A 144179-nucleotide genomic window follows, 5' to 3' on the forward strand; every position below is an offset into this window, starting at 1 on the left:
TTTCAACCCCAAATATTCAGTATTCAAATACCTCTTTTACTAAAGGGCTGTCCCAATTTGCCAGTCTGGTGGTATCTTGTCCAGACTTAGATGTCAAATGGTACCAGCTTATCTGCTAGGGGCTAGCATTGTCATCAGTGTCTCACTGTTCATCCCCTCTCAAGATCCACACCCTCATGGTGAGTTGCTTTTGCATTTAGGGGGCTGGATCCTGTAAAGTGCGAAGTTCACCCTTGGCCTCCAACCCACACCAAGGTGGAGAAGCTCCAAGCACAAAGAAATAGAGTACAAAGGTCCACCATGGATATTGGGCCAAGTCTCTTCCCAGCCATTAATGAGCATAAGGGATACAAAGCCCAGTTTGCACAAGGAGCCTGGTGGTTCAACCAGCCGTCATGGGCATGGCTAAGAGCCTGGAGATGTTGCAATGAGTCACCTTGAGCTAGGCCTGGCACAAATTCCCTCCCCTGGTCCAAAAGGGACTACAGGGACCAGGCTGGCACAGGGGTTTGGCAACAGGAGGCAGCGCTTGGCAGCTCAGCAGCTCTGCAGCCAGGCTGTCAATGAGCACTTGTTACCAGCTGATGGCCACTGGGCATCCTGTGGATGATGAATGTGTGGCCAGCGTCCAGGTCTCAGGAGATAATGAAACTGGTAACACAAAATGAGCTCTTCAGTGTGGAGAGTGTGCTCTTCAGGAGCAATCAGAGGTGCCATCCCTGTGCCAGCCTCCCCGTTCAAGTGGCTTTCCTCTACAGGAGGTATTAGCAAAACTCCTCACAGCATTCCTGGGCATCCCCGTGGTGTCCCACTTCATTAAGCTTCAGCAAAGCCTTCCAATGACAATACCAAAATCTCTTCATGGACACTTAATAAATTGCCAAGTGGAGAAATTTATATACATGGAGATGACTTCTGGAGTCACCATCATCCTGAAGCGTTTAGAGGGGACACATCCAAGCACACATCCTGTAAGCACTTCTCTGCCAGCCTGGAGAGGGTTGGATTGAAACCCAGCTGCTGCTCCTCCATGTCTGAAAGGACTCTGCCAGCCCCCTTGCTTGGTGAACGTTTTTTTGGGTGTGTACAACTCCACAAACCAGGTATTTTGTCGGGAGCCTTATGGGTTTATTTCTGCCTAAGGGAGAAAAACGTTGAGGGGAAGTGGCCTACCTGCTGCTGTAGAGCAAGGCAAGGAGGAGGAGATTGCAGCTAAACTGCCTGTGGGATGTGTTAATGGGGCTCCTTGGTGCCACAGCTCATGTTTAACTGAAGGAGGACCCTGCTGAGCAGGGAACAGCTTTGCAGCAGCCAGAGAAGAACCCATCTGCTGGAGGAAAGCCAAGAACCATGTCCTATAGGCTTGGGGAAGCCATGAGTGCCGCTTGGGAGATCGAGCTTGGGAGGGGCGCCATCCTTTGGTTCTGGGGCAGCTTTGGATGGCTTGTGCTGTGTCTGAACAGATGGGTCACCCTCAAAGCAGCTTCTTGGGCTTGGTGAGCAAGTATAGGAGAAGGGAAGAGTAGGGCTTCAGCCTGCCCTTTACAGACAGCAAGCACAGTGGAGGGCTGGGCTGCGATCCTGCCCCTTGGTCTTGCCTCAGCAAGGTTCTCCTTCACATGGAATCAGCCAAAGCCACAACAAAAGCAGGGAGAGCCACATCCGCAGTGGCAGACATGAGAGCATTGCCCCAAGGACCTGCTGCTGGCATGGTGGGGACAGCAGTGGACTCAGGCTTGGTGGTGTGTGATGGGGGGAATGTCATTTGGGCTCTGCAGAGACAGGACCTGCCTTTCCCGACTGACTGCGCTGCACTGAGGTTGTCCATGTAGCCACCCACCTGGGACATCTGTCCAAACACAGGGAAGCTCTTGTTGACTTTGGTGGCCCAGGACAGATCCACCCTGAGCATCCTTGGCTGGTTGCTAAGCTTGACATTGTCCATGTCTACTCCCGAACAACTGACAGACTGGAAGCCCTTTGCACCATGCTCTGGTCAGCAGAAGGATTTGTCCTAGAGGAAAGTGTTTTTGTGCATAGACATGAGCCCTTGAGATAGGCTTGGAGGGTAGATTTGCACCTTCTCAAATGTCCTCAGTCCCTCAGCCCAACACACCTCCCATCTCCAGCATCCCCTGTGAGTAAATCTGGGCTGACCTCTACTCCCCATGGCTGGTTTAATGCCCTCCCAGGGTTTGGGACTCCATCAGCTCTCCCAGAACACTTTTACACAGTCTAGCTGTGATTCTCCCTGCTGCGGCCATCACGTTGGTGATGGCCACGGGCTGTTCAGCAGTGCCCTGCCATGAGCTAGCAGAGGTACAAACACACACATCTCATCCTGCTCCCACACCCCCAGGCTACAAAACCAGTAGGTTTGGGAGTTCCAGTAAACTTGCCTTCTCTCTTTACTGGGGTAAAGAAGCATCGTTTTGACCCTGTTGTATTTAAACTCCTGGTCGCCAATAAATGAGACTCCAAGAGATGACCACGGTGCACAACATCAGTGCTGGCCCCACCATCACAGAACAGATGGGGACGTAGCTGAGCACAGTCAGGGCTTGGTGCCCACCCCACCAGGAGGTGTGTGAGGAGGTGGTGGAAGGGGAAAGGGGATGCGAGGGGTGAGGAATGGCCCCGGGATGGGCTCGTCCTGGCGCCTGCCCCTCGCCCCGTGCCGAGGCTGTGCTGGGAGCTCCAAGGCAGAAATGACACAGCCCGGCCATTTCCACAAGACCAGCTTTAATATCAGTCATGAGAACGAGGAGAAAGCACAGAATCCATTAACGGGAAAAAAAAAATTAAAAAATTAAAAAAAGTTTTAAAAAATAATAAAAAAAAATAATAAAGAAACCCACCGCCCCGTGCCCACCCGCCACCCCAGACGGACTATCCAGGCACTGCAGACGGAGGAGCACGACACAGCAGCCGGGGGGGACGTTCCACCAAGAGCCACCGGTCCAGGGATGCTCACCTCGGGGTGACTGGTAGTGCTGAGGAGCCCCGGCGGTGGCCCGGCCTCGGGGGCCCTGGCTTAGCTTAAGATTCATCACAGACTGACACGAAGGACAAGAACTTAAGAAGAATCCAAGAGCTGCGACTTTTTGTTTCTTTATTCTAATTCAGCCTACGACGTTAGTAATGGTGATTTCAGGGGATGGCTGGGCCCGCGAGTTCCTTCTTGTAGTGAAAATCAGAGACTGTAAAGAGGAACAGAGCTTATAAAGACAGATAGGAATATATTGCCATAAAAAGAACTGGCATGCAAGTGCTTTATACATTTGGCAGTATGTGAAATGCCGGGGCTTCGGTTTTGTTTTTGGTGGTGGTGGTGGTCTCTTTGTTTTGTACAGTTCAAAAATGAGCTGCTGCCTTCACATCTTGAAGACAACCCCCCCACAGGAAAGGACAGCACAAGTCAAGTCCAAGGCGCCTCTCGCTTGGTTTTGGCAGAGTATATATATAATATATATATTTATTTTTTTTTTAATGCATAGCGATTTTCTTCCTTTTTTTTTTTAATATTTTTTTTAATACTTTTTTTTTTTTCCCCCGTTGCAAACCTGAGCTCGGTCCCTGCTTTCCTGTGCAGTTTTCCTTCCTTAGGTGTTGGCACTGTGGAGCGGTCAGTCGGTGTCAGCAGGCGATCTCCTCCAGCGTTCCCAGGGTGGCCTGCAGCGGCACGTTCACAGTGTGGCTGATGGTTTCCGAATGATTTGGCATGGGGTCGCAAGTGCTCTGCGGACGGAGAGTGGGGGACAGGGTTACCCCGGGGGCCGCCGGACGCTCCCTGTCCCTCCCCAACTGCTATCTCCTTTCTTTGGCCAAGCCATAGCATCAATCCTTTGGAAATAAGTTGGGGGTCAAACGCTGCGTCCGTATCGAGCGACTTCACCTCCCTACAGGGCCGACCGCAGGGAAATTTCCTCCTCTCTCCCAATGGGACTCCTTACCACGTTTTCATCATGGCTCCCTTCCTCTTCCTCCTTCCCAAGAAGGTCTAATAATTTCTCCTTGATCAGCTGCAAGAGAGGGAGGTTGAGTTAAGGTGGGCATCCCCGAGGCACGGGGCAGCCTCACCCAACGGGGCTGGGTCCACAGTCCCAGGAGATTTGCTGGTTTTGGAGGACTGAGAAAACCACCCCACGTGTCAAAACTGAACTCTTCACATGGAAAAAACCAAACCCCAAGACTCTATTTTTTAAATATATTTGGGGGTTTATTGAAAAATGTCAGTGATGCGAGCGCCGTTTCCCTTCACAGTCACATTATTTCCTTGGCAGCCGCGGCTGCTGAAGAACGTATTTTCCAGGGAAATCCCAATAGGGTTGAAAAGTGAAATTTTTCTGAAAAAATTCCACTGGTGGGAAAGAAAAAAAAAAGCAAGCTAAAACCAAGAAAAAATTGGGTCAGTTCCTAAGGAAGCGAGGTAGATGCTGGCTGGCACACAGAGACGTGTGGTGGGGATCTGGGACCCTGATGAGCCCAGGAGCACAATTCTGCTCTGGGGCAGGACCAAGAGGAGGATTGCACTGAGCCAACGATGCAAAAAACCTCATCTCTATGGTCAGTATTTCATCCGATTTTGACTAAGTCATCAGGAAAGAATAGTTGTAGCCATTTGTCAGCAATCTCAAACAGTTTATAAATGCTTTGGTTGAAAACACAATGAGTTTTAGCAGCGTTGAATGCCACCTCGATGAAACCCTGAGAAGATTAGACCAACCATGTAGACTAGCAATCGTTTAAGACATTTTATTCCTTTTCTCCCTGTCCGGTAGTGGGTTAAATATCTGTCACGGGTGACCATGAAGATGACCCTTGCTCAGGGCATAGCTGGGTCAACCGGCTGGTGCACCCCCAGGCAGCCTCTCCAAGGAGACAGGATGCTCTCTTAAGCCATGCTTGCCCAAAAAGAAGAAAAAAAAGAAAAAAAAAAAAAAAAAACCAGCAGGAGGAAACTATTTGCCAAGTTTTATAAGCAGATGTCAAAAAAAGGCGTTAAACAGAGAATTAAAATCCAAACTTTGCGAGGTTTCTTATTACCTTCTTATGAAAGAACCCCAAGAAAGCTGGGAATAGGCGATTTTAATGAAATATTGTGTGCATTCAGCCTCAGACACAAACTGAGGCGCAGGGTTTGTTTGCACTCCGAAGCCATTATAAGCTTTATGCTTGTAATTTTCAATATATTTTATTGCAGAATAATGCCGCCGAGCGCTAACAGCTGCCCAGAAGGGACTGTGATGGGGAGCGACTGTCTTGAAACGTAAAGCTAGAATCCCAATTTTAATAACATTAAGAGGGTTTTCAAGCTGCCCCAGTGAGCTCGGAGCAGAGATGGTGGTTGCCCGACGCCCCTGTGAACCCACCTGGCTTGGCACACATTAATGCCACAGCCACGGATGACCCCCCGACTGCAATATCCCATGGGATTAAAAATCCCCGGTCCCATCACCACATGGGGCTGAGACAGGGATGTCTCAGGGAGTGCTGGGCGATGCAGGTATAAGATATCGCGTATTTGGGTGCAGGGGACCCACAGCCACTGCATTAAAACCACCAGGCAACAGGCAGAAAAACTGAATTGGCAGGAGGCACCTTCCCAGGGACAAGGGCAAAGGACCCGGGGCTGGGATGTGCCAAATTTGCTGGGAACTGCCCATCTCCATAGGTGTCTGCATCCTCCTCCAAAATATCCCAAGCCATAAACTCAGTCCTTCCTGCTATAAAACAGGACACATTCTTGAGTGTTCAGGTCCTTGGGGTCATCTTGGTGTGAAGAGGTGGCTCCTCGGTGGCTCGCAGCCAGCTGCAGCCCCTCTCCCTGCCTCGATTTCCCCTTTTATAAGACAAAAATCATGAGCCTGGCCCTCAACATGAAGCCCTCTGAAATGTGGCTGTGAAGACTGGGAAGGAAACCAATGGCTGGTGGGGAGGATGCTCCAGGAAGGGTTATTTTGACCTGTTTGAGGTGAAAAATGGGGTGGAAAAAGTCCAGATGGCAGGAGTGTGCAGCCAGAAGCTAGAATTTGCCTCTGCGCTTGCAAGGGCTGTGGCGGAGGATGCTGGAGGGATGATGCCCACAGGAAAGCTGTGACAACCTGCTTTGGTTGGGTGCTGACACCACAGCACGGAAAAGCCGAAATCCCCCGTGAGCTGCTGAGCTGGGCTGAGACACTCACCGGGGGAATTTGCTTAGGCAAAAAGAGATTAAAAATACACAAGGGTCGTAACTCTGCTGCTGGAGGGCAGGAGGAGGGAGGGCTGCCAGAAAGCAACGTCTCCTCCAGACTGCTTATTGCATTAATTCCCATTAAAGAGGTCTTTCACTTTTCTCCAGAGCAGGTGCTCTGGGCCACTGCGGAGCCACGGGACCGCGCTCAAGCTTCTCTGGGTGCTTCCTAGAAAGTTCTTTGCTCCAGGGCTGCTGGCACAGGCTCTACGGTTTTTCCACCTCCCCAGCAGCGGTACAAGGTCTGGCCTTGCTGCTTCTCCCACCTGACAGCTGGACTGGGGCTCAGGCATTAATTAAATGAGTTTTTATGAGAAGATGGTAATGATGTGCTGCTGGGAGAAGCCCAACTGGGGACAGTGACAGCAGCCGGTCCCCAGCCAGCACCCCGGAGCCACCACACCTTAGGCAGGGCAAGATGCAGGGTGAGAAGCAGCACAGCCACATGAAGGTGGGTACTTAATTAGCCCAAGCGAGAAGGAAGCCTCATTAGCAGAGGGAGGGTGCCAAGCGACCCTGGCTATGCCATGCCATGGCTGAGTGCCACCCTCCCCGCTGATGGAGGGACCTCCACACCATGCTACATAGCCATGACCGACTATATAGCAGAGTGTTAATCATATAGAATCATTAATTAACATTAACAATCCATGCGGGCACACTGGGCATGGAGGGTCCTGGTCCACAACCACCCAAGCCTGGTATCAGGGCTGGCAAACCCACACCCCGCCAGAGGAACAAGGCGAAGCACGAGGGTCTTACCTCGTATATATAATCGAAGAGCTCTAGTATAGTGAGGATGCTAGCACCGATAAATAGCCCCATCTGGCCTCCAATGTCACCTGGAACAGAGAACAACACGCAGGTGGCTTTTACCCCCAGGGTAAACGCTCCTAGAGGTACCCCTGCAACCATGGTGCGGCTGGCCCTGGGTGCTGCTGTCCCCAGAGAGTGGGGAAACGCATCACCCCCAGAAACACCAACAGCTCCAACAGTGTGAAAAGCATCCCAGGAAGGATGCTGCCGGCCACCAAAGTGTTTCTCCTGCTAACGAGGCCATCAGCTGGAAGCCTGATGAGGATGCGGTACCACACGCTGGCGTGCAAGGCAGCCATCTGTCAGAGGCAGACAGCAGGCTGCGTCCCAGGAATCCCAAAGCCCAATTCCCAAACTGGGCGGGGGAAGGAGAGAGATGCTGGAGAAGAAGTAAATAATGTTCCCTGGAGCCAAGAAAAAAAACCTGAACCTGCCAAAGAGAGGAAAGGGAGCGGGAAAATGGCCTGCTTTTTTTGGGGGGAGCATCTCAAAGCTGTCTCTGCTCAAGTCCTCCAGTCCCCCAGGGCTGGGGAAGGGCTGCAGAGGAGGCACTGTAGGGAGAGGAGACGTCCAGGGATCTGCTGGGAAGATGACTCCTGACATGAGATGCTCTGCTCTGACAAAGCATGTCCTTCAGGGAAGCCAAAATCTCACAGATTTTGCTGCAAAACACCCATGGTTCAACTGTGTTGCTCCCCAGAGTGAAGGCACCCGTCGGCGGAGGAGCTACCAGGACCTTTGCTGTGGATGTCCATGAGACGGAAACAGAAGAAAGAGAGGAAAAAAGGTGCTTTGGGGCAAAGTACTGGTTCAAAAGAGGCTGAGGACTGGGGGGGAGATGAGACTCTGCCCAAAGCACTGGGGAACCCACAGCAAGTGCCGAAGGGGTCATGGCATGTACATTTTGCAGAACTACCACTGCAGGGTGACATTGGGGCACCCAAGGGGCAAGGGGAGCTTTCCTCCCTGCAGTCTCCCCTGTCCTGGGGCAGGCTTGCAGTGTCCGGCCCGATGGGATGTCCCAATTCCAGCTTTCAACCAAAGGTGCTGATCGCTCCCTGCATCCCAGGAGGGACTTGGGGATCGGGGGTGTCTCAGTGTGGGTACAGAGGATGCTTGCTTCTCCTGAGCAAACACCTCCAGCCTGAAGACCCAATGGGTCCCAAGCACCCAAATCCGTAGCTGGCACCCATAAAGCTTGACCCAGCTTAACGCTGAGCAACCCAACTACTCCTCCACCTTCTCCATCAAGCTGTGGGGCAAAGAGCTCAGGGTCCTGACTGGCCAGGCTGCACAGGAGCATTTAAGAGGTGATGGGTAGATGGTTTTAAGAGCTGTCCTCCACACACTACCGTTCCAGTATGGGGGGCACCACAGAGACAATCCATCACCCGCTCAGCCCCAGGATTTCCAAATAATAGGGCCCTGGTAGCAAGCTGAGATGGAGCAGCTCATGTTAACCTTTCATGGGTGACACACAGACACTGGTCCCTGGGACATTTCCCTGCTTGCTGTTGGAAGGAAAATGGAAAGCTGTGGCTGGATCTTGCTGGGATTTCGTGGGAATGCACGTAACCTGTGCACCCACTCGTGGCATCTGTCTGTCCCATAAACACACACGGACTCCAAAATGCACCCCCCGGTCTCTCCTTACCAAGTAAGGCTGCCACTTCATAGGCTTTCTTCTGTTCAATTGTCTCATAGTTGAGTGCTTCAAAAAATATGTCCAGCACAAGAATATTCTCTCTGTAGAAAGAGGACAACAGCATCACCCCATCAGCCACTGGTGGCCTTTTGTGCTTTGGGACAAGAAAAAAACAAAGGGACTTGGGGCTTTAGGTCTCTCCCTATCTGGACTGTCTGGGACCTCAGCAACCCATAGACACTTGGACCACCTGGAGACCAAGACCATAGGGCACTGACAGGACTCTGGCAGCCTTAGCAGAAGCTGGAAAATGGTTCCCCAAGATCTCTCAGGATCTGAACTCTGGATCTCACTGATGGTAACAGCAAGAGTCCAAAGGATGCTTAACATGGAATAACTCTTGCTGCCTCCACAATAACGTGCCTAGCACTAGGAGAGGTCCAAGACAGTGGTTGCCTGATGTCCACAGCCCAGACTTAGGTAGAGTACCCTTATCTCAGACAGGGCCAGCAAGACTGGGCTTCCCTATCAAAATAAGAGGAGGTTTTGCACTTTTTTTGGGGTGAGTATGGGGTATGCTCAGGGAGACAAGGCCAGGGAAGGACTATATAGTTGTCCTGAAACAGGTCTACTGAGATGAAAGCAACCTACATCTCATCTCTTCAAGGGTTTCACACTAACCCTCCATGAAGGACATATCTCTGTTTAGTGATAGAGGCATTGGCAAGGTCTGGTCTTAGCATGAGCTGGGATAAACTCCCGACAGGGTTTTATACTTTCCCCCCATAAAGCAAAGGAGATCTGTTTTCTGCAGCACTCACGAGATATATTTTTCCGACTTGTTGAACTTCTTCTCCAGGTACTTGGCTGAAGTCTTGCTGGGGATCTTGACCATGGAGAGCTCTTTGTTGTACCTGGTCAGGTTACAGGGTGTCCTGCAGATGCAGTAATTGCTGTCCTTTTCAGCAAGCAAACCTGGAGAAGGTGACAAAGTTAGATCTCATGGAGTCAGGGACACACAGCAGAGGTCATGCCAACCAGAGAGGGGCCAAGGAGTCACATATCAGAAGAGCTGCAGGAAACCCAGACCTGGCCATTTCTCTGCCAGTCCATTGCGCAGCCATCCCCACCATCTTGGAGAGGCCTTTTGCTGGAGGCTACACTCTGTTACCAGCATCTGCTGGGGGAACATGTGGTGATTGAGTCTCCTAAATCCAGACCTGGAATGGGTCCCTCCCTCCCAAACCTAGACCCAGAGGTGCTCCCCTCCTACATATCCTGAGGTGCCCGTTATCCTGACGGTTTCTGCACTGGTGGAGCCACATGCCCCATGTAGAACCAGAAGAAACTTTATCCCAGGGTGCACCTAGACCTTCCCAACAAGTTGGGTCTCATCAAACCCCATTGCTGGGTTGCAGCTGCTCTAGATCACCCCAGTCCTGCCAGCCTGGGACAGCTATGGTACCCAGAGATATCTCCTGGTACTCACCAAGTGCAGGCTCTGCGCATTCCTTATACTGCTCTGGGGTACAGAAGGGTGCATCCCCTGCAGGGAAAGGACATGCAGAATCATAGAATAGTTTGGTTGGGAAGGGACCTTAAAGCCCACCCAGTGCCACCCCCTGCCCTGGGCAGGGACACCTCCCACCACACCAGGTTGCTCAAAGCCCCCGTCCAACCTGGCCTTGAACCCCTCCAGGGATGGGGCAGCCACAGCTTCTCTGGGCAACCTGGGCCAGGCTCTCACCACCCTCACAGCAAAGAAATTTTCCCTAATATCTAATCTAAATCTCCCCTCTTCCAGTTTAAAACTGTTATCCCTTGTCCTATCACTCCATAGTGTGGATGGATCCCCATCCATCAGTGGGCACCAGCCACTGCTGCTGCAAGGGAACTGGGGACTGCTGGGCTCTCCACGGGGACCACAAGGACCTCCCTTAAGCAAAGTGAACCCAGATGCTGGGGGCACCCAGCATCTCCCCGACCTCTGCCAGCCACGGGGGCCTTCTCTTGTAAACTGAGGTGGGGGGGCTGCTGGAAATACCACCCAGGGCTGTTAACTGTGGCTAAATATGGGGAAATCAGACCCATGTCCCTCTGCCACGTCCTGCCCCTATTTCAGGGCCTTTTGCAAAGGTTATTAGCACCTTTCTTTCCTTAGGGAAAGGTGTTCCCAGCTAATTCAATCCCTGGTCCCTTTCCAGCTCATTAACCCCTAATAATGACCCAGGCTGGATGGAGGGAGGGGGTCCCCACAACCCCCCCTCCCCAGCACACTGACCTGGCATGTGAACCATTTTGCAGTTGCAGTTTTCCACAATATACCGGGTCTCGCAGTCGATCCTGCAAGCCGTGATACTGTAAACGGGAAAGAAGTCTAAGCCCATATCCGACGAGCGACATTCACCCCACGGCGGAGGCAGGTACGTCAGCTGCAAGAGAGGGAGGAGCGGGGTGTCAGGGGACGCCTGGGACCGGCAGCGAGGAGCGGGGCACAGCATCTCCCTCCTCTTGCCACAGAGGACACCCTCTGAGCACAATTTTAATGATGTTTTTAAGGAAGGGACCAAGCGGTGCTGCTGCAAGGGAAGGCCACAGCATGACTTTGGCCAAGTTAGAGTCTTTAGCAAGCTCTTCTGCTCCAGAGCTGCTCTGCCGCATCCCTCCAACGCAGCATCTCTGGGCGTAGAGCCACAGCAGGATGGTGCATTGGAGATGTGCAGCACCAGAGGTTCTCCAAGACCAGCTCTGTGGTCTTTCTTGCACCACTGGGAAAATCCTGCCCATGCAGGGACCGAAGGGGAGGCTCCAACCTACAAATCATCTCCAACTTTGGTGAGAGCAAACATAGGGTTGTTGGCACCGGTGTGTCACAGAATCACAGACTGGCAGGGGTTGGAAGGGACCTCTGGAGATCATCCAGTCCAACCCCCTGCCACAGCAGTGTCACCCAGAGCAGGATATACAGGAACGTGTCCAGGCAGGGTTTGAATGTCTCCAAAGAAGGAGACTCCACCACCTCTCTGGGCAGCCTCTTCCAGGTCCCTGCCACCCTCACAGGAAAGAAGTTCCTCCTCATGTTCTGATGGAGCTTTCTGTGTCCCAGTTTGTGCCCGTTGCCCCTTGTCCTGTCATCGGGCATCACTGAGAAGAGTCTGACCCCATCCTCTTGCCATCCGCCCTTTAGCTATTGCTCAGCATGGATGAGGCCCCCTTTCAGTCTGCTCTTCTCCAGCTGAACAGCCCCAGGTCCCTCAGCCTTTCCTCAGCAGAAAGATGCTCCAGTCCCTCATCATCCTCGTCACCTCTGCTGGACTCTCTCCAGCAGTTCCCTGTCCTTCTGGAACTGGGGGGCCCAGAACTGGAGCCAGTGCTCCAGATGTGGCCTTACCAGGGCAGAGCAGAGGGGGAGGATGACCTCGCTCCACCTGCTGGCCACGCTCTTCTTAATCCCCCCCAGGAGACCATTGACCTTCTTGGCCACAAGGGCACATTGCTGCCCCATGGGCAGCTTCCATCTCCAGCTTACTCTAACCTCCAAACTGCCCCACTCTGTGCCACTTATGGGGACAACACAGACAGCGCTGGTGACACTGAGGAGCAGAAAGGGGTGGCAGTGAGATCCTGGGAATGGTTATGATCACTCTGGTGTCAGCAAAGCTGCCACATTTGCACCGTTCCCTTCTTCGGGCGCTTTTCTTGTTGATGAAAAATGCGGCAGATCACAACCCTCAGAGAGGGCCAGGGACTTGGGAAGCACATGGAAAGAACCAGGAGCAGTTCAACAACTAGAGATTGCTGCAGAAGGTGAAAAATGCCAAGGAAAGGGCGTGCTGACGCCATACAGAGCCTCCAAACCTGGAGCTCCCCATGGAGGGGTGGTTGTGCTCAGAGTGGTGCTGCCATGGGAGATGGCGCCAGGCTGCAGAGCAGTACCTCACTGCAGCCTTGGAGAAGACAATGAAGTCAGTCATGTCCTTTTCCAAACACTCATGCTCAGGGAGAGCCCCATGGAGTGAGATACATGTTATCTGCTCTCCTGGCCCCCCATGATGATGAGGAACTGTCTTCTTCTCCCCAGTTTGCATAGCACCTCACGTGAGGCTCAGGAGTTGCTCTGCTCAGTGCTAGAGCAATGCAAACCTTCTGCTGTTACCACTTCATTTAACACAAATCCAAAGATAAGCTAAGCAGGACTCCATAATCCACCACAGAAACCTTAATTCAGAGCCCAGAATATGCTGGAGGAAAGAAAAGTCACTCTCTGGCCCCGACGGCCAAATCTACCTTGTTCCTCATCTGTCTGCAGATTGGCAGCCTTTCCCCTTTGTCTTTATCTTTGCTAAATGCTCTGCACAACTCTTTGCTAGAGAGCAGAAAATCGCATTCCCCAAACCCCTCCTTCTTTGTGTTTTAAAGCAGCGTCCAATTTGCGGTGCTTTGCTCCAAACACAGAACGTTTTGTGCTGGCAAAGCGCGTTGGCTGAACAAAAACATTCCTTTAAGAAATGTAGTAACATTAATCACATCCTAAAATAAATATGTAAACATATGTTGATGGACTATGAGCCTAGGACTTAATGGCAAGGCTCTGGGGTGCTTGTTTTGGGTTTCTTCTGGAGATCAGTGGGAAAGGGAGAAGAAAAGAGATGTCCCACGAAGTGGAAGCAGATGCTGTAGGATAAAAAAACAACCCCATGAATCCTTCAGGCACGGACCTGGGGTAACTATGACAAAACTACTGGAGTGTGAGCCGTTTGGAGCCCATGCTCTGCTCTAGGTCTGCCCCATGAGATCTCCTGCGGGAACAGAGCTCCAGGTCTCCAAAGCACCCTGTGAAAAGATGTTCACCTTGTGCACCAGCCTGCAGTGCTGGTGAAACTCCCCATGGCTTTGACTTATGGACCACTCAGACGTTAAAACCCCGGAATGGGCTTAAATTGCAGCCAGGAAGAGAAGGATGAGATGTTAGGAAGAACACATCTTGTGGTCAGGACTGTTGGGTATGGCAACAATCTGCCTTGGAGGGGCACGAAGTCTGGAAGCTAAAGGAGAGTCTGGGGAAGATGCCAGGCTTCAGAGGGTGACCCTGCCCTCTGGGGCTGAAGAAGCTCTCAACTCAGCCAAGCCAAGGTAATTTCTTCTCTAGGAACAATTTCACTGTGAACAGTTCCCATCCAGGAACCCAGAGGAGCTTTGCTTATTCCAGCACTTTGCTTGCTGCACCTACGGGCATTATACTGGTTCCCAGTTAGTTCTGTCCCCAACAGGCTGTCCCAGGCTTTACGGGACCAGCTGGAACCATGGCCATGGCAGCCCTGTGGCATACTCATCTTCTGGATGAGCCACAGGTCCTCCCCATGATGAGCTAGATGGTTGTGCAAGGTCTTCCCTTGCATGACCCCAAGGCTAGAGCCCAGAAAAGCTCAGACCTGCCTGCACAAGGGTGAAGGGGGGCTCCAGGTGATGGTGAACACCTCTTTGGCTCTGGACCCTCCACCAGCCAGGGATGGAAGGAATCACCAGCTCCCTTCCCCTTCTCCTGTGAGCATCAACCCAACTTTCAAGTGCCAACGAGACACAAAACACGGTGATGTTCAGCACCTTGGCAGGATGCTGTGCCTGCCAGCGCCAGCATCGCCTATAGGTGCCTGGGCTGCTCGTGGTGGGATGCGAGCTCTGGCACCCCCAAAATCTGCCCCAATCCCTCCTGCTGCTCAAGCTGCTCTGAAAAGCAACAGCAGCAAGAGCCGTTCCGCTGCCAGGAGCGACACACACCGGTCTCCGCGCTCAGCGGGGCCGAGCAGAAGAGCAGACAATATCCAGATGGGGTGCAAAGATGCAGCAGGTGATGGAGGGATCCCATCTGTGGGGACCAGCTGAGGCATTAAAGGGAGGAAAAAAAAGCAGTTTCCCACAATCTCGGCATCCTCTGAGAACCAGGCCTGGCTCTGAAGAGGATGGTTTTGAAAGTCAGCAAAGCAGCACCTTGGAATGAAAATATCAAGAGCGGCTCTGTGACAATAGCAAAGTGCTGCTTGAAGGGGATCTTTTCTCATTCGCTTTACACTTGCAATATAATAGAGTGCCAGATGCCATCATTTAGTCATCCGTGGCGGAGAAAGGGACCCATATGTTGCACGTTGTATGATAAAGGAGAATAAATAACCGCGGTCTCAGATGGTATCAGCTCCTTTCCAAGCACAGCTACACACAAATCTTTTAAGCCCTTTAAATTTTATTCTGAATGTAGGTGACGGGATCAGAAAACGATGGGAGTCGTGACCAGGTATTTAGCTTACACACTTGTTTTGCTCAGCCAGCGCTGGATTTGAGCCACGGCGCTCGTGAACTGGCACGGCATCTGCAGGAGGTGCATGGGCTGAATGATTAATTAAACCCCAATCGATGCAACTTCATTAACAGAGTTATGGCCAGGATCACGAGCACCGACTACCCCCATATCGCGAAACAAAGCTGGTTTGCATCTCCCCAAAAGCGTGGCGTTCCTTGGGGATTTGCTGCCTCGCTGCACACACAATCCCACGTGCACGCACAAGTGTGCAAGTGGAACTCACTTTTCTCTGGCTTCCTAAACACGCAGGAATACAATCACAGAATCATAGAATCATCCAGGTTGGAAGGAACCTTTCAGATCATCAAGTCCAACCATCAACCCAACACTGCCCAAACCACCACTAACACATGTCCCTCAGCACCACATCTGCCCGGCTTTTAAATACCTCCAGGGATGGTGACTCCACCACTGCCCTGGGCAGCCTCTTCCAGTGTTTGATAACCCTTTCAGTGAAGAAATTTTTCCTAATATCCACCCTAGGTGCAACACATGTCCCCTGCCAAATACCAAGGTTTTTCTCTCCCCACCACTCTCTGAATCGCTGATACTTATGAGCAAAAAAAGCTTCTGGGTGCATTTAACCCCAGTGGATGTTTTCTTGCTCTGTAGTATAAAGACCTTCCCTGGTTTGGAGAAAAGCACGTGGTGTCTGGGACTCACAGGAGACTCCAGGAAAGCTCCAATTTTTATTTTTTGAAGGAAATTTCCCCAGTGACGCTCCTGGCCATGGAGCACAGCCCTGTGGGGCGCATCATAGGCACCCTTGGTGGTGCCTTGTGGTATATTAATCCCTACCTCTTTATAGGTCAGGATTAATATACCTATATATTAATATACCTTTTTATAACCCCTACCATATCTATATCACTGGGCAGGGATTTCTCGCTGCTGGCTACAGCTCTGAGCAGAGCCCCGAGATGCGGCGGCTGTACCTGGAGCATCTCCCACACCTGGGGGACCGGCACTGGGAATCTGAGCGCTTCCCCCTCCATCACCAGCTTGGTGGGAAGCTGCGCTGCAGGAAAAGTTCAAGGTTCATTGGAAGTATGAGGGTCAAATCTCTGCTTCTTCCTTCTGGCAAGATTTTCGAGACAAATCTCCCTGGGCTGGCAGGGTTGGACCCTCCCTCCCTTGAGCAAGTCAATGAACTCTTCTCTCTCCAAGGGGCTCATCAAGGGCTATTACCTGGAGCCTCCATCGTAATTACAGCTTGAAAGACTCGTTGCTTCTTTCTCGCTCTGTAATTTGTAATCAGAAGTGAGCTCTCGACTGATCAGCAGTCAGATATGGCTGCGGGACCTCTCCGGAGAGAAAAGGCACATCATTAGGGACGGGGCTCAGCAGAGAATAGGGGAGCCACGTTTCCCACACCCTGCCTCAACATCCGAAGGTAATTTGGTTCCAGGGAAAGCTCCCTTTGCCTTTCCCAGATGGTTTTGGTGAGCTGACACCAATGTACTATGCTTGTGATGTAGTCAGCTCTTGTCCTGACCTTTTATTTCCAATTATCTCTGGAGGCAGCTGCTGTTACTGTCTGTGTTCAGAGCCACAGCAGCATCGCTCGCAGGTACAAGGCAGGACTGCCAGGACCGCTGGGTTGCATCCTCTCAAATGCTCCCCCTTATCCTTCAAAGAGACGATCCAGCCCCAGAGCCGGGTATGGTTTTACCCATCAAACAGTGCACCTTGCAGTGAAAGACTCAAATCAAAGGGCCAAACTGGCCAATGGAGCAGGATCCCAAGGTTCTTCTCTCCAGCCCCTGTGGCTTCATGCCCTGCGGACCAGCCCCATCCATGCTCCCCTTGCCTCTCCTGCCTCAGCACAGGAGTCCCGGTGCCCTGCAAGCCCTGGGGTTAATGCGATGGTGATCCCATCCACAAAAGCATCCCTCCTTGACCCCCTCCTCGCCAAAATGGGGCTGCAACCTCAATCAAAGCCTTCACCTCTGAAGCGCTTGGCCCCAGAGAGCTGCCTAAGCAACTTATTTTATACATTTGGAGACTAGATCATCTCCAAAGGTCCCTTCTAACCCCTACCATCCTGTGATTCTGTGATTTGACATCTGAATTTCCTGCCCACAATGCTACCGAGGCTGCTGGAAGAGCAGACCAGGGAGCCAAGCCCCCCTTGCTGGCCAGCAAACAGGAGCCATCCCACAGACCAGGTAAACAAGATTAACGGGAGAGACGCTAATTGGATTTGATTCCTCTCCCCTGCAGCCCCTCCTGGGCAGTGCGCAGCCATGCACAGGTCTCCTCCTCTTGAGACAATGGCTTTTCCTTCTTCCAGATGATGCTAATTTGAGGTCAGCGGGAGGGCTCCGGCGCTGGACCGGCAGAGGCTGCCCAAGGATGCTGAGCTGCTCCCCTCCAACCTGCTCTGCTACCACCAAAGACAAACCACTTTTCTTTGAAGCTAGAGGGGAAAAATACCCCTAAAAGCAAAAGGAAAAGCAGAGGTAAAGGCAGCAGGGATTGTTTCTGCCATCGGTTCCTGCAGGAGAGCAGCGCTGAGCTCTAATTTTGCTGCTTTCCAAGGGCACACACCCCTCCCCGGCACCATGCGCTTTCACACTTACAGAAATTCAGCTGCAGCCTCTAATTGAGGTTGACAAACTTGCGTCCTCATGCTTCCACAATCATTAATACTTACTTAATTAACTGAATGCTTTTTAAATTCTCTTGATCCTGGCTATTGGGGATTCCGACAACCAGTTATGAACTGGCAGGCGCCGAAAAGGAAAAGAAGCAAATTGACTTGTCTCCTCAGAAGCAGGATGGATCTCGCTTGCCCAAAACGCAGGGAAAGGACAGGCTGCTCTCGGCAAACGGGGCGGGGGGGGGGGACGGGGGACGCAGACAGCAGCGGCAGGGGCCATTGGGCTCAGCCTCCTCCCTGCCACAGCCCCTTGTCCTGCCCACGCTCCTGCCCCTCGCTCGCCACTCTTGGCACTGAGCCCTCCCGGTAACTGCCAGCATCTGTCTGCGGCCAGAGAGGGCTTTTTTAAATTTATTTTAAGTGGTATCTCTGTTTTTTTCTGCATGTTTAATTTTATGCAACAGGGAAGATGTGGAAACACACTGGAGATGTTTCCAGCATGGGGTTGGGGCAGTTTCAGCCCAGTTTGTAACTGGGTTCTGTGATGAGTCCAGCTTTGGGGATGCATCCTGCATCGACTGGGCTCTGGGCTACAGCTCAGCCCCTCTCCTGCCTCCCCTACATGATGCCACCAACCTGATGCCACCAACCCTCAGGCAGTGACCAGCAAGCAGGGATCAAACCTCTCCCTGAGCATCGCAACGTCTAGACGGGGTGCGTTTGCATTTGCTCCAACCAAACTAATAACCAGAAACCTCCACTCTTTAATGAGACATCAAATAGCATCAACTTAATAGAATTTCAATCTCAGGCAACTTTAGAGCTTGTAAAATGCTTAAAAAGCTTGGCCTATACACAGCTCGTTGGCACCATCCCCCAGTTAATGGCGCTGGAAGTTGTCTCTTTGCTGTCTAACTTTGCTGTGCCGGGTGTGATACGCCATCGTTCCTTCTCATTTGCTCCCTTCATGCAAGCACCAAAAAATTTGTCGTTAAGGACAAGAACTTAACCCTTCCAGCACCTGGAAGGTCCCCCCCACGCAGAGCTCGGGGAAGTTATAAAGCCCACCAGTCCCCTGCTGCTGGAGCTGAGTGGGCACCAGAAGAAAAACATGATTTTTGGAGCTCCAGGCTCCTCCACTTCCTTGGAAAGGATTTTGCAAATCAAACAGGAATATTGAAATCTCCTGTGGCTCCCCCAAAAAGTCCAGGGCAGCCCCTTCAGAAGCTCATCCCAGGTTTGCTCCCAGAACGGCTGCTCCTGGTATTTGCTGTATCTACAGCTCACTTCCACCTCCCTGCTAAATGAGTTGTACCCTCCGTCTTAAATGGCAATAAACTCTGCCCTCTCCCTCCTGGTCACTTCCCTGGCGTATCTACAGCCAGTAAAAGTGTTCCCCCTCACTCTGCCTGACACCGTTGGCTGTATTTGTTGGACTATATTACAGAATCACAGAATATTTTTGGTTGGATGGAACCTTTGAGATCATCGAGTCCAACCAACAACAAAAAAAAAATAATATATTGACCAAACTCCTAAAGAGGTTCCCAATTTGGGGGGTGCGTGGTGGGACTGGGACCCTCTGAAGCTCTCCTGTCCTCAGCAAGCAGCTTTCTATCATTTTTAAAAAAATCCTCTTATCCGTATAACACAGGGAAGGGTTAGCAGGAGCATCCAGACCATTATTTCATCTACACCCCTGATGTGTCCTCTCTCTGACCTCCTTCCTAAGTGAGCCCTTTCCAATCTCTCCCCATTCAGACGTTCTGGCCCTGACTCATTTCCATCGCTCGCCTCCAAACCTATTTTCTTTTGTATCCTTTTACAAACAGGCTGCTTCACTCCTAATGCTGTTTTCTAAGCAAAACCTCTCCGCTGCCCTAACAAAAACAGCCGTGCAATCGTTTTTGTGCATCTCCTCCTTTGAACCGCTCCTGTGCAATGAAGTTTTCTATGCGCCCGGCCACCTCTGCCTGCCAGTTTGCTTCTTATTGTGGAATTCATTAAGAGTGTGATGATATACCAGAGGAAATCAACTGGGAGAGTGTGTGGGACTAAGGGAAACAGAAAGAAATAGGAGTGAATGTTCTTCTAGGAGGATGTGTAAGACCGTAGGTTGGAGAAGATGCTCTGAGCGAGGGTTAGGAAACATAGGAAATACTATTTAGTCACTCCGAATTTTCAAATGGCACTGCCTACACCCTGTTTGGAAATACGGGCTTCAGAGCGATCGCTGCCAGACCCCGAGTCCCGCTTTCCTGCCTCTGTAATTACACTTTTGATACTGCAGTTGGTGGTGGCTGATGCTCTCTGTCCCATGCAAGCATTACGAGGGGATGAGTCTCCAAGGCACAATAGAGCCCTATTAAACAATATTGCTCCATCTTCGAACCTGTTGCTTAATTGAAGCCTCTTAAATTTTTATTGCCAAGTTGGCAGAAATTGCCATTTTTAGTGCGCTCTTCATCTTCTCTAACGCGTCGTGCCGATGGTGTAGCAGGGAGCAGCCGAGCTGGGGGAGTCACATTCCCTGATCCCATCCCTTCTGGGAGAGGCTCAAGTGATGCTGCTGAGATGCAGCGATGATGCTGTTAAAAGCCAGCTGGGAAAAAGGGATTAAAAGAAGCCAAATCCAGGAGGAATTCATCTTTCTCCAGGGGATCAATCCTCCAAAATATAATTTCCAGTGTGTCCACCCATGCCTTGGTGCTGTGGTCCGGTGCAGGGGCTTGCAGCCTCCCCAGGGCCATGCACAACACAAGGTCTGGGGAGGTTTGTTGTAGCACCAGGCTCACCCAAAATTCCCGGGAAAAGAGAAAAATTGAGGTGCAGCCCTCAAAAGCCAGCAGCAGCAGGAGCTAAGGGCACTCGGGGTGGTCCTGCCCACCCTTGGGACCCCTCTGGAGGGTGACGGCACAACGTGCCCCAAGCCAGCTCCTGCACAGCTCAGGGTTTTGCCCATTCATGAGAAAACAAACCTTATTCATTAGACTCAGCAATTGCCATGGAAACCACTCCCCTGCACGGCCGGAGCATCTCTCCCTCAAAGGCACAACAGGGACAGCGGCCGGCTCTCCCCGTGTAAAATGGTGTGAAAATCCCCAAAACCAGCAGCTACGGTCTCACATGGCCATACAAACCACTCTAGCTCCTTTCATGTTGTGTTCAGACACGGCCACTGCTGTGGTGTATGGAAAGTCACCCAGAGACGATGCTTTCATAGAATCACAGAATGGTTTGGGTTGGAAGAGACCGTAAAGCCCATCCAGTCCCACCCCCTGCCCTGGGCAGGGACACCTCCCACCACACCAGGGTGCTCCAAGCCCCCTCCAACCTGCCCTTGAACCCCTCCAGGGATGGGGCAGCCACAGCTTCTCTGGGCAACCTGGGCCAGGCTCTCACCACCCTCACAGCAAAGAAGTTCTTCCCCAGATCTCATCTCAAACTCCCCTCTGTCAGTGTCAAACCCTTCCCCCTCCTCCTATGGCTCTCCTCCCTGATCCAGAGTCCCTCCCCAGCTTTCCTGGAGCCCCTTGAGGGACTGGAAGGGGCTCCAAGGTCTCCCCAGAGCCTTCTCTTCTCCAGGCTGAATCCCCCAAGCTCTCTCAGCCTGTCCTCCCAGCAGAGGGGCTCCAGCCCTCCCAGCATCTCCGTGGCCCTGATTTTCCACCTTCCTTCATCAAGACACTCTTGTTTTAATCACAACTGTCCATCGTGTGTTGCCTTCTGCTGCGCCACCTCCTGAGTCACTCCGGGGAGCTCAATCCTGGCTCCCCTTAAACTTCAGGGGATTGCTTCGGTCTGAGATTTCACAAAGAAAACATCTCCCTTTAGGCACGAGTCCGCAGCAAAGAACCAGATTTGTCTATGTAACACAACCCCCACTTTTTATGGAGGAATCCTACTGCTGGCATTGCCTTTGCAGAATTGCTTTTGCTGACTCAGCAGGTGTGACCGATACACATGCAAAATCCCTTTTACGATGCTACCAGTGCAAACCAGCACGACATCGTTACTGCATTAACGTTCCCACACTGGTAAATGTATCTTAAAAGTGTCACTCTGCAGGAAGCAGAGGGCTCAGTCGCTGCAGAAGGAGGAGAAAAACTGATTTGGTTCGTTTTTTTAGACTGACAGCTAATTTTAAAGGGAGATTTAATGAAATCATGCACCATCACGGAGCCAGAGTTTGCTTTCGACAAGGGGCTTTTGGAAAGCTCTCGGTATAAGGATACAGGATTTATCCCCCTGGCACCAAGACTCAAGTCCTTGCTTGTGCTAAGCGGTTGCACACCTGGAAAGGCAGGAAATCAGGGAGCAAAGCTCAGTAAATACTCTTATTTCCAGACTGGGATGGGGACACAAAGGGATAGATTAGAGCACGGCCACAGGGAATAGTAACCGAGCCACAAATAAAGCCACGAGCCTCTAAACCAGCCACAAACAAATCCCCTTCAGCCCCAAGCCCGTCCCAAAGATGATGCACGGCTCCCACCGTCGGATGAAGGCAACTCTGCCCAATTCCACACCTATTTTTTTATCGCTGGGAAAAGTGCTTCAAACTAAAACAGAGGCTGCTCTGAGCTGGGAGATGTGAAACGACCTTCTCTTTATCTTTCTTTCTATTCTTCTCCAGCTGGAGGATCGTTTCATTTATGTTTCACGGTGTAAAACACATGGTTTAGGACCCCAGTAACTGGCCAGACTTAGTCCTCTGGGTGACGTTCATGAGCTTTTTCACCTTTTGTCGTGATTTATTGAAGAAGCAGCACGTGCCTGCCCCAGATGCAGAGATTTAATAGGAAAAAAAAAAAAGACTAAATCAGAGTTCTGAATAAAAGATGCACATTGAGGGCTTGAGAAGGTGGGTGATGCCTGTCCAGTCCCCATGGGGTAATTAGAGGAGGCAGCAGTATGTGTATGCTGTAATGGTTGTAATTAGGTTAAAAAATGACTTTATGGAGAGGGGGGATTGGGGTGGGCAGCATCGCCTGGGGAGCTGAATGCTGCTCTGGACAGGCGGCTTGAAGAGCCTCCAGGTCTCCTGGGTAAAGGCATCGCAGCCCATGGTATAATTTTAAACTGGTTACAGAACCCCTGGCCCCGGGCAGAAACGTGCTCTTCCCTCTCCCAGCACCAAAACTCCAGCAAAACCTGCAGAAGAGGGAATACACTGGAGCTAAAAGTCCCCCTCAATCTGTTTTTCTTGTTATCTCCTACATCTTCCCTGCCCGGAAGGGGGGATCTGGGGAGGGATGGGTTTTTTCCCTCTCTCTCAGCTGGTTGCCTTCCTGATAGGAAATCTGATTTTTTAATAAAAATAATGAAATAGTTAATGCTGGCAATGGGATGGAGAAGATTTACAGCAGCTGTCTTGAAAGTCTCCAGCATTTACACTATTTCTATCTTAAAACAAAGTCCTTGAGAGCCTCGCTGCAGGCTCCAGCTCCCAGCCACGCTCCCGAATCTTGCTGAAACCAGAATGTTTAAGGAAGACAAATCTTTCCAATTACTGCCCGTGGTGCCAGGTGAGTTCGATTCGAGAAGGTGCTGCCAAACTCTTCCTGCATCAGGCGGCCTCATCGCACACCACCATCCCCTGCCCGGCGCTGCCTGATAACGGGGCACACAGAGTGCCATGGAAATGGCTGGTGATGCTCTTCTTGCTTGCCAGCCCCGGCATCTCCCTGGTTATCTGTTCTCCAGAGCTGATGTGGTCTCGCTAAGGGGGTCCTGATTCTGCTGGAGGTATTTTTCACAGCTGATAATTTGTGAAACCAAAGTCCTGCTCTTTTGCTGCTGAGAAGAGGAGAGGGCTTCGCTCGAAGGCATGTGCCTGCTGGGGATGGAGTTGTAAGACCCCAACATGGGACCTTCTGCTCTGACACAGAATCATAGAATCATATGTGATGGTCTGCTCCCCCTCCCTGGGCACCAACCTGGTCTTTATCTCCTGTAGCCCAAGCGACAACTACCTGTGGTGGTCACAATGGGCGCTTCTACTCATGATGGCTCCATCTGGGGCTCAACGTGGTGTTGGGGAGATGGATAACACAACAGCCAAGGGCTAACTTGAGCAATGTTGGTGCTGTGGTCAATGTGCAAATATGATTAAAGGTCAATCATCTCACCCCCATGAATAGTGAAGAGCCCAAGAGGCCTCTGAGCTCTCCTGCACAGCAGCGACTGCACACCAGGATCTCCCCTCAAGGGAGCAGCGACACCTCTCAAGGTTACTTCTGGAGATTGAGAGATTCTTTGCCTCAACAGATCCTCAGTAAGTGACTAATAGCATGCTAAACTTTGAAATCTTAGCTAAGCGATATAAAAGATTGATTGTGCATATATAATCCTTTAGACGTGAACCGTTGACCAAGTCTGGGACTAGGATTGGATCCAGCCGTACCCAGACTCTCTGAGAAGGAGTTTAGAAAGTTGGGGGTCCTTTCTGAACCTCATGACTCAATGGGAGGGTCTCCCTGACAGCTTTGTCTGACCCTGTCCTCTATGCAGTAAATAACCAAGTGTGCCTTGCCATCGAATCTTGTTAAAACACTGTTGTATTTACCATCAAACTTTGTTAAGCCCGTTTTATACCAATAAATGTATTGCTGCTTCTCTCTACGAGTGAAGTGCATCACTCCATCTGTGAAGTCACAGAATCACAGAATCATAGAGTGGTGTGGGTTGGAAGGGACCTTTAAAGACCATCCAGTCCCACCTGCCTGCTATGAGCAGGGACATCTTCCACCAGACCAGATTGCTCGGAGCCCTGTCCAACTTGGCCTTGAACATTTCCAGGGATGGGGCATTTCCAGTCTCTCTGGGCAGCCTGGGCCAGTGCTTCACATAAGAATTTCTTCCTTATATCTAGTCTGACATGGGACCCCCTTCTCCGACACTGCGTTCCTCCATGACCTTTGGCAAGTCACTTGTCCTCCCTTGGTTGCCCAGCCGCCTGCCCGGTGCTGGCATGGGGAGGGCTCCCGTCTGCAGCCGCTGTGGGGACAACCAGCCACTAAGGCCATTGTACTTCCAGCAGTAATTAATCAGTTTTCCATCCTTCCAGATTCTTTATCTCACAGCACAGCCCGTGTAAGCACTGCCGAGCGCTGCTGGGTCCCCTTGGACGGCAGAAAGCAGCTGTGGAACGAGGTGAGGACATTGGGGATGGTGAGGACATTGGGGACACATGGAAGAGCTTGTGTCAAGGCAACAGGCATGAAAAATGCCCACGATGGGTTTCCAAGCCCACTTCTGCTTTGGATTTCAGCAGCTGCTGCCTCAGCCCCTGAAGAGCCCTTTGCCTTTGCCGTTACTAAGGTGTCACACTCCAAACGAGAGCCCTTGTGCTACTAAAGCTGCTCATTTTCTCCAGCCCACTGGACTCCCCACAAGACACAAGCCGGCACCAGCGAAACATTTCTCTACTTTAATTGAGAAGTTTCCACCTGGCGCTCACCCACCAGGAACCCACACCGTTCATTATCTCCTGGATGATTACACACAAGCATGCCGTAATGAGGGAGAGAAGATCTGCATCCAGCCTGGCTGAAATGCAGCATCTTCAGGTGTATTCTGGTCCCCGGTGGCCACGGAGAGACGCCTTAATGATATATTTGGTGGTGAATTCCTCGCGTTGCTCTGAGCCGAAGTCTAACAACTGCGGCTCTGATCTCCACGGAGAAGTTTAATCAGAGCAAAGCCTCCAACAGCTCATGTTCGCTTTCCTCAACTTGATTTTTATCTCATTTGAGGGTGGATGCAAGAGCAGGGAGGAAAATGAGAGAGGCAATGAGGCAGGAGGGCTAGGACTGAAAGCACTGAGGCCAAGCTGGGGGAAGAAATTATTCCGCTGGCTGCCTTTCCGTATGCCTAATCAGGATTTGGGTCTAATGATGCTACGTCACATCGCATCCATCCACACCGCGATGATGTGCCACCGTTGGGACTCAGGGAGGGTGATGCATCCTGAGCCAGGAGCATCCCACCGCAGTTTATAATAAATAATGTGACTATTGTCGTGTTACCTGAAAGGGTTCACGCTGATCTGCATAATGAAACGCTCTCCTCTTGTCTCTTTTTATATCCGTGGAGCGTGAGAGCCTTTTGGCAAAGAGCATCCTTTCTCAGAGGGTTGGAAGGTACCCAACGCATTAAGCGACTGCCACAGCTGAACCATAACCACAGAAGAGCAAAACAGGGAAATTATCAGGGATGAAGTCCCTTCTGTGGCCAAAATTACAAGGATTGCGGGCAATGCGTGAGAAGCAACGCTGAAAAAGCTGCCCTCATCCCAACCAATTTGAAGCAAGGCATAAAATTAGCTGTTAATGATGAAGATGCCTCCCAATGGACACCAGCACATAGAGGCAACCTCTCATACGGACTCACTGGAGGGATCTTGGTGTGTAAATGAAATTTAGGACTTACCCTTTGCTCTTGGGTGGCCACAAAGGTCTGGAATCCAGGGGCCACCCCGAACCCCAGCTCCTGGACGAAAGGTGGCTCAGACTGGCTGTGGATCTGAACTTTGACTCCAGCCTCGAACGTCGTCTCCTCTGGAAGAAGTGGAGGGGAGGTTAGTGGGTTGGGGTAGGTAGGATGGTGCCCACCAGCGTGGCCATGTTTGTCCCTCTGTGGAAAATGGTATCTGGTTGATCTGTGCTGCTCAAAAGCAGGCATAAGTGTCTGGGAGTGCTTCACCTGGATGATGAGACCTCTGGGCATCAAGGAAGGAACCCCAGCAGCAGCATTTGCCATGAACAATGCACACCCGGGACTCAGCCCAAACCCCCACTGCTGCCCAGAGGGTCCAAGAGCATCTCCAGGCTCCTGGTCCTTATTCTGCTGCCTATCCAGGGGCTCACCCTCCCTGTAACACAGAGATGGATGACCCCTCCAGCTTGGTCTGTATGCCCAAGCTACAGAAAACAGAAGGTGACATCTACTTTCTAGCTGATATTTAGTTACTGCATTTTAAATGCATTCCCATATTACTAAAACAAATAAACTCCTCCTTCCCCACACAGAGACATTTCTACTATCTAGAATCTCCAGTGCTGAAAGCATGGGTGCACCCTGCGTCCACTGACACAGCCTGGGGCCACTTGGAAGACAAAGTAGGTAATTAAACAATGAAAAAAGTGTTTTAAATTCAAAGGAGCTCATGTTTTTGGCAGCTGAAGTTGCTCCAAGCTGGACAAAGGCATTTGCAGCACACGGGCGCAGACAAAGAGTTATGGGTGATGCGAGGTTTCCACGTCTCAAATCTGTGCTGAACACCAAGTGACTTGAGGTCAGTCCCCTTCTTCCACAAGAAGCTAAAACCAACCCAAAAAAGGACTTTCTGAAGCAGAATTAATGGTATGCAAATCAGACACGAGTACGATACACGAGCACTTTGGGCTCCTCTGTCACACAGGCATCTTCATACAGCTGGGGCGCGTAACCCTTCTCTTTGAGCATCGCTGCCACAGTCTCGCATCCCAACAAACCAGAGGGAGCATATGGGACTACGAGGAAGGGGGCTCATTTGCAAAGGAAGTTGTTAACCACGCATAATTTGGCCTAAAACCTGAGTTACCCGCTAATAGGAATCCATGCCCGTGGCCAGCAATGCCACCTTCTACAGCTGAAGAGCTTCTGTTGAAAGATGAGTCACTCTTTATTTCCTTTGCTTACTATGCCTTGGTATTTTTCTGCTATTTTATTATGCATTTAGATTTTTAACAGCACTGTATTCAATCCGAAGCCCTGGCAGAAACCCAGCACCAAGGAATCGCGGCCGCAGAGCTTTTACTCCAGGGGCTGCACAATGATCTGCAGCAAAAGACACCAGACCATGGGGTGATGTGGGCAGGGGAGAAGGACAAGGGAGGAATAAGGTGATACTGGGTGACATGAGGTTTACAGATCTCAGGAACCCATCGCTTAGGAGGATGCAACTCTGCTGACTCAGTCGGGCAGCAAAGGGATCAGCTGCCTTCTGCCCAGAGGACCTTCTTGGACATTGCTCAGCTGTAGCCCCCAAGGCAAATGAAGCCAGACACTGCACAGGTGGGAATGGCCTTATGCATGGATTTGTGAGGCTAAAGAAGAGCATCCACAGTGCTCAGATCTACCTCCTCTACAGCAAACCACCCTCTGAGGTTCAACACTCAGCCACAGCCAAACCGATCAAGATTTGGTCCAAGCAGGTTGGACCAGAGACCTCCAGAGACCTTGGTGAGCGACGCTGCTGCCACCTTCATCCCTTAACTGAGCAAACAAATCCTCTCCGCCAACCACAAACTGAACCACACATTTCATTCAGCTTTTGGGAAGAAACAACATTTAAAAAGCCCCATTCTGACAGCGCGGCTGCTTTATATATTGGCTACACAAAACCTCATGCTCTGTACCTGCAGTGACGTGTCCACCAGCAGCATCTCCACATCTCAAGCATTTGATCTCAGCAGCCTTTGCAGACCGCGCAGCTGGAGCAGGCTTTTAAAGCCTAGCTTTTCTATCTGAGGCACAGGAAAACAATTTGGAGACAAAAAGCATTTATTACAGCAGTTACCTCCCCAGGCCTTGCCTGCTTCTGCGAAAATCTGGGATGGCGGCGAGCTCTCCATGCGCTTCGTCGGGGCTCAGCTCCAACCAGTTGGAGCTGGACTTTTAACCAGTCAGAGATGTACTGGTCTGCAGGGCTCACTCTTGAACACACACTCCCATGGATTGATGCCTCCGGTGCCCACGCTGACCTGCCTGCCTGCGCTTTGGCTCTGCGATGCTCCACACAAGGTAATGCATCTATTTTTGCCTCCTTGCGACAAAAGCACTTTTGGTATCAAACAGTGCCATGATTTAGGGCATGGAGCACTGCTACTGCACGGGGTGGCACGTGGTGGATGCGGAGCTTGAGTGTATCTCCTCTGAATCCCACGTTGGTGGGATACAGGCACACAGAGAACGAGTTTATTTTGGCATTTCCCTGCACTGGAGCCTCCCAGAGCGAGACTGGCATTGACCATCCGTGCTCTTGACCTCCACTTCTGCTCAAGACCCAATGACCACGACCCGAATCACTCCCCACCACCTTCCCACAATGGGGGCTATTGCAAGCAACACAACCCTGCTACGGGGACCCACCGTGACAAAAACCGACTTGCCTTTGCCTTCCTCAGCCGTACTTGGGCTCCCCTCGCTCCAAGAGATGCCCGATGGATGTTGACACATCCAAGCTCTCTCACTGTCTGCTCAAGCCCTGCATCTGTCCGCCCACGGGGGCCCCATTTGAGGGTCTCCTCCCCGCCAACACCTCCCCAGCTCTGACTCTCCCAAACACCAAACACCCAAAGCTTTCCCCAAAACGTCCTCATCCAACCTCATCGCTGCTCAACACCACCACAGCAGCCCTGGGCCCTCCCAATTTGGCACCCAGGTGCCCAGGTCCCATGGGCAAAGGCACACCAGAACAGGTTCAAACCCTCTTCTGAGCACCCACCAACTCCTCCAATTTCAACCCCAATCCTGTTATTCCCACAAGACGCCCACTCCTACCAATCCCACCTGCTCCATCGCTTTCCCTGGTGTTGATCCCCTTCCAACACTTCAGAGGAGATACCATATGCTTCCTTCAGTAATTACCTGACAAGCTGGAGCAGAAAGCTTCTATTTAGTGTAACTTGTTGGGCAACGGGAACTGTTTTGTGGAAACATTTTCCACCCAAAATTATTCTGCCCATTTCTGCACCTGCCCTGGGTCTGTTCAGCTCTGACTTAATTCCATGTATTTCCCACGACCGGGTGCTGTGCCCAGGTCCCTCTGCGGGTAAATCCCTGTACGTCCACATCAAGCAAACAAGATATAGCCTGCAAGGATCCATAAGGGACTTAAAAGCAAAAGGGTTTGTGATTTTAAATAGAAAATCCTGGCGCGTAGCCAGTTGTAATCACGGACGGGAGGGGGGAGGCATTTTCTATGCCACAGAAGAAACTTTGGTTTTAAAACACACAGTTATTAATTTTCATCATCGATAATAACAAGAAGAGCAAAATAAACAGCGTTTTTTAAGAAGAGCTGCCAAAAGCCAGCTCAGGATTTCCTGCAAGAAACACATGTGGGGATGAAGCTATAAACATGAAACTGGCTTTGAAAAACTGTCACTTCTTCTAAAAGTTCACTTTCCACAAAATAAGCTGTTTTCCACTAAAAGAGAAAAATTAAAAGCCCAGCTATAAAAACCCTTTGATGCAATAAGCCTGGACCAGTCCTCATTAACTGCATCTTAAACGTTTTCAAGCTCCGTGCTGGAGCTGAGGAACATTAGTGTGGGTTAAACATTCCCTGCAAGAGTAAGGAAAAGGTCCCAGAGGACCCAGAAGCTCGAGACCGTCTGGTTTTGGGTGCATTTCGCTTGCTAAAATGAATGTCCCTGAGCAGAACAAACCCCCAAAAGGCTCTGTGGTCTCAGGGGCTGCCACCCTGAGACTGGAGAGGTGGAAGCAGGGTGTGAACATCCACAAAGGCCCAGCCTGGCCATGGTTTTGCCAGTTTTTGCAGTTTTAGCATCATTTTGAACGACTTCTTCTAGCGGTACCTCCTGGAAGTACGGGGCTGAGCCCCAGCCCAGGCTGTCGCTGCCGTTCTGTTAAGGCTGTTTCTTGTGATCACCCACCAACGGGGCAAAAAATATCCCTGAAAACCCTTTGATTTGGCTCAAATCCCAGAAAAACTTCAGAAATAAATTCCAAATGACTTGGGGTTTTGTTCATACCTTATGGTTTTTCAACTAATTTTGTGATGTTGCCCAAGCACAGCCCTTCATTCAATCTCCAATCCCACTTTTCAGAGGCCACCACCTGCAAGTTCATTTATTAGTGCATCCCAGGCTGGGAATAGAGCAAAAACTCCTTGATGATTGCATTTTTAAACACATTAATATACATTACTGTACACAGGACAGTGTTTCCAAACAAATCCTGAGCTGCTCTTTTCACTGAAGGATTAGAGTAAGCGTTAATTAAATTGGGGATTAATTCAGCATGTGCTTCGAGCTGGCTGCAGAGTGTTATATGTTGCAGATTGCACAGCTTTCTATTTCTGGTGTTGGGCTTTCCAAGGCTTCATCAGGGCTCTCTGCTTAGAGCATCCCTCCAAAAGATTAATAAAGCTCCAGCCGACTGTACGCTCGGGTGCGGGCTATTGAGTTCATCCCCGTGAATATGCAAGAAGCTGCAATTAAAGTAAGAAACGCTGCCAAAGGCACGGAGCTACCCTTCTCCCCCTGCCTTATTATGTCCAAACCGATCCACTTCCCTCCGGCAATTAACATCTGAAGCCGTGCTCAGCGCTAATTTATTGGGAATTGAAGATACCGCCCGAGTCGCGGGTCGTTTCTAGCTGGAGCCGTCACCTGCCAGCTCTGCCAGAGGCACCGGCGGCTCCGTGGAAGACACCCCTGCTCAGAGACAACCAAAACAGAGCCCACATGGCCCAGTCTGAGAAAAGTAGACGGGATTTTCTCAGCTGGTTCACATTATTAGAAGGTGGCCCCGAAGGTTTATTTTGGGCAATGAGCCTCCTCCTGCACGCTGCAGAAGCAAGCACAGAGCTGGGAGGTTTGGTTTCTCCCCAGACGCTCCTTGTCCTTTGCCTCAGTTTCCCCATCTGTAAAATGGAAGCAATGTTGCTACTTAACTCATTGGGCTGGAAGAGTCACCCGCGTGTCTTCTACGCTCTGCAAAGCGCAGTGTTTCACCGGGGCACAAAGATGGGGACTATTCCATGGGGACAATATCCTTAAGGGGTACGGGCAGCACCAAACACAACATCTGGAAGGATGCACAGATGTTCATTCCATGAAGCGTACGTTGAGAGCACAGTTCCTTGTCTTCCTCAGGGAGGAAGGCTCCCCAGGAGCAGGGGGGTCGCTGCGGCAGCACAGACGTGCCCAGAAGATGTTGTGAGATGTTGAGGTTCATCTCTAGTTTTTACAGCATCCTTTGCTCAGTATCGCCATGGAAACGATGCGCATTAGAGCAAGCGCTCCCCCACCTCCTGTGTCAGCCCCCAGGGTGGTTGGCATCCCCGGCATCGGGGCTGAGCACCCCAAGTTGCTCTGGGTGTGCACGGCCATGTCCCCGTTCCCACCAACCCAGTGACCCCCTAAACCCCTCCTGCATCCCTCCCGCACGCTCAGAAGCAGGTGGGACCTGGCTGCGTGTCCTCAGATCACCTGCTGGGGTCTGGGCCCCCAGCTCAGCACCTCCTGAGCACGTTGGGCTCATCACACCAGTGGGGCAGCCAGGACCTGCAGCGACCCAGAGGAATGTGCCTTGGGGTCCCAGGCTCGGAGAAGTCAACCGCCGCTTCAACCAGAGTGTATCTGTGCAGAAATCTTCAACAAATGCCTAGCGTTCACATTTTTCACAGACAAAAATTTATAGATGAAAAAAAACCCACCCCAAATCGCCATGGAAACGTAACTATAAGAAAGCAGGACCGGCGAGCCTACCGTGAAAAATTAAAGTGAATATTATACCATGAATTATAAAGAAACCAGTTTAACACCAGCGAAACCAGTTTCGCTCCCCTGTGCGCGCTCTCATTTCTAGGGAAGCATCATGTTTTGCTCCACTTAAAGTTGCTTGGTAACAGGATTAAGTGAAGCCGAAATAAGAGTATTCGCGAGAGGGTTCGGGGAGGTTTGAGAGCATCCATTTGACAGGCGAGAGTCGGCGCAACTTTCCCCACTGAAAAAAACACCCGCTCGAAATTTGTCCTGTGTATTTTGTTATTGCGGGTTGTGCTTCGGCTGCTGTTTTGGGAGCAATTGGGGACCAGGAATTTCCCCACGGATGAAAATGAGATGTCAGCCACCGGCGCTGGCAGCTGCCGGGGAAAACACGACGCGTCCCGCTCGGATGCGGCAGAAGCAAGGGTCCCAGCGGGGCTGTGCGGAGCCTGCGTGAGCCCAGCCTGGCTGCTCACCTGCATTGAAGAGGGATAAATTAAGTGTACAGAAGCCACTCTGCCAAGGTGGCCAGGGGACTGGGGAGCCTGTCGTGGTCTCGTCCATCTGGCCAAGCTTTGGAGGGGTCCAGGTGCTCCTGAGCGTGTGGTAGGGCCAGTGGTGGCCCAAGGGAATGGGGATACGTTGATGCTGGAGAAGACAAAAATGTCCCCAAAGGGGCTGGAGAAGAGCCCCGGAGTAGAAGAGGGGAAAACCTCACTAAATGCTTTCCAGGAGGTGTATATTGCATTTAGGGTGGGGGTGATAGGATGGGAAGTCCTATAATCTACAGGTTATAGTCCTATAGTCTCCTGGATGGAGACCACTCAGGCCTTTATTCTTAAGGACAGGCTCTCGACCTTGTCTGCCTTCTGCTGGGACCCCAAAAGGCAGGACATCACCTCCAAGGCTGTTCCCCCTTTGCAACCTTTTGAGTACACCAAGGAACGCTGTCATTTCTCTCCAACATGATCTCCTCCCCATGGTCCATGCTGGGGTCTCATGGATGCTGCAGTGACACCCCCGGGGTCCCCGCTGCTGCTGGAGGACTCACTGCTGCTGACAGCACCGAGACAAACTCCAGGCAAGCCCCGTGCCCAGCTCTGGACACTGAAATCCATTTTCAAGCTTCTCCTTTCACCGAAGGAGCAAGAGTGATTCATCCCATCCCGGGGAGATGTCTACAAGCAGGATGAGTCACATCCAAGGTGTTGCAACTTCCCTCCACGGAGCCAAAGCAGCTCCTTAATCTCCATAAGCAGCTACGAGAGGATCAGATAAGCACAACCCAGGCCCAACAGGAAATTCAGGCGTTGCCTTTTTTCAAAGCCGAGGAATCGATACAGGTAACCAGTTTCTCTCTCTACAAACCCTTCCCCATGGCTATGAAGTCAAACCTCGCTGCTTCAAAGCGCTGCTGACAACCCATAATGGGGACTTCATGTTCTCCTCATCCCTTCGAATAATCAGCGTTGGGATGAAACGGGGCGAAAAAGGATCATTTCCTGGTGGACCAACTGCTTCTCTCTCACAGAGGTGGGAAATGATCTGAGACCCCCCTCAAACATCACTCAGCAGCTGGACAGCCCAGGCAGACGTGGCTCCAGCACATCAATGACGATCTCAAGGCTACTGGAGGCTTTGATGGTGATGGAGAGCAGATGAGGAGCAGCATAGAAGCACCATGTGACAAATTCCACTACAGTAAGTCATCAGGTACTTTGTGTAAAGACTTTGTGTAAGTAAAGACTTATTCTGGGAAAACAAAACTGGAATAAATAATAACCAGTTTGTGTTAAAGGCAGTAGCGGCAGTGGTATTAGCTACAGAGGTAAATTAATTCTTCCCCTTTATCTCTTGGGATACAGTCAGAGTATTTCAGAGGCATTTTTCCCCCCCTTTTTCTTTTTTTTTTTTTTAAGGAAAGAATACTTTGAAAAACCTCATCTCTTTGCATCTGAAGCGAAGGGCTGCTTCCCAGCCTTGACTGCGCCGCGAAGGGGATGGGAGAGCTGCTGTCACCCAGTTGTCACCACGAAATGACACCTCTTGTTTGCTGTTTCTTTTTGCTTTGGTGAGAAACAATGGCAAGACGGGATTTGCTCGAAGAGGAAGAGGAGAAGAGGAGAAGAGGAGAAGAGGAGAAGAGGAGAAGAGGAAGAGGAAGAGGAAGAGGAAGAGGAAGAGAGGACCTTCTGCCTGCAGAGCCTGCAAAAGAGTGGCTGAAAGGCAGATTTGGGAAGGGCAGGAGATGGACCCTGTGTCCTTCTCTCTCTTCCCATGGCCCAAAGGCTGGAAAAACAGCAGCGAAGCCTCTGCCGTGGAATCCCAAGGGATGAGTGCTGAGAGGTGATGCTTTTACTGCTGGGATTTAACCACTGTGCGACTCCTACAGTGTGAATTGGGATAATATATATGGGATATAAACCCCAAAGCACAAACTAACGCTCCAGGATATAAGGCAACAACTACACCTTGCTGGGACCCAAAGCCTTCCTACCAGCAATTAATTACTTAATCCCCCATTAAGCATTTACTTGGGTATCTTCTACTTAATTATCCCGTCACGGTGGTGGAAGAGGCAGGAGATGGGATGTGATCGAGCTCCTTCACTCCAAAATCCCATCCCGGAGCAGAGGGTTTTGCCTGCTCGCTCCATCCCAAGCTCTCGGTAAAGCGCAGCCGCGATTCATTACTCACCAAGTAACAGAAGGTGTTATAGCAAACTACATTAAGCATATCCGCTATTTTTAGTTAAGCATATTGCATTTGCATACTAAATCTGAGGGGCCATATGTCTCAACGTATATTATTAAAATGCTTCTTACATAATACACGGGGCAGGGGAAACCGGCAGGTCTCCAGCAAGCCCAGCTGAGAGCTGTTAAAGTGGTTTTGCTGGACGGCGAGGAGCCAGCAAATGAATATTTCAGATCCTTCCTTCTCTCCTATTAAGCTTAAGCTTTAATCATTAAAGTGGGGGGGAAAAAAAGTGTCTCGTAACCTGCTTTACTGGCAGGGTCATGCCAGGGTAGGGAGGGATGCTCCTGCCAGGTTACGCCGTGTATACGATCGCTTCATGGTAGGGAAGGAAAATAAATTCCCTTCCCACCTCAGCACCCTTTGGGAATTGCGTGTGGCAGGGAAAGGTGACCAAAAAATCAGGGAGGATAGCCAAAAAATCAGGGCGGTGCTCAGAGCCACCCCGTTATCTCCCCCAACCCTGAGAGCTGCTGCCAGAAATACAGAGGGAGGAAGGGAGAGATGTTCCCTCCGGAGGGGAGAAATATCCCTGGCATCCAGAGCGGGGGGGTGCCACCCCCCCGGGCCACCCATCTGCCTGCTTTCGCTTTGGCAAGCTGCTGCCACCGCAGGGACAGAAATGATTCAAAAAAATTCAATAAAAGTAAGAAAAGACGTGTTTTAAAGGTGCAGAAGAGGTTCTTGCACATCCCTCCCCCCCCCTCCAGGAGCCCAGCCGCTTCCCCCAGAACATCTTGAAATATTAAACGAGGAGCTGCTGCTAATTTTGGCGGTAGAGGAGCCAGATGGAAGCAGGTTTCCCAGTGCCAAGGCTGGGTCCTGGCTCTGCTGCTTCCCCTTTTGGGGTGGACGGGTGGACGGAGGGGACCGGGACCCCCCAGAGGCTGAGCCCTGTGGTCCAGGCAGCCTTTGGCATTGACAAAAGGGAGATGTCACCTCTGTGTCCCTGGTAGAGTAGTCAGGAGGATGTGGTTTCTCAAACTAGAGGTCCAAGAGGTGCCAGGGAGATCTTCCAGCTCTAAGCATTGATGGCCCTCAGGAAGCCTCTCTGCATCCTGACGCCTCTCCAGGAATGTGGGTCCCATGGGAAGGCATGATAGTTCCAAAGTGGGATAGAAGAAGAAGACTGGGGTGAGTCATCACCCCAAGATGGTGGGTCACCATCCCAAGTGGTGATCCCACCACCATCACCACCCTGACCTGTGGTGAGAGCCTCCATGGGACTGCAAGGTCCACGCAGGTCATCAGACCAAGCTGTGCCAGGTCCAGCTCCTCTGCAGGATCTGTGCTTTAATTTTCCAGCCTGGAGGATGCTGTAGAGCTCACACTGGTCCAGCACCACCAGCAGATAACCAGGATTTACTCCCACTGGGCCTTTATCCTTCAAGGAGAGGACTTCCCTCTCAAGCCAAGCTCGTGCCTCCCCATCACCCGCCCGCTTTTCTCCTTCTGCAGCCACTCCAATGAGTAATAACCTCTTACAACTATTTATTTTCTCCTGGTCCCTCTCCAGGCCACATTGCTGGAGGCAGAAGTCCAGAAGTCCCTGCAGGCAGGAGCTGCCAGAGCCCAGCTCCAGAGCCGGTCCCATTCGCTTTTCGAGAGAAATGGGAGCAAAAAGCCATTTCTCTCTGAAGGCAAAGCCAGGCTGGATGGGAAAGCTTTGGAGTCAGTGTGCAACTAAATAAAATCACTGCCGGTACAAGGACGTTGGAAGACAGGCGGTGGCAGAGAGGTTTTCACCATTTTGAGAAACCTTGACTCCGTGCCCTGCCTGAATTGCACTGACAGCTGTAGTTATGTCTATTTAATTTGCATTGCCTATAAATGTCAGCGTTTTGAGTGATGTAATTTCAAAGCACTTTGGTGAACTTGGCAACTAAGTAAACACTTAATTTAATGGAGAAGGATGTGCCTTAGATGCTCTGTATGATTACAAAATACCAGGAAAGAGCTGCTCTGTCAGAGTGGGGGGCACAAAAAAATCCAAATATTTTAGTTACATCCCTGAGGGAAATGCTTCTGCTCGTGCATTTGAGATTTTTAACTGTTGACCAGTAAGGACCAAGACAGACTTGAAATCAATAGGTGATTTTTCTGGAGGAAAAAAAAGAGGTAAAAACGGAAAAGAAACCCCAAGCCCCTGCTCGAACTCAGGGATACAAGGGTGTAAGCCTTGATCTCGCATCCAAAGTAATGCTTCAACAACTGGGATGCAGGATATTTTAGATAGATTTTGGTTTTTCCACACATTTCCACAAGAAGTTTCAGTTCCTGCATGTTGCCTTAGAAAACTCCTCACCTAGTAATTTTTACCCCTAGCAGCCAAGCGGATTTTAGACCTTAACAGAAGAAACACTAAAAAGTCTGCGGGCCTGGGGAGTGGAGAATTTCATATTGCCTATTTGTTAGCTTATTTATGACATCCTATTTTATAGCCATTTTTCAGGACTGGGGTTACCAAAGCGGGGAGAGCTGGTGGCCACAGGAGGCGATGCTCCCCTGAGGTTCCTTCTGCTCCTCCAATCTCAGCTTCCCACTCACAGACCCTCCCAGGTGCCTTCACCACTTCCATCATCCACACACCAAAACTGAACCCTTTTTGTCCCAGGAAAGGATATTCTTTCTCTATATATGTCCCATCTTCAGTCCAAAGTGTCGCTGCTTTCCTCGCACCTTCTCTACCTCCTTCCCTTTTGTCCCCTCAAAGTACCCAGTGTCCCCCCCAGCCCCTCTCTCCTCCCGCTGTCCCCCAGCGCCGCATATGGAGGATGCTATATATAAAAATATTTGCATTGTGTTGTAGTGTGCTGCCCACGGTAAGGCCGGCGGGGCACAGACGGATCTCATACGGCAGCAGGCAGTCTAATATTTTCCTCTGATAAAAATAACCCGTGAAAATTACATCTCGCGCAGCCTGCAGTGCTGCGATGAATTTTGCTGGAGGGGGAAAAAAATAAGGAAAAAAAAAATCAATCGGCGCTAACCTGGAGATTTAAGCAGAAAACAGCATTGCTGATACCAGAGGTTGCTTCTGAGTTTTTGCAAGGCACAGGGAGAAAACGGCAGCACGAGAGACAGGGCAGGAGGGGAAATATGGCGACGGGATGGAGCACGAGGCGTATCTGGACCTTGCTGGGATTTTGGGGGGATGAGGTGTATTTTGCAAGAGAGACAACGTGAGGGAGACGCGTGGCTCCTCGCGTTTTGGCCATCTCAGGAGTTGGCCATCAAGTCTTTGCTGATCACTGTGGTCCCTCCACAGCCCATGGGGAGGGACAGGAGATTATCCATCCCATCCTTTGAGGGCTCTTGACTTATTTAAATGAGAAACCTCTTTTTAATGGGTAAGGGAGGGTGGGATGGTTCCACTCCAGCTTTCAGAGCTTGGTCACCCCATTCATCACTCAAATCCACCTTCTCAAGTGCCAACACACAGAAAGAAATGATGCCTGAGGGCCAGGGGACTCCACGAGAGTCTTGGTAGTGGAACCTCATCTGAAACAGTGTCATCGGTTCTGGTCACTGGAGATCAATCGATGGAGACGGGGAAAAGAGCAAAACAAAGCTGCTGGGATGGGAAGAGGAGCAGAGAACCCGGCATTTGGGAGAAGTCCAACACAGCTCGGGTTGTGTATCGTCTGTCGAGACGAAGGCTATGAATCCTCTCTATAAATACATCAAAGGCAAACACCAGAAGGGAGCAGAGCGTTTCCACCGACAGAAAAATATTTGTAAAAAAAAATAATCTGAACTGCGATAAACTGACGGTGAACAAATTTCATCTGGAAAACAAAAGGTCTGGAGCCAACAATAGAGGGCCGCACAGAAAGCGTAGTGCCAGCTTAAATCCCACGTTGTGGCATCTGTCCATCAAAGAGAAGCCTTGCCCTTTCAATGGGATTTTCAAAGGCTTACGAGCTGTGGGGCTTACTCCCAGGCTGTAGGGTTCATGGTGAAGGGCTAAGGTCCTCTATCTTCCTGGTAGGCACCATGCATGGCTGTGTCTGCTCTGCACCCACTTTTGTATCAAGAAAGCCAAACCCTCAGGTAACCAGGCAGAGGAAAAAGCTACTGGGGTTAAGAAGGTGCAAAGACTGCCTCCTGCATCTCCCCACAAGAGTGGGGCCAAAGACCTGGCCCCAAAGATCTGCATCGTGATGTTTTATGGACCACAGCTCCAACCCCAAGGAAAGACTTTGCCTCTGGAAACCTCAATTCTCACCCTGTGCCCATGAGACCCACTCAGCATCCTTACAGCAACACCCTGGGCTCACACAGCCTCCTGCCTCTCAACTTCCCACTCCAGGGCAGTAAAATGACCAAACCCAGCCCCTAAAGCCTTGGTCCAAAGTCCAGCCCTACGCCCTTGGCCGCAGTGGTGTGGGACGGAGCCAGGAGCCAGAGATGCAAGTGCTCTTGCTTTTATGAGTTTGCAGCTTTCACCAGTTCAATACTAACTTGTATCGCAGCAATAATGCTTAATTATTGTTTTTATTATTGAAGTATTTATGGAAGCCCATGCAACATTATACAAACAACCCCATGAGGCCATTGCTACCGTTATAGAAATAAATATATGCACTGAAGGGCATTACGATGAGACACTGAAGACAAATTGTTCCTGGCTCCTAAGATGGAGTAAAACAAACTGCTGTGTTAACATTAAAATGTGTCAATTTTTCCCTCAGGAACACGCTCAGATAAGAGCTCAGAGTGTGAGAAATGCATCTCAATCAGGACATCACTGAAAAAACCAGGATTTTTTGCCATTTTTCCCTCCAGAATTGGCTCTGAGATCCCTTGTGATGTGGCTACACCCCGGAGCTGCTTCAGCCCCAGCCTGGAATTAGGTGTGAGTCAAACCTCTGATGTCTTGGAGAAAGAGGTTGGTGAAGTGATGGAGAGAGGCCACCAGTGAAGCAGCCTGGATCACGGGGAGCAAAATGGGGGGATTTTCTGCTCCCCCACGGGGACCAGCAGCCTGGATGGATTCAGATGTTGTGGCAGGGGCTGAAGTGTCAACAAATAAATTAGTTTGGGGAAGATGATGCATGGCTGAAATGCCAGTGCCGGATGCACAGCACCACGGTGCTCAGAACTGCTGGAAAACAGCTTTCTTGCCCGAAACAGAGCCTTCAAAAACAACATCCCTGCAAGCTGATGGTCTCTTGCCCTGGACCAAAGGTGACCAGATCACAAGGAGAAGCAAAGCTGGCTCAGAGACCTTTTTCTCCAGGCTCCCGCATGAATCCTTTGCTATCTTTGGCCTTTCCCCACAAAGAGACTTCTCCTCCAGCTGCCCAGTTGTTTGAGAGCAGAAACCTCTTTCCCATCCTCATTTCCAAAGACACCTATTTCTCTTTCCTCACACTGACCTTCCACTGGAAGAAAAGAGACTTTTCCTTCTGCACATCTATATTTGAGAGAAGGCAACAGCAACCACTTCCCCTCTCCGCTGTTCACACTCTCCAAAATATTTGAGTAACGGCACCATGTAGTGTAATTTGTCACTTGGCCAAACTCCGCAGATGGCATTTCCCTCTCTTAATCTTTATAAGCTTCTCCTTAAGTAGTAGTATTGGAAGTAATAAGCACAAGAAAAATATTAAAATTGATAAACAAAACACAGGAGCAATCCTCTTTCCTAAAGCTCCCCAGTTTCACAGGGTATTTGGTAGCAAAGAATACATCGGTGGTGGCACCATGTCAAACCCAGCCCTAGATAGCCCCAAAATGCTTGGGTCTCTTCCCAGGTAGTGGTGACTGCACACCACGCAGCTCTAAAACAGCTCGTTTTTTATTGCTACCTGGCTTTGAGATCTCATTCTGCTGTCACTGAGAAGACAAGTCATCCATCCCTGTCAGCAGGTGTGACCTGGCACATCTCACCTCCCCAGAAAATGAAAGCAGCCTTCAAAGCACCAGAAATGTGTCTTGAAGAAACACAAGATGCCAATGTGCCAGCAGTGCAGGTCACCAGTAACATCGCCTGACATCACCCTGCAGGGCACGTAGGGACAGATCCTGACCCCATGGGCACTGAGTGACCTGTCTTGACAGCCAGGGCTGGAAGAGCCCTGGTGAGACCACCAAACCCAACCTCCTGTCCCCATGCTGCACCACGGCAGTCCCAGCCTCCTCCGACGGACCATCATCTAACCTGTCCCTAAAGCCTCCAGTGAAAATGGGTTTCCCTCACTCCATTACGGGCACAGCGGACAACAAGAGGAGAAGACATCTTTCCAGAGCTTCATACATTGTCTTCCCCATCACCCAAGTCCATTTGTCCTTCACCTACCCACCATGGCTTGTCCCTCCCTTTCTCCCCAGCTTAGTCTTTCCCAGACCTGAAGACTTAGAATCATAGAATGGTTTGGGTTGGAAGGTACCTTGAAGATCATCCAGTTCCAACCCTGTGCCATGGGGAGGGACACCTCCCACCAGACCAGGTTGCTTAAAGCCCCGTCCAATCTGGTCTTGAACACCTCCGGGGATGGGGCAGCCATTTCTCCTTACCAGCCTTTCTCTTTCCTCCTCTCTAAACCAGACAGTGTCGACTCCCTCCCCATTTCAACCACCTCAAGCGAAGCCCAGCGCTGATGTGGCTAAGTCTGTGCAGCAGAAGACCTCACACGGCAGCAGGTGCCACCACCGTGTCATTGCAGCACAGGCACAGCAGAGATGATAAAGACCTTGCAACTCTCAAGCTTTTTCCTCCCTTTTCATCTTGCCTCCACACATCCAGCCACCATGAATCTAGCAAATACAGCAGCAGGAATGCACTGCTCGCAGGCTGATGAGAGAGGAGCTTTGATTCCTTCCTGCCCTCATTTTAACCTCCATAAAAGCTGAATAATTAACCACAACTGTTCCCCCCCCCCCCGCTCTTCTGTTCTGCTGAGATAGTCTTTACCTGCTCTCTAGCCATCCAGAAGCATGCTCTAGATGCTCTTTGCCATCTGTGATTCCTTCGAGCGCTTTGTATTGCCGCAACGAGAGGCAGTACAACCAGAGACAGCTGTGCTCTTCAGCAGAGAAGCCCAACACAGATCGTTGGCTATTTTGTCTTGTAAACAAGCACGGAGAGAGCTGTAACTGAAAGGACGATGAAAATTTGGGGATGCTGCCTGGTGATGAAACGAGACGAGGTAAGAAGTGGCCACTAAGAGCTGCAGGAAACCCTCATGGAGTGCTCCTACACCATGGGTGGAAATGGGAGCTCCTTGATTTCTTTCACTAAGTCCTTCATACCTCAGGAAAAAGACGTTTTATTTGCTTCATATCTCAGAAAAGGCAGATTATTTGCTCCTTCAGAGCTGGCTGAAGCAGTGATGTTTTTAAGAGAATCACAGAATCACAGAATGGTTTAGGTTGGAAGGGACCTTAAAGCCCACCCAGTGCCACCCCCTGCCCTGGGCAGGGACACCTCCCACCACACCAGGTTGCTCCAAGCCCCCTCCAACCTGCCCTTGAACCCCTCCAGGGATGGGGCAGCCACAGCTTCTCTGGGCAACCTGGGCCAGGCTCTCACCACCCTCACAGAGAATTTCTTCCCGAGATCTCATCTCAATCTCCACTCTTTCAGTTTAACCACAGAATCACAGAATCACTGAATGGTTTGGGTTGGAAGGGACCTTAAAGATCTTTGAGTTCCACCCCCCTGCCACGGGCAGGACACCTCCCACCAGACCAGGTTGCTCAAAGGCCCATCCAGCCTGGGCTTGAAGAGAAGATGTTTGGGCTCTGCTCATGTTGCTCAGCCCAAGTGAAATGCTTCCAGAGCATCTATGGGAAGGGAAAACCCTTCCATCATCATCCTCAGCACAGCTTTATGCCGCTCGGGGACTACAGCGATTTGCCTCAGGAAGCACCTGGGAGGTCTCAAAAGCCAACCGGAGCCCATGTCGCTACAGGCTGGACGAAATCGGAGCAAAACGATGATCCCTGCATCACAGAGATTAATACAATTAAATTTAATTAGCACTTGCAAAAGACTTTTATCTTCAAAGCGCTTTCTAGCCACAAAGTCTCCTGGTGCCTCCGTGAGATTGATTATTATGCGCGGAGCTCTTCGTCTTCCAGGAGGGAAACGAAGACACTCGGGGAAGGGTCAAGAACAAAGAGGGGGGGGGGGTAATGACCTGGATTATCCTCATGTAAAACTGCTGCATCCAGAGAGCATCCCGAAATCCCACCAGAGTCACCGATACCTCATTCCCAGCGCCCAGAAAAAATAAATAAAATAATAAAATAATAACTGGTGTTTGCAGGCACCTTTGCAGCTTCTGCAACAGCAAAGGCCGAGGCTGCAGAAAGCCACCCCCAAACCTTGTCACCTCGGTGCCAGCAGCCCAGACACCGGCCAATAGCCCCAACACTGGCCATGCCAGCCCCTTTCTCATGTCTCCTTACTACCCCACGAATTCTCGCTATTTTGAGCACTCATATGTCGGCTACGGACGTTTAACTGTACGCGCCAGCCACAAAGACTCGCATGAAAGCTGCAGCATGAAATGCATGTTTAATTTTAATGCTGCTCAGCATTGCTTTGTAACATGTACCCGCTGATTTTAGGTGCCTTATCTCTGCTTTACCAGATTTCCCAAAGCCAGCTTCTGGTTTTTATTCCTTTGGCTTTGCCTTAAATGAACATTTCCTGAACATTTTTTTTTTTTTTTTTTTTAAGAAAAGCTTTTGAAGCATCTACATCCCCTAAAAGATATTCTCATATAAGTCACTGATAGGTATTTCCAGCTTCAGTTTAACAACACTGTGTGACTGGGGACATCTGGCTGTGCTTGCTAACACCAGTCCCACAGTGGAGAAAGCCTTGATGTGGTGGCCCACACACCTTCTCAAGCAGGACCACAGGAACAGGAGCAGCTTTCCCAGCCACGTCTTAACTGTTCTGTGCATCCGTATCTGTATCTACAAAATCACAAGCACTGTGATTCTATTTTATCTATTTTTTTTTTTTTTCAATTCTGGGTGTCTAACTGCCAAACTGGCACGAATTGGACCAAGAGGGTGCTGCATGATGTGCTGATTGCACTAGGATGGGCTGAAACACACTCCTTAGCTGAGCTCATGGGCCAGGACCTCAGCACCAAGATCACCGTGGGGACCAGAGTGGTTGATGGACAAGATATGGGGATGCTACAGACTCGCCTGTGCTGGCCGGGGAGGAAGCCCCTTGCAAAAAGCCCACAGGTTTCAGGCTCATGTTTGCTCACCGGCAGCAAAGTTGTTGAGATGTTCTTCTTGACAGCTGCAAAGCACCAGCTTTGAGATCTTAAATCCAAAAGCTTAAAGGACAGGCTACAAATGAACATTTCCCCCCTGTTTATTAAAAACAGACAACCATTTGATTTTAATACCAAGTTGAAATCTTCACACACACACCCCCCAAGTCCTTTCATTCCACAAGCCTTATTGGACGGGCAATATCAACCCTTGGGGCAACCTGACCCTGGATCAGCCCCTGACAATTTCCTGGGCGCATGGAAACAGCAGTACCTGCTACATCGCAAAAGAGAAAAAAAAATAGCTTTTTCAAGGACTGCGTTGGCTCTCTCCAGCTCCACGATAACATCGAGAGGCCCCGGAGAGCAATTCACCAGGAACAGGAGTGTATCGGTTATGTGACATCCTTAATGACACAGCCCAGACACAAAAACCCCTGTAACCTTTGAGCTGCCTCCCCTCGCTCCGGCGCTATTGATGAGTGTGCTCAGGCAAACATAATTAATTTTTAGTGGCAGCCCAATTTTGTGGATACTCTGGTTGTCAGGGGGCTGGTGGAAAGTGGAAATAACGTTGACCTTTTCTCCCTGGGAAACCTGGCTAATTGAATGAATTCTCGCTCTCATTAGGAAAAGGTCCAAGATGCAGCACATTTTACGCCTCCCTTTAGGTGACACCAACCACCCTCCTAAAGGTCAAGCTGCCTCTTGATGAGTTGATCCGAGATCAGACTTTCCTATTGCAAAAAAGCAATCAGTTCTTCTGGCCCAAACCCCTCCGTGTTATTTATGCTTGAGGCCACTGCTGCTTTATAGGTACCGTTTGTCTCTTTGGACGTTCAAGCCTTCAGAAGGATGAATCAACCCTTCGCCGTTGGGGTTTGGGGTGTTTTTCTACTGCCTTGGCTAATTATTGCTGCCTGGTAATGCCAAAGCTTCGCATCATTTCAAATAAAGCAGCGTTCTCCCTTTGCAGCACCGACTGCGGCCCCGTAGAAGAGAAGTGGTAGCATTTAATGGCTTATATTTAGCAAGAGGAGATTTATGCACGGGAAGCTCTACTTCATTTTGCAGAAAGGGATGTAAGCAGCGAGGATAATTTGACTCTCTGAAGATGAGTTTGATGTCACGCAACAAATTACTATCCTACTTCAATCTCCTCCATCGCTTTTATGGGCTCTCACTGCAGATTGTAATCTGAAATATTCTTGGCACAGAGGTGTCTGTACAGGGCCCTGGACACACCAGTTACCACCAGTCAACCTCGCCGTTTCACAAGCAGCTGATACACGAGGCTTGCCCTTGGTAGTGGGGAAAATCAGGTTTATGGTTTGTGAATCCATTCGTGGCTCTCTTGACTTACTCAGATTTTGATTTCGTGCCTTTCTGGGGCTCTACACTCCTGCACAAGTTGAAACTTGTGCAACATCAGCCAATATTCATTGCTCTGCTCTGGCTTGCTGGGAGACAGGGTGTTGGGTGGGAGAGGAGCCAGGGAGGGATGTTCACAACCTCTGCCACAGCTCGACATCACCAAATCTGTGCATTGCCCTGCAAACAGCTGGGAGTGAAGCCCCTCATACAACTGAGAGCAAGACAGCACTGCCATGTCCCCCAAAGACCATGAACAAAGCTGCAGTGAAGATGTCGGTATGTCTTATCTGCCATTCACATTATCACAGAATGGTTTGGGTGGGAAGGAAACTTAAAGATTATCCAGTCCCACCCCCTGCCCTGGGCAGGGACACCTCCCACCACACCAGGTCGCTCCAAGCCCCCTCCAACCTGGCCTTGAACCCCTCCAGGGATGGGGCAGCCACAGCTTTTCTGGGCAACCTGGGCCAGGCTCTCACCACCCTCACAGCAAAGAAGTTCTTCCCCACATCTCAGCTCAATCTCCCCTCTGTCAGTGTCAAACCCTTCCCCCTCCTCCTATCGCTCCATTCCCTGATCCAGAGTCCCTCCCCAGCTTTCCTGGAGCCCCTTTAGGGACTGGAAGGGGCTCTAAGGTCTCCCTGGAGCCTTCTCTTCTCCAGGCTGAACCCCACCAACTCTCTCAGCCTGTCCTCACAGCAGAGGGGCTCCAGCCCTCCCAGCATCTCCGTGGCCTCCTCTGGCCCCGCTCCAACAGCTCCATGTCCTTCTGCTGTTGGTGGCCTCAGAGCTGGAGGCAGCACTGGCGGGGGTCTCCCCAGAGCGGAGCAGAGGGGCAAAATCCCCCCCCTTTCCCTTCTGGCCATTCCTTAATAAAAGATTACCCGAAGCTAATCAGAAGGGAAAGATGTTAATTCAGGATCCTAGGACGCTTCTCTCATAATAACAGGGAATTAACCATTGGTGCCCTGGTTAAACACCAAGCAAAGTGTCCGCCTCTGGCTCCCCAAGTCCCTGCTGTTGTTTCGAGATGAATTCAGTATCATTTTCTCTGTCTTAAACCATCACGTATTCTTACTGTGAATAGTAAAAGCCTTTTTGGTCTTCCCTCCTTCCAGAGGAAGCAGCATCTCATCAGCCCGCGCTGTTACAGGTGCACACACAGTTTGCTCATCAGCTGCTGAAAATGCTCTGGGCTGAAAAGTGCTGGAGATGAAAAGTTCTTCCACACACCTTGCCTTTCTTCTTTTTTTTTTTTTTTTTTTTTTTAATGTTTCTTTCCCTTTTTATTTTAATTGCTAAATGACACTGAGAACCAATTTCCAGAACCAGTTTCCAAGGCAAACAGGAGTTTCATCTGCAGAAAGGCTGCTCTCAGGCAGCGGCGGCCGCACGCAAGAGGCAACGGCTCCCAACATCCCCCTAACGGAAAAGAAATGGCAAAAAGCTCCAAGCAGCCCCGGAGTCAGCGCTCACTTTTAGGAAGTATATTCCTGTTTTAAAACGTGCTCAGGGTTCTGCACGCACATGTGTTTAGGGTATCCCCACTGCTGTAGCCCACCATCCCCCCGCGGCGCATACCTGCTGCTACCCATCGCTTCCTCCATTCCCATGTCATTTCCTACGTATTTTCTACTTACAGATGAGTTTTATGTTAATTGGAATTATCCCACTTAGAACTCCACAAGCTGTGAATGAAGCAGATGCACAAACCGGTGCCTTTTTTCCCTTTCTCCCAAACCCCACGGTTAACACCAGCATCTCAAAGCCTGATGGTGATTCCCCGCGGTGTAAATCCGAAACAGCCCCCCCGTGGCCGTGCCAGGAGCCCAGCAGATTCGCAGCTGTGACCTTGGGGGAGGCCAGCTTGAATTCAGACCTCCTGTAAGCAAAGAGAGGCCTGAATTTATGAAGAACCGTCGCTAATCATGTTAATATGCAGAAGTAGATGACAGTGAGTGCTTTGTGCCTCTCCACAGCTGGCAAATCAAATATTGCAGGGCTCGGGGTTATTAATGCACCATGCACGGAGGCTGCACAGCTGGAGACCCACTGCTGGGGCTGGGGAGGCTTTGGGGAAAGCTGGGGGGGGGACACACATCTGACCCCTGAGCTAAACCAACTGTCCCTCCTTGCTCTAAAAACCCTTGCAATAAGACGGGGGAGTGCAGCAGGAACAAGGCTGCACAGACCCATCTCAGCAGCAAAGAGATGCTCTTTAAATCTGTTTTGCCTGGCAGGAAATCCTGGAGGGTAGGGGGAAAAAAATAAAAAAATAAAAAAAAAAATCAAAGAAACCATGGAAACGCTCTCCTTTTGTGCCCGCATCAGTAACCTTCTGCAAGACAGATTCTCAAGGTTGGCAGCATTGGCCTCCAGCCACCTGAACCTGCCCCGGGTCACCCTCGCCCCCTCCGAGTCCTCTCAGCCCTCGGGTTCGGCTGCAGGATCTCAAAACTCATCCGGGCTTTCGTGAGCAATGAGGAGGAACAGGCCCGGCTCGAGCCAAAAGCATCGCCGCGGCGCTGGCTGCGAGGGGGGAATGTGGATGATTTGTGCTGCAAATCCCTTTGAACTGATGCCTGGAGCATCCCAAACCTTGGGCGGGTCCTGGAGATGCTCCACTACAGATCCCCAAAACCCAAAGCAGGCAGCAGATCCCTCAACACAGCCCTGATTAACCTATTCTTTGCCAGAGAAAAAGCCACCAGAGAGACACCCCCTCTAAAATCTGATCTACCTCAAGCTAAGCTGTGCATGAAGTGAGGCAGCGAGGCTTGTGACAGTGTCAGCATCACGTCCCAGCTCTGCAGCATCCCACAATGAGCCAGTCCCTGGGGAGATGCAGCCGGAGAAAGGTCAGGGCTGGCTGGGAAATGCTGCTCCTCACAGCATGGATGCCACTACTGTCACTTTACCTGCCTTTACAGACCCAAGGAGGACCCAAATGGCCCTTCCCAGGACAGCCAGCAGCCACAAACAAGTATGAGCTTCCTTCTACAGCATCAGGGTTTGCGTGAAGACCCTGGTTCAAAATTAAAGCCACGCTAATTCAATTTATCTAAATTCAATTTGGAAATGGATAGAGATCAGCGGAATTAAGGCGGCTTTAATGAGGAAGAAAAGCAGCGGCATGGAAATTCAATGCCACTGAAGCCACCTGCACCTCTGGCTAATTTGGATTAATGCAACAGACATGGCTCGGCTCCCCCGGCAGCGATGCCCAGAGGGAGGACGACCATCCAGTGCCTTGGGCACAGCAGAGGTTGGTCACCAAGATCCCACCACATACTGTTGGCTTTTCCTTTTCCCAAACCATAACCCCCTGGAAAGGGTCTTCCAACAGATGGTTTTCCCTTGCATCCACTGTTTGATGGCTGGGGTTGGTACGCACACCCCGGAGAAGGGCCACCAACAGATGCTTTTCCACTGCATCCATCAACATTGGTACCCACCACTTCATAACAGCAGGGAAAAACCCTGCTGGGAAGCAAAACATAAATTGCAATTCAAATGTGTTGGGCGTGAAGGAAACAGGGTTGAGATCTTCCTCTGTGTGACCCAGATCAAAAGTCTTGCTCATAGCCCATGTTTTTTATCAAGTTAAATAATAACAGCCCATAATACTACGTGATACTCTCCTAAGTGGATTGAAGCCTCAAGCTTTATAGATTTCATGCTCCTTCTTAGCGCAATTTTATAGCGCGTTTCTCATCCCCCCTTTTTTTTTTATTGAGCGTGTTACTTGATTAATTGGTATGAAATTTTCATCTTTATCCAACAATTCCTGAAACACAAACGCAGAACCCTCCGATTGTATTTCTTATTTACAGCCCTGTAGCCTGAGTGATTTCCAATTTACTGTGCCGCTATGTTAGGTCAATATATAATACCTTGGGCCACTCCAGAAAGATTAATCAGAAGTGGGTTCCCTTTCCAATCAAATAGTCGCCGCTATAAATTAAGATTTTCTTCTCCTATATTTGATTGCCTTTCTGCCACTTTCCCTATCAGGTGCGATAAAACAAGCACCCTCGGCAGCCCCGCCATCCCCCAGCCCCTTGTCTTGTGAGACAAAGATGTGTAACCGCAGAATTTGGGAGATTCCCTGCCATATGTACGACTGGTTGCAGCTTCCACCTACGCTCCTCCGACTCCGAGGTTTGCCGTCTCCTCCTCGGTTACCGGGAAGAGTTTTTTCCCTGATAGAAATTTTTTCCATCTTGCATTTTACCTCTCCATGCAGGATTGCTAGTTTGTATTTGGTTTGTTTGCATCATGATTCCCTTCTTTAAAGCGCAAAGGTGATGTGAAGACTTCAGCCACAAATTATCTTCCCAGTCTTTTCATGTCTGGTACGCTCACGGTTAAAGTAAAATGCTAGAAAATACAAATTCTAGAAGTGCAAAATTCAAAAGACAGAGATTTCCAGTTCTTTTTCTTTTTCTTATCATTTTTTTTCCACGCGCCCCATGATTTTGACAGCCCTGACACAATATTTTTGCACACCCAAAGACGGCAAGGCTGCCTGATGCCACGACATCCAGACACAGCCAAAATACCCTTTTCTTCGCACTTGAAAATCGAGACTGAAGCAGTCTGTGTACAATCGCGAATCCAAAATTAGACTGCACATAAATTTAACATGTTCAAATAATGAGCCTGCATATGCAGACAGCCAAGCAAAAGGTATATTCTTCTATTACAAGCAACTTGTTAGACAAGACACTTCAGCTTCCTCAGATATTAATGGATACTCAGTAAAGGTCTTTTCAGAATGACAATGCACTTCACTTTGTTTGCCGAGTCAGTAACAATTAAATCACTTTTTGTATTACAAAGCACATGCCAGTGTGACACAGTGGCAGCAGCTCCGGGAGCAGCCCTATCCCAAAGCTACCAACCAATATTTTCCTTCTTCACTTCTTATTTGAATTGCAAAGAACAGTTTAAAAAAGAAAGCCGAGATCCTGAGGCACGCAGCCAGCAGCAAAAATGAGGATTTTTTTGAGTCCACGCGCCAACTATTTTCATGCGGGGCTGCGAAGGAGACCGCGCTTTCACGGCATCTCCAAATCTGGAGCAAAAAGCAAAGCATCTACGGGACTAAATACGGAGTAAGATGCCACCCATCGAACTTGGCATTGATAAAAATCACAGCTGCATCCAACAGAACCACAACTGCTCTGTGCCAAGGAGGGTCTGAGGGACCTGGGGTGCAGGAGGAAAGGTCCCATGGGGTGTCCGGGCCATGACTGGGATGGAGAGGTGGTGACCTGGGGTCTGGAGGGTTCTTTGGGTGGTTGTTTTCTATGGGACAGACCCCTGCAGGAAGCATGAGCCCAGGCCACCATGATGGGCCAGAGAAATGCATTGTTTTTCCATGTGAAGAGCTCTCTGTGGTGATGGAAGTTGGTCCTCCTTCACCATCTGTGAAGCCCTAATGGGGTGCAAACACCATGTCTGAGACAGCAGCTTGGTGGGGGCAGCTCCAGATCGCTCTGTGAAAACCTGGATTAACACAGGACAACCAGCTGGGAAAGGAAATGGTTTGAGCAGCCACGTTTGGGGGATACTGTGGAAGTTAGAAGCTGGGAAAAAAAGGTCAAGTAGCTCAACCACACAAAAATCATTGCCTAAGAGGCAACTGAAAGAGCGGCTGCTGGGTACAGGATGGCTATTGGGAAAATGGAGCAGAAAACCAGTCTGTAGAAGTGTCTGAGGAGTTAAAAGATAAGGAGAGAATGGAACAGGCCAGGCTATAACAGAGATATGAACTCACTGGGAAGGAAAAACTCAACTCCTGCCATGGAGGTATCCCCACGGCTGGGCTGCCCCATGCCTACATGTGGCTTTAGCAACGCAACGCCAAGATCTCCCCCCGTGTCCACCCTATCCGTCTCCACAGCCAGGGCTGAAGTTCACTACCAAGAGCTGAGTGCCCTTGACAAAGCTTTTCATCGGAGAGCCAAGTTTGTGCAGTCCCAGCGGCAGCAGCTGAGGAGATATAATTCCAAACACATTTACATTATTATGCAAATATTTGGAAATCATCAACTCCTTCACTTACCTACTAAGAGCTGAGTTAAGTGTTTCCATGGGAACAGCAACTATTAACCACTATAGTTAATATTTTTATTCTGGTAGTGTCCAGAGAGCTCAATGAAGATTGAAGACAGCTTGTACAAGGCGCTGTACGCATGTGGAGGATAAAAAAGTCCCTTGTTGAAAGGCAAAGATTAATGTTTTATGAGCTTGAAAGTCAAGTACCAGTTCTACCTGTAAGAACATGGCCAAATTTGCTTGCAACGAGTCCAAGAGCCTCTCCTACACCATTTAATCAAATCAAGAGCCCTATTTATATAGTTTTGCTTTGACTCCTACAGCATTTCAGATAGACCTTAGTAACTATCCCAGCGCAATCCAGCCCCATAATATCAGCCCAGTTCTAGGGACGTGAGAACCAGTGCCTCTCCCTGTGCCTCTAATTTTTAGCTGAGTACATACTTAAGTTAAATACGCATGAGATCAGCAGCAGTGAGGTCATAGGGGGGGGCAGAACATCATCAGGGGCATCTTGAAAATCAAAGGGGTACATTGCTCCCTTCCACCTGTGGTCAAAAGTCAAGTCTGGACTCAAAAGACACAAAAACCCACAAGAATTTTGAAAAAAAGGAATGCACTTGGGGTTGGGTTTTTTTTCTCCCCTCAGGTTTCAAGTCCACAGCCATGGCCGAGTTTCAAGTACCTTTGCCACATACAGGGCTTGAAAGTTGTCTGAAGAGAGTGAAAAGAGCAGAAGCTGCCACCCCACCTAACCTCTGGATGATGGTGATGCTTACAGACATGGAGGTACCAGACTGGAAACCTCCTCCCCACCACCACAGGTTCTCCTGCCCAGCCTCCCTGCCAGACGGCAAGAACAAGACCTGGTTGATCCTCCTCCCTCATCTTTTGTCCACCCAATTTATTTCTCCACTTGCTTCTATCTCTTTCTTTTTTTTTGCCTCCTGTGCAAAGAGAGTCCAGTTTACTCAGCCAAGACTGATCCACCTTTCCCAGCATCACAGCTATAAAGTGCATTTCTGGATGGGTTCCTCCTAAAGATTCTCCAAAAGACAGCTCCAAAAAGCAAGTCTAAAGCAAGAACAGTGTGACACAAGGTCTGTGTCTCCATGGGACACCTCAGAAGGGTCTAAAACCCAACAAAGTAGAACATACAGAGCTGTCAGTGGGGTTTTCCAAGCCTGCTCTATCTCTAAGCCATCAGCGTGATAGTTTCCTGCGCCCACGGGCTCCCCCAAGGCAGTCTGTAAGCGATAAAGCATCAGAGGTAGAAGATGCACTTCATCTTCCCACTCTTTTGTGAACCTGTTTTGCCTTTAAAAGGACAAGACTTCAAACAAATGCAACAAGTCAGAAACGATGACTTCAAATCACCCGTCTCCTCCCCCTCACCCGGGCCATATCAGGCTGACTCTGAATATGAGGTAAACACTGGGAAGCAAAGCTCTTGCTATAAAAGCCTGTGCAATTTTAAATGATTGATGGGACCGTGGGAATCTGTTTAAATCGCAAGAATCAAACACCACACAAATAAATGGTAAGTTTTGAATGAACGCAACCAAAAGCTATTGAGCAGAAGTTTGAAAGGTGCTCGAAGGAGCTCATTTGCACAGGATGATGGAGCGATGGCGACACAAAACCTTACGTGATATTGGCTGCTCTCCCTTTCCTGGTACCCAGAAATAAACACAACCTTGCCCTGAGAAACACCCACCGCAACGCTCTGCCTCGCAACTGCCAGAGAAGCAGAGCGGCTGGCAATTTTTCCAACGTTTTTTTGGATGCTTTGTTTAAAATGTCAACGTGGGTTCACGAAAAGTGCAGCCGCCACTGCTGAAGAACTGATAAGGCTTGCTCTAAACGGGTGGCTTTGGTGGCACGTGTCACTTCCCATGCTGTCCCCTGCCCATGCCACCTCTCTTGAACCTCCTACCTGCCCTTTTTGTGGCAGGTTTCATGAAAAAAACTGGCACCAGCATTGCCAGCAACTTCCACCGTGGCAGCTTGGTTGGGATGATGGGAGCTGCTGAGCTGCCCTTGCAGGAGGCATCATTTCCACGTTCCCTCCGAGTGCTGCCGTTCCACCCCATGAGACCTATGAGACAGCGCCCAGCCCCAGCCCTTCTGGTCAGCACCTTCTGCCCTTCTGTGCCAGGCCCAGAGCATAGTGCAGCACACAGGCTCTTCAGAAGATGCCCGACCCAGTTGGGTTCATTAGGGGACAGATGCCAACCATCCCCAATGCTCTGAGTGCAATGAGCCAAGCCCTTGGTCCACCCAGGCAAGGGTCCACCCAGGCAAGGAACCCACGCAAGGACAATTAGGGCAACGAATGTCCCCAAATTTCAAGGGGGAAAGCACACACAGCAGCTGGAGGTCCACCTTGAACGTGGCCTCCCAAAAATGCTTTTCTAGGGAAGAGGGAGGTGCTGGAGCATCTTGGGGAGACACCACACCTCTTGTCACCCACAAGTGCCCACCCCAGGACAGGCGATGACACTCCTGTTTGGCATCCCAATCATTGCTGCCAAGACACCCAAGTCCAACACTCACTGATGACCTGAACCATGGACATGCTGGTCCCAACCAGCAGCCGCAGACACCGAGAAGAAAAGCAACTCATTTCCACACAGACTGGGCTCCTCTTGCTTTCAAGAGCAGTTAACTTTAGCCTTTGGTTGGGGAGGATGGGATGGTCTTTCCAAAAATATCACCAGTACATGCATGTTTGCAGGAGGAAAAAGGTCTTACCTGTTTCTCCCCATATTGGCAAATATTCATCTTGCTGTATGTCCAGCATGATTTCCAGTCCATTGCCTGTCCCACCCTTAACTGTGGTAAGAAGAGGCCGTCCTTCTTCTCCTGAGTTAAACATGTAGCATTTCCCATATTTTGTAAACACCTGCGAGGAGAGAAGAGAGAAATAATATAGTATTTCCCGTATAATCAACGCCTCTTCCCACCGGAATGCAGGCAGAGGGATGAGAAACGGCCACGCGCCATAGCTCGGAGGGAAATGTCTGCAGATAAATCTAATCCAGTTTAATCACTTAGCGTTTTGTTTTCTCCTTACAGAAAATAAAAGATGGAAGAGAGGAAGGGAAAGCCGTTTTAGAGCGGTGAACAAATGTCTTCAGCAGCTCGCCTCGCCAGAGTCGTATCATGTTAAGTCTCCGAGAAACACACGTACACACTGTGTTTGAGCTTGTACTAAAATACAACGCAATTCCTTGGTTTCATGTGAGGCACCTCAGTCTGCCACCGCCGTGAGCTCACGGCTGCAGAGCTAGAGGGGGGCTCATCCCCAAAGGATGGAAATGCCAGAACCGGAGCCCCCACTTACTCCACGCTCATCCAGCTGCTGAATATCACAGCCTGTAGGCACAGCTCATGCCCACTGCTTTCCACCCACAGGGAGCAATGTGAATGATGCCTGTGCTCTCCCAACACAAAAAATGCAATATCCCATTAATTCCTCACTCTACCACTACCTGGTAAGAGTTAAAAATACTTGGGCAGATGAGATTTCCTCCATTGCTTTTGCTCCTTCTTTAGTCTCATTTTGGTCCATCTCTTGAAAGAAACTCTGGGCAAAGCCCACGTGGTGGCTGCCAGGCCATCAGCAGCTCTGAAACGTGGGGCAAACATGGGTTCCCAAGTAAGGTGGACATGGGTTTCCAAGTGGAGGGGACATGGATTTCCAAGTGAGGTGGACACGGGTTTCCAATGGGGTTGGCTCTTGGTGGGGTAGCAGAGGTGTGACATCTTTGATCAAGGTGGCATTGACGGTCTCCAGCATTGACCAGTTCTGCACTCAACCGTCCCCTGAACTGGGAGAACGTGTGGAAAACCAAAGATTAAAACCCAAGTGCCTCCCATGCCTTGCACTGACAGAGCAGGGGACATGCAGATGTGCAGAACTTTTTCCTATAATAAGAGGACAAATTGTCTCAGAGCCATCTAGAAACCCCCCAACCACCACACGTGGCGACTCCTGACAAGCACCAGCCTGAAACGGGGAGCATGAGTCGTCTTTGAGCCACTCTGCTGCCTCACGGCTCAGAAAGTCTGGGTTTTGGAACCAGTAAGCAGCCAGCAAACACTGGTAATGAATATTCAGAGCGAAGGGAGCCCAACACCGAGCGGCAGGCTGGCTCCAGTCCCATCAGAAATCACACGTTGCTAACGCAGTCGCTGAGATCATACGACCCCGAGATGATTCATAAAACTAAACAGAAGCTGGAGTCATCAGCAATTTATTCCCCTCCAATATTGACATACGCCTTATAACCACAGAATCATGGAAGCAGGTGAAAAAAGAGAACTATGAAATCATATTCAAGTTTAAAACCTCCAATCAGAGCAAAAAAGATGCAGAGAATATGAAGCTTTTGCAGTAAAAAAAATATGCCCTTTAAAAAAGATTTTATATCCATGTGAAAATCCCATTTTAATACTTGACTGACCTATTAAACCATTCGAGCTGGAAAGATAAGCTGAACAACAGTAATCCTGTGTTAGCAGCCTGTGCCTCGTAGATGGCTTTTCCCAGATAGGCTTTGAAGGCAGAAGTCAAAAAATTTCTAATTACGAGAGTTTAAAATACAGCAAGAAGAAAACTTGCATTTGTGAAAATCACGGGAAAACACGCAAGCTCATATCAAGAGCAAGAGCACACCGCAAATGCTGAATAAGGATTTAGATGCTGATGGAGCCGGTGCAGTCTTTAGCCAAATAAATCCAGGCAATTTTATGGGGCTTTTTATACAGGCATTTGCAGCTGTAAAAATTAAAGTGTAAAACCTCCTGTCAGGGCATGTTTCTCCAACAAACAAGATCTAAAGCAACAGGGGCCCGGGGCTGACTTCAGCTGCGCGTCTGGGACCCCAGTCCCCAAAAAAGAAATCAAATGGTGACTCGAGAAGGAAGGGACGCCCCTCTATCCCCTCCACCCCACCCTCAGCAAGAGACTGTCTAAGTCCATCAAAGGCTGCTGGCCATGGCCAGGAGCTCATCTCCCATGACCTTGGCAGATGTTTTTCCTGCTTTTTTTTTTTCCATGGGAAACCTGTCCAGCCATACACAACCGAAGCTGTGTTGACACATGTATGGAAGAAATGCAACTGCTTCCCAGCCCCACATCTACTCCTGAGCAGCAGCAAAGCCAGGGGATGATCTGAGACACATCAGATCATCCACATCACTCCTAGGACCCTGCAAGGAAACACTTCCAAGGACATCTGATGATTTTCTGCTGCTCCTCAGGGCCACCAGAAAAGCACACACCCTCAACGAGGCTCCTGGTGCGTTTCCACCCCTTCACCTCTGCAAAGCAGGCAGTTACTTACAGCTTTGTATGGTCAAATACCACACCAGAGCCATGACTGTGATCTGAGGGAGAACACGAATGCTTGTCCTAACACATCCCATCCATCCTGCTCTCCACATGGATCAAGCCCCTTTCTGCGCACGGATGTGGTGTTTTACCTCAGCTTGAAAACACCGGCGGCCGTTTCACAGCGATGAAACCTTTGAGGCCAACAGCCTTGCTTAGGAATGAGTTGTGGGGAGATGAAAGGCATTAAGAAAGCCCCACAGGTTTCATTTTTCCTCCGCAGCACAGCTCCCATGGGATGCTCATGCCCCACTGATGGCCACCTTCTGCCTCAAACCCTGGGCAGCCTCCTTCCACCTCCTCTACTGGGAGAAACCCCAGCACCTGCATCATAGAAGCATAGAATCATAGCATCACAGAATCATAGAATGGTTTGGGTGGGAAGGGACCTTAAAGATCATCGAGTTCCAACCCCCCTGCCCTGGGCAGGGACAACTCCCACAAGACCAGGTGGCTCCAAGCCCCATCCAGCCTGGCCTTGAACCCCTCCTATATGAAAGTTCCCGTACCAAACCATAGATAAATGCCATATATAGATGTCATCCCCATATATAAAACTTCCCTGCATCAGCCGAGCCGTGCACAGCAGGTCTTGGCCGTGGTTCTCCATGCCCAGTCGTGGCATCAGACTACAGAACTGGACAACCGCAGGCACCTCTCGAGACCCTCAACCACAAGGTTTTCCATCTTTCCCTAAGAAGCTATGAAAGACTATTTTATAACGGCATTTAAAAAGACATTGCCAAGTTTGAAAATCCACATGCATTCATTTCAACTCCCAATAAACGGGGTTCCGTTGCTCCTCACCTTCGCTACGAATGATTATTTGGGAAGATACAACTTTTTTCAGGGAATTCTCTCGGTTTCAGGCTCTTTTGGGCTCCCCGATAACAGGGCAGGATTCGGAGCATTATCAGATCATCAAGATAAAAGGGTAGAGCTGTTCAGAAAGGGCAACATCAGCGCATCCTGACTGCAGCGGTACACCTGAGACAGTCAACACGCGGCAAGGCAGAATGATTTAACCTCAGTTTATTTCTCTTGGGGGAAAACAGCACTACTTGCTGTTAGTGACGTTTTAACTTGCAATAAAAAGAAGGTCCAGCACAGAAACAAAAATACAAACATGTACCTTGAGAATAGTCTATAAAAATACCAATTTTTTTTCTTTGATGGATCACTGGTTACCTTTGACAACTCCTCTGAAAATCCCCATTTAAGTACAAAGGCAAACATGTTCAAAACCTGTGCAATGGTATTTGAGCGACACGATGAGCCCTTCTTTAGGGAAAAACATGCATCCTGTCAAATTAAAAAGCAGAGCATGGGTATCTCAACAAATTCTATGTATAAAACAGAAGACACCACCGTCAGAAGCTCCGAGACACCGATGTGTATCCTGCTGTGTGTCAAACCAAGAGGGCAAAAATGACTGATATTCAAAATGCAAGCGAGCCTGACCAGAGTAATAGAGAAAAAGGTATTTCATAGTTTATAACCAGCATGCACAGGACAAGCACACTGCTGATAAATTATCCTTTCAATACAGAGCAAAATGACGGTAAAAGCAAGTAATTTGAAGTCTGTAAATTACTTTTCTAAATCCAGACAAAGAGGCAGGCTAGAGCTCACTGACAAGGCAAGACATTAGTTGTCAGATTAAGGTACTAACCATTGAAAAGAGAGCAAATTAGCATCTTTCACAATCATTTTCGCCACAATTGCGGCACACAAAGGTTCAGAGACACATATCCTATCAAGCCACGTCCAACGGCATCACGGACAACAGAGCAAAAAGGAAAACAAAGGGACTTTCCAGACAGGTCCAGGAGAAGGGGACCCTGAAGCTGAAAGGGCCTGCGGAGAACGGAGATGAGTTCAGGCAGGAGCTCACATGAGATGATGGGGAAAAGATCCTGTTTAGGAGGAAATAAGACCTTATTTCTGAGTTTTTGGCAGAGCAACGCATTCCCATAGCTACCAGGTCTCCCGTGGCACCTGCTGAGCCGATGGTGGCATCGAGCCATGTCATTATTTCACTGGAGGTGCGAGGAACAGCACGGTCCAGTTGGCTCCATGCAAGCGTATCGCGATGGTCCGTTTGTTCACACCCTGGCAGGAGGCAGCGGTACATTATTTAAAATTAAATGATGGCTGCGGAGAGCAAATTGTAACGGATGCCTACAATAAACAGGTTTCTGAAGCGTCAAATCCCAAGGGGAAGTCTTTCCAAAGGAGAACAAGGCTGCAATGACAGCTCGGTAAGGAGGGAATTCACACCGAATGGGCAGGAAGGACTTCATCTCCCTTCCAAAACTGAAGCGCAGAAGGAAAGAAGGAGTCAAGTCCCCATCCCACGCAGAGGGGGATGCGAGCCTAACCGGGGCATCCTCTTCCTCAGAGAGGATTATGTATCTCAAGCCCTACAAAAACACAGGGGGAAACCAAAAAACTCACAGACCCACCTATTCAAAAGGTGAGTTGGTCGGTCAGCCTCAGGAGACCACAAGGCAAGGCACGGCTCTTTCAGAAAAACATCAAGGTAAACCAGGAGGGAAAACGCAAATAGATGACATCCTTTGGTATCTTCTCCCCCTCAAAGGGTAGCCATGGATTTCTCTTTAAATTTGTGTTTGTTTCCTATTATCGGAAACCTGGCACAGAAGCATGTCAGACAAGCAAAATATTACCCATCCTTCATGGTGTCAGGTTTAATCTCTCAACGGAGAAGAGTAATGGGGATGGAGCTCCGGAAAGCAGAGCCATAAAAGTTGTCAGAGATGTGTTTACAAGGACAGGGTTTTCCTTTCGGCCTCCAGGAGGGAGGGCTCCCCATGGGGCTTGTCGGGAGCTCGGTGCGGCGAGGCAGGGAGATGCTGCCTGGAAATCAGTTCCATGTCTGCCCGCAGCCCCCTGGGCACCGCTGCCGCACGACTGCATGGGAACAGCAGGGATGTCAGCTCCGGTTTTACACAACTCTGCTGTTTTTAAATAAGAAGTTATCGAGGTCCTAGGTACCGCCTGAGGCTAAGAGAGTCTTGTGCTGGCATTAATGCTTTTTCTTTTACAAAATAGCAGCGGCCAGCATCCCAAATTTAATAGCCTACCATCGCGGACAAGCTGCTACATAACACTCCCAATACATCGATCTCCACCTTCCAAACCAGTTTTTGCCACCAGACAGGACCAGTTGGTCATTTTAATTTGTTTATTTTATGGGACGGCACGAAACGTCGCCCAGCAGATCACAATTCACGCCCCTCTATTCTACCCTTCAAGAAGAGTTAAACTCTAGCAGCACTGAGGCAGAAGCACAACAGGCTGGCATATTTAATTCACTGAGAGATATTGCCATTTTCTTCTTATTTGTGCAATCAGCCACTCCCTATAATGGCATATTGGTGCAAGCGAGTACTTATGGAGGGTCCTTACAGCTGGCATGAATCACCTCCACAGCGATCACTGCAATTTAGCACTGGTTGAGTGGATATTTAAAAAGAAATATAGCACTAATATTCTGGCAGCAAATGAATAAACTATAGTGGTAAAGCTCCAAATATCTGAGAATTATGTTGGTCCATAAACTAAGAAAACTGCTACCCTCTCTCTGATCCCAATCAAGCCCTAATTACTTCCACACATAACAAACTGGTGCAGAAGGATGTGACAGGAGCTCTGTCCCACCAGACTGTAATTTATTACTGGTAGGAAACACTATCTGCATGCTCCCACAAAGGTTCATCTCCCACACGAACACAAATTAACCCATGAACATCTCTTAACTTCCCAGGCCTCAGTTTGCAGAACACCATCCACTGGTCCTTCGGAAAACCGATGCAGAACGTCATCCTCCGCTTTTTACTGGTTTTTGGGGTTATTTTAGGGGGAGAAAGGGGGAGGGTGTTAAACAAAAAAGTTTATCATCTTACAAAAATCCCAGCACAAGTGTGAGGCCACTCAGCATGTACGAACGTGCATGGCACACAGGTGAAACGAGGTCACCAGCCCAAGACACGTCAGGCTGGGACCATGACAGCACCAGACTCGGGCTGAACGAGGTCAGACAAGACAAAAACCTGGACGATGCCCTCAGGAAGCAGCAGATGGTGCGGAAAAAGGAGAAAGGCAGGTGACAGCGCGCTGCATTCCTCCTTCGTGACCACCAATGCTGTCCCTCCACCAGCAGCAACCCGTGGACGAGCTCTGCGCATCCCGGCAGTAGGAGCCCCGGAGCCTTTTAGCAGGTGCCAGCACACGGCTGGAAGGCCAGGATTCATCTGGATAATAATTACAATCTGTCTTCCTAACCTCTCCCCACTGATTCATTTAATGAATTGTTCTTCATTACCCTTGCCGAGCTCCCTACCCAGTAGTAGTACAGCTCTTGTCTCCAGGCCAGCAGCAGCTCTGGGACAGATAATGGCAATATTGCCCTGCCAAAAACACCTCGAGAGCATCCCACAGGAGCCCACGGATCCCCCCAGCACTCACCCACGTCAAGATAACCCATGCAAGCGCTATGGATCCTTAAGAGAAGGTGGATAAAACATTTGGACTTGAAACATCAGCGTCAAACCCAAACCCCTCCAGCTAAGGGTAACAAGTTCTCCAGAAAATGCTGATTCCCCATCTTCAGGCCTCATGCACCTTAAAATCATCAAGCAGCACCCCAAAGCCAAAGGAGGGATGGGGAAACGCGGGTGAGCTGGACCATCCTGGTCATCCAGGGTGAGACTGGCTGGAGACTCCTCAGCCATGGCCTTCAGCCCCTCCACAACCCTCATGAGATATTCATAACCTGCAGGATGGCTCCTCTCCAGCCAACGCCAGAAGCATTTGCTCCTTGTTATAAAATTATTCTCATGTCTGGAACTTTTTAGGCTGTTCCCTGCCTATAAAGACCAGCCTTTCCGCAGAGCCAGCGTGGGAAGGAGGCGTCAGCCTCATGAAAAGGACAAACAGCTCCAAATACTCCCAATGGGACAACTTTGTCTCATGCCTTTTGCGAAGGAAAAGCAGCAGCCGCTCCCTCGTCCTTACGCAGAGGAGATAAGCACTAAACGTCGTACTGAAAACAGCATTTCTCTGTAGCCAGCGAAGCTTAAAACCCCGGGAGGCTTTTACTACTTACAGCCCTGAGTGTTACAACTTCTGCCTGAAGTGAGATATTTGGGGCACCAGAAAAAGCAAAGCCGATCTCCATCCAGCACAGGGCTTGGAGCGGAGCTCAGGACCAGCCTGGCCACCGTGGCCAGTGTGAATGGCCATGACCGTATGGTTGGGTGATGGTTTTCTGTCCTTCGCACACCAAGGGATTTGCATGGCAGGTTTTTGCTGGCGTATAACCAAGCTGCACTCAGAGCACCACCATTTAGGCTCTTAAATTTTCTCTACAACCAATTGAAGAGGCTATTTCCATAATGCACTCCAGGCACTTTAGGTAAAGATGATCAAAAAGTTAGCACGAAGCGCTCTTTTTGACTTTCTTGGGATGGCTCCATCATTTGGAAGAGCGAACTTTGGAGAGGCCACACGCACGGTGTCTTTCACCCGTTGGCTCCACGCAGACCTCCCAGTAACGCCCCACTGCCCTCCAGTGCAGAAAATCCCAGTGAGCAAAGCTGTTCCCCATGGCTCATGTATGCAAAGCAACTCCCCATCGCTCATGCACACACAGAAATGTCCCACCACTCATGCACGTGCCATCAGCGTGGTGGCGAGTCTTATCTCCAAAACCTGATTTGGGATCATGGACCAGGTAGGACAGGCAGCCATCACGTTTCTCACCTCCTGTGGGGAAAACACAGCCTGTGGATTGGTGCCTATAGGAGGTTTGTTCATAGGAGCCCCTCTGCTGTGAGGACAGGCTGAGAGAACTGGGAGGGGTTCAGCCTGGAGAAGAGAAGGCTCTGGGGAGACCTTAGAGCCCCTTCCAGTCCCTAAAGGGGCTCCAGAAAAGCTGGGGAGGGACTCTGGATCAGGGAGGGGAGCCATAGGAGGAGGGGGAAGGGTTTGACACTGACAGAGGGGAGACTGAGATGAGATCTGGGGAAGAACTTCTTTGCTGTGAGGGTGGTGAGAGCCTGGCCCAGGTTGCCCAGAGAAGCTGTGGCTGCCCCATCCCTGGAGGGGTTCAAGGCCAGGTTGGAGGGGGCTTGGAGCACCCTGGTGTGGTGGGAGGTGTCCCTGCCCAGGGCAGGGGTTGGGACTGGATGGGCTTTACGGTCTCTTCCAACCCAAACCATTCCATGATTCTATGATTCTAAAACAGGGATATCAGCAGTACCTGACACCACAGGAGCATATGAGGACACCTGCATTCATGCCTGCGAGATGCTGGGAAATTATGGCAATAGGAACGCTGGCATCGTAGCCAGATTTATACCATCCCGTGCCGAACGCAGACAGTGGGAGTTTCACTACAGATGGGAATGAGCTGAATCAGGCCTCTAATTAGCTAAAACGCTATCACTTTCAACATACCATCTACACAACAGCTACCTCATAGAGCAAAACAACCTCCAAGCATGGGCTCACAGGAGGAAGCTGCTGCGCTCATGGGGCAATGGGTGGAGTAGAGCCACCCCCGTGCACTCACTCCCCAGCCCCAGAACATCTCATCCAGAAGAGGCCATGGAGATGCTGGGAGGGCTGGAGCCCCTCTGCTGTGAGGACAGGCTGCGAGAGTTGGAGGGGTTCAGCCTGGAGAAGAGAAGGCTCCGGGGAGACCTTAGAGCCCCTTCCAGTCCCTAAACGGGCTCCAGGAAAGCTGGGGAGGGACTCTGGATGAGGGAGGGGAGCCATAGGAGGAGGGGGAAGGGTTTGACACTGAAAGAGGGGAGATTGAGCTGAGATGTGGGGAAGAACTTCTTTGCTGTGAGGGTGGTGAGAGCCTGGCCCCGGTTGCCCAGAGAAGCTGTGGCTGCCCCATCCCTGGAGGGGTTCAAGGCCGGGTTGGAGGGGGCTTGGAGCAACCTGGTCTGGTGGGAGATGTCCCTGCCCATGGCAGGGGGTGGCACTGGATGGGCTTTAAGGTCCCTTCCAACCCAAACCATTCCATGGTTCTATGATTTTTCCTCTCTGCTCCCCACCACACGGACACAACACAATAACGCAGCATTTCATCACCTGGAGATACAACAGTTGAAGCAGTGTTACCTACAGTAAGATGTTGGTAGGTCTATCCCCAGCCATGACTAAATTATACCCAATGACAGCTGTGAAACAAATGGTCCCCTCAGGGCAGGGAAAATACAAAAACAACAGCTAGTGTGGGTTTTATCCCACCTAAATTCAGGTCTCTGTGGTAAAATGGGGACCCAATCCCCACTACCAAGACTCCTGCAACCAGTGGAGAAAGGCAAAGCAGGGAGGGAGGGACACATGGGGGTGGGTATAAAGGCATGGATAGACGTAAACTGAGATAAAGTTTGTTTTAAGCCTATGGGCAGGATTCCTCACACTCAAACATCTGTTTCCCAGGGACGGATCCATCCCTGCTGGATGGTGCAGGGGAGCAGAGAGGAACAGCTCTGCACAGCCACTTGCTTGTAGCAAGGTATAAAAAAACCCCAGTGCTTGACATTTAAAGTGTAATATACTGCAAAAAGAGAATTAGTAACCACAGCCCCCTCTCGCTCAGTTGATTGTCTATAGGAAGTTAAATCTTTTTGCTCTTTTCCCCTCCTTTTAGCTGGGCAGAGCCAGCAGAGCCGGAGGCAGAGCCAGCCCTGCTTTCTGGCCCGTGTTTCAGCCACAAACACTCACCCAGGGATGCAGCTGAAGTTTTTTTACATCATCATCATTGCTGAGGACACAACAAACTCAACTTTCCCATTCCAGGGTAAATTGGTACCGGCAGGCAGGGAAAAAAAAAATAAAATTCATGCTTGTAAAGGAGGCAGATTGGATCTCGAAATCACTGAGTGGCAGTAAACTGGTATTTTTACAGTCACATCTTAGAGCAGAGCAGTGCCGGAGGAGGGCTGGGGATGCGGCTCCCCCATCCCCCCCGATCTCCAGCCACCACAGCAGCGGGGCAAGGGGGACAATCTTGGCAAATCCACTTGACTCCCGCTGGGTTAATATAAATCATTCCTGATAACCTCCTCCGTGGGATCGAATCATATTTGAACTATGGGGTTTATATACTGCTATAATCAGGCAAACAGTAACAGCCAGGCTCCGCTGTTCGCATAGAGCACGCTCAAGGTAGGACAGCTTTTTGGAGACAGCACTACAAAGACTGTATGAAAAGGACTGAAATATTTTCCATGGGGAATTAAAAGAAAAAAACATAGTAATACAGCAAGGAAATTATTTTGCATTCTGAATTCCCAAACCACACACAAGCACCCGATCCACAGCCTCCGCAGCCAGAGACACTCTGTGAGCATCCTCTGGCTAAAGGATTAACCTCAGTTAGCCCTTTCATTTAAATTACTGCTGAAGTAGCCGATTCAGCAAGAGATTTTATAGCCGCTATTTATTATTTGTACAGCCATAGCTCCAAGCGGCCCTTTGGTGTTCCAGAAAGGTGGTGGGACACACCACCCTGTGGCATGGAGCTTGGAGCTACATGGCGGGGTTTGGGAACCATCTCCTAATGACTCAATCAGAGCCCCAGGACCAGACTCAGACAGTGAAATCCTGGCTCTTGCCACGAGCTGGGGTGTGTTAAAGGATTTGCCGGACACAACCCTCAGCTGAGCAGCAGCAACTTGGTATTTAGCGTAAGACATGAAGCACCAGCCAGGCACGAGCATCTCCTCCATGGCTGCATCCCTCCTCCAGGGCTGGAGCAATCCTCCCCATCACCGATGATGGATGAACCACAGAATCATAGAACCATGGAATGGTTTGGGTTGGAAGGGACCTTAAAGATCATCTCACTCCAACCCCCTGCCCTGGGCAGGGACACCTCCCACCAGACTAGGTCGCTCCAAGCCCCCTCCAACCTGCCCTTGGACCCCTCCAGGGATGGGGCAGCCACAGCTTCTCTGGGCAACCTGGGCCAGGCTCTCACCACCCTCACAGCAAAGAAGTTCTTTCCCAGATCTCATCTCAATCTCCCCTCTTTCAGTTTGAAGCCATTACCCCTCATCCCATCACATGAAAGCTCGGTTAGTCCAAAAGCAAGATTTTTTTTAACCCTTAATTCTTTATTCAACTCAAAAGCTTTCTGAGAGACCCTGATAATTTCAGATTAAGTGTAACAACACTCAGAGAGTGGTGTTGCCCTGGGACAGGGACATTTTGCTTTGTAAATGCAAGCGTGAAACGCAGCAAGGCAAGAGAAAGAAAGGGAGATTCCTTCATTACAGCAAATACACGGTGTGACAGGACACAAGGGAGCTGGGCAGCTGGTCTGCATCCCACCTTAAAAATAATATTTCGTTATTTTTGGCGGAGATCTCCAAAGGGTCTATTTATGGTCTCCTGTGGTCTAAAGTCTATGTACTTGCCACCAAAGGGTTTAGGTATCCGCCAGCTCCTTTTTTTTTTCACATTTTTACAGCATGTTTCACAGTTGAGAGGGGGCTCAAAGCTCTTTATGGGCAAATGTAGTTTCCCAGATCAGCCCAGATGTGGGTTTTTTCACTTTGAAAAGTATATAGACATATTCCAACTATGCACCGCCTGCTCCTTGGTACAGGAGTCAGCCCTGACAGCCTGAACTAGAGACAGACCCCAAGCTGTGGGAGGTCAGTAAATGTGCAATTAAACTTTTGCTTGATACACACCACCCCTTGGCTCTTTGGAGCATCCTCGAGGCAGAGATGTGGTACCTGGAGCCGAGCGCATGTGAAAATGAAGCCAACGCGGCCCATTTCAGTGCTTTTAGTTGCTTCTAACCTCAGAAGATATTCCTAACCCAGGCAAGGAAACGAGTTTGTTCAGGGCACACAGCATGGTTTTAAAGTAGAAAAATATCCTTTTAATTAGCTTGCTGAGTGTGTGTATATATATATATCTTCACCAGAACCTGCCAGCCCCTGAAACCTTCTGCTTCTTCCAGCTTTGAGGCTGAGATGAGGGTTTTACCCATACCTCACAGACCCTTTGGGCATCAAGTGCTAAATCCTTGGTCCAGTCACCCGTCCCTTGCCCAAACTACATGGTTTGGTATTCAAGCATCTATAGAGAGACTCCTCTTTTTAATATAAGGGCAGAAGCATGTTGCCTCTGGCCAGCCCTATGCTGGGAGGGGATGGGATTCGTTGGACAACACCCATCGCCCCACTGTAAGAGCCATCGGCTGCTGCTGGAGAGGCCGGAGATTGCAGCATCGCAAAATTTTGAGAACCTGCACTCAAAACAAATAAACACTTTCATTTTCAAACACTCCCTGGGATGCTGCCTGCCAGCATCGCTTTGCCCCCTCTCCCATTTACTGCAGCACAAATTCACCAGAGCTGCTCCGATGAAGACCAGATGCCACCAGTGGTGGGAGCATCCTCTAAAAGCACAGTGCAACGGCTTCTGAAAGCAATGGCATAACATGTCTTTATACCTGTCCTCTTTTTGCCTTTCATTTTAAATTTTATGCAAGCAGCATGCATTGATTCCTGCCCTCCTAATTAATAAAAGCACCAGAACAAACTTTCTCAAGGAGAAAACACTTACTATGAAACAACCCAGGACCAAAATCCCTGAACCCTCAGCGTGTACACTCCAGGCAGGCCCTGAAATTACAGATATCATGACTTCCTTAACAACTTTCCCCTGGTCTTATTTTATGGTTCGCTTCACAGGAGTAAGCCCACAGTAATCACGAGCAAAATTCAACTCTAAAAATGTAAAAACCAGCTGTTCAGAAATGTAAAGGCTTTATTTTGTAATTAATTTGACACTAGCTCCTAAAAGGCTCGGCTCTTTAGCACTCCGTTTGAGCAGCTCACTGAATAAAGATTTTCCTTCTCTCCATTTCAAGGAATTTATTTGATGCAATTTCTATTCCTGATGATACCCGGCACATCCAGCACATAAACGCACGCAGCTCTATTTGCTTAGCGGCACCAATAAGAAAGACTATTCCATAAATTCCTTCAAGTGGCCTTTAGAGAGATTCTGACACCAAGCCTACCTATTAAAAAAAAAGGGGGAGGGGGATTTTAGCTTGAGCTGTGCAATTCCTGTGCAGGAGAAGCAAGTATCAGTGCATGGCAGCATCCTGCAGGCAGGTGAGGGGCTGGGAGCCACAGGGAGCTGCATTGTGTAGATGCTATGTAGGGTTGGAGATGCAGGAGCTGTGTTGTTAAAATGCTGTGTAGGGTTGGAGGTGTTGGAGATGTGGATGCTGTGTAAGGCTGGAGATGCAGGAGCTGTGATGTGAAGATGCTGTGTAGGGTTGGAGATGTGGATGCTGTGTAAGACTGGAGATGCAGGAGCTGTGATGTGAAGATGCTGTGTAGGGTTGGAGGTGTTGGAGATGTAGATACTGTGTAGGGTTGGAGATGTTGGAGATGTTGATGCTGTGTAGGGTTGGAGATGCAGGAGCTGTGTTGTTAAGATGCTGTGTAGGGTTGGAGGTGTTGGAGATGTTGATGCTGTGTAGGGTTGGAGATGCAGGAGCTGTGTTGTGAAGATGCTGTGTAGGGTTGGAGGTGTTGGAGATGTGTTGTGAAGGTGCTGTGCAGGGTTGGAGATGGAGATGTAGATACTGTGTAGGGTTGGAGATGCAGGAGGTGTGTTGTGTAGATGCTGTGTAGGGTTGGAGATGTAGATGCTGTGTAGGGTTGGAGATGCAGGAGCTGTGTTGTGAAGATGCTGTGTAGGGTTGGAGATGTTGGAGATGTGGATGCTGTGTAACACTAGAGATGTTGGAGATGTTGATGTTGTGTAGGGTTGGAGATGTTTGCTGAGGGTCAGGATGCTGCAGGGACTGTGGGGGCCAACATCCTGGGGATGCAAAGCTGCTGCAGCAAGGGACCTGCCCCCAGAAGGATGCAAACGGGGAGTGATGCTCAGCTGAAGCACAAACTCTTCTGGTGGCCAAAACGGGCTGTGGTTGAAACGAGGGCCCCAAGGGATGCTGCACTTGGAAGCAAAGAGCTATTCCATGACCCAAATGCCAGGCAGATTAATTAAACTACATCGATGGAGAATTATCTCTGGGTAAACAATGGGAAACTCTTAAAATGCAACTTCAAGAGAAAATCTTTTATGAACATCCCACCTTTGACAAAGTAAATCCACAAGTCTTTGGGGGCACACGGTCTGTCCCAACAGTCCAGGAAAAAGAAGAAGAGAGGAAAAAATGAGCATCATCGATGTGGCTAAATCCAAGAGCCCCAAGCCCAAAAACCTTCCCTCAGGTGCTTTGGTGGAGCGGGGATGGAGCATTTCTCACTGGAGCAGATTCCACCATAAACGTTTCTTTTTCCCTTCCAAAACCACCCGTTGTTGTAAGTCCAGATATTCATAGTTATCTGCAGAGCCTCCTTACATCCCACGGAAGTTTTAGCCTCACCGGGGAAGTACGTGACAGCTTCATCAGGGCTCTGCCTTTTTAATACAGTCGTTTTTCTTTTTTTTTTTTCCCCTGAATTTGCTGCCCTGAGCAGTCCCTTGGCCGTGGGCGAGCGGACACGGTCTCATCCTTCGCAATGAAATAAGAAATACAGGAGCGCGGCTGGAAGCTCTCTGCACTTTCATGTCTCCCTGGTGACTTCTTAAAAGCATCGCTGGATCCTGGAAAGCCTCACACGCTCTGTCGAGGGCTTTTGTAGCTACTTGTTCCCAGCCAAGTCAGCTCTACAGAGTCAGCCTTGGAGATACTATTTGTCTGAACTAACTTTGCCTGAGCTGGCGCATTTTGGATCACGGCAGCTTTCACAGCTGACCTGTCCGAGACGCCAAGTCAATATAGAAAGTAGTGAAGGGAAAAAATAGCTACTTGGGGAGAGCAGGGAGAGTTTTATTGCACAGAAATGGTCCTGCACGGATAGAAAAGGCTCTTTTTCCTTTCTTAGCCTTGGCTGCTAGAAGGGAAAAAGGCAACTCATCCTGGAAAACCACTCCATGATGTTCTGCCCATGATCGCTTGCCCTGCTTCTGCCTTCGCCCTTATTTCTCCATGCTTAGATCTACACTGGTAAGAAATAAAGGCTCAAACTGACCCTGCTGATAATGCCTGGAGACTGATGTTCCAACATGAGCTTGATGCAAGGGGCAGGGACCATCCCCCTGCACCTCCTGCTCCAGCACCATGGTCCAAGGCCGGGCTCGGAGCCATAGTTTTGCCAGGCAAAATAATCAAGTCCTGTAGCCCCCGTGCTAGCAACCACAGTGGTGTCCATCATGGATAAACCCCATTTCCCAGCCTTTTGGGTTTCAACACGGAGCATCCTCCGTGTCATGTGATGCTGCGTGGCACCACAAAGAGCCGAACATGTTGAGGGAACACATGCTCCTCTCTCCCCTTGGTTTTCATGGATCTCAACAGCTTAGCGGGTCTTGGCCAACCTGTTTCACACCCTCTGGGAAGGGGCTTAGCTCCTACACAAGTTAGGTGCCCTTAAGGAGATAAGCTGCCCCATACACAATATAGGCACACAGATACATACCTCAAACGCAATGCATATTTATGGGAACCATTTACCAAGGAATAACAATGAGGAGGGAAAGGACCAGCTCCAGGGACAGGAGAACGAGTGTTTCCTTCATCTACAGCAGTATGAGCCAAAAGCAACTCAACAGAGATGGATTATCGGAGATGAAACCAAAATGGGACCTCCCCTGACTATTCAACCAGCGAGGAAATGCCCCTTGTCCCTACTGAGAGCCATCTTCAGGGACTAGCAATTATTGGTCAATTAAAAGCGAAGCAGCTTTGGGTTAGAGCAATGGCAGCTGTGTGAAATGCTAAAAGCTTCTGTAAAGCAACGTAATAACTCGGGTCATTATTCCCTCCGCACCTTATAATTTTGTTAGCCATCGCATCGGGTTATTTCCCCTTGCTCCTGGGCTACTCGGCTGCCCAGCAAAGCTGCGCTCTTCCCAACGTGTTTCATTATCAGCAAAGCAGGGGCTGACAGCTTGAAAGCTTGTTGTTGTTAACGGAATAACAGACCTGGCCCAGAAGCAAATTACACGTTGCAGAGGCAACCGACTGACCCTATGCAGGCAAAACCAGACCAGACAATGAGCAGAACTAAACAAATCACAGAATGATATGGGGTTGGAAGGGACCTCTGGAGATCATCCAGTCCAACCCCCTGCCAGAGCAGGGTCACCCAGAACAGGTCCCACAGGAACGTGTCCAGGTGGGGTTTGAATGTCTCCAGAGAAGGAGACTCCACCACCTCTCTGGGCAGCCTCTTCCAGGGCTCTGCCACCCTCACAGGAAAGAAGTTCCTCCTCATGTTTAGATGGAACTTCCCGTGTTCAAGTTTGTGCCCGTTCCTTCTTGTCCTGTCACTGGGCACCACCATGTGCAGGGGAGAGCGGTGACTGGGGGACCCATGGGACCAAGTGGAGACTCAGGGAGAAGGACCCCAAAGGCAGCTGGTTGTGATGCTTGGTCATATCAAAATGAATTATTTGATCCAGTGCAAGCGTATCCATTACAGGCACATGAGGATTATTAAAAGACTTATTAGACCTGAAGGTCTTTAAACATTAATCTGCTTTCCTCAAAACCCATTGACCTGGATAAGATAGACCAGGTAGCCGTTAACGCTGATTAGCTAACGGAATCCATCCGAGCTCATAAATGTCGGGAAATGATGGGGAATGTAATAGCGACATAAAAGAGCGCGGCACAGCCAAGCATCCCGGTCGGGGAGGTAGAGGTGCCACCGCGGCAGCCCCCTGGCAGCGAGCGCTGGCTGACGTTGAGAGCTTGAGCTGTTAAAATGAAACCTTAAATAAGACTTTCTGGGCAGAAAGTCTTCAAAGTAATAACCTTTTTTTAAATCTCCGAGTATGGAGTGGCTTCGTGCTGGGTGATTGTGTGTTTCTGGCCGTGTTCATGGGCAAAGGAGCTCCTTTGGAGCTAAGGTCTCTATGTTGTAGACTGGAGTTCTTCATTTCATTTTCCCTTTTTTTAGTCAAAAACAGGTGGTTTGTTTTTTTAATGAAAAAAAAAGGCAAAAGGAATTATAGAGAGGCAAACATTGTTTGAGCCAGGTCTGTGTTGTGTCCTGTGTTAAATTAAATTGCGTCTGTAATTTCCAAGCGTAGGTCAGTTGGGCTGTTTAATTGAGATGGATTTGAAGCTGATGTGCGTCATGTCCCTGAAGTATGGATTGCCCACGGTGGTATTGCTGATCCTGAAGCTTTTGGTGACGTAGAAACTGAAAATGAGTTTGTGTTTCCTTCTAGAGCTTTTCTTCCTCCATGGCTTCTAGTAAAACCTGAGACGTCCCCGCTGTCTTCAATTTTTTTCTTCCCTGGATGCTCACCTTAACACAGGCATCTCCTGAGGTGCCCAAAATTTCTCTTTTTGTGTGGCTTTCTGGGATGAAACCTGACAGCATCCCACCACAGCACAATCTGCCACTGCACCTCGTGTGAGGACCATCTCTAGCCATCCTGAACATCTCTCCAGGCAGAGAAGCCCTAACAAAATCCATCTCCACCTTGCCAGGTCCTGCAGATCAGCAAATAATAACAGAATAAACGTAATGTGGAGCCTTCAACTTCAGGAGAGAAATGCAGGCTTCACTTTTCCTGCTTCCATTGCAATTTCAGCCCTTTGTGGATTTGGCCAGGGCTGATCCCAGCACATTGGAAGAAGGTTGAAGGGATTTGTTTGGATAATTAGGGGCCTGGAGCATCTCTCTTACGAGGAAAGGCTGAGGGACTTGGGTCTCTTTAGTCTGGAGAAGAGAAGACTGAGGGGGGATCTGATCAACGCCTATCAATACTTAAAGGGTGGGTGTCAGGAGGATGGGGCCAGTCTTTTTTCACTGGTGCCCAGGGACAGGACAAGAGGGAACGGGCACAAACTTGAACATAGAAAGTTCTATCTCAACATGAGGAGGAACTTCTTTCCTGTGAGGGTGGCAGAGCCCTGGAAGAGGCTGCCCAGAGAGATGGTGGAGTCTCCTTCTCTGGAGACATTCAAAACCCACCTGGACACGTTCCTGTAGGACCTGCTCTGGGTGACCCTGCTCTGGCAGGGGGTTGGACTGGATGATCTCCAGAGGTCCCTGCCAACCCCATATCATTCTGTGATTCTGTGGCCATATGAAATTACTCTTTTTACCCAGAAACAATGACTAGAAGCAAGAAAAACACACTAAGTTCCTGTGGGTAAGGCTTCTAGGTGCTTTAGACATCTTGAAGAGCGATGGGGGTTAGACAGCGAGAAGGCAATTAATCTCACTTAATGTTATTTATCAGCAACGTGCCAGGTACAACAACAGATGCTGCAAGGACACAAGGCACGCGTCCCCTTCCACGTGCACCTTAGGATAAGCTGAATTACGGCCGTGTGGGTCTAACTCTCTCTGCTAACCATGAGGGAAACCTGTGGCTCGGATATTCCCTCCTTGAGCGCTGCTAACACCCCAGGAGCATCGCTTTGCTCTTATCAGATTTTGCAGGTTTTATACCCCCCCCCCCAAAAAAAAAAATTAAAAAAAATTCGAAAATCCCTTGCAGATGTTAAAATCTTCCCCGAGGAAGCAGCAGGCACCTGGGGCTCCCGCTGTGATGACGGCTTTGGTGCAGAGCCATGCTCCACATCGCTTCCCATTGCCCTGCACCTCAATCAACCCCCCGGCGCTGTGCCGTGGGTGGGTATGACGGATCCTCTGCCCATCTTTTCCCCACCAACTTGTTTTCGGTGAGCGCCAGGAATGAGTCACCTGCTTCCTAACTTGTTGCTCAAATTCCAACCACCCGCTGCCCACGCGTTGAACACAATCAAGTTAATTCAGAAAGATAACGTCCCCGGCTCCCCAGCCTCCCCGATGCATTGAGCGTTATTTACCTAGGAAGGGATTTTTGCAAATCCTGGCCATGCAAGGACCACGGGAGCAATATTGAAGCATGGAAAAAATGGCCAGGTTGCTTTTGCTTCAGAGCCCAGGGAATTAATTTATCCTCCACTCAAGGAAATACCACATTTTGGTATTTGGAAATTTTTGGGGTGGAACCGTGCTCCTAAGGGGGGTATCCGAGACACAGAAAAGCCTTGCTTGCACCCTAAAAAACCCACATATTATAACCAAAAGAAGGCTCCTTCTATGCATACCTTATGCCCCATCCCTGGAATTGGTCAAGACCAGGTTGGACGGGGCTTTGAGCAACCTGGTCTGGTGGGAGGTGTCCCTGCCCAGGGCAGGGGGGTTGGAACTTGATGATCTTTTAGGTCCCTTCCAACTCTTACCATTCTATGATTCTATGACATTATACCTAGTAAAAAATATATACGAAGCAATACCTTAAATAGCAATCGCTCTGCGCTGTACCCGTCCCCCTGCCTCCCACAGGCTCCTGGTGGGGCTGCCCTGTCACACGTCACCTTCGCAGGTCTCCCCAAAGTGTTCTGAGCCCCTTTCCCCGCCGGTCTCCAGAGCAACTCCGAGTCTTCTCCATGGCGAGCTGCTGTCCCGAGGGGAGAGCATGAGCCCTCTCACCCTGGGCTGCTGCTCAGACGAGGGATAAATGGATCCTCCTGGTACCGCTGTAATTAATGCCCGAGATGACCAGTTTTCTTGCTTTTCCCCATTTTTCATCTGAGATTTTTTTCTACCCAAGGTGACAGGCAACACTGCTGATGTTTAATACACCTGCTTGCTGTAAAACACTTCCAAAATGAAGTCTTAAACTCAGGAACAGAGCAGCCTCCTCACTGTCTCCACTGTCCCCACATCAGCAGGCATTTTGCAAGGGCTTTCCAGTCCCAGCCTCTGAAGGCAGCTCTGCTGGGGGATATTTCCTTTGCCAAACTTCAGGACACTCGTTTAAGCACTTCAAAACCAGATTCCAGCCCCATGTGTCCTTCTTACCAGGCAAAAAAAAGGCGGTTTGCTTCTTTTTCATGCTTTCCACTCCTTCAACCAAATGAGCGAGACAGCCCATTGCCAGCTTCCACTTGTGACAGTGGCCAAGAAGAGTTTCAGCCCATGAAAAGCAACTTTAAAAGTTGAATCCAGCTGACACGAAGACCTTTTACACTACCCTGATTCATCTGAGCATGAGTCTAAACGCCACAAGACTGCCATCCACCTCCATGCTCTGCCACAGACTCCCCATGGGACCTCGGTCATGTCACCTGTCTTACGTGGACCCCACCACACCAGCGAACCCCTGAGAGCACCCACGCTCCTGCTGCTCTCACGCTGTAACTCAGCCCATCCTATTCCCATCTGCTGTTGTCTGGATGTCCGCAGAACAAAGCTCTAATCCCAAATCCCTTTTGAATGTATGCTAAAAATAAAACAACTATAAGCACTGACCAAATATCTATGTACACATCAGTTATGCTTTGCTGTGGCGCGAGTGATGCTCTCTGCAGTTCAGCTGCTATTTAGCCCACCCTACAACAGCCAGGCAAGCTTCCTTGGCTTGAGTTCCTGAGAGCTAAAATCATAGAGTGGTTTGGGTTGGAAGGGACCTTAAAGACCGTCTAGTTCCAGCCCTTCTGTCATAGGCAAGGACAATTCCCACCACACCAGGTTGCTCCAAGCCCCCTCCAACCTGGCCTTGAACCCCTCCAGGGATGGGGCAGCCACAGCTTCTCTGGGCAACCTGGGCCAGGCTCTCACCACCCTCACAGTAAAGAAGTTCTTCCCCACATCTCAGTTCAATCTCCCCTCTGTCAGTGTCAAACCCTTCCCCCTCGTTCTATGGCTCCCCTCCCTGATCCAGAGTCCCTTCCCAGATTTCCTGGAGCCCCTTGAGGGACTGGAAGGGGCTCCAAGGTCTCCCCGGAGCCTTTTCTTCTCCAGGCTGAACCCCCCCAACTCTCTCAGCCTGTCCTCACAGCAGAGGGGCTCCAGCCCTCCCAGCATCTCATGGCCTCCTCTGGCCCTGCTCCAATGGGTCCATGTCCTTCTGATGTTGGTGGCCCCAGAGCTGGAGGCAGCACTGGGGGGTGTCTCCCCAGAGCAAAGTAGAGCAGAGGGGCAGAATCCCCTCCTCGCCCTGCTGGCCACGCTGCTGGGGATGCAGCCCAGGGTGTGGGGGTTTCTGGGCTCCAGCGCACGTTGCCGGGGCGTGTGGAGCTTCTCACCCACCAACACCCCCAAGCCCTTCTCCTCAGGGCTGCTCTCCAGCCATTCTCTGCCCAGCCTGGATTTGTGCCTGGGATTACGCTGACCCAGGTGCAGGACCTTGCACTTGGTCTGGTTGAACTTCATGAGGTTCACACAGTCCCACCTCTCCAGCCCTGTCCAGGTCCCTCTGGATGTCTTCCATTCCCTCCAGTGTGTCGACCCCTCCACACAGCCTGGTGTCCTCGCCAAACTTGCTGAAGGTGCATCAATTCCACTGTCCATGTTGCCAACAAAGATGTTAAACAGCACTGGTCCCAGTACCGACCTCTGAGGAACACCACTCATCACTGGTCACCACTTGGACATTGAGCCGTTGACCGCAACTCTTTGAGTGCAACCATCCAGCCAATTTCTTATCCACCAAGTGGTCCAATCATCAAATTTGTGTCTCTCCAATCCATCCCTCTCCTCCAGGAAGGAAAGGGACTGTGTGGCAGCGGGTGAAAAAAACTTGATGGGACCTAGGGCAGCTTGCAAGGATGCAGGGGTGGTCACTGCACTCCAGCAAGGTCCTTCTGCAGGCGTTTAAAAGGAAACGGGGTCTTCGTTCAAGACTGGGGTTGGCAGGTGTTACATGAACAATAAGGAAAAGCTCTAACTCCCTAAAGCCAACATTGAGCTGGAAATAACTGGAAAATTAGAAGCGACAGAGATCATGAAGATATCTGGGGATGAGTGAGTTGGGCTTTAAAGAGACTGAAGGATGGACTGAAGAATGGTTAAGCTCTCCCAACCCTCTTTTAACCCCGCCACAGGATTAGCAGCCGGTGACAGCACCAGATCTGGGATAAAACACTATTTATGCTCAACTCTTTGCCAAAACCTATTGAAATCAGCATTAACCGCCCTGGCCCATGGGGCTTTCAGAAGTGGGGTGCGTGTTTTACCCCGAAACTCGACATGGGCTTGCCTGGATGAGCAGGAGGCACCAGCCGGCGAAGGGAATTTAAAGGGGATATAGAAAGCGCATTAACCTCGGAGCGAACCACCCCTTCCAGTCCTGCCACGGTCAGACTTGGCTTTGAATTTTAACTAAACAAGGTTAAAGCCTCTAATTCCGGAGAACCGTCTCACAGAGAGCTTTAATGTGTTCTAATGAGCTTCCCTGAATCCTAACATAATTTTCCACTTGCAGCATAAACTAAAACACTGAAATCATAATAAAGCATGAAATTGGCCTATGGATGGGGAGAGAATATGGTGCAAAAACATGAAGCTTATTATTATTATCTTGAGTTGTCAACAGTCCCTGCAAAATACCCACTACAAGTGGCTGGCGCTCGTGCCCAGCTCTGGGCACGCGTCCCGGGTCTCCTCCTCTAACCAGGTCACAGCAACCCATGGGCTCTGCGACATCGCTGTATTTAATCTCCGGTTTAAAAGCAGAAATAGGGAAAACGCAGGAAAATCTCATTACTCGGCCAAGAGACGTGGACCCACCAAGGCAGCGAGGAGAAACATCCCAGAGCAGCATCCCCCAGCCCTGCCGAGAGCGGCTCCGCTCTGCCTGGGGGATGGATGGGGAAATCACTGCCGGGGAAAGCAGATGCTCTGATGGCTTTTCCTGCAGGAAAACGATCCGGGCAAAGCATCCAGGGCTATAAAGGCAGGTATCATGTTTAATCAAGCCCAACTATGACACAGGTTTCAGCGCGAGGCTTTCTGTACGCCCTTCCTCGCGCACCCTATGGACAGAGTCACGTTGCAAACCCACCCACCCGCAGGTAAACCCGGCCGAAGGCGATCCCAATTAAACACAGCTCCAAAAAGAGCTCACACTAACGAACCGCAGGCAGAGGGCTATTTACCAGGGGGCAGCGGGCTTTTCATTACCCGCTGACGGCAGGAGAGCCTGTAAGCGGAGCGGGAAGGCGACGCATTAACAAGGAGGAGGACGGTGCGACAGGCACACGCGCTTTGGCTCTTAGTCACCCCGAACCAAGGACGCAGGCTGTAAGTTGGGTAACAAATTGGCTAACGGGGTGGAGGTGGGAGGTCGCCCCGAGCAGACGTGGGTCAGCGAGGCCCCGTTAGCTGTTGGCTTTGCTTATTAATGACCGAGCTCAGTCTGTGGAGTGGAAATATTAATACCGCCGGTGCCACAGATTGTCTTCGGGATGATTGAAAGCTGCATGACGAGCAAGCAATGGGGGAAAAAAAAAAAAAAAAGAGTGACAGATTTTTGCATGAGTAAGTCAAGAAAGATGCATTTGAGGGGGGAAAAATAAAAACAACATCCAAACACAACAAGCAAGGAAGAGCATCCCCCGCGAGCGGGGAGCAAGCGGAGGAGAGAGGTCTGGGAGCGCCTGGGGATAAGTGATTTTTCTCCTGGGGATTCCAGCTATTATGGTGAGCTGGAGGAGAAAACCACTGGACACATCAGGTCACCTTTGGCTGAAGGAAATGACTAGTTTTTCTCCTATTTTCTCATTCTACAAAAAAACACTAGACCCTACAGCCCTCATAGGACAGGGAGGTTGCTCAGGTCCCTGTTGCAGAGCTGTCTCTGGCAACAAGGCTGAGAAGCGGCGCTGGACATCAGTGATTTTCAGGGCTGGTTTGTTCTCCTTTGAGGAGAGGAACAGGGAAGGACCTTCAGAGTGGTCCCTGCCGCCTGTCACCATCACACATCCATCATGCCCCCAGCAGCTGGCACTGCTGCTTGCCTTGGGCTGTGGATCATAAAACGGTTTGGGTTGGGAGGGACCTTAAAGCCCATCCAATGCCACCCCCTGCCCTGGGCAGGGACACCTCCCACCACACCAGGTTGCTCCAAGCCTCCTCCAACCCGGCCTTGAACCCCTCCAGGGATGGGGCAGCCACAGCTTCTCTGGGCAACCTGGGCCAGGCTCTCACCACCCTCACAGCAAAGAAGTTTTTATTTTGCTTTCCTCCACAATTGCTATAAAGCATCAAGAACTGTGCAACCTGCCACTGAAATGATGTTCTGTAAAGAAGAAGAAAATCCAAATGAAGGTGAGTTTCACCCTCAACTGCCCTGGAGTCATGTTTATTGGATCCAACCCCATGCAAGCCTTGGGAGAGCCGTCCTGCCTGGCAATGTGCTTCGGCAGCAATGGAAAAGCAGAGGAGAAACCACTTCTGGCCTCCACAAACCCAGGCAGATGGCTCAGGCTTCCCCCGCAGAACAGCATCCCCAGCTCCACAGCATCATATGGCAACCTGGGGAGCATCCTATAAATCCTTAATTTGAAATTAAAGTCTCTAAATTGGGTTTTTCCCCAAAGTCCACACTTTTTTTTCCAATTATCCAGACAAAATTCAAAGAGGTGGTGACTCAAGAAGCAAGAAGGGGGTGTTTTCTCGTGGTACCACTCCATGCAAGAATGGAACTCCCTTGGGCAACAGTGGTGGCTGAGGTGAAGACCCAACCAGCCCATCTGGGCAGGCAAAGAGCCACTCGGGTGGGGACCATCACCGCACAGAGGGCTGATCATGAGGATGACGACAGTGGGACCTTCGTTCTGCCGAGGCAAAGCATAAGGTGGACCAGACCATGGGGGATAAGAGGCTGGAAACCAGGAGCTTTGGGAGCAGAAGAGCCACCCATTGTGAGTTATTCAGACTCCCAGTGAGATAAATTGGATGCTGAGTGTGTTTTAGAGCCTCAAGCAAAGCATCACATTCTGGCCATGGAGGATTCTCGCAGGGGTAAGTGTAAATCCAGATGTTCCCTGGACCAATGCGCTCCAGAAGCAGCACTAAACTACCTGGAAGAGGTTAAGGGCTGCAGGAGGGTCTAAGACAGCTGGACTACAAAATTTGAGGTCAAAGAACGAGCTGTCACATCACATTTGGAATTAAAACAACCCCAAGAGGGCATGGACCTTGCCTTTGCACAGAGGCATCCACCTCCCTATGGCTTTCTCTGCCTCCATCGCAGGAACCCCGGGTACCCAGCAGCATCTCAAATAACGAGGTTTAAATATGAAAATTTCATTGTCATTACCATGTCTAAGGAGCTGCTGGGACACACAGCTACACAAACCGAGACCGGCAGGACAGATCTCCCCTCCGGAGCTTCCTGGCAGGATAATTTGCCACCTGAAACAGCTTATTCAGTGTCTCTTTTAATGACTTTACGCCTGTGCTTTGTGCTGGCAGGCAGTTGACGTGGCTCTGCAAGGGCCGTTCTCATTTCAGAGATTGTATCTGCCTCGTACATTTTGCATTTTATTCGAAATACATATATCACGTCAGTGACATTTATGGATAAACTACAGCTCCTGTAACACCGTAAAATCCTTGAGACCGATGCACTTCTCTTTGCCTTCCAAGCGAAGCTGGAAATGCCGGGACAGCTAAAGGTAAATAACACGCTTTGATGGGTTCTGTGGGCAAACAAACAAATCATCTGATGAAACATCGCTTCTATTTCTGGGCTCCAGTCCTGGGGAACCGATTTGCTCCTTGCAGGCTGCGAGAGGAGAGCATCAGCAGCGCTCTCATTAATCAATTTTTAATTGAAAGCAGACAAAAAAAAACCCTCACACCTAATGAGGAGGTGAGGGAGCCTGGCAGAGATGCACGCTTTTGATTATCCCTTGGGAACGGGAAGGGTGGATTTTCTTTTGAGAAGTAACCAGAATGCCCTATCAGCTCTGCATCAGGGATATACTCTGCTGCTGCCATCGGCGTGGGGTTCAGCACAGATGCCCTCGGGTTTTTTGGATTACAAAGGATTCACCTTCATTGCATTAATACTTTGGGCTCTGGTGACCATCCCTACTCAGAAGATGGCATCATGAACCTCATGGAGTGACCAGAGGCAGCAAGACAGGCAGATAACCATCTATCATAGAATTACAGGATGGTTAGAGTTGGAAAGACCTTAAAGCCCATCCAGTGCCACCCCCTGCCCTGGGCAGGGACACCTCCCACCACACCAGGTTGCTCCAAGCCCCCTCCAACCTGGCCTGGAACCCCTCCAGGGATGGGGCAGCCACAGCTTCTCTGGGCAACCTGGGCCAGGCTCTCACCACCCTCACAGCAAAGAAGTTCTTCCCCAGATCTCATCTCAGTCTCCCCTCTTTCAGTGTCAAACCCTTCCCCCTCGTTCTATGGCTCCCCTCCCTGATCCAGAGTCCCTCCCCAGCTTTCCTGGAGCCCCTTTAGATACCTGCAATACTTTGAGGCCATGCAATAAAAGGCCCATAGAAAAAGTTTTCCTGCAGCTCCATAAAGCCTTACATTTATCACCTGAGTATGTATGAGCCAACACAGAGCCCCTTTGAGTCCCTGGTGCTGCCGATGTCCCAGGGGACTGGTTTCACAGCCCCTTTACAAAGCCTTTCCAGGCAGGAAATAACCTTCCGTGTGCTGGCTTCAGATGCTGGCGTTGTTTCGGGGGGAGCCAGGTCTGCCCCTACACCACACAGGACGGCATCTCCTTTTTGTGGAGCAGTATGGTAATTTCTGCAGCAAAACCTCGTATAACTCATGCAAGCACCAGCAACACCTCTGCCCAAGCAGCTCAAATTCCCACTTTCTCATTGCAATAAAGTTTGGTTTTGATGAGTCTCCCATACTGAAGCAGAGTCCCGTTTTTCTGCCACAACCCCCCTTTTTTTATTTTCTGAAAAGTGGGGGGAAAAAAAATTAAAGTGAGCTGCAGAAGAGGGAGAAGGAGCAATTGAGCATGGACTTCACCTTCCTTCCCAAAACTTGCTGGTTTTTAAAAACAGCCCAGATACACAGACTGGGGAGGTTTAACCCCAGCTGCCAACTAGGAACATGCAAACGCTCGCTCACCCCCCAAGTAGGGTAGGGAGAAGAGTGAGGAAACAAGGGAAAAGGGAAAAAAAATCTCTTGGGTTGAGATAAAGAGAGTTTAATAGAATGATAATGGAAAAGGAAAAGGAAAAGGAAAAGGAAAAGGAAAAGGAAAAGGAAAAGGAAAAGGAAAAGGAAAAGGAAAAGGAAAAGGAGAGGGAGAGGGAGAGGGAGAGGGAGAGGGAAAAGAAAAGGAAAAGGAAAAGGAAAAAATGAAAAGGAAAAGGAAAAGGAAAAGGAAAAGGAGAGGAAGGGGAAAGGGAAAGGAAAAAGGAAAAGGAAAAAATGAAAAGGAAAAGGAAAAGGAAAAGGAAAAGGAAAAGGAGAGGGAGAGGGAGAGGGAGAGGGAGAGGGAGAGGGAGAGGGAGAGGGAGAGGGAGAGGGAGAGGGAAAAGAAAAGGAAAAGGAAAAGGAAAGGAAAAGGAAAAGGAAAAGGAAAAGGAGAGGAAGGGGAAAGGGAAAGGAAAAAGGAAAAGGAAAAAATGAAAATGAAAAGGAAAAGGAAAAGGAAAAGGAAAAGGAAAAGGAGAGGGAGAGGGAGAGGGAGAGGGAGAGGGAGAGGGAGAGGGAGAGGGAGAGGGAGAGGGAGAGGGAAAAGAAAAGGAAAAGGAAAAGGAAAGGAAAAGGAAAAGGAAAAGGAAAAGGAAAAGGAAAAGGAGAGGAAGGGGAAAGGGAAAGGAAAAAGGAAAAGGAAAAAAGGAAAAGGAAAAGGAAAAGGAAAAGGAAAAGGAAAAGGAAAAGGAAAAGGAAAAGGAAAAGGAAAAGGAAAAGGAAAAAGGAAAAAGGAAAATAATAGTAGTGGTAGTAGTAGTAAAAGGATATACAAAATAATGATACAACACAAGTTGCTCTCACCACCCAGTCACTGATTTCCCAGCCCATCCTGACCAGCAATTGTGGATTCCTGCCCCCCAGCCAACCTCCATTTATATACTGAGCACGACGTCTATGGTATGGAATATGCCTTTGGCCAGTTTGCCCTGATTATGCTCCCTCTCAGCTTCCATGAAAAGAGGAAAAAGTCCTTGATTTAATATAAGCATTCCTTAGCAACAACTAGAATACACATTATGAGCACTATTCTTATACTAAACCCAAAATACAGCAGCTACTAGAAAAAAAAATAACTCTAGCCCAGCTAAACCCGGGACACAGACATATACAGACACGTTATCGAGGTTAATTAATTAAAAAGCATAAGGAAGTTCGGGTTAGAGCCCAAGGACCAGTGTGAAACATTTGTACAGCCTTTGGGGTGTATCAGAGCCTGCATTTGCTAGGAAAGCGCATATTTCTTTATTAAGGAAAAAAAAAGGAAGAAAATGACAATTGGCACATCACTTGTCTCTAATGGCAGCATCTTTAATTAAAACATCCTCGGAGCTGGCACCACTGATTGTAGCTCTCAAGGTTTTAAATGCTATTACAGCACAAAGCCCTCTAAGATTCGACAAAATCCTTAATATTCTCAATTTCACCTCTGGTCCGTGCAAGTCCGTGCCGGGTATTTAATCTGATTGGCCTCATCATCAAGTAATAAAATAAAATAATAAAAGCTGGCAGTGAAGGGAGGCTCCTTCTCTCCAGCTTGGAGAATAAAACTGAAATGTTTCAGCACGAGGGTTTTTTGGGGGAAGGCTGAGATTTTCCTTTCTCTCTTCACAAAAGGAATTTTAAAAGATAGAATCACGATGCTAATTTCCTGATTCTCTGCTCCCAAAATCGTCAGGCTCAAGTGCCAGGAGCCACAGCAAGGAGGGAGGAAAAGCACAAAACTCACTGTACAGCAGGAGTGGGTTCAAGTTGGGTATTTTAGCCACGGCCGACCCCCAGAAAAGAGACAAATTGCAGCTTTCCAAAGGATAGAAAATCCTTTAGCTTCAACAAGCGCGAAACATCAAGCCCTTGCGTTCAAGATCAGCCACTGGAATCGGCTCGAACCAAAGCGTGTGGCTGCGAAGGGTGAGGAGGAGACACATCCTGGGGCACAGAAAATCACCCGGAGACATCCCCACGCCGTTCAAAATATAACTTTGGGATGAAAACCTGCCAGTGTTCACAAAACCAGCAACTCTTTAGAAAAAGGTATTTATTTTAACTTCTGGTTCTCTGTGCACAGCATTTCCCCTGGGCTGGGGCCGGGGAATTAAAGCCGGTGTTTCCTTTCCTTCGATGAGAAAATACTTCTCGGTTAATCCCAAACCACTCAGTCATCCCAAAATGCAACACTTAAGTTTGCCACGATGGTTTTCACGCTGAAGAAGGTTTTGCTTTTTGTTTCTGTTTAACCTAAATGCAGAGGATAAACAAACTTGAACAGCTCTTGCCATGGAAACACCAAATCTTCACGCCTGCGGCTCAAAACGCGAGCAGTTCTCTGTCCCCAAATGGCTTGAGTTTTAACTCAAAACGGGCACCCTCTCCACGCTGCTCTGAAAAACTCAATAAAATGAGAATATCCTTTCTTTTCAGCCCTACAATGGGAAGGAAACACATGGGTTTCCCATGCTGGTTGGACTCCACGGAGATGTTTGGCGAAGGAGGGGCCATTCCCACCCTGCCCAGTTTAAACATCTCCCACCTCTGGGGCAGTAGGTGACACCAGCTCTGCACATGTAGAAGGAAAAGAGCTCCAGGGGTTCAAAACCTGATGCTGTGACAGCATCCAAGAAAAGCACAGATCCACAACCCCCTTCCCTCTCTCCCAAGGCAGGAGCATCCCTGGACGTCAATGATATAAGGTACCAGTCACCTCCCCACCCAAGAGGAGCCCGGTGAAACCCATCAGGATCAGAAGCTGGCCCAGATCCGTGCTGGAAACCAACTCCCCGTAACAACCCAGAACCCACCAAGTATCACAAAACCAAGGTGTGAAGGTACCTTAACGCCACCTCTTGCATCACACCATAAAGCTGTCTTCTACAGCAAAATAACTGTCAAGTATTTCTAAAGCGCAACGATGCTAAAGGAAAAAGATGAGACAGAACGAAGGTTGGTGCTGGGACGGCTACTGACGCCTCGGTTGGGATCTCCATTGGCCAACAAACTTGACACTGTTCTTTTTGTTTAGGGAGCGCTTTAATGCTGTATCTTCTGAACTGCACTTCGCAGCTTTAACTGTAACTTAATTATCACCAGTAGCAATACGAAGCTGATATTATGAAGGCTAACAAGTCATATTAGCGTAGTTATTATGTGATCCAGCGCGATCATCTTACTCAAAAAGTCTCCACCTGAAAATTGCCTCTAAATATTTTTATTATTTAACGTAGGAAGGTGAAGAAAGCCTTGTTGGTAAACCACAGCTAGAGAGGCCGGATGGGAAACCCATGATTAATTGAATTGCTTAGCCATGTCCGTGCTTTCGTTTTCTCTTCTAAGTGCTCATGATTATATGATACACAAGGAAATGAAAATTAATAAGTATCTCCTAACCCACACAAACACTCTGGAAAAAAAAAGATGTGCTGCAGCACAGGCTGTCTGCTGTGACGAAGTTCCTTAAATACAAAATGCAGAGTTGTTTTTTTAATGTTTTTCAGCACGATTAAATAGGAAATCAAACTCTCAAAGCAAACTCAGCTCAACATGGTGCTCACTGTTCCCCGACCCAGCACCCGTCTGCTCCCACCAGCTCCGCTCTCCATCACTCACAAATCCATTAATTCAGGAGGTTATTGCAGCCGAGCAGGGCTGGGAACCTGAGGGATTCCCAAAACCTCCTGATATTTAGGATATCTGGGAGCCCAGCCCAGCAGGGAGCTTTGCCATCCCTGCTCTGATGGAGCCCAAGGTTTTCCATCCAGCTTCTGGGCTGCGTGAGGACGAGCCCTTGACATCCACGTTGCTACATCCCTCTGCTGTCGAAATCAAAAGGCTCCCACGCTCCCCTCTGCACCTGTATCCCCAACGTGATGTTAATCCCTCCAGTAACATCCCTCCATCCCTCCCCTACCATCCCCAGACCCCGTCAAGAGCCCCTGATTTTCCCATCTCCCTTCCCCACCGATGCCTTTAACAGCCCACAATTAAAAAACTCCTGCCTCCGCTCACACCGCAATTTTTCTTCGCTTCGCTCTTTCCCCTCAAATTATTTATTCATTTATTTTTTGCACAAATGCAAAATCCCCATCGTGTTCACCCTGGGGGATTTAAAGCCCTCTTCTCCTGGGCTTAATGCACCAGCCCCAACGCCGAGCGCTCCGTCGCTCTCGTTCCAGGCACCGAGAGCGTCTCAGCATCCCTACGACAATACCCGAAAATGGAAATGACTTTCCAGAAGAGCCAGAAATGACAGGAATTAATTTGCCTCTCATCTTCCAGTGTGTTTTTGATTTTGTACGGCGACGCCGGTTCACAGTCTCCTCAGGCACCCACCCGGCGGCTTTAAATTAACTCACTAAACAGGCGGAAAAGAAACGCGATGAAAAACGACCAACCTTTCCAAAAGGCAGGGGAGACCTCCTGAACCGAAGCGCAACGGCAGGCGGAGGAGATGAAACCGGGACTCGCTCAAAGAAGAGAAAAAACACCAAATAACAGGAGGGATTTCTTCCTTTATCACTCCTCATTAAATAGCCGCGGCTGCCGACAACACAGCCACAACTTACGGGAGGGTTTTAGGCATCTCTGGGGACTGGTAAAGACCAGAGGGTTATTATTACGAATTTCACTTTAATAGTCGTCAAAATAATTTCAGGGCAGGATGTGAAGCCCTTTTGAGAGCTGTCAGCGACACCCTTCTGTCCGTGGATACTTCATCCCAAGCTCACGGCACGTCGGTGCCGGCAACAGGCCCCGGCAGCGCCCAGACCCACCCGCAGGGCTTCCTCTCCCATCGAAAACACGTATTTTTCCCTTTCTCAAATATTTCTCTCTGGAATGTTTCTCTATTTTTTCATACAATAGATAGTAAAGTTTGGATCTCCTCTAGCTGCTGGTTTTGGCCCTCCCTGCCCGACTCCTCACCCACCCCACTCCTGCGCTGAGCGTGAAAGTGCTCAGCCCCACGCTGCAGCCGTCAGGAACTTAAAACCAAAAAAAAATCCCAACCTCAGCTGCATTTTTTGGATGCTTTGAGTGACCTCCAGGGAGCGACCCTCTGGCCTGTCCCCAGCATCCCCCCTCACATCCCATTAGTATTAGTCGAGCTCAACCCTGCCAGGAGAAGGGTCCCGATGGTTTTGAGCTGCAGCAGAGCTCGTATCGACCGGCGCATCGTATCGACGAGAAGAAGAAATCTTCTGCCACGCAGAGAGATTATTAATTACAGCCCCAGGGCTCACATAAGAGCCATTCCTGGCAAAATAACCTGCTTTAAACTCGGTCCCTGCTGCGACACACGGCCAGCAGCCGGAGCTGATCTTAGACCTAGAGATGCCAACGGGGCGTTTGTGGCCCCGGGGGTCGGTGGCATCAGACAGGGAGGGCTCACAGAGTTCTCTCCAGCCGGGAGAACGCCGGGTGAGATCTAAGGGTGGATCTTTCCCACTTTGACGGGGAGGTGGGGGGGAGCAATGATCTCAGCCTTCCCGGCAGGCAGGGGCCACGCTCCATTTCCCTGCCGGCTGAGCAGGGGCTGCGAGCTGGCAGCAGGGCCAGGCGGCTGCCCGGGCAGAGCTGGCACCGGAGCCTGGTATAAAGCAGCTGGTCAGGTCGGGGTTTCTATGACTCAGAAACGCACTTGCTGCTGTGCTTTTTAATCAGTCGAATAAATTGCAGCCAGACCCTTAAAGTCCACGGCAGCAGGAAATGAGAAATGCCGCTGCGGGTGTCAGAGGAGGTCGGCGGGCGATGCTTTATTTGTCCCTTCCCTGCATCTGCGACCCATCAACCAGCCCAGAGCTGTGCGTTCCTCCTCCCTCCCGGGCAAATCCAGGAGAGCAGCCTGTCATTGCTATAAATTCAGGTGGAGGAAGATGAAAGCAAGGCACCTCCGTGTCGTGGTTTGGGCCAAATTGGCCAATCCGAATGACAGATGCCCCCTCCCCACCCCCCAAAGAGAGGAGAGGAAGAGATAAAGAGATTTGTAAGTTCAGAATGAAACTACTTTAATGAAGTATTAATATTAAAATATATATAAAAAAGGAAATCATTAAATAGATATGATATATACAAAACCTTATCAAGCTCCCAGGCTTTCGGTAAGAGACCTGAAGCAGCGTTTTGACTCTCCGTGTTACATTAAATAGGCACAATTCCCCATCCTCCCTCCCTCCTGCTCCACACACCACAGGCTGAACTCGCCGCGGCATAAAATAACTGCACAGGTGAGCTATTAGCAAACGTGTCAAACCCTTCCTTCCAAAGCTATTACTCTGGGAACTTATATATAAAAAAGAAAAAAAAAAAAAAAAAAGGTGCCATTACATCTGGGGCTTATCACAAACACACACCAAGAAAATAGGTCAAGAGAAAACGTGCCTGAACAGCACGAACAGGGACTGGAAGTTGGAAGGGCTGCAGCAAAACTCAGTCCATTGTAGGTCGATGCCTCGCACCCTCGCTCTGCAAAAGACTGAAATAATGTCACTATTTATAAACTGCCCTTTAAAAATAGAAACGTCACTCTTCCTTGCTAGGAAGTTGCCTGACTTTTTTTTCCTTGAATACAGGTGACAGGGAAGGGGAAGAAAAAAATAGTTACGCATTATACATGGCGAGATTCGGTTTTTATTAGGCTTCTTGCAGATACATCATCTCTGCATCGTTGCAGGGTAATGAAGTAAAAGGTGCAACATCTCTGGAGCAAACAGCCTCCTGCCAACCCCGGAGCTCGGGTTCCCCCCCGCCACGCAGCAGCCCCCTGTGCCCGAGATGGAGCCATCAGCCCCAGCATCCATCACAGCCGTGTCACAGAGGCCACGTACGTGTCACCAGCTCGACACAGGCACTCGCTGCCAAGTTTCCACAATGCCTTTATGTCCTTACACCACGAGTTTCTGCCTTCAGGTGGTTTAGAGATGCCCGACCCAGAGCTGGGAGCGATCTAGACGAAGCACAGCAACTGAGCACCCCCCAGCAGCGAGGAGGACCATGGAGGGCTGCCATTGCCTTCCCCTCCACTCCCAGTGACCAGCAGGGTTCCTCAGGGGTCAGTACTGGCACTGGTGCTATTAAACATCTTTGTTGGCAACATGGACAGCAAGTTTGTCCATGACACCAAGCAGCGTGGGGCGGTCGATAGGCTGGAGGGAAGGGATGCCATCCAGAGGAACCCGGACAGGGCTGGAGAGGTGGGACTGTGTGAACCTCATGAAGTTCAACCAGACCAAGTGCAAGGTCCTGCACCTGGGTCAGGGTAATCCCAAGCACAAATCCAGGCTGGGCAGAGAATGGCTGGGGAGCAGCCCTGAGGAGAAGGGCTTGGGGGTGTTGGTGGGTGAGAAGCTCCACACGCCCCAGCAACGTGCGCTGGAGCCCAGAAACCCCCGCACCCTGGGCTGCATCCTCAGCAGCGTGGCCAGCAGGGCGAGGGGGGGGATTCTGCCCCTCTGCTCCGCTCTGCGGAGACACCCCCCAGTGCTGCCTCCAGCTCTGGGGCCACCAACAGCAGAAGGACATGGAGCTGTTGGAGCGGGGCCAGAGGAGGCCACGGAGATGCTGGGAGGGCTGGAGCCCCTCTGCTGTGAGGACAGGCTGAGAGAGTTGGGGGGTTCAGCCTGGAGAAGAGAAGGCTCCGGGGAGACCTTGGAGCCCCTTCCAGTCCCTCAAGGGGCTCCAGGAAAGCTGGGGAGGGACTCTTGGTCAGGGAGGGGAGCCATAGAACGAGGGGGAAGGGTTTGACACTGAAAGAGGGGAGATTGAGATCATGAGATGTGGGGAAGAACTTCTTTGCTGTGAGGGTGGTGAGAGCCTGGCCCAGGTTGCCCAGAGAAGCTGTGGCTGCCCCATCCCTGGAGGGGTTCAAGGCCAGGTTGGAGGGGGCTTGGAGCAACCTGGTCTGGTGGGAGGTGTCCCTGCCCAGGGCAGGGGGTTGGAATGAGATGGTCTTTAAGATACCTTCCAACCCAAGCCATTCAGTGATTCTATGATTCCAGCCAGGTAGTATAACACCCTGGCAGAGCTGCCTATAGCACATCGCAGCCCCCGTAGGTTGAGCGTTACCGTGTCTAACCCCTGCCATCGCTGTCGCTCCCACCCTCTATGTGACCATGTTAAAGGTTTACTGAAAGCCGGGCAAGAGGAGCCTTGAGGAGCTAATTAGGGGCTTCGGCACTTGGCATCAGTAATTGCCAGTGTGCGAGATGACACATGTAGGAGTTTGTTTTGAAACACAAAAAGTCGTGTAAGCTTTGTGTTAACAAGGAAATTGCGACCAACCTTATTCCAATTGGGGAACAGACAGAAAAAACGTGACGGGTTCTTTGGTTGCTTCTAGACTGAATCCCACATCACTTGGGTACGAGGCAGTCGGACGCCAGGCCAGGTTATAACACCATCCCAACAGAGCCCAAGAGTACATGTGAGAACCTGAGGGATAGTACAAGGGACTGAAGGAAGCGAATGTGTAGAGTAGATGAATACGCAGATAAAATGACACGTTTAACTGGAAGGGCCTGGAGCTGTTTTCCCAGAGATGGTATTTTCTGCTGCCGTTAGTCATTGGGTACAGAAGGGGAAGCAGCCAACGACTGGTTTTTTCTGCTGCAAGGCTTCACTTTGGTTGTAGCAGCCCAGAGAAATCACTCACATCGTGTTCGGGGTAAGCATTCCTGTACTAAGAACACCTCTGTGGCTGTAAATAGAGACGCCAGTGACTTTGCTCTTCCTTAACAAACAGCTTTTAGCCAGAGGACCAGAGGTTTTCATCAGCATCAGCCACTCACCTACCGCAGCAGCATCTCTGCACATGTCCACCCACACGGGAACACACGGGCAGCACCGGCACCCCCGGCACACGGCCACAGGCAGACTTTAACCCTCATTAACCCCCAGCTGCAGCTGACGAAGAGCCGAGCCCCTGTGAAAACACTTCTCTGGTCCAAACGCACATCTCGGGTTATGTGTGTCACAGGCAAACCTCAGTGGGCTCCTTTATTTATTGCCAAATAAATAGACTAAGTCCTCCTTTGCATGCAAACTTGGTTGTCAATACAAGCCTTCAGCTTCATTTACTCCTTATTAACTTCCTATGTCCGACAGCCACGTGAGCCAGGAAAGAAAACAGCGATTCCTTGCTGCAAACAGCGATGATGATGGCGAAGAAACCAGCCACGCACGTGCCCGGCATCTGCAAAACCCGGGCGAGCTCTGCCAGAGCCCTCGCAGGCGCATCTGCGGAGCGGGAGGGCCACGGTCGTTAAGGTTAAATTAAAGCAGCTTGCAAAAACAAGCTTCATTTATTTCTTGATTTGTTCTTTCCGCGGGACATTCCCCAAAGCCATTTTTAAAAATTTTTTCTTAATTTCCCGCCCCCCCCCCCCCCCCCCCCCTCCACTTGTGAGCCTTTCCAAGGATTAATTTGCTTGGAGTATGTGAGTCATTACGGTTTGGTGATTTTTGGAAAGGAAGATGAATGAAACACAAGAGGAGGAGAGAGCAACAGAAGAAAATCTGTGCAAAAGCAACAGTCCCACATCTCCCTTTTCCTTTTCTTTTTTAATAAAGGGACCCTTTTCAGGAAGGCTCCTGGGGCAGAATAGCTCAGCTTTGAAACGTGCAGTTCGGTCCAGCAGGAGGTTATTTAAACCCAGATGCCCGGCTTTGCTCCGGAAGAAGTTGGGTCTAGTTTTGCCAGGCTGTGGGGATCCAAACCTCACAGGAATGTGTGGCAGAGCTCCCTGCAAGGCACCAAAACCCAGCTGGGTCCCCTGTCAACCCGGGGAAGAGCTAAATGAACCCAGCCCCGGACTAGCCCTGGGGCAGCCCAAGCACGCGGACTCAGGTGCAGTGATTTCCCGCTCTGCTCCCTCTCACCCAGCCACCCCAAAGCCAAGGGAGGGCACACACGGGGGTTGCAGCCATCAAAGCTGCTCCATGTGGGCTTGTTTCCCTTTCCAGCCCCCGGCAAAGAGAGTATTTGTGGCTAATAATGGGCCAGTCCTACACAGCCATACGTAGGGGAGCAAATTCCACCAGGAATAGTGGGTAGGACTATGAGCAACTCGCTCAACAGCATCTGGTTTAACACATAACCAAGCCTCACAGACAGGTATCCTTCAAGACATCCTCCAAACGCCTGAGTCCAAGGTTTGCCCCACGGACCAGGTTTATTAATCCAGCAGGAAAAAATACAGGGCAGGAACCCGCAGCTCTGGGACGGCACCTGGGGCCAGCACCCAACGGCAAGGAAAAGCTCAGCAACCTCCCCTGAGCAATGCCTTCAGAAATATAAAGAAAAATGCAAGGCAAGTATTCTGCAAGTTTGAAAATCAAACGCACAAACTCCAAGATCCCAGCTCAGCCCTTCAATGTGTCTGCAACTCAGGGGCTGAGACCCTATCCCGGGTTCATTTCCACCCGGTGAGGCTGGCAAAAATCCAGGCTCTGAAGAACTGGGACAATTTTACACCATGCTGTAAAAACCCTCCTTTTCCCCCAGAAAGCATCCTCACCTCTACCAGTCCAAACTGCCACTTGGAAGTCCCGGCGCATCCCTTTCTCCCCAGGATGTGCTGGGCCATCCACGTCTCCTTCCAGATGCGGGCAGGGCTGGGGTAGAAAAAGACTTCAGAGAGACTTACGTTCTCTAATCAGTTCCCCAGCCTGCCCATTTGGAGAGAAAGGAAAATTTCAAGGCTAGAAGTGTTAAAAAAAAACCCTCAAATTATATATATACATATAAAAAAATCCCCAAATTATATCTATAAATTATAATCCCAAATTCAGCCAAACTATCCACAAAAGGACAAGGAAATAGAACCACTTGCACAGATGCATCCTGCCTATCGGTCTTGAAACCATTTACTCCAACCCCTCTCCGCCTGGTTCCCATTAAAAAATCCAACTTTTCCGACGCCGAGCTCATTGTGTTACCACTCCACACCACGGCAGCCTGTTCCAATAGCAACTAATTGCTAACAAGCTCATTACAAGACGAAAGCAGCAGGAGTGTAATGCTGGAATATTTTTTTCTGCCCGTCTGCAAAGTGAACAGCTGGCCACCAAACCTAGAGGACTAATCTAATTAAACAGTAACAAAAATACCTACATCAATGGCAAAAAAAAATAACCAAACCCTTTCGCTCAGACATAAATGTTCTCTCCTCAAAGTTCATCAGAATTTTGTCGATTCTGAGACCGTCTCCGACTTTCACACTCGCAGGGAGACCGAAGATTCATGATCTGAGCCCAGCTGGGTGCTGGGTGGAATTAAAAATTACGTGAGGAGGCAAAGCAGATGTTGGCAAGGTAACCTTGCTGTGGGAACAAGGAGTCACGGAGGGGCTGGTGTAGAGCTGCTGCTTTGAAGCCACGTTGTCCAAGCAAGGCTGACTCCGGAGCTACACCAGTTTTTGCCAGAAAAATTGAGGAATTGCATGATCTGAGATGGTGTTTGTTACGTAGCTATTTCTTTATTCTCTTAGTCATTGCTGCTTGGCTTTGCTCTGTGTCATGCTGGACATCAGGGGTTCCACCTACCCCAAACACCCCCACCATGGACAACGGTGGAGAAGCAAGAGGGAGGTGGGACAGCACCCACCCAAGCACAGCCTGGTGCATCCCTGTCTGGGACACGCGTGTCCTCGGGCACAGGGTAAGGACATGACAGCAGTTTCCCACCCACTGTCCCTGTGTCACTCTGCTGCAACATGGTCCCCGGAGAGGTTGACTGAGCCCACGCTCACACGCAGGATGGATGTAGACTGAGGTGGAGCCCCAGAGCAGCTCCTCCATCTCACGGCATAACAGAAAATCAGGGCAGAGAAAACAAAAGAAAATTCTGAGCAAATCTACAACCGATCACCCCAAACCTCGGCTGAAGCCTTTGTGCCTGCAATCCCACCGTCTGCTCCACCACGAGGGAGACTCCGAAGCTCTCGCTGATCCATCGTTAAAGTTCACGAGCAGCTAACCATTCACCCGCTTCATCGCATCACGAGCAATTTGTTTGGCAAAGTTTATGAGTTTTCCCTCAAGGGCACGGGTTTTACAGCATTTGTTTAACCAGGATTTGGCAGGCCCACAACAGCACCAGCCCTTGCTGCGTGGTTTGACCTGGGGTTTGCTCAGCTTTTGAACCGAGTCCTCCAACCATCAGCGCCTCAACCCCCTGCCAGTCCATGCAACAGGGACAGGGAAGCGTCTTCCTTCAAGGCTTTCGACAGCAAAACATCCTCCTTCAAGGCTTTTCCACGCTAGCGTTGGTACAACACTAAATAAAGCCATTTTTAAAGCACTAAAGACTGCACTAACTCCTGCACCATGGACACCCAGAGCTTCCAAACAACTCACTCAAGAGGCAGAGCATAAATCAAACCACGGCATACCCCAGCCCGCTGCTGGTCTCCTTCCAAAGCAGCAGCACGTCTTCATCGCGATGAGCTTTAGCCTTATTAGACACCAGCTCCTCTTCCACCCATGATTTATTTGCTGCTGCGTTTTATATTTAAAAGATAAGGAGGTATGAATTAACAAATGAGCTCTGTGCATAATGCAATCAGCTTGTTACAGACGGGCTGTATCCCCCCCTGCTCCGGCTGGGATCCCCAAATCCGCAGGCAGGAGCCGGTTTTCTTGATGTCTAACATCAAAAGGGCATTGCCTTTCCCAGCCCAGAGGAGAGGAAGATGAAAACCGAGCAAGTGTCAGACTAATGCTAACAAGCCCTGATGTCTCAGGAACGGCTTCTAAAACAAACAGGTTGCCAGATATCAAGCATTTCGTCTGGGGTTTTTCTCGCTCCTGTTTAGTTGCTGGGAAACCACCTCTTTTGAGGCATCTCAGACCCTTTTGCACTTGTTCCTTCTTCCTGACAGAAGTCAAAACTCTCGGCGTGAGTCCATCCAGCGCCAGCGGGGAGGCGAGAAGGGACTATGATCCTCTGGATGGGAAAATTAGAGGTGAAGACCCAACCACGGCACTGCCGCCCCTCTCGGCGCTGGGCTTTTTAAGACCAAAAAGTCAGCAGTCCCACTAATGACCCATAATAACACAGCAGAAGGGCTCACGCGGATGGCACCGATGGTTCAGTCTTCCCTTCATCTCCACTGGAGCTCATCTTTAATAAGACAGGCAGGAAACAGAGGCCAAAGAAGCAAAACCACTTCAAAAAAAAAGTGGGGAGGAACCAAAACAAAACGCAGTGTTTTCCATGGAAAGTTGCTCGTGTGCCCAGCTGTACGGAAGGAGATCGCACCGTCTTGGGGCTGCTCGAGGAGGCTGGTTTCTAATTTACTAATTTTTTTCCATGTATTCATTTAACCCATGCGGCAGCTCCAGCCGCCCTCCTGGGGAGCATCCCCATCCAGCCCTCACTGCGGAGCATCCATCCCCATAGCGCTGCAGCCAGGCTTGCTGCCCTTAATAACGTATTTAAAAGAAAGTGCTAGCTGTTCTAGCACTTTTATTTCACCTTCTTAAAATTCCCCTCTTAGAAATGAGGCATTTAAATGTTTTGGGTTAGTAGGCCACAAAAACCTCCAAGCATTGTGATGCTCATACAGAATCACAGAATGATACGGGGTTGGAAGGGACCTCTGGAGATCATCCAGTCCAACCCCCTGCCAGAGCAGGTCCTCCTACAGCAGGTTGCACAGGAACTTGTCCAGGTGGGTTTTGAACATCTCCAGAGAAGGAGACTCCACCACCTCTCTGGGCAGCCTCTTCCAGGGCTCTGCCACCCTCACAGGAAAGAAGTTCCTCCTCATGTTGAGATGGAGCTTCCTATGTACAAGTTTGTGCCCGTTTCCTCTTGTCCTGTCACTGGGCACCACTGAAAAAAGACTGGCCCCATCCTCCTGACACCCACCCTTTAAGTATTTATAGGCGTTGATACAGAGGAAAACCTTCTCGAGCTCCTCTCCTCTCCCCTTGCACAAACTGTCACTCAGGGGCACCTGCATGTTTCAAAGTTGGTCCCATGCTTTATTTTTCCCTTTCTTCCCCTTATATACCCTTTTTTCCCCAAACCATCCTCCTTTCACATTGTCCTGGGAATGGCAGCTTGGGGCTAAGATCTCCATGAGCTGCAGGAGGTGAACATGGACCAGGTGAGGTGAACATTGGAGATCTCCATGAGCTGCAGGAGGTGAACATGGACCAGGTGAGGTGATCACTGGAGATCTCCATGAGCTGCAGGAGGTGAACATGGACCAGGTGAGGTGAACATTGGAGATCTCCATGAGCTGCAGGAGGTGAACATGGACCAGGTGAGGTGAACATTGGAGATCTCCATGAGCTGCAGGAGGTGAACATGGACCAGGTGAGGTGATCATTGAATTAGATAACCATTGTGGGTCCCTTCTGACTGAACTGTTCTTTCTAACATCTCAAAGCAGCCAACGGTGCCCTCAGTTCTCACCTTCTCCCTACCAAGCAGGTTCATTACTTAATCAAACATTAACCCTACACAAGCACCACCTCCAGAACCCCACATAAATACCCACCTCCCGCACTGCATATTCTGGATTGCGGTGGGAACCGCCTGTGTCAACCTGTGGTTTTGAGGAAGGAGCTGAAACACGGGGGGAAAGGGAAAAAAGAGACAAAAGGAGACAAGAGGGAAAGGCTGGGGCTCATGAGAGCTCAGCCAAAATGTAGTTGCCATCACAAAGATGAAGGCAAGGAGGAGCCCCAGGCCCCTTTCGGAGGTAGAGAGGACCCTCAGCCCCCTAATCCCAGCATGAATTTCAGGATGAGATGAGAGACTTTCTGTAGGGACCCCTCTCTCTTTTTATCCTTATATATAAAGTCCTTAACATACAAAGGTCCCTTTGAAGCAAAGCGTTGTTTTCCGTTTCCCTTATTTATATACTAACAGTTACAGAATCGCAGAATCATAGAATCATTGAGGTTGGAAGGGACCTTTAAGATCATCCAGTCCGATCGTGTAGGGTGCTGCACGGGAAAATCCTCCCTCTTTTCCCAGTCTCCCCTCCACCACTCACTCCGGGGACCTGGGCACATCCCACCACCACCTTCCCCGAGAGGCAATCACCACCCAAGATGAGGATGACAAGCCAACAAGGAAGTTCCCCAAAACAGCAGCGCCCACAATGCTAATAAAAAGGTAGAGCGATGACTCAGCCGGGCTACGGAACGCACAGAGGAGTGCATCGTGCACTATTTTTAATGTCTGGAGAGCACAAATTCCACCACCCACCACAAACTCACAGCTCTTCCCCAGCACTTGGCATCTTCCTGCCTGTCTTGCCTGACCGCCTGCAAACCTCTCCAGATGTTCCCAGCACCAGGAGAGAGCTGTCGTAGCAGATCAGAGCAAACCTCACACCGCTTCTCTTCATGCAAGGCAAAAAAGAAAAGAAGTCATCTTGGCAGATCCTATTGGGATGTTAAAAAGAATCAAATATTTCCTACTAACTCCCACATTTCTCATCTCTAGCCCTGAAGCTGGTACCTTTTTTTAGGAGACCATATCATTAACACCACGTACAAACATCACAAAGTTACTCCAGGCTTCCGTTGCTCCCAGCCAAACCCCTGGACCACGTAATTCCAAAGGACTTGATATTTAAAGGCCAGCACAAAGGGCACCCATGAAAACCTCTATTTTGGAGTGGATGTTTTTTAAACCTAAGTCCCTAATCCTTACGATTGTAAAGGAAAGCTTGGAAATCTCATCTCTAGCGATGCCTAAGTCAGAAAGCAAAACACAACTACCTAAGAACATCTTTAACCCTCTTAAAATGGTATTTTTTTTAACCGTCAGCCAACTACCAGGATTCATTCCTGATAAACCATTTGGTGCATCTTCACACGTAACAACATCCTCTCCTGAGCTCATATAAAGAAACTGAAATGGAGTTGCTCCTACCCCGCGTCCCAACCTGTGTGAAGCTACAAAACCTGCAATTTATGTTGATGGATCTCGTTCCCACGTACATATTATCTTTCCCAAGAGGTGGCAGATCTCAAATCCAGAAGTCACTCTAAATATAACCTCCCCAACCTTGGGAAGGATGAGATGTGGTTGGGAAAAGGGACCTGTAATTTCACCACATCCCCAATGCTGCAGCCAATTACTTGGTAACGATGGTTTAATTCGGTGGGAGTAGCAGGGCACTGGATCAAATTCCATTGAAAAGAAACACCCTCCTGTGCAAAGCTGACCGGTTCGACTTTGTGAGCGAAAGGTCTTTTGAAAAGGAGGGGATATTTATGCAAATAGAGGAACACATGGGTTACAAAACACTCGCACATCCCGCAGCTATAAATCGCCAGCAGCCACCACGGAGGAACTTGGGGAGTCGAGATGAAGCTTGTCCGAGCAGCAAGTCACGCTGTCACGGGACACTAATGAATTTATTGCACTTCCCCACCCAGCCAAAAACGTTATTTATACCTGCCTCCTCCACTGGCTTTGGACACACTGGCACATGCAATTAATTTAGCACAATTCATAGACTCATAGAATCATCTAGGTTGGAAGAGACCTTTAAGATCATCTACTCCAACCATCAACCTAACTCTGATAAAAAAAAACCCAAACAAACAAAAGAAAACCATACAAAAGAACCCCCCACATTACTAAACCATGTCTCTAAGCACTAAATGAATTAATTTATTAAGCACACAATTAATTTAGCATGAAGAAAAGTGAAGCCAGGAGAATCAGCACAAGCAGTAAAGTGATGGTGAATTGTCCACCGCCTGGAAGAAATCGAAGGCAGAGGACTTTCTAGAGCGTGGTCAAAAGGTTTGTGTTCAGTATTATGTGGAAAATACTCCTCGACCAACACAGCAGCGTGGGATGGACTGGGGCAACCAAGCAGCAGCACAGCCGATGCTCAGGAGCCGACCAGTAGCCAAAAACGGGAGATGGGAACGGGAACAGGGTGATGGGAGATACAGCAAGAGCGGCAGGGAGGTGGTGGAAAGCCGAGGGAGGACCAGGGAAAGTCACCCCGAGCAACGCAGAGCACCAAGGAGAAGCCTTCTCCAAAGGCAGGGCCAACTCAGGGGCACGCACAGGGCTCCGGAGCTCGCAAGTGGGAGGGAAAAACCCAGCCAAGACAGGAGCATCCATCTGTCCCGTCTCGCTCCCCGCCTGGCACAAAAGCCACGAGGAAGCCTCTGCCCTCCAGCGTCACAAAAACATGATCTGGGTCAGGAAGATCATACTTTTAATGCCTGGAAACTGCATTTTAATTATTTAATGAGAGAGCAGTGAGCAGAAACTGTGACACTGAAATATCCTCCTACAACCACAAACCCACCCCCGTAAAGCAAGAGGACATTATCTTGTCAAAAGGTTGGGGACTTTTGTGTCCCCGACCCCAGTGTGGAGGGGGAAAGGAGGGAGGGTGAGAGCAGGGCAGGAAGGATGGAGGATTAACGCTTCCAACCACATCCGGAGACTGATAAACCTGGACGGAGGGAAAGGATGAGGGAAATCAGAGCTACGCTCAACGCAGGGACAGAGAGGGCAGGCAAAGTTTGTAAAGATAAAAAGAAAATGCACTTTTATGCACTTATGAAATTCAACAAGGTGCTGCACCTGGGGAGGAATAACCCCCTGCACCAGGACAGGTTGGGGGCTGACCTGCTGGAGAGCAGCTCTGAGGAAAAAGACCTGGGAGTCCTGGCGGACAACAGGATGCCCATGAGCCAGCAATGTGCCCTTGTGAGACCCCATCTGGAGCACTGGGACCAGTTCTGGGCTCCCCAGTTCGAGAAGGACAGGCAACTGCTGGAGAGGGTACAGCAGAGGACTACAAAGATGATGAGAGGACTAGAACATCTCTCTTACAAGGAAAGGCTGAGGAACTTGGGTCTCTTTAGTCTGGAGAAGAGAAGACTGAGGGGGGATCTGATCGATGCCTATAAATACTTAAGGGTGGGTGTCAGGAGGATGGGGCCGGTCTTTTTTCAGTGGTGCCCAGTGACAGGACAAGAGGAAGTGGGCACAAACTTGAACGTAAGAAGTTCCATCTAAACATGAGGAGGAACTTCTTTCCTGTGAGGGTGGCAGAGCCCTGGAAGAGGCTGCCCAGAGAGGTGGTGGAGTCTCCTTCTCTGGAGACATTCAAACCCCTGGACACGTTCCTGTAGGACCTGCTCTGGGTGCACCCGCTCTGGCAGGGGGTTGGACTGGATGGTCTCCAGAGGTCATTTCCAACCCCACAGCAGTCTGTGATTCTGTGATTTTCAGAAGAAAACCAGCAGCCAGCTTTGCGTGCCCCCTTGGCTGGTTGCTCAAGTGAAACACGTCAGCGGGTGCAGGAGAGCGTGTGTCGATAACCCCTACCAACACGCAGAATCCAACTGCAGCCCCGGGTGCAATAAGTCATCCCAAACCTGGAGGAGGTTGCAACGGAGAAACTATATGGATAGAGACGTTATTAGAGGCAGAATGATTGACGTGTTTGATATTACGGAGCGTGTTGATCTTACGATGGTTTTAGGTAGCTGGGATTATGCGCGTGCAATGTCTGGATTTGTCACCGTACACAGTAAATATTTTAAGTATTGTTTCACAGTGAATTACTCAAGGCAGGGCGATACCTTATGTTGAAAATACACCCTCTGGAAGGAATGCATTTTTGCATTCAGCTGAGCACAAAGTTTAGAGACCACGAGACGCTTAATTATCATCCAGTGCAGATAATTAGCCGGTTATCTTGACTGGCACACTGCAAGCTGCTGCTCCCGCCGCAGAGATGGCCCCAGCCTCCGCGCTCCCACACCCCACCATGAGCAGCACACACATTGCCACCGGTTAGGCCAGGAGGTGGTAGCACAGAGAGGGAAGAAAATAGAGGGTAAAGACAATTAACCCCTTAGAGAAGCCATTGCTATTGCAAAATATTTGTTATAAAGTTATATGCACCTGGGGGGAACCCTACGATACATATTCAAGGAACCTTGTGGGCTGCTTTCCTGCTCTAGTACAGAAAAAACTTGCCTGTTTTTCCACTATCTTTGGAGGCATTTGGTAGTTTCTACTAAATTTAGCCCGGAAGGAGGGTCTGAGAGAGATGGAGCCCCACAACACAGGCCCCGGGGGAGCAGGCTGGTGACGTGGGTGCGGGTGTCCCTGCTCTCTCCCATGGGGTTGTGCAGGGAGAGGCAGCCTCAAGGGCTCGCTCCTGTTCTCCGTGGTGCCACGGAGGTGTGTGAGGACATCTTGGGACCCAGCACCGCCCTCAGCATCTCCATCCCTCCTCACCTCCCCTCCTGCAACAAGAGGAAACCTTCTCCCCAGCTCCTGAAGGTGATGGAGGGGCAATTCCCAGGACAAGGTGCAGACCAGGCACCGGCCAGGAGATCAGGCGGGGAGGAGAAAGCAGCCAGGAGGGGAACACACTCCTTCTAACACTCAGCAAGGCCCCAGCTTCAAAAAAAAAAAGTAAAATACAACAGTGAAGACCCACTCACAAGCCACGTTGCTTTCTAGACTGCAAGGGGAAAGGACCGTTAGAGCTTCTCACCCGCCAGCTCTATTACACAGCCCATTAAATCTCTGCATACATGGGTTCTTCCCCCCCAGCACCTTGAGAAAGGAAGGGCTGGTGAGAAAGTCCACTTAAATTTCACTTGCAGTTTTGCGAGTGATTTCAGACCCGCTTTCCTGGGTATTTTGGCAACCGTGTTTGCCCTCGGGCAGAGCTGGAGATGACTCTGTCTCTTCCCACCGCCTGGTTAAAGGACCTTAAGGAAAGAGAGAGGTTTTCCTCTCTCTCACAAGCACACGCAGAAGGAAGTTTTCAAACATCCCATTCAAAAACAAAAGGCACAAAACACCTAGAATCCGCACAAAATATCTCTCATTGACGTTGCTGCCTGGATGGAGAAAAGCCAAAGGCTCCTGGTTGGAATTACAAGGCTTTAAGGAGCACAAGGTCAGAACCCAAAGGACCTCAGGCACCAACTCTACAGGATTTTGGATGAACCCTGAAGCACCCTCCCACAAGAAACACAGTTTAGGGTCCACAGCCCCAGGCAGCAAGGAGACCATAAAAATCAAACACAGCCCTGAGCAGAGCACGGAGATGTTTCCAGCAAGCCCTCAAGCCAGAGGGAGATGCTACTCAGCTTCACCCTTTTCTCCAACTGCTTGAAAAAAAAAAAAAAAATGACATCTCTCAAATATCTCTGAAATCCACGCTGGTTTTGAAGCAGTTCTGTAGCTAAAGGAACACAGCGCTAAGGTCAAGCTGCCGATGCTTTTGCTCCTGCCCAGCGCTCAGACAGATTGGGGGCCTTCCGCAAGAGTGGGCTGGGAAGCGCTGATGCATTAAGCCTAATAAAGCTACGGGATGAGGTTATTTATTTTTGTCAGTAACATATGTTGGGAGCCTATAAAGATTTACATGCCCACAAAGAGACACTTTCGATCATTACATAAATTTATTACAGAATACGGAGTGAATTCCCTCTCGCAGGTTCTCCTTGGTTCCAGCTGTTGGAGTGTTCTTAAAAGGCGAAAAGGAAAGAAAAAAAAAAACAACCCCAAACCACAAAGGTTTCAGTCTTTTCCAATCGTATTATGCAACTTTTCCCCCACACTGGCGACAGTAATTCCTGCTTGTGAATCGCAGCTAATTGTATTATAATAGGCCATTCTTCTTGATTTAATATACCATATGAAAATCAGTATGTGAGCGAGTGTGGTCATAAGATTAGTAACAGCTCTAGTTCTTAATTTATGTTCACACTTTATGATTAAAAAATTTAAAGCTCAAGGGTGTTGAGGAGGATGTTTTGCTGGAGTTTGTTTTATTCCAGAAGTAAATTACAAAATTGGGGGAGAGAGGAGTGAAACAATCAACACCAAATTACAAATACCTGCTCCCACTGCATGAAATTACAGCACTCGGGGTGGGGGGGTGGGGGGGGAACCAGAGGAAGAATTCCCAGAACTGCCTGAGAGCAAAATGAATCAGCTCCGTTATCACGGAGGTTTGCAACAACAGGGTTCCCCATGCCCAGAAAGAGAGAAGAAAGGCGTAGAGAGGACCATACTCCGAAACAGAGCAGGATTCATGGGTGGCTTTTGGCTGGGTTCCAGAGCACAGAGAAAGAGGACTGGAAAAAAAGGAAAGGAAATTAGGGAAGGGTGAAAGTGGTGAAAACTGTGAAGAAGGTGAGACAGAGCAGAAATACAGGAAAAAAAGAATTGCAATCAAGCAAAAGAAGAAATATCCCCTCTGCTAAGCCCTGGCCAAACACGCCTACGTGCTTTTAAGCCTTTTGGGGCCAGCACATGTCTTTTTTGAGTTTGATTTTGATTTTTTAAGGCAATCCATTACAGGCAGGATCTCCCCACCCGACTTCATGCCCCACATACGGCCACAACAATGGCTTTCCCTGCCACGGGAATTACAGGCGCAGCAGCATCCCCACCCCGCAGCAGCATCCCTGCCCGGGCACCGGTGGGTACCGACGTCAGGCAGGTCAGGGAACGGGAAATGGGACCTCAGATGGCATCAGGGTGCAAAACTTATGGACCAGTAACACCCGCCCCCGCTCACAGGCTCAGCCCTAACCAGGAATAAATGTATTTTCAGTAATACCCCGCAATCCGACTCGAGCGGTTTTCCTCCATCCCGACTCAGGAGGTGGCAAGCCCCCAGTCAGGATGGGCAAAAAAGAAAGTCCAAATGAAAAAGCTCATCCCAGTTCCAAACCCAGCCATCCTGCTGGGAAAAGCGACTGTTTCTGGAGCCAGCCTGGGATGCTGCAAAGCCCTTAACGGCCCCACGCAACGCTCTGGCCGGGAACAAGCTCCGGCAGCCTGGGAATTTGGGGATAAATGACATTACCCTGAACTACACCCAGAGTAAAGGGCAAACCCCAGCAGCCTCTGGGGAATAACAGGCTCCCCATGGGCATTTTCATTAAACAAACTCCCAGCGGCATCTCGGGAGTGCCCGGGGACAGCAGGGAGCTCCAGCCCAACTCATTCCCATCCTCCAGAAGACCTGGAATTCCACTGTGGTTATTTAACCTCCCCACACCCCTTTGCTTTGGTACCTCCAGAACAACAGGAGAATTGCTATTCTTTGCGTTTGGTACGTATTAGTAGATGGTCGGCAGATCCTGAAGTAATTTGCAAATATTAATTAAGCCTTAGCAGAATCCCTGAGTGGTAGGTAACTGTAATTATGTCCCTAATTATATTAATTCTGCTGTAGGGCGGCAAGTAATTATTTGGAATCTACTCTATAACTAAAACAAATCTATGTTGATGATTACATGTTTAGCATGTGACTAACTGGTATTTCGTTTCCTGACTGATGGCTTCAGTATAAATGAAAAACGAAAATAAGAAAAGCATGTAGAAAAAACAAACAAACAAACAACAAACCACACGGCAAAGTCCTCCCCTGTTTCTGCAGTGTGATTCCCCTCTTCCAGCCACACTCGTCCCTCCTCTCGACACGTCTGCACATCCCTAAGCAAGCAAAGGGGTTTGATCCCGTGCTCCGGCCCCGGGACAGAAGAGGACCAGCCACTGGGAGAAGCTCAGAAGTTCCAGGGTGACAGCGGAAAACTTTACGTGAACCATTTCCCCACTGAACAGATATTTTTTTTTTTCCTTCCTGCCTGAAATAACAGTCCCCAGAGTTTTCACCCCAAATACTTGCCCGGATTTTGTTAGAACCTCCAATCCTGCGGAGTTTAAAGAGTTGTTTGTGTCTGGATCCAGGTCCAGTGGGCTGCAAAGCACTGAGGAGCAGGAAGCAGCACGGGCACAACCCAGCCCTGTTCTCCCCAAATTCAGTGAGCCAAGAAGCCACAGTCCCATCTCCCTTCTCAGCCACACAACCCACAGCACACCCCTTCTCCACCACTCCAGCAAGAAGCCCCAGTGCAAAGGTCTCCTCCTGCTGCAGACCAATTTCTGGCCAAATCTAGAGGAAAAATGACCCAAGTGCAGCCTCCTACGCCAGGAGGACATTTAACCTTCCAAGACACCCTCCACACCAAGCACTTGCAGTGCAGCGCTGCTCAGAAATAAAGACCAAGGGGCTGTAAACCCACAAAATATAAAGAACCTTCCATTTCTTTTTCCAAAATTAGCAAACCAGAGCAGGTCTCCCCGAACACCCTCATCCTTCGCAGCCTGGAGAGTTCATGGCAAGAGCCCGGCACATCTCCACGTCAGCTTGAAAAATTTCACCGTGGCCTTCCCGGCGCAGCGTACTGATGGAGCTCGGAGACGTTAGTGCTGACCCAGCAGCGAGGAGCGTTCCTCAGAGCAGTTTTATGCCAGCCTTTAAAACCCAATGTCATTTTTCAAATTAAAAAAAAAAAAAAAGAAGAGGCAAAAGTCAGAGAAGCTTTGCTGGACCAAATTGATTATCTGCAAGACAGTAAAGGATTGTTCCCCGCAGCCTGTTCTCGACAGCCTGTCTCCGGTAGAAGACCAATTAGGCAAGTTTCTATCCACCCTCACCCTTGAAACCTCTCGGTCCGTATTTCTCTGCTCCATCCCAGACACGTCCTCATTAGAGACTACCTCCTCCGAGAGCCACATCCAGCTCCCATCGCCACCCTTGGACAACCTACACAGCTCCTTCGGTCCTGCCTCATAAATCAATCCCCATTCTGACCTCTTTTATTGCCCTGCACTCTCTCCTCAATTTGTCAATATTCTTTTTTTCTTTCAAGGAGATGCTCTGAAGATAGAGAGTGGAAAAATACAGTTTTGTTGCAATTCCGTATTATCTTCCTCCATATTATCTGTTGAAAGGTGCCAGTAATGTCTCTATCTAAAATATTTTTCAAGTAAGAATTGGCTAAAAATGTTCCAACAGAAAAGTTTTCAAAGCATCTCCATTTTCCAATGGAAAATGATCAAAGGGTTCAGCTTCGACTACATGGTCTACAGTTAAGGAGAAGATGAAAAGTCAAGACGATGACACCAAACCAAAATGTTTTCAGAGATTTTTACATCATGAAAAGTTCTAATATCACACCCATTAAAAACAATAAATTCAAACTAAATCCCCCAGGAGATGGGAGGTCTGAATTTCAACCAGACCTAATCCACCCCCCGAAAGCCAGAACTGGGATGGAGAACCAGCCCTTTCCGAAACAGAGCGTAGACCTTCTCCGCGCGGGATGCCAAGAAGCACTTTGGCAGAGGGCCACGCTGATGAAGATCAGCACATCAAAGGGCTAATTCCAACTCCCAGGAACCATCAATAGTGATGACAACCCCTTCATACCAATTCGTGTCACACTCAAGCCAGTTTTACTTCCCTCCCGGTCCCTGGACTGTCCTGCTCCCAGCACTGCCCCCCCTCCTCTCTCCGCCAACCCCCTGCTGTCCCCCCCCAGCCCAAACGTCACCGCAGACAGCCCTTACAAACGCAGCGGTGGCACCAAGGTGACACTTGGCCGCCGGCGATCTGCTGACGGGGTCTATCAATCCCAGGAGACAAGATAAATTAGGCTATCTGCTGCCAAAAAAAACCCAACAATAAAAAGGACCTAGGTACCTGCATTCCAGCCCCGTCCCATTCCAGACTCCTAAATCAAAAAGATACGATAATAAAAAGCCCTGCAGAGGTGCTGCCACTGCCGAAGGAGATGGTTCTCCACATGCATTAAGCTCCCAAATTAAATAGAAACATAGAACCACAGAATCATTGAGGTTGGAAGGGACCTTTCAGATCATCGAGTCCAACCATCAACCCAACACTGCCCAAACCACCACTGACCCATGTCCCTCAGCACCACATCTGCCTGGCTTTAAGAAGAAGCCCACAACCCCTGATCATACACGCTGCCCAGATTTCCTTTGCCCCATGGATTTATTTGGGATCTCTTAAACTCTCCAGAGTGAAACCAGCTCCTCGGTCCCTGCACTTCTCCTCCCGCAGCTCCGTGCCCATCCACAACCCAGCAATCAAGTGGCAATCTGCGAGCCAGCTCGTCTCAATTTTTATTTCCCGGCCTAATTGCAGTCACAATCACCTCAACAACCAACTCTGCAGAAAAACAAGAATATCTAACTTCAGTGCAGAGACCGATTGACCCAAACACACATTAAAGCTGGTGAAGGGCCTGGAAAACTAATCCTATGAAGAGCGGTTGAAGGAGCTGGGACTGTTTAGTCTGAGGAAGAGGAGGCTGAGGGGAGACCTCATCACTCTCTACAACTACTTGAAAGGACACTGTAGAGAGGTTGGTGCTGGTCTCTTCTCACAGGTAATTAATGACAGAACAAGAGGGAATGGCTTCAAGCTCCAGCAGGGTAGGTTTAGACTGAACATTAGGAAAGAATTTTTCACAGAAAGAGTGGTCGGGCATTGGAACAGGCTGCCCAGGGAGGGGGTTGAGTCACCATCCCTGGATGTGTTTAAGAGACGTTTAGATGTGGTGTTGGGGGATATGGTGTAGGGGAGAACTTTGTAGAGTAGGGTAGATGGTTGGACTCGATGATCCCAACGGTCTCTTCCAACCTGGATGATTCTATGATTCTAAATCACCCCAAGCCCCTCTCCGGCGCCAGCCCATCTTTCACAGCGAGCATGACTTTGGGCAGAACTTAGTAGAGCTCAGTCCTAATTTTCCCCTTGGATTCCTTTGATGCTAAGTAACGCAAAATTAGTAATATTACTTAATGCCGCCGCAGTGTGGGGAGGAGAGCGGGGACTTGGCACCGCTGCTTTAACGAGCCAGACTGAATCCAACTGGCTCCGCTCGTAGTTCCCTCAAATGGCAGTCGTACAAAGCGGGAGCATATTTAAAGCCTCAGCCCCACATCAGCATAATCAAACGCAACCCGCTTCCCTTCCAAAAGCAACAGTTAACAGCAAGCCAGATTTAAGTTATGTTTGGAGCCGGCGCTAAAAATAAAAAATAAATAAATAAATAAATAAATTAAAATAAAAGTATAACAGAATAGGGGTCTAAAAAGGAATTGGGTAAAACAGTTTGCTTGTAGTCGAATGAGCAAAATTCCCCAAACAAACAAAACCACACACACACACGCTGGAATTACTGGGCAATTAGTTATGGTGGTGCTTAAATACGGCGCTTACAGCTACTCCGAGCCTCGGTCCATCCCAGCCGGCGGCACAGTCTGCAGCCACAAGGAAACCCAGTGTGAACCCAGTCCTGGAAATGTCTCGTTAATTTAGTTTGATGAGTGTCAGCTTATGAACTGGTGGGGAAACAGCAAGATAACACCACCACCACCCCCAACCCCGAAAAATATTCAGGAATATTTTTAAAACTGTGCTTTCCTGCAGCACCCAGGTCTCTACGTCGCTCCTACCCCCCGAAAGTCCCTGTTCTGGGAATAAATAAAAATGTTGAAAAATTGAATGGTGAGCAAATAAAAACACTAACAGGTATCGACTGCCGAGCATTGGGAGCAGCCCCATAAATCACAGCCTTCACCGGGGCTTGTTTCACCGAGGAATGATGACCAGGATGGGGAGGGAAACCTGCCACCCCCCCCTTGCAACGGGCAGGTCACCAGCTACAGCAGAGCCCCAGGTGACAAGTTGTATTTGGGAAGTTATTAAATCAGGATGAGGTAATTAGCCCATAAATCCCAACCCCTGGGATGTATTAATAACTTTCTCAGAAAGCAAAAAAAAAAAATAATAATAAAAAATAAAGAAATCAATAAACACAGGACAGGATAAGCAAGATAAATATTCTGGAAACAAAGAGAGCTCAGTGGAATAAATCGACGCCCGAATTCAAGCGATGCAGAGCAAAGCCATCGTCCACTTGATCCCAATACTCAGTTACAGATAGATGGGGCCATTCCCGCAAGGGAAAGTAAATAACCACCTTTAATCATTCAAACTGCCCAGTTCTGACAGGTTCATATTCGAAATTCGAAGAAGTTTCTGAAGGACACCAGCTGCTGAAGAGCCGCTTCCCTTTGGGTCAAGGTGACAGTGGAGCACGTGCACAACCATCCCCTCGTGCAACCGCCAGGCTTTTAGGGAATTTTATGGAAATAAGTAAACCCACAAATATTGAGGGGTGCGAGGCTCCATCTCGCCCATACACAACCGTCCTCATCCCGCTGGAAAACGCAGCACCCGGCCAACAAAACCAACAAAAGAGAATAATTCAAACCTGAGCGCTGATAAATAAGCTAAACACGCCCGACTAAATCAGCTTAATCCTGCAGCACTGAGTTCCACAGATCAGCGCAAACCCCCTCTATTTACATAGTCTGGGGAATTAAAAAACGCGGTGCTGCCTTTACACACGTTGGTTTCTGGTTTCGCTGTGCTGATTCTCAAGTAGCTTTTTCACGTTACGGAAGCGCAATTGCCACCGTAGCCTAATGGTACAAGCGAAGGGAGGTTGAAAGGAGAGGCGATCTCTTGTATGAGATGCACTGACAGGGTTGGAAAGAATAAAAGGAGACCAGCGCTCTCATCCACAGCCTTTTCTTCCGCTTCAGATCTAAGGAAGGACTTGTTTGCTCAAAAACACCTCTGGTTTGGTCTTTTGTTTTGTTTGTTTTATTTTTTTTACCTAATGAAAGATATAACCCTGCAAGCATTACCTCCCTCTTGCCTTTTGAGACAGAAAATGCTTTTGGAGCGTCTGGGGAGATATAAAAACTGCCAAATACTCTCTACACTATCATTTATTCAGTTTGCATTTGATCTTTTTCACCTCTTTTGCTTCATATCTGTGCCCAGTTCAAAGAGCACAATTTTCTTGCCCCTCCTTGGTGTTATTTCCTCTCAACTCGGAAAAAAAGCAGAAGTAACCCAGAGCCAAAGGGATGCCTGGGGCTGCCCAACTCCCAACACCTCGCAGCGACCCCCAAGCCCTGAGTTTGGTACCTCCATCCCAGCCCACACGCCCCAGGGAGCAACGTCCCCCCCGCGAGGACCTCTCCGGACACACGCCAGACCCCAGAGAAGTTGTTTCCAGCATCTTCCCCAAGAAACATCTCCTCTTCACTAGGGATTCACAGGTGGAAAAGCTCCCCAGCCTTTTCTCAAGGACAACGCAGAGGTCACTCTCTTTTGCTTTAGAACAGAGAGGACGTGCCGTGACGGGGGGAGCTGGCGCTGACCCCCCCCCTCACCCTGCTTCCCGCAGCAGCCTGGTGCAGGGAAGGCATGGAGGGCTCCCATCTCCCTCCACCCTCGTGTCCACACAACCTTTGGGAAGGGAAAAAGAGGATAAAAACTCCCCTGTATTTTCCCTGTTTCCCCAGCCAAGCGATTCCACGCGACGGCGGGGGTCTGAGGGGAGAGATGGGGAGCGCTCCCCTGCGCCCCGAGCCAGGTCCCGGCGTGCTGCGAGCCCCCGGGGCTCACACCCACCCTGGAGATCAGGTCTGTGCGGGATGGTTGGAGAAGACGACATGAATTAGCCCTCCTCGGTGGAACAAAACAGCTGCTGCAGAGCGTTGAGGAACCGGTTACATCGAACAGAGTCTGCCCTTAACTCCCGCATCCCTCCCCACAGCATCCTTTGCCCATGTCACACCGAAACAGCGCTCCAGGCTGTATGTTCCTTAGCGACAACGTGAATCACGTCACCTTGGAAGGAGAGTTCATTAAAACCTGCAGCCAGGCCCTACTGACGACTAACAAACATCACCACACTTGTAAACTGGAGAACTGGAAGAGAGAGGCAGCTTTCCACAGCCCAGAGACTGGGAGTGCCTGTTCCTGCCCATTGCTCCCAAATTTCCTTACGCCACCGTACTGGTTTGGAGACTTATCCTGCTAGAAAAGTCCTGTCTCGATACGATCTTTTATTTATTTGTGGTTTTTTTTGGTTTTTTTTTTAGAAGCGTGCCATTTCTGCTCATCTTCGCAGCAGCGTGTGCGAGCTCAAACAGTCCTGGGCAGCTCGCTTCATCCCGCGGGGATTTTCTCCCTCCTCTCCTTTACAATTTAGCAGCCAGCCGGGCTGATGTGACAAGTCCAAAGAGACGATTCCTTTTGATTTTAGGTATGCATCTCAGGCAGCGCTCACGGAACAGGGAATTCAACTCCTTTTCCTGCACGCGGAGCAGCAACAGCTCCAACTAGTTATCTCTCCCTACAGACATCGGCAGCGCTAACAGCAGCGAGAGTATTTAATCACAGCGTGTACCTCTCTCCCCCGGATATCTGCAGAGATTAGAAGAGCAGAATATTCCAGCACAATAAACACCCAGCTGCTACCAATGAAGTACGAAAGGGTCACTCAAAAAGAGCCCGGTTTCGGCTCTCATTTGGAGCTATTACGATTCGGTATCTCCTCTCGCCGCACCGTAGCGTGCAAACAGTCCCACGGGATTTTTTTTTTCCAAGCAGAGATACTCTTGGTTGTTTGTAAAACAGCGCCCTAAGTTTAGGGGTGTGACCCCGTGGCAGAGCCCAAGTGCTCCCACAAAGGGGGCCGGGGGCCTCCTAGAAGGTAAAGGCGGCAGCTCTAATTAGCAGAGCTCATCATTTGCGAACCACATCACGCCGCACAACACCACACAGCTGCTCAGGGCGCAGCTCAACCAACCCCCCCCCCACCCCCAACCCCGGGCAGCAAAAGGAGCGGGGAACAAACGGCGAGCCCCAGGCCGAGCCCTGGCAGGGGGCCGGGGGTGCCAGCCCCCACCTCCCCGGAGCGATGGAGCCGGGAGGGGGCAAAGCTTCATCGGCAGCCGGAGCTCGGCAGGGGAAACTTTGCTTCCCAGCCGGAGATGGAAAAAAGTCGAGATGCAACTATGCTGAGAGCAACAGGGAAAATGTGACAGAAGTAGCCGGGATGGCTACAGAATTTTTTTTTTATTTATTTTTTTTTTCAATTAAAAATAAAGGGGCAGCGAGCCCCCCGCTGCTGATGGCCAGAGTTAACCTTAACACCGCAAGCTTTGGTCCGGAGAAGAAATCAGCGTTCGGGGAAGCGGCTCCAGGGGCAGCGATCTGCCGGGGAGCTGGGAGAGGGGGCTACAACGAGGACTTGCCACTGCTGGGGTCGCGGTCGCCCGGCCGTCGGTCCCCGAACGCCGCGAGCGGCGGGACCCGCCACCACCGTGGGAAAAACGCGCACCCGGTGGCGGGGGGCGGGGGGAACCGGACCGGCGGGAGCCCGGGGGACGGCGGGGGGGAGAGACCGGACCGGCACCGGGTGGGAGACCGGGACGGAGGCGGGTGGAAGCCCGGAGCAGCGGCAGGGGGTCAGCGGCGGGGAGAGACCGCACCGACACCGGGGGACGACGCGGGGAGCCCGAACCATCGCGGTGGAAGCCCGGAGCGGCACCGGGAGGGAAGAACGCCCCGGAGCGGTACCGGGGAGGGAGGAGGGGGGGGGGACGGGACGGGAGGCGGGGGTGGAAATCCCCGGCCCGATGGAAATCGGGAACTTCACCGGTGTCACTCACCGCGGAGAAGTTGTGTGGCCCGCAGAGCTCGCCGCGGTACTTGCAGGAGAGCAGCATGTCCTCCAGCTGGTGGCCCAAGCGGTCCATGAACTCGGCGCTGATGCCCTCGTAGTGCCGGGGGGGCAAAAAGAGGCGAAAATCGGCCAGTTTGGCGAACCAGCGGAGCCGAGCCTCGTCGCCCCGCAAAAGCTCGGTGAGGAGGGGGCGGGCGGTGCGGTTGGGCAGCAACAACCCCAACCAGTGCCCGGCGTAGTAGAGATCCCCCTTGGAGAGGCGGGGGAAGCGGAGGGGGTTGTTGTTGCAGAGGGTGACGGCGGGGAAAGCCAACTGCCGGCTCCAGCGGGTGCGGACCTGGGTGTGGGAGGGGAAGGCCAGCCAGTGCAGCAGCCGGTCGGAGGACCAGGCCACCAACAAACCCAGGGCGGCACCGAAGGCCAGCACCCACAGCGCCCGCCGCGCCGGCGCCGCCCGCCGCCGCACCATGTGCCGCAGCCCGTGCAGCCGCGTGCGCAGCGCCGGCGCCCGCCGCCGCCCCCGCGCCATGGGCGCTCCCCGCCGCCGCCGCCGCCGCCGCCCGGGGCTCAGCGCCGCGCCATGCCGGGCTCCCCCCCAGCGGGCAGCGGCACCGAGCGGCGGGGGGAGCGGTAACCGCCGCCGCCGCCCAAACGGGTGAGGAGGCGCCGCCGCCGCCCCGCCGGCACCGAACTGAGCGGCGGGCAGCAGTTCCGGCAGCGCGGCATGCCGGGCTCCGGTGGTGGTGGTGGTGGTGGTGGTGCTGCCGCCGCCGCCGCCGCCGCCGCTGCTGCCTCCCCCACCGCGCCGCGGGGCGGCCGCACCTCCGCGGGGGGCAACGGGGCGGCCCTGACCGTCAGGCACCGGACGGGCCGCCCGCCTCACACGCTGCCGTGCTTCCCCCCCCCCGCCAAACACACCACCACTCCCCCCCCCCCAAAAGCACTGCTCCCCCCTCTCCTCCAAACACACACACACACACCCCCAACACACCCCTCTCCAAACACACCCCCCCCTCCCAAGCACACACCCCCAAACAAACACACACACCCCCCCAAACACACACACACCCTTAACACCCCCCCCAAACACCACCCCCCTCCCAAACACACACACGCACCCAAACACACACCACCCCCCAAACACACAAAGACGCACGCACCCCCCCCCCAAACACACACACACACCCCCCCTTCCTTCCCCGCCGGTACCCGAGCACCGCCGGACCCCCCCCCCCCTCTCCCCGCAACCCCGCGGGCTTCCCTCGCACCGACCGCCGGTATCGCTCTCGGCACCCCCGGTACCAGCCGAGCCCCCGGAGGTCGCGCCGGGACACCCTCCCTCCCCTCTTCCCCCCCTCCCCCTCCCCCCCGGTGCCGCTCGGCGGGGTGAGCTCTGCGGGACCCCCCCCCGCCGCCTCCCCTATCCCCGAGCCGCGCTCCGCCCGCCCCGGCCGGCGCTCATGGTGCCGCCGCCGCCGCCGTGCCGCTGCCCTCCGTTCCCCCGGGGAAAACCCCGGTCCGCGGGCGAGGAGAAGGAGGAGGAGGAGGAGGAGAAGAAGGAGGAGGAAGAGGAGGAGGAGGAGGAGGAAGAGCGGGGCGAAGCTTTCCCGAGGTGCGAGTCCCGGCGAGCCCCGCCGCTCGGCGCCAGCCCCGCTCGGGAGGCGGAGGAAGGGATGCTCGGCCCCGATCGCGCCGTTGCTTGGCTGGAGTAGCCCCCTCCTTCCCCTTACTATTTATTCCCCCCCCCCCCCCCCCCTTCCCCAGCAGAACAGCCCTGCTCGCAGCTCCCGGGACCGCCGCTGGCCGTGGCCGGGCTTTGGGGAGCCCCCCCCCCCCCCCCTTCCCCCATCTTTCCCTCCCTCCCTCCTCCAGCCGGAGTTTGTTTTTCTGCTTTTCAGCATCCCCGAGGGAAAACATGGTATCACAGACACAAGCAAATCCAGGCAGGGGTTGCAGCCTGCTCTTGGTAGCGGTTGCTTTCTGGGGAAAGCGATAAAGCGGTTGATTTTTTTTTTTTTTTTTTTTTTTTGGGGGGGGGGGGGGATGAAGGGGGACCGTTGTTTTTTTGGTTCCCGTAGCGAAGCTGCTCCACGGTCCTCCGCTTCCATGAATGACGAGTGGAAGCTCGGAGAAACACGTTCCCCGAAGCATCCGCACCCCGACCCTCGCTACCCATTTCCCCGTGTCACTCCGAGAGCATTTTCGGGGGGACAGAGAGCTCATTTTGCCCTACATCAGACACATGAACCCCCAACACCTTGACGAGACGGCAATAACTTGTGATAAATTCTGGCATCTCCTCGCCTTTGCTGAGCTCTGGTCTCTGCAAAGCAGCTCGCCGTTACCTTCATTTTGATTTCACATAGTACCGAGAAGCATTCCTATAATTGTGTCCAATTAAGCTGTAAGTGGCGATAACTGCTTTGAATCCCCTCTGATACATTTTTTTTTTCCCCCCTCTGAATTCATTTTCCATGTGCATATTGATCCGTTGCGTGTTTTTACCCAATAGATGGAGCCGTTACAGCCTGGTTATCTCCAGCCTCTTTCGGAGAGTTTCTTTCCCGCTGTGGCAAAGCTGCGAACGGGCAGCAAAGCCCAGCGAACCCCGAAGTCCCACTCCTGGGATTTTTCCCACTGGGAAAAACGTGTTTGAGGGGCCCTGAGCTTATCCCCCCGTCCCCCCGCGCTGGAGTTGGTGGCAGCAGTGATTTGCACAACCGCATCGATGTGGGTTCAGCTTTACTCCCTCAAATAACTTTGATGCTTCGCATCAAATGACCTGGATCAATGACCTGGACGAGGGGACAGAGTGTACCCTCAGCAAGTTCGCTGATGATACCGAACTGGGAGGGCTGGCCGACACTCCAGAGGGCTGTGCCACCATCCAGCGTGACCTGAACAGGCTGGAGAGATGGGCAGAGAAGAACCTAATGAGGTTCAACAAGGGCAAATGTAGGGTCCTGCACCTGGGGAGGAAGAACCCCAGACTCCAATATAGGCTGGGGGTGGATCTTCTGGAAAGCACTACTGAGGAGAAGGATCTGGGAGTCCTGGTGGATAGCAAACTGTCCATGAGCCAACAATGTGCCCTTGTGGCCAAGAGGGCCAATGGGATCCTGGGCTGCCTAGGGAAGAGTGTGGCCAGTAGGTGGAGGGAGGTCATTCTCCCCCTCTGCTCTGCACTGGTGAGGCCACAACTGGAATACTGCGTCCAGTTCTGGGCTCCCCAGTTCAAGAGAGACAGGGAACTACTGGAGAGAGTCCAGCGCAGGGCAACAAAGATGATGGAGGGATTGGAGCATCTCCCTGATGAGGAAAGGCTGAGAGAGCTGGGGCTCTTCAGCCTGGAGAAGAGAAGGCTGAGGGGAGACCTTATCAATGCTTCCAAGCATCTAAAGGGTGGGTTGAAGGAGGATGGAGCCGGACTCTTTTCAGTGGTTCCCAGTGACAGGACGAGGGGCAACGGGCACAAGCTGGAACATGGGAAGTTCCATTCAAATATGAGGAAAAACTCCTTTATGGGGAGGGTGCCAGAGCCTTGGAACAGGCTGCCCAGGGAGGGTGTGGAGTCCCCTTCTCTGGAGACCTTCAAGCCCCACCTGGATGCAGTCCTGAGTGATGTGCTCTGGGCAACCCTGCTTCAGCAGGGGAGTTGGACTAGAGGATCTCTAGAGGTCCGTTCCAACTCTGAAAATTCCGTGATTCCGTGATTCTGTGATTTGCAGTGCCCCCCCTCACTTGTGTCCATGCTCTGCGGGAGTTTTGCCATTTTTCAGCACTGCCCATAAGTGTCAAATCCTTTTCGAAGGCAGAAGGGTGGCCATGACCTTTCTTAAACCGAATGGGAAAAGGCCAGAAGTTACTCTATTCGTTATAAAGTGATGCCTGGGAGCTCCCATCGAGCCTCCCCGCCTGGTTTCCAAGCAGATCTCGGCTTTTTTCCTGCTGCCTGTTGGAATCAGTGGGAGTTTTTTTCCCCCTTGGCTCACACGCAGGATAATAAACATCCAAAACCGCTTCGCCACGAGGCGGTCTGTGATTATTATACCCGCGATGTATTGACACAAACCCAAGGAAATAAAAGGTGCCTGACTATAAACATCCTCAAACATTCCCTCCTCCGCAAACCTCATCGCTGCCTTACAGCAAGGGCCATCTCGGACGATGCCAGGTTCCATCTGGCAGAGCCCAGGCTGTGGGTTGTGTCTGGCTGGAGAAATACACCGCAGCCCTGCACTTTCTCCACTTGCTTATTTTCAACCTCTTCCCTTTTCCCTTTTCCTTTTTTTTTTTTGGGGTGGGAGAAGCTCAGCAGAAGGGGACTGTAAAGGAAAGTTCACTTGGAAAGCTGCTTTTTTCCTTGAAATGCGCCTATTCCAAATTACCTGCTCAAATCTCCAGTCTGATTTATCACGGGGAAGTAACTTTTCTTAATTAAAAAAAAAAAAAAAAAAAAGAAAAAAGAAAAGCTGACGGTAAATAGGAATAAATCCAACTTCATCCTGAGCTGAAATTCAAAAGCTTCCCCGTGAAACCTTTATGAAGACAAACCAGACAAAACCTGACCATAAAATTCCAAGCCGATGCTGGTGTGACGTCTCACCCTGCCCAGACACCCACCCTTTGGAAACCATTGCCATTTTCCAAGTTATTTGGGAAAACAGGTCCCGTTACCCGCTCACCCTGAGCCCTTGCTTCATCAGAGTCCTGCTTAATTCTTTACGCAGCCAGAGCAGCTTAAAAGCTCGTAGGGCTTAATGCGTGGAAGGAATAACAGAGCTGGAATCAATAAATATTGCTTATTGATCAACAAGTCGCTTTTAAAATTATCCCCTGGGGTGGGTGGGTTTGCTACGTCTGTTGGAGAACGGAGTTTGGATGGAAAGAAAACTATACAGGAGAAGTTCAGTGGATCGTTTCGGGTGAATCCTGCCGTTCTCCCCCCCTCTCCCCCCTCCCCCCAAGATATAACCTGTGTGCCCCTGAAAGTGTGGAAAAGACAAATATTCTGCAATTTTTCTAAACCAAAAGCATTGCCTTCTTTGAAACTTCATTTTCACTTCAAACGTCGACTCAGGTTAAGACAAAAAAGCTTAAATAAAAGCTTTAAAACCCCTGGAAAGTAAATCACAATACTTTGTTCCAACTGGACTCTTTTATTATTATTATTTAATTCGTCCCGTAAGGGAGCAAAAGGAGTGAAAGCTCAACCCCAAACACTTTTCTCTCCGGGCTGTCAGTGTGACTGGCAAACTGAAAAACCCCCAAACCCCCTCTTCAGCAGAGCCCTGAAACCCCCGGGAGAGCGAGATGCCGAGTTAAAAGCTCAGGTCCAGAAACCTGCAAGGACCTGCACGCGGACTGGGGCAATTCCAGGCACAAATCCAGGCTGGGCAGAGAATGGCTGGAGAGCAGCCCTGAGGAGAAGGACTTGGGGGTGCTGGTGAATGAGAAGCTCTACATGACCCCTCCTGCAGTGCTGCCTCCAGCTCTGGGGCCACCAACATCAAAGGGACATGGAGCTGTTGGAGCGGGGCCAGAGGAGGCCACGGAGATGCTCCAAGGGCTGGAGCCCCTCTGCTGTGAGGACAGGCTGAGAGAGTTGGGGGGGTTCAGCCTGGAGAAGAGAAGGCTCCGGGGAGACCTCAGAGCCCCTTCCAGTCCCTCAAGGGGCTCCAGGAAAGCTGGGGAGGGACTCTGGATCAGGGAGGGGAGCCATAGGAGGAGGGGGAAGGGTTTGACACTGACAGAGGGGAGATGGAGATGAGATCTGGGGAAGAACTTCTTTGCTGTGAGGGTGGTGAGAGCCTGGCCCAGGTTGCCCAGAGAAGCTGTGGCTGCCCCATCCCTGGAGGGGTTCAAGGCCAGGTTGGACGGGGCTTGGAGCAACCTGGTCTGGTGGGAGGTGTCCCTGCCCAGGGCAGGGGGTGGCACTGGATGGGCTTTAAGATCCCTTGCAATCCAAACCACTCTATGATTTTAGCTCTCAGGAACTCAAGCCAAGGAGACCGGGGGTCAGACACTGAAAGGCCGGTTGCCCCCAGGCAGGAGGTTCAAGTGACTGATGGTGGGAAAGTGACCATGCACAGAAGCATCTCCCAGTGCCACTGGAGCTGCTGGTGTGGAAAGCAAACGCTGAGCAGCATCAGGCAGCCTGCAAAGCCACCAGCTTGTCTGGGACATGATTTAGGCCCCTATCCCCACCAAGCCACCCTGGTGGGGCAGATCTGCTGCTGGAACCCTCCAGATTGGGGTATCTTAGAGGAAAACGCGCATCCTCCTCTGCCATCTTCTGCAAACACCCATCCTTCCGGAAGAATTCTCTGCTTTGCCTAAGTGCTGCAAAAACAACTCCTGCTGAAGCCACCATCTTATGAGAAAGTCATAAAACACTTGGAAATAGGGGTTTCCATGGAAGCTGCCATCTCAGCCTTAATTCTATCACGGCTGCCTCAAATCCCATCGTATGTGACAAACCCTCCCCAGATGCGAGGCCAGCACAGCTCTGGGTGCTGCCACCCCACAAACACCGCCTTTATTCCAAAGGGGGCTTGGTGGTTTTGGGTGGTTTTTTTGGCTTTGTTTTATCTTCCTTGAAAGGAAATTATTGAGCATCCAGCTGTGCAATTCTCCAAATTAATTGAGGATTCTCAGAGCAGAACCCTCCCAGGTACAGCCCTGCACTACAGCTGTTACAGGGATTTTTCTGGGTCTGCAGTGTTTCAGGGCTGTGTGTTTTTAATGTAGGGAGGTGAAATACTTGATCCATGATAAAATATTGAAGGCACATAAATAATATGTCAGTAGCCTATTTCTTAATCCGCCGCGTGCGTTCTGGCATCAGCAGAGTAGTAAAACAGTTTGCATTTTACAACTCTGCTTTCAGATCCAGAAATAGGGAAAGTTTTGATGTCTCATTTTCCATGCCTCGTGTGTGTATAAGAAAAAAAGAACAACCCAAGAGAGATCAAACGAATGCCCAAGTGAGTGAAGATGCTGCTGCTCTTCTGGGGATTACGCTGGGACTCGCAGTACGTGAAAAGCAAATAAAAGTGGGGTTTTCTGGGGTGGTGCAGGAGGCTGCTGGGGATTAATTAGAAAGACTTTAGGAGGAGCCACATCTCAGCTGGGGTGGGGGACCTGGCTGTGAGTCCCCTGTAGAGGTGTCACATTTGCATTGACATCAGCTGGGGTGTACCTGTGGGTGAGGAGTCCCCCATCCCTGCACGTTTGAAAGGATTTACTCCTTCTCCATCCCAGTTTTTTTTGGAGGGGACACTGAGACACGTGGCTGGAAAGGGCTGGTCCACGGGCTTAAAATACATTTGAAAAACAACCATAGATTTCCAAAGGTCCTATGCAGTGCCCATGTCCCTTTAGTAGAGCCCAATTAAATTGCCGTATTCCTGACATAACCATTATTCACTAACTCTCCTTAAAGGAACAAAATGGTAATATATATATACATATATATGTATGCCTCTGTATATAAATATATATGCATATATTTTTTTCTTCTGCAGGTAGAAAAGAGGAATGATTTTAATCTATTTTAAACTTCTCAGCTGGCATCCTCCCAATTATGTCCTTTTTTTTTTTTTTTTTTCCTTTCCTGTTTTCCATTTCACCAGTGAAGAAAAGAGGAGAGGGAGTGAAACAAATGAAAATACCTCTGGATTTTTTAAGAACTAATTTTAACATGAATTCTTTTGAGCAAATTAAAAAGCAAAGTTTTCACAGCCTCTTAATATCCGTAAGCTCCTTTTCAGTCGCACTCAATAAATCTGTCACCAAGCACGGAGCATCTTGTACCTACCAGGGAACATGGGGACAACCCACCTCCTGCTGCAATGCTCTCCAGGCATTTTGGTGGCCTTGTGGCCACCATCCCGCTGGCCAGAGCTGTGAGGGCTGGCCAGGAGCCTCCCCCCCCCCCATCCCTGGGTAGCCCCAACGCTTGGCCAGTGGCAAAGTTTAAGCTGGGACATGGTGACACATCACATGGTGGTGCTGGGCAGGAGAGGGCCAGGCAGCAACCTGCGAGCTCGAGCAAATCACTGCTGCTCTCTCGGGGCGGGGGGAAGCTTTAAGGACACGGAGAGCGACAGAGACAAGAGGAGGCTGGTACCCGACACCCCAGCTTTTGGTAGAGTGCTCCCACGTTAACTGGCCCTGCGGGAGTTATCCTGCCTCCATCCATCCCACCACAAAGCACAGAGACGAGAAAGGAGAAAGCAACACCTCTAAAAAGGAGCCAGACTGCAGGAAAGGAGGGGATGCATGAGACATGGCCACAGGCTGGAGAACTTATTCCATCTTCAGGAGGACAAAAGAGAAAATGGAATATTATCTCCTTTTTGGAGAGAGAGCCCGTGTCTCTGAAATCCAGAGCCTTGGGGCAGCTCTTCACGGAGCGGTGCTGCAGCCGTGGTTTCGTGTTGTCATTTATTTTTCTCTCTTTTATTTTTTTTTCCCCTCCCTCTGTATATAAAGGGCTGAAGTTTGCTGGGAGTCGCCTGGCATTTCGCTGGGCGAGCTCCTGCTATTTTAGCTCACGTCTTTATTTCTGATGGGCTGCGCGGCGCGGGAGCAGGAGCGATGTTGTCGCTGCTTCACTTGGGTGTTTAATCACGCTCCAAAGCTTTTTACCGCTTTGTGTACACCGCCACAGGAGACGTTCTGGCTTAATTAAAAAAGAATCTAGGGAAAAAAAAAAAAAAAGAAAAAAAAGAAAAAAAAACAACCCTCTAAGCTGTCTTTACTATTCAAATCTGAGTAATTCAGTGCTTTGGTCCCGGGCTGTGTGGCCGTGAGCTGGTCCATACGGGGAATAGATGTCACCTACACCTTCATTTGTGGTACTGGGATGCAAAGGTGGGAAGTGGGGATCCCGGCTCCTCTGTATTTGAGGGATAATTCTGGATACTACGTGGGCCTGGAGTGGGAAAGTGGGCCTGAAGGCTCTTCTGGACTGACCTCAAATCTCATATTCCAAGGAAATTCCTGGAAAATGGGAGCCTGGAGCTTTCTGGCAGACATTTTGGGCTGAACGTGGCACCAGCAACACCAGCCCCTGCGGTCACACCGGGACGCCTCGGAAGAGTCCTGGTGAATATTTCATGTCGTCTCCTCTGTCTGGAGAGAAAATTCCCCCGCTGTCTTAATTCCAGCCTTCCTGCCTCTGCTGAACCCTTTTTTCTCAGGTTAAATTTACTGGCCCTAGCAGATACAGAGGAAAGCTGCTCGGTGTTTAGATGCTGGAGGGGACTGAAAATTATCTCTCTCCCAGGGAGGTTTGCTTCTAAATCAAGTTAAGGGAGCGATTTCTTAAGTTAATATTTATTCTTTGTCTTTCCTAGTTATTTGAAGACTCTTCCGGGAGCCAGGTGGGAAATAGCCCTTTCTCCTCTTAAACCTGTTGCCGTTATTTCAAACACAAGCGAAGGCAAAGAGGCTGCCCCAGCCCCGTGCTGGATGGGAGGGAAGGGAGGGAAGCGGGGAAAGGAAGGCTTCGAATGCTGAAACACCAGCGCAGCTGGGCTGGGATAGAAGGGGACAGTCACCTCTTGCGTGAGGCAACATCAGCCTTTCGTCTCGCAGCATCGGGGCCGCGTTTGGAGGCTGCTTGGTTTGCTGGGTCATCTGCTGGAAAGCAAATATTTCACTCTTTTTAGGGTCTCCCCACAGAGGCTTCAGCCAGAGTTTTAAGGCTTAAACAGCCTTGGAGTGGTCCCAAAGCCAAGATCTGCCCCCCAAAGCTGCCACCGAAACCTCCCCATCCCCAAAATCTATTTGCTACTGGGAATGGTTTGTGGCACAAATCATAGAATCATACAATCATCTAGGTTGGAAAGCACCTTCAAGATCATCTAGTCCAACCATCAACCTAACTCTGACAAAAAAACCATCACTAACCCATGTCCCCCAGCACTATGTCAACCCGTCTTTTGAACACCTCCAGGGATGGGGCCTCAACCTCTTCCCTGGGCAGCCCATTCCAAGGCTTCATAACCCTTTCAGTGTCAAAATTCTTCCTAATATCCAATCTGGACCTCCCCTGGCGCAACTTGAGGCTGTTTCCTCTTGTCCCATCGCCTGTTCCTTGGGAGAAGAGACCGACCCCCCCCCTGGCTACACCCTCCTTTCAGGGAGTTGTAGAGAGCGAGAAGGTCTCCCCTCAGCCTCCTTTTCTCCAGGCTGAACACCCCCAGCTCCCTCAGCCGCTCCTCACAAGACTTGTTCTCCAGACCCCTCACCAGCTCCGTTGCCCTTCTCTGGACCCGCTCCAGCAACTTGAGAGTTGCACGATAATTTAATGCTGCAAAATATCTAGTTTAGGGTTTATTTTCTTTGTTTGTGAGCAGGCATCAGAGGTCCACAGCGTGAACAGTCACCTGGGGATAGATGTCTCGAGGACTGGGGAGAGTCCTGTGGGTGGGTTGGTGTTTGGGAAGGGTGTCTCACCTATGCAGGCACCCCCTGGGGCTCGCTCGCACCCCCCTGTGCTCCAGCTGAGCGCAGAGGTCACATTGGAAGAAATCAATAAATGCAATTATGATAAAAATAGCCGGCGTATCCGAGGGATGCGGCTGGAAGCGCACGAGGGCAAGTCTCCAGCAGATTCGGTGTTGACCTCACTCTGTTCCCGGCGTGTTTGCCCCGTGGCACCGCAGAGCAAAGGCACGTGGAGACCCCCGGGGGGGGGGGCAGCCCCTGTTTGCAGCCATCGGGGGCGAGGAGGGGGGGTTCAGAGGTATTTCCCAAGGGAAACAAGCCGTTCCTGCACAAGGAACAGACTCTCCCTTCTCCATCAAAAAACCCCTGAATTCCCATCAAAAACTATTTCAAAGGAAAAATTTTGACAGCCTAAAGTTGCTTCAATTCCTTTCAAATTCCGTGGGAATATTGCCAGGTATTTCAGCATGGATTTACTGAGGCGATTCCCATCTATGTAAAATCCCAGGTCGCTGCAAACACTCCCGACCCCAGCCGTGGCTGCAGAAGGTGAGTTTGGGGGCTTTTACCTTCTTTCACATGATTTGGCCGGGACTAGAGGACACTGGGTGGGTGTTATAAGGCTGTCCCCACTAATATTCCCGCTGTCCTCGGTGCGGGTAAAGCCCATCCGCAGGGATGCTGGGCAGGATGGGAGCGGGGCAGGTAAGTGCTACCTGCTGAGCTGCCAAACAGAACGGATCCATCTAACGTTTCTTTGGCAGGCTAATGGGTGACAGCAGTTGTGTGGGAAGATTAATGGAGAAAAGGTTTGATAAAATAGAAGCTCCAGCCCTAAGTTTTTCTGTTGCTTTTTTGCAGTTATATAATTTTAAAATGACATTGATTTTTTAAAAAAAAAAAAAAAAAAAAACAACAAAAAAACCTACCCAACAAAACCCAACACTGGGAAACTTTGAACACTTAGCGCTGGATTCTGCTCTCGCTGTCAGCACAGAAAGTTTCGGTCCCTCCCCATGAATTTTGTGGGGAATTCAGCACTTTTTCCCAGGAGGGGGAATGAGAAACAGGATTTGGCCCCATATCCTTACTTAATATCCTCTAAATGATGCCACCAGTGCTGTGCAGGGAAAAGGGCCTGAGCCGTCACCCTCAGGGAAGGGTCTCCACTTTGAATCCAGCCAATATTCCCTGCGCCTGTTGTTTCTCCGCCCACCGGCATCAACGCAGAGCGGGATGGATGGGGGGGGTTGCACCTCACCGGGATGTGGCACCATCCCAGCATCACATGGACCCTCTTGCAAAGCCACCTCTGTAGCTCCTGAGGGGCTTTGGAGGATGCCTGGGGGAATTTCAGCTCCCATCCCGACTGGATCTGGCCTTGGGACTTGCTTCTAGGGGAGAGCTGTTGGCAGAGATTAAAAACAAGGATGATGGCATGTGAAGGAGCAGCAGACATTTGGATGGCCAGCGGAGCTATGAGCTGAATGTGCCACCCTCATCCCTGGCTTCCCATGGCCTGGCTGTGCTCAAGGTGGGGGGGGAGCTGGGAGAGCACCCCCAAACCCCCACTGGGCTCACAGGGCTCTGCTGGAACCCCTCGTTGGGCTGTGAGCTGCCCCCTGGGCACACGGAAAGGACAATGGGGGTGTCATGCCTGCTCTGAGATGGGGAGCTGGACACCTTGCTTCCTGCCTCAGTTTCCCTGCCCGGCTCTTCTATATGGACCAGCAGGTTTCCAGGCACAGGCTGGTGCAGCACAAAGGACAATGGGACCTGGCTCAGATCAAGCCTGGCCTCTCTCCTAGCAAGTTGTCCCCTCTCCCATCCTAGCCAGAAGGGACTCTTTCATTAAAGCTTCCCTGTAGGCTCCAGCATTTGCCTCGTCTGATGGCTGATGACTTTTTTTTTTCATTAAGAATACCTGCTTTCTTCTTTAATATAATCCCATGGAAAGCCAAAATGAAGGGAGCTCTTAGGTGGAAAAAGCCCCAAAGAAATGAAACCAAAGCAGAAAGAAGGTTCCTCCAGGAGGGACATATGGGCTGAATCTGCCTTGACAGAAAGAAAGATGTTGTCAGAATTAGTTTCCCTGAAGAAATGTCCCCAGTGCTTTTTGGGAAGGTTTGATTTGATTCTTTGACCCCTCCAAGAGAAGGTATATAATACCTCCAGGTATATAATAAGGCACAAAGGTGAAGTTTCCTGGTCTTTTTTTATTCTCCTCTATAGCAGTCCCCATAAATATGGCATACGCTGATATTCATAATTCCCCTCTCCCACTCCCGGAGCCGTTGGATGTGGCTGGGAGAGCGCGAGGCGGGTGCACGTGGTGCCTCGGTGCTTCTCTGTGCAATGCTTAATGGGCCGGATGATTCTCCAAGATGGGATGCCAATGCTTTTTTCTTGTCAAGGTTTGTGTTTGTTTTTTTTTTTGTCTCTGGGTTGATATTTTAAAACAATATACCTGAAGGTATAAAACCTCCATGGAGAACTGAGAAAGGTTGTTTGGAAATGCGCCTACCAAACGCTTTCTGATCTCCTCTGCGCCCTCCTTTTGAGCAGTCCCCTCCACATTCTCCTTTATATCCCCGAGAATATGAGCTGTTTTAACAACATCACATGAGTTGTTTTAATTTTGCCATTAATCTTGTAAACAAGATGCTCCAAGGAAGCAATTTCTCTTGTGCCAATGTACCGGGCTTTAAAATCTGGAGAACAAACACATCCCTACCTTCTTTCCTCCCTTTGCTGGGACCAATTTCTTGGTGCAATGAAAGGTGATGGGAGTCAGGGGTCTTCAAATCAGGGGGAATCAGCAGTTGGAAGTCTACCAGTTTGCGTATCATGCTCCAAAAAAGCCTCCTCAAACCTCCCATGAAACAGAGGAAGAGCAGGACTGTTTATTTTCCTTCCAGCTACTCCTGAATATGATGCAGCATCTTCCCACATCCCCCATTTAGCCCGTGGAGACAGTGACACATTGCGTTTATCACATCTCTGAGATGGACAGAAAGGGACCGAGAAGAGACATTTCCATGTGGACACTAAGAAAACCTTGAATATGTTCCTCACGGTGGGTGTTTTTCATGACAATAGAGGGTTTTTTTCTCACGTTCATTGACATCACATTATGCAGTAAGTCCCCAGGGAACTGTTCCCAGAATAATTGCACAAGACAAATAATCAGTATTTCCAATTTATTTTCTTCTGCTCTTCCGGATGAAGTAATGTGGTGCTTCTTTGTGATAATTGGAAACACCTGATGCTGACCTTAGAAAACGAAGGAAGAATTCAAAATATTGATCTTAGACCCAACTTAAAGGGAAAATTGGCATCTTGTTCTTAGAGATCCTAGCCTGGGACCACTTGCATTGCTCTCCACAAGCCCAGCTTTTGGGCAGCAAATTGGTGCTGGGGTGCAATCCATCTCTTAGCCATCAGCCTGGCCACCAGCTTGGCTGCAAGTCTGGGGGCTGAACATCTCCCTGACAATCCTGCTTGGTTAATCCCCCCTTTTTGCTTCTCCAGGGAAGTTTATTGTGATCTTGTGTTATGGCTTCTCGGTGCCCAGCGGAAGGTTGGTTTGGGTACCAGTATCACCAGTGTATCCTCTCTGGCCAATGCAAACTAGCATCCCTCCTGAGAGCACCCAGGGCCTGAGGTGCACCCAGAAACATCAAATAAAATTAGCAGACAGGGATCAAAACAGGCAGAATAAGGTACTGTTGCACATCAGGCAGTGCCAACAATCAGCTGAGGGCTGTTAATACCGAGATACACCCCTGGCATCGACAGACTGACCCTAGGCTCATCGAGATTAGCAGAGTATGTTGAGAAATGGTGTTACACACTGTCCTTACTCTTATCCTCTTCTCGAGGTATAAGTTATTATCAGAGACAGGATATTGGAGAAGACAGACTCTCAATCTGATTTAATACAGCTACTCGCATACTCTTACGTTCCACTCCTGACAATCACCAGACTCTGCAAAGCAAGACGTGCCTGAATCCCACAGGTTCCCATTAGGCTGCTGGAAAGCAAATGGATTTCAGCTCGATGACAACTCGGTAAAAACAGAATGAACCGGCATTTCTCTGCACCACAAACTACGTGCGCAGGGACCTTCTCCGCACCCCTGAGCCCGAGGGACGCGGCGTTTGCCAAGGCTGCTGTTCCGCTTGCAGCAGAGCACAGAGGGGCTTGGGCAGGAGCAGAGGGTGAGCACAACTCCCGACACGCTCGTGGCAACAATTTTACACAGACTGGGAAGGGGATTCATGGACACAGGCATGAATGGAGCGTTTATGAATGACCCAGTATCAATCACACCGTTTAATCGTTATAAAGATTTGCGTAACTTTCAATTGATATCGTATAGAGATGTATTACAATGACTTTTTTTTTTGCAAAATGCCATGAATCAGCGGCTTGTTACCCGCTTATATTTCTGCCAGGTAATCGCCCACCGCAGCCCAGTGAAAGCTTTCTGCTTTACTGGGTGTACTGGGCTAAGGAGCCAGAGGAACGATGCTGCCCTGAACACGCGCAGCAGGCAGAGCGCAGAGCTCCTGCAGCACAGGGAGCACCGGGGCGAGGAGTCAGAAATTGCTATTCTGAGCCAAACCTGCGCTCACCCAAACTTTCCAGCACGGTCGGTGCCAGAGGCAGACAGGATTGTGGCTATAACCCTGCCAGGGACTCTGTCCTTGGGCACCTCAAGGGTTTGCATCCCCTCAGCCTCCAGGATGCAGCAGCTGATAAATGAAGCCTGGACGCTGTGCTCTGCCTTGTCTAATACAGCTTGATCTCCTCACATCGCTCCCTCGAGACTTCTCTGGCAGTAGAAAAGAGACTTTAAGGGTAACACATGCCTAAAGCTACGTGAAGCAGCCTCGGTGCAACCCAGCATCATCTCGTCTCCAATAGGTTTCTCCGGATGAGGACCAGATCCCCTTCTTGCTGGTGTAAACCTAATGCACCCGCATGAGTCTGGTGGTGAAATTCAGATGAGCTCGCGGCCCGGAGCTACTATTGTGAGTAACAGCTTCATGCATCTTAAAAGGGACTGAATCAGTTACCAGAATAACTCGGGGCTTCCATGTCCTGGCAGCGGCGCATCCGCCCCGGATTCATCCACGCTTCCCCAGAGTTAGGTTTGTGTACACACGCCGTGCTGGCTTTTATAATTATTATAAGCTCTCCGTTGTCTTACAAACAGTAGTCGCCTTAAGGGTGATAGTCTGAGCAAATTCCCCTGTTTGTTAAGAAAACAATGCGGGCCTGATTAGGAGCTGAGATCTACCCACTGCTAAGCCGGATAAGTGCGCTGAATTCAGGAGCGTTATACAGATGCTCCACCGGTGGGGAAAGCTCAGAAGAAAGGTTGGTCAGTGAAGATTTAGCCTGAAGCACAACCTTTCAAACAGGAGAGGTGGTTTCTGGAGGACTACTCGTTGCCTCCCATTGTGCTGCGCTGGAGAGCTGGGGAAACCCAGGCAGCGTTGCAAAAGCCTCCACAAAGGCAGAAGTGGGGCAAAAATGGGGATTTCCCCACCTGCAGCAGGTACAACCTCCCAGAGAACCAAAGCCCTGAACCACAGAGGGACAACCCTAGTGAACTGCGGGGCAGGTGTTTAAAATAATTCAAAATTAACCCTCATTTTTCCAGTTGTGCGGTGCCGGGAGGATTGCCAGATCACTCCTTTGGAGCAGTGCTAAGGATCCCACCGTGGCCTTGTGGAGTCAGTGTTGACACTCCCTTTTGCTTTCCCAGTATCAGGGTCTCACCCTATTAAATGGCAGATGCTAAACCACAGCTCAGCACAGTCCTAAGCACCCCGAAACCATTTGGCTTCAGCAGGCAATTTGGTGGCTCAGCCTTTCCGACATCAGGAGTTACATCCTCGAAAGGTCTGGCATCACTAAGGATGGAGAAGAGAAGGCAGGGCTGGATGAGAAACCACCTCCCATGCTATGAATATAGCACCTATTTAAAAAACATGCTTCTAGCTTGGGATAAGTGGGTTTGTGTGCACTTATGGATGGACATACACACTGCTCCTTGGTTTTGGGGAGCCTGGGTTTGGGAGAACCACACACCTTCATGTGGTCACATTTGTGTGCCACAATAACTCAGGCTGTAGTTGTTGCTCCCTCTCTAACCTACAACCGCTCCTGCTCCTGCCACGTGTGTCCCCCTGCAATGTCCCTGCATGGGAAGGGTTCTCCATCACTGATTGCTTGATTACCCATGGGAGCAGCTCTTAATTACACCTTGCCATGCCTCGGACCCATTGCTTTTTTCCAGCCCATTGGAAGAGGAGGGGAAGGAGGTGGTGTGTGGGGCCGGGATTCAGGATCAGCCCCTTCGACAGGCTCCCGGGAGCGGGACATGTCCCCACTCATGCTGGCAGACATGTGCCATCGGCGCAGAGGCTTTCAGGAGCAGTTTGCTGCTTCGCCCCGGGAAGCTGGAGATGGAAATGGAATGGATCAAAATCAAAGATTTCCTTTACTTTTGGACTCATCATAATTTCCTTGTTTTCTCTGTGTTTGGTTAAAGCCCCTCAGCACTTGAAGAAGGTGTGACTCATGGTCATAAATAATGGTTAACACCACGAGTACCTTCTAGTTTAAACATTTTAAATAAATAGGTGCATGTCTGCTGAAATGCACACTTTTATATAACTGTATTACATTTGCTGCTCTCAACGAGAAAACCCTGCTGAGAAAGAGGATTGGCACGGGCTAGATTGGTATTTCCCAATCCATGATGGGAAGAGAGACTGCTCTGTCATGTGAAATAAAATGGCAAGATCAAATACCAGCGTATTTCGTCTTGCTTGAAAGTGAGCCGCTTCACACCATGCACTGATTTTTCAGCTAATAAAACTGGCTGCAGACTCACAGTCTCGCATAACGTTAGATGAGGTGGTGCTGTCAAAGAGATATGAACTGGTTGAATTCAACTGGGGTTGAATGGGGAGGGGGGTGCAGAGATCAGACCGCTTTGAAACGCTCGGTGGGATGCCCTGCCCTGCCTGGGAGCAGACAGAGCTCCCTGGAAAAGGGGGATGAGCCATAGAGGGTCAAACTAGTAGTTAATTTTAAAAGTCCAAGGAGGACTTTATGGACTCTATGGATCTAGACTGAAACCCACCCAGCAATGCCCAGATTTCAGAGACATGCCAGCCGATGGAGTTTTCTACGGGATTTGACTTGCCGAGTCACCTCCACAGACAGCATCACTTCTCTCCTCTCGTGATGAGTGTTTCTAACCTGCTCCATATCATGAGGAGGTCTATGTGCCATCGGTGGCACCAGCATTTGCATTTATTGAGGGAAAGTTTTGGAGACAGGGGCGCTGAAGAAGAGACAGGGGCACTGAAGAAAAGACAGGGGTGAGGGATGGCTTTGGCTTTGGGCATGGCCCAGGCAGGACCAGTTTGCAGCTTTGCAAAGTGGGAGCTGAGGTCAAGTTGTAGTTGGGAAAGCTGAATTTCCTGGGCTTGGTCCTGCTGTGACAGTGGGGACTGGCCAGAACAGAGCAGGGACCACTGATGCCTTTGGAAAAAAGGCATGGAGCATGCTGCTAAGCCGATTACATCCAGGTGAGAAGCTCGAGGGTGCCGTGGCCAAATTGTTCACTCCACGCTCAGCAAAGTGCTGTTGCCGCTCTCCCCTGCAGCACAGGTGATCAGGAGCTCAGCGTTAAGTCAGAGCAGACACAATTAGCCAAGAGAAGCACGTGCAATTAGCAGGGAGCCGCTGGGTCATTCTGGTTGAGCTGCTTTAACAACTGCAGCAAAGCCCTTTGCCCAGACAGCAAGGTTAAGCCTGGTGAAAAAGGGATGCTCACCTGACACATAGGAAAAGTCACAATGAGCCAGAAAATGCTGATGAAGAATATTGGACAGTGACAGAATTATAGAATGGTTGACGTTGGAAGAGACCTTTCAGATCATCAAGTCCAACCATCAAGCCAACCCTGCCCAAACCACCACTAACCCACGTCCCTCAGCACCACGTCTGCCCGGCTTTTAAATACCTCCAGGGATGGCGACTCCACCACTGCCCTGGGCAGCCTCTTCCAAGGCTTGGTAACCTTTTTGGTGAAGAAATTTTTGCTAATATCCATCCTAAACCTCCCTTGGTGTAACTTGAGGCCGTTTCCTCTTGTCCCATCGCCTGTTCCTTGGGAGAAGAGACCGACCCCCCCTGGCTACACCCTCCTTTCAGATGATGCAACCGGCTACATCCCACCAGCGACAGGCAAAACGAGGGCTGCGGAAAGCCGGCAGAGCCCAGACTGTGCCCACCGGGCTCTCGGATGCCACCCATGTCCCCAGATTTCTTTGCTATCACTTTCTCCAGGCTTCAGCAAGGAGCAGGAGTGAGGGGGATTCAGGCAGAAGATCAGCTCTTTGTGTCCGTGTCCAAGGCCACCACACACCTCAGGAGCTGGAGTGCGCAGGGTCCAGCTGAGGGTAGTAGATCAGTGTTTCTTAGCACTTGGTAAAGTATAACCAGGGAGCTCTAGCAAGAAAAACAGCTGTTTCAGTAACAACACGGAGCAAAGAGCCGCCCTGCGATGGTGTGCCCATTGCTGGCCTCTGCCCTTCACGGCAAAAACCAGTTTAGTTGGAAAGTGAGGCAGATGCCACTGAAATGAGTGAGGGGGGGCTCAGAAAGAGGAGTTTCACTAGGAACCCCCTGTTTTATCAGCAGGACCAGGGCTTTTCGAGCAGCTCAGAGAAACAGCCCTTTATTGCAGTCACCGTCATGGCAGGACTTGATGGACTCCCAGGGCAAAGCGGTGGAGGTGGCATCAGCACAGTCCACCTTGGCACAAGAAAAATGTTGGTGGCCTAAAGAACGACAGTGACAAAGCAATCTCTGCAGGAGACGGAGCTCCATCTCTCAGCCGCTTTGGTAAAGGCTTGTTTAATTTAGTGCACGGTGGCTGAATTAAATATTTCTTGGCCTTATTAAAATAAGGATTTACTCCCCATTCTATTATTCATGGGGCTGTACAATCAGCACCAGCCCGTCGGAGTGTAATTAGCAAGGAATTATTTACAGAGATGAGAAACTGTTACTAAAACCAAGCAAATAGTGTCCCTGTGCTCTCCCGGTGTGGCCCGGCAGCAGGACACTGTGTGACACGACCCACCGGGGCAGCACCTCTGCGGGGAAGAGTGATGATGCCTTCAGCGGCGGGCACGGGAGTAACTCACAGAAGCAGCAAACAGGCAGACTGTCAGCGTGATTCACCGAGTAATTATAGAATAATACAGTGTAAACTATTAGGAGATAATAACAATAAGTCAGGATTGACTCCTCTCCTTTAAAACTCCAGGCTGTCATCGTCCCCTCTCTGTTATTTGTTATCTCTGGAAGGTGGCTGCAGGCATGAGAGGAGCTGGAGGTGCTGCCGCCGGAGCCGTCTCCTGTGGGCTTTGACAGCAGCAAACTTCTGGAGGTGGAGCCCTTAAATCACCTGAGCTGGTGCCTTCGCCAAAGGCTGATGTCTGCCGGAGGGGCCTGGGGGAAACTGGGTGCACTGGGGCACATCTGGTAGGACAGGGAGTGAGGGGGTTATTGGTTCTTGCACTTTAGGATGGATGAAGCTGGGGGTCTGGGAGGAGTTTCAGCTGACCTTTTTTACAAAGGGACCTGTAGTGTTCCCATGAGGCTGGTATTTGCTAAGGTTTGCCCAAGCTGAACTGTTTTTGATAAAACTGAACGCAGAAACCAGCGAAGGAGGCAGCTGAACCCAGATCCCGTCAATCCCAGCACTGCACGTTGATAACATTGGTGTGTTTGGCTTCAATTTTGAAATTTAGCCTTTTTTTTCCTTTCCAAATAGTCATTCGATTCATACTTTTTTTTTTTTAAAAAGAAAAAGCACTTCACACTGCAATTTTTCACTCTGAAAATGGCAAACTGGGCATTGAAACAATGCGAGCTCTGTTGCCGCCTCCTTTCTCTCTGCCCAAACTGCCTTTGGGGTGGGAGAGTTGTCAGTTCCAGCCCTTCCCTACCAGCCACTTTAGCTAGATGAATGACATTTTTAGTGAAAAACTTAATCCAAATAGCCTCAGTTGGCAGGTCTTGGTGTGGCGTTGCCGAATCTCACTTATTGTGAAAAATCCTGTGTTTCAGAAGCGTTTTTGCAATGGCCAGTGGCTAAATAACCTGTTGCCTTTAAAGTGTGGGGCTCCTGGGGAGCAGTCACTCCTCTCAAAGCAGGGGCAGAGGATTAGACATGAATGTGGGGTGCAAATTTGCATGCATGTGCGGACACACATGCATGTGCACACGTGTGCAGAGCCATGTGCTTCTGTAGGGTGTAAGGCCAGGCAGCCTGGGGGCCCTCAGGGTCCAACAGCTCATTCTGGCCACCCAGCACAAGCAGAAACACCTGAGCACAGCATGTGGTGACAGGTCTCTGGAATGGGACAGCATATCATACCCCCCGCACCCTGGGCTGCATCCCCAGCAGCGTGGCCAGCAGGGCGAGGGGGGGGGATTCTGCCCCTCTGCTCCGCTCTGGGGAGACACCCCCCAGTGCTGCCTCCAGCTCCGGGGCCACCAACAGCAGAAGGACATGGAGCTGTTGGAGCGGGGCCAGAGGAGGTCACGGAGATGCTGGGAGGGCTGGAGCCCCTCTACTGTGAGGACAGGCTGAGAGAGTTGGGGGGTTCAGCCTGGAGAAGAGAAGGCTCCGGGGAGACCTTAGAGCCCCTTCCAGTCCCTCAAGGGGCTCCAGGAAAGCTGGGGAGGGACTCTGGATCAGGGAGGGGAGCCATAGGAGGAGGGGGAAGGGTTTGACACTGACAGAGGGGAGATTGAGATGAGATCTGGGGAAGAACTTCTTTGCTGTGAGGGTGGTGAGAGCCTGGCCCAGGTTGCCCAGAGAAGCTGTGGCTGCCCCATCCCTGGAGGGGTTCAAGGCCAGGTTGGAGGGGGCTTGGAGCAACCTGGTCTGGTGGGAGGTGTCCCTGCCCAGGGCAGGGGGTAGCACTGGATGGTCCCTTCCAACCCAAACCATTCTGTGATTCTACAATACCTTTAATTCTGTTGCAAGGAATGACCAAAATCTTACACTGCTTGGTAAATCAGGCCACAAAGCATGCCTTGTCTGGGTCTGCCGAGCAAAACAACTAGCAGGCAGCTTAAGAAGATACCCTGAAACATGTCTGCAAAGCCATGGCAGCAGAGCAAAGGTGGTGATTGAGATCAACATTTTGTTGGCTAATAGTTGTAGATCATGCTTGGCGGGTGGTGCAAGGACATTTTTGTGTCCCTCATATTCCCTCTGGGAGAGTCTCAGCTGGGAAAAGACTTGGGCTGTTGCAAGAAGTCTTGCCCCGGCTGTGCCAGAAAGCCCTGTGTCAACACTCCATCCATCACCAGCGTTTCTTTATTAGGGCAGGCGTAACCGTGCTTCACCGTTGATCGGAAGGCAACACAGCAGGAACAGCTGTCCATCAGCTTGAAACTCAATTATCCAAGACACAGCTCTCCTCTATATAGGTGTAATCAGCTCCTTCAGCAATATATCATGCACTCACCTACGGGTTATTATCCTCCATCATGCACTTTCTAGGCAGTTCATTACTTATGCATGCACTAAGCCGATATCCTTCCCCTTGGTGGGACCTGCGTTGCTCCTGATGGATTCCAAACCCTTTTCCCGCATCGAGAAGCATCCTACGGACAGGGAAGAAGCTGGTGGTGCTGCTTGCAAGGACCTGGAAAGAAGGTGGCAGCATGGACCTCAGAGAAACCCTACAACCCCAGCAACCTTGAGTTATAAAAACCTACGGGGTCTGTGATCAAGACCTGGAGGCTCCGCTCTGCAATTAACAGCGGTTCTAAAACAGGGAAAATCTAGGCATGGCCCATTCATTTTTTTTCATTCCATCATGATATTTCCAGGAATATGACTCTAGGCAAGTCTGCAGCTTGTATTCACAGCTGAATTCTTTGGTGGCAAGAGCAATGAGCAATGATTTTTGTTCTCTGGGCTTCAATACTCATAACATTTCCATTTTTATGGCATTTGATTATGTATTAGACATTTAAGATGCATTTATAATATTAACCTCTGAAAAGAGGCCACTCCTAAAACAGCTCTATTTGCCTAGTTAAAATGCAACTCTCGCTGGTGTCTGTACCTCAAGTGGTCTGAGTCGATGAATCAAAGATCTGAAATGCTAAACGAAAAATACATATATATATAAAAAAAAACCCCACAGGGGGGAGAAGCCTTCTTTCCTAACAAATGACCTGTGCCGTAACATCAGCCACTTACTCATTTGTCAAAGCGGCGCGGTTCTGCTCAGCTGCACCCAAAGTTGTAATTTGCAAATCTGAATCCAATTTGATGCTTTGTCATCTTGTGACAACACATGGAGGGGGGGGAAAGAAGGTGACTCAGTCCCCGCTCGCACCGGGAGGCTGGTAGGAACCGCGCTGCCCTCCCCTGGTGTCCCACGGTCAGGATGGGGACACGCAGGGGTGATGCACCCAGCGCCCTGGTTTGTGGGGCTTTATTGAGCTGTGGAGAGGAGAGGAAAGCACCAAGAAGGCTTTTCTGCAACTGAAAGGTTTCAAAAGAGGTGAAGGGCTTTGTTCAAGGTCCTAGTGAGTCCAACTAAATACAGAGCCAGGTCGCTGATGACAAGTGGTGTCCCTCAGAGGTCCATACTGAGCCCAGTACTGTTTAATATCTTCATCAATGACGTGGATAGTGGGATTGAGTGCACCCTCAGCAGGTTTGCAGATGACACCAAGCTGTGTGGAGCAGTCAACATGCTGGAGGGAAGGGGTGTCATCCAGAGGGACCTGGACAGGCTTGAGAAGGGGGCCCGTGCCAACCTCATGAGGTTCAACAAGGCCAAGTGCAAGGTCCTGCATCTGGGTTGGAGCAACCCCCAATATCTGTACAGGCTGGGGGATGAAGGGATGGAGAGCAGCCCTACCGAGAAGGACTTGGGGGTACTGGTGGGTGAAGAGAAGGCTCCAGGGAGACCTTATTGAGGTCTTTCAGTACTTCAAGGGGACTTGTAAGAAAGACGGGGACAAGTAAGCAGGGCTTATTGCGATAGGACAAGGGGTAATGGCTTTAAACTAAAAGAGGGAAGATTTAGACTAGATCTCAGGAAGAAATGTTTTACACTGAGGGTGGTGAGACTCTGGCCCAGGTTGCCCAGAGAGGTGGGAGATGCCCCATCTCTGGAAACATTCAAGGTCGGGTTGAACAGGGCTCTGAGCAACCTGGTCTAGTTGAAGATGCCCCTACTCACGGCAGGGGGGTTGGACTAGATGGTCTTTAAAGATCCCTTCCCACTCAAACTATTCTATGATTTTCCTCATCCCATCCAGTGGATGAGCCATTTGGTCATACTGATCCTCCCCTGCCCTCCAGGCTGGTTTGGAATTTCATTAATTGCTCAGTCTCTGCAAGTTATTATTTTGTGTGTGTTGCAGAAGTAGCCCAAGTTCCTACCAGAGGACATGGACCTCTCGGTGCTGCCCACACCTCTAACCAGAAGAGAGCTGTGGAAGCGCAAGGACCTAAACAGAGAGTGCAGAAGTCAGATGGGTGTGACAAACACAGAGGAGAGTGAATATCCATCACGCAATATAACACAAAACTGTCCCAAAATCCAGAGTTAAGAATCTCCGCTTGCTCTGAACCGCTCCCTGCCTCCTTCTCTCATCTCCCATTATCCATTACAGGGATAAGGGTGTCATCTCATTGCACAGTTTTTACTCATGTTTGTGAACTGCTTGACACAACCACAGTGAGAACTGCAGAAAAAAATCAGGAGATAACAATAACTGTCTTTTTTGCCCCCTAATAAGCACATAAGGCCAGAGAACCAACACGGGGCGTAACGAGAGAGCCAAGGTAGTAAATCTGCTCTCTTTAAATGAGCTCTGTCCATCCTTGCCTGGGAGAGGCAGGAGTCTTCCCGAGAGCAGTGTGAAATCATGAAAATAAAGACAGTATCATAACTCACACAAGAGGTGAAGAGTGGAAATGATGAATGAAGAGTGCAAAGCCTATCTTCTGTTCCCCCTATCCAAAGCACTTCATTTTGCTGCTTTAATGAAATTCTTTTCTTTTTCTTCCCGGCTTTGTACTACGTGTGTGCACCGTACCCGGGTTTATATTTAACGGCACAAAGAGCAACCAAGATGAGATGCAGGAGCCACACGACTCCAGCAGTGATGCTAGAGGAACCCCCAAGTTGTTGATACCCCACTGTTTGTGCCGTTCCGCGCAGGCTGAAGGCAGTGTCGTTATCTCAATACACACGTGTTATTTTGCCAGGCAGTGCTGGATCTTAATGTATGTACACTGTAATTACTTTTAGTTGCTCCCTTCTCTTTTTATTGTAATTTGCTTGCTAATTATCGTTACAGAATCTTAACTCAGTTGTTCCCATTAATCTTAAATTAATTATAAGGTAGTCCATACTAATTTAACACCAGGGTTGTTTTTTTTTTTCTTTTAATCACATGGTTTTAGGCTTGTTGCTGATGCGCTCGAAACAGTCATATTGGAGAAACAGCTCTGCTCTGGAAAGTGATGTTGCAGAAAACATCCTCTCCTGTTTGAAGGATTGGGGACTAAACAGGCTTCATCTAAGATGGGAGAAGAACTGCTTTCTCATCTGCTCCCCGGTCCATGCAGAGACCACACACATTTCTTTAATTTTCAGGTGCCATAAGTGTTTTGCCACATGCTTTTCAGACGACCAGCCTCAGGAGGTAAGGACTAAACCCTCAGAGTCAAGCTCCCACCTCCCAGCGCTTCCCTTGCAATTCTCCATCTCACTTAAACATTGTCTTAATTGTGCAGGAACTTAAGAGGACTCATCACCTGATGGTCTTGAGGTGCTAATGGGAGAAAAAAGCCATCCCCTAATGGACCTACACACCCGGGGACAGAATATTTACCAAGCCTGCAGTGAGAAGCATTTCCATTCCCGGTCAGCTGTTAGGGGACTGATATTTCCGGACAAAGGATTTATAGGAATGCCAGGTTTTGATAACGCTGAAGGTTTAAGCTGTGTTATTGCACTGATTCAATCTCAGCCGGGTAACAAGCTTCGGCTGAAACCTTCTTGGGTACAGATGGTGACTTGGTGACACCAAGGCTGTTATGGAATTCGTGTCAGTCAGTAGTTTTGCTCCAAAAAAATACAATCCTCAAACCCTCCCCTGAGTCAAGGCATCTTCCATGAGGTACAGTCAGAGTAGGTGGCTCCTGTCCCCAGGAGCTGGGTGGATGGCACAGCAGGGACAGCCAGTGGCTCACAGCAGCACACGGGGACAGGGAAGCAGCAGGGTGGGATGGTGAGGAGCTCGCTCTGTCGACAGCCGAGGAACTGAGCTGTGGCCACTCCATCGCAGTGCATTATGAAGTCTGAGTACTTCCCTCTTTAAATCTCTTCTGGCTCCAGGGAAATGTTTTATTATGAAGACGCCCTGGTAACAAATTCAGGGGCAATTGTATTTCCTCCGGAGTTTTTCTGAGAGATATAAATATATCAGAGGAAACACCATATATATCATCTACAATATTTTTCTCCTTTTCCCTGCAGTTCTCAGCGTGCCTCTGTGCCTTTGGGGCCCTGGAGCAACTTGCTGTTGCTGATAACTTCTCAGCAACCTCCTCTGAAGGTTGCAATGGGACCTGAGAGAGTTTGACACAAAGCTCAGCTTTTAAAAATACTCATCTGGACTCTACTGGGGAACGGCCTTGCTCTGTGTAAATGTTATAAGTGCAGGGATGCTCCTCCCTCTCCTTAGCAGAGCCAGCTGGGATCTACCTAGCATTTAATTTAGAAGACAAGGTGGGTTGTGGCACAACTACTTGCAAGGTGTGCACAGGAGCCTCGAGCCCCAATGCCGGGGCTAGAGGGTTAATAAACACAATGAGCAGCCCATAAAATCCCCCTTGCTTTCCCAGTCTGCCAACGCAGGGAATGCAAATCAACCCACCTGTTAAAGTTGCAGCATAAATAGAGGCTGAAGGATACTCCTGCCACTTACCGCCAGCTAAAATGTCCCTCAGGAAGCTCTCAATTAGTCTCCTGTCTCCGAGGCTTCGCCTGACTGTAACTGATACAGCCCCTGTTAAAAGATACTGCCAGAGCATTGTGATTTTGGATGCTTAGAAAGAAATAGAGGGTAAATAAAAAAATAGGTCTGCTTGCTAAACTGTGCTGATGGGGGTAGGGAGAGAGGCTGGCAGAAGCTGGAGAGGGACTTTTTACAAGGGCATGTAGTGATAGGATGAGGGGTAATGGCTTCAAACTGAAAGAGGGGAGGTTGAGATGAGATCTGGGGAAGAACTTCTTTGCTGTGAGGATGGTGAGAGCCTGGCCCCGGTTGCCCAGAGAAGCTGTGGCTGCCCCATCCCTGGAGGGGTTCCAGGCCAGGTTGGACGGGGCTTGGAGCAACCTGGTCTGGTGGGAGGTGTCCCTGCCCAGGGCAGGGGGTGGCACTGGATGGGCTTTAAGGTCCCTTCCAACCCAAACCATTCTGTGATTCCATGAGCAGGCAGGGGCAAGGGCTGGGCTCCTATTGGACACGTGCTCCTCACCCCAGCATCCCCTCTACATTGCCACCTTTGTGTTTCTTTCCAGAAATTTTCCTCTGGGCTGAAAGTTCACTTCAGAGCAAACCAACAGAGCAGACACCATGTCACTGGGGAGCTGTATCCAAGGGAAGCCCATCTCCTTACCTGCCATGGGGCTGCCGGGTGAGGATAGCACCACCGTGCTTGGTGGGCAAGGACGTTGCCTTGGCCAACCCAGAGCTGGAGAAACCCTCCATGAACAGCAGCATCAGGATGAGTGGATCCAGGTGAGGCGCTTCCAACGCACACATGAAAAAAAGGATTTTGTGCCTCTTTTGTTTTTCACATTACTCTTTCAGGCATTTCCTCTCCTCAGCCCACCTTGGGGTCCCCATCAGGCACCAATGTAGGTCCCGTGACCTTTGCATTAAAACCCAGGGTGAGGTTAGGTGGCAAATGAGAACAAGCTTTCAGGGTCACGGTTTTGAGCTCAGATTCTTACCATCCCAAAAAAATACATTTCAAAGCCCATTTTCGTACTTTCTCTTCACTCCCACTACTACCTGTGTTTATTTTCTAGCCTCTGCGTGTGTTTGTGCCCATCTCTGTGTTGTGCTGTGGTGTGCGGGGGTGTGTTTGACTCAGGCGGTGTCTCTGGATACTATTCTAAAGCAAGCAGTAATAAATAAGTCTACATCACGCTGTGCTAATTAGGGAGCATGGCTGACAGCATATTGGACGTCCTCATTTCAAGACAGACTGAGACAAGGGCCTTCCACAGCTCATGTCTATAATGGGAATCCACCAGGCCATGAGTCCAGGCTAAAAATAGCCATCATAATTAAAAACAGAATTCAAGACACAAGGAGAGGTATCACAGGCAGATGTATCTCCTTGTAAACACAACATTTAAACACCTAATAAGCATTCAGCATATCGCCAAGAAAGAAGAAGTTAGGAGAAGGTCAGTCCTCCTTCTATTAGTCATGCAGAGAAGCTGAATGCATTTGATTTGTCCAATACATGTCAGATCTTTAACGGGACTTTCATTTACCTGTAATATTTATCATAAATCGCATTGCAAGAGAAAGGCTGGCTGGAGGGCCCCTGCAGCAAAAATGTCTTTGTGCCCTCTTTACTCCGAAGTTTTCTCTTTGAGATGTTCCTTGGAGGAGCTGAGCCAGGAGGAGAGCAGTGAGGTTTGAGGCCAGTCACCCGGAGAGGGGACTGAGGAACCGCCGTCAACGGGTGGTCATAACCGTGAATGCTCAAGCCAGCAGGGAAGAGTGTCTCTATTTGCAGCTCTGTGCTGTCGAGAGGAGAAGCACATCATGGCCTCATCCCTACCCAGGCTGTGCTAAATAAGAAGTTGCTTTTACTGAACGTTTCCCTGAGACTGAAGTTCTAGCTGCTGCGCAAAGCCCTCTCTGTGGGGACACGCCGCAAGGTTTTGGGGGCAGAAATCACCTTTTTCTCCTTGTCTTTGAGGAATCTGAGCTGCCTGGATCTATGTCAGTGCTTTTCTCACCCTCAGGTACACAGACATTTCGGAATTTGCTACCGTGTGCAGTGAGCAATCCCGCAGGGAGCCAAACCACCCCACTGTCATTGCCCGGACAGTGCTAAGGACCCCAGGATACCTCCAGCCCAGGGTGACACATTTGTCACCGTGCACTTGGAAACTGCTTTGCACCATCTTGGATTTTCTAGCCAGTAAATTCATCCAGTCAGGACCCTGCACTTTTTTAAGTTGCTTCTCTCCGCCCCAGCATTGCATGAACCTGGGCTGCAAGCAACAAAGCAGCACTGCTGCCTTTATAGCCACGGCCCCAGGAGCAAGAGAAGCATTTTGAGGTTCTCCTGTGAGCTCATCTGGGGCAGGATTTTCTGCTCAAAAGCCAACATGTTGGGGTTTTTTTTCTTACTGAATCCCTGCTGCATCAAGGTCACCTTCTACTTGTTTAATTGGGGACTAGGAAAAAGGGAAGACTCCGGATCCAAAAGGCACATCCTCCTCGCTGCCTGCCCAGAGCCCTGCAGGTACAGAGCCAGCTTCTTCGCAGGGCAGCCTGGCGCATAGTGATTAGCCCACAGGCACAAACGAGTTTGGAAATGATGAGCATTGACTTGGGAGAAGTCCAGGAGCAGAGAGACTTCTAGTAAATATTACCCTGAACCTCAGGACTTGGCTGCATTTTCATGTCTTGTCCTTGGTGTACAATCCCGGGGCAGCGTGCCCGGTGGATGCATTGGATTGATGTTATTCCCAGCCTGTAACTGTTTCATCACTTGGGGGAGCAGAATTGGGGTGCGATGGCTGAAGGCAGAGAAAGGAGATGCTTTTCTTTCCAGTTTACCCTTATTACTCTGCTGATGCTCTCAGTTTGGGTTCCCCAGCTCTGGTACTACTCATTAGCAATTCGCTCTGGGTGGATTTAGGGCTCGTTTAAAGCTGATGAGAAAGGGGAGATCCACCGAAGTTGGTGGAGCTACACCACGAAGAGCACAGCAGAGACGCTGGTCCTGGCCCACTGTGCCCATGGTTACACGTCTTCATCAAAGTGACGCTTCTCGCCGCTCGCGGAGGGAACAGCTATTATCTCGCTGTCTGCTGCTAATGAACTCCACCGCAGTGAGCAAAGTCCTTTGGTGGGCATGACTGGCGCTGCTCGTTCCAATTAAAAATGCACAATTAACGTCTCGCGCCATCCTCTCCAGCAGAACGACTGCTGGAAAACATCCCTGATTCCTCCTGTCGTGGGTTGGCCCTTGTGCTGTCACTTGTCCCCGTGCCTGGCATGCTGTTCAATACCTGGGGATTAGCACCGGGCGGCTCAGCCACCCCCTCCCTCGCGGGTTGGGTGATACACTTGTCATACGCCACCAAACACAGGGGACTCGGAGTCGGAGATGTTTGGGCTGAAAGCAGAGACAGCTTCCAAAAACCATCATGAGAAATTATTGGGAGTCACCTCCGAGATGAACAGAGGGACACGTAAGTGCTCAGCACATCTTGTAACCGGCATCGCCCAGAGATGGCTCCATCCTCAGGGGATTTGTCCTTTTCTCTCTTTTTTGTTCCCCGCTAGAAATAAGAATTAATATTCCGTCATTTCATCTGGATGTTTTCACACCCTGACAAGGGCTGGGAAGGCTCAGGAAAGAGATAACACTTGCTGTTTTTCCTCCAGCTGGGCTGAGCTCTGCCCCTGCTTGCGCAGGAGTGGGTCTGTGTGTGTGTCCACGTGTGTGTGCAGATGTCTGTCTGTGGGGCTGCAGATGGACAGGCTGGGCTTCAGCTGCCCAAACGTGGTACCTAGGGATGTTCAGCACGCCCCAAGGCATCCCAGGCAGCCATGGGTCTGCCCGATCACACACAGGACCTACAGAAGCTGGAGGCCAGGAGGCATCTGAAACAGACCCTGGACATCCACAATGGCATCAAACACCTACGTGAGGGCTACTGAATCCTGCCTAGCTGGCTAAGGAGCACTAAAACTCCTAAGGATGATACAGGAGAAGGAAATTGCCACTAGACTTGCTGGAAGAATGGCTACTTTCCCTTGAATTTCTCTCTCATCCATAAAGAAATGCAACCACCAAAGCACCCTCAAACAGCAAAGCCCATGGAGAGGGTGGTGACACCCCAGGAGCAGGGAAGGAGGAGGGGATCCGCTAACGGATGCTGTCGGCCCATTACTGCTAACTCTGAGAATTCAGGAACTTGCAAAGAATCAGACCCAGGATGGCAAATGAATTAATAATATATAGAGATACAGAGGGAACGGGGTCTCTGATGCGGAGGGAACACACACACATAACTCACACACACAAGGAAGAGGGAACAAAGGTTCAGAGTCCTTGAGAAATGTGTTTTCTCTGTAAAACCAGGCTTGGGAGACTGCTGCCGCTGTTTCACTCTCTATATAACCCAAAATAAAATGTCTTCTTAAATAAAAATCAACTGTAAATGCCTGTGTGTTTCTGTGTGTCCCGAGAGGAAGAACAAGAACATTATCCTCTCCAGGGTGGGGAGAAGGCGGCAATTAATTTTCTGCAAATGTTCATTCATCTTTTCAAATGAATTTGCTTTGTCTGGGCAAGGGTCCATTTTGGATGTCCATTCTCTAGCTGTTCTAACAAAGGAATTTTAACAGCCCAAAAACCATTGCCACTGCTTTTACCCAGCAGGCTCGTGTTGGAGCAGTTCTAGCCTAGAGTTGAGGATGGAACTGGTCAGATGAGAAGCCAATTTGTTGAGCCTGAGATACTTAATTTGAAATACCTCAGCTAAGACTCCCTCTAATCATATTCAAAGCAAGTCACTACCGATAGCATTTGGCTGATCTGACTCATATCAAGGGACTGGGATTTCCAAAGACACATGGTCCCCCTTTGTTTTTTTCTGCAGGTCTGATACACTGCCATTTTAAAGCCCTACAAAAAAAAAAAAGGAAATCTTTGAAATTGGTGAAATTCCCAGATTCAACAGCAACTGCATCATCAGCGCTTATGAAGCCCTAGACATAGGAGCTAGACACAGCCCTCAAAGCTGGTGGAGATTAAATCGGGGAGGATTTGGCTCCTGGTGACCATGATGCAGCCGGAGCAAGCCCTGACCCTGTGTGCAGGGGAA

At 50.2% G+C, this 144179-nt stretch overlaps 1 protein-coding gene across 1 annotated transcript; it reads right to left on the minus strand.

Moving 5' to 3' along the window:
- Positions 1 to 3549: 3549 nt before the first annotated feature.
- LOC141474642 (acid-sensing ion channel 2-like) lies at positions 3550 to 113204 on the minus strand. The gene is given in 11 exon segments (XM_074162633.1): positions 3550 to 3738; positions 3954 to 4022; positions 6998 to 7077; positions 8706 to 8797; positions 9518 to 9671; positions 10186 to 10242; positions 10978 to 11128; positions 26087 to 26214; positions 54354 to 54504; positions 112465 to 113075; positions 113078 to 113204. Coding segments are annotated over 11 exon segments (1722 nt in total). The 3' UTR covers positions 3550 to 3636.
- Between the last annotated feature and the right edge of the window lie 30975 nt (positions 113205 to 144179).

The sequence above is a fragment of the Numenius arquata genome, chromosome 23 (assembly GCF_964106895.1).
Source record: "Numenius arquata chromosome 23, bNumArq3.hap1.1, whole genome shotgun sequence".
Taxonomy (NCBI): Eukaryota; Metazoa; Chordata; class Aves; order Charadriiformes; family Scolopacidae; genus Numenius; species Numenius arquata.